At 43.8% G+C, this 120,617-nt stretch overlaps 6 protein-coding genes across 29 annotated transcripts; 2 read left to right on the plus strand and 4 right to left on the minus strand.

Annotated features, from left to right (window-relative positions):
• Nucleotides 1-3,734: 3,734 nt before the first annotated feature.
• Nucleotides 3,735-28,509, minus strand: ZNF415 (zinc finger protein 415). Of its 13 annotated transcripts, none has more exons than XM_055370416.1 (6): nt 28,398-28,440; nt 19,062-19,216; nt 18,225-18,306; nt 11,864-11,984; nt 11,255-11,362; nt 3,735-5,764 (listed from the first exon to the last, which is right to left on the minus strand). In XM_055370416.1, the coding sequence occupies exons 1-6, from the start codon at nt 28,407-28,409 to the stop codon at nt 4,233-4,235; spliced, it is 2,010 nt and encodes a 669-aa protein (XP_055226391.1). In that variant the 5' UTR covers nt 28,410-28,440; the 3' UTR covers nt 3,735-4,232. The 13 variants fall into 13 exon arrangements, with proteins under 13 accessions (XP_055226391.1, XP_055226396.1, XP_055226398.1 ...); XM_055370421.1 differs by having other exon boundaries at nt 28,291-28,437; XM_055370423.2 differs by lacking the exon at nt 19,062-19,216 and having other exon boundaries at nt 28,398-28,509.
• A 1,967-nt stretch (nt 28,510-30,476) lies between these two features.
• ZNF347 (zinc finger protein 347) lies at nt 30,477-54,594 on the minus strand. 6 transcript variants are annotated; one of them, XM_055370411.2, is made up of 5 exons: nt 54,531-54,594; nt 49,273-49,333; nt 44,786-44,912; nt 44,226-44,354; nt 30,477-38,041 (listed from the first exon to the last, which is right to left on the minus strand). In XM_055370411.2, the coding sequence occupies exons 2-5, from the start codon at nt 49,285-49,287 to the stop codon at nt 35,793-35,795; spliced, it is 2,520 nt and encodes an 839-aa protein (XP_055226386.1). In that variant the 5' UTR covers nt 49,288-49,333; nt 54,531-54,594; the 3' UTR covers nt 30,477-35,792. The 6 variants fall into 6 exon arrangements, with proteins under 6 accessions (XP_055226386.1, XP_055226383.1, XP_055226385.1 ...); XM_055370408.2 differs by having other exon boundaries at nt 44,226-44,357; nt 54,531-54,587; XM_055370410.2 differs by having other exon boundaries at nt 54,200-54,575.
• A 1,189-nt stretch (nt 54,595-55,783) lies between these two features.
• Nucleotides 55,784-86,402, minus strand: ZNF665 (zinc finger protein 665). Of its 6 annotated transcripts, none has more exons than XM_063701881.1 (5): nt 86,305-86,394; nt 83,149-84,799; nt 78,633-78,692; nt 71,106-71,232; nt 55,784-61,893 (listed from the first exon to the last, which is right to left on the minus strand). In XM_063701881.1, exons 3-5 carry the CDS (start codon nt 78,645-78,647, stop codon nt 59,999-60,001), a joined length of 2,037 nt encoding a protein of 678 aa, XP_063557951.1. In that variant the 5' UTR covers nt 78,648-78,692; nt 83,149-84,799; nt 86,305-86,394; the 3' UTR covers nt 55,784-59,998. The 6 variants fall into 6 exon arrangements, with proteins under 6 accessions (XP_063557951.1, XP_063557952.1, XP_030860497.1 ...); XM_063701882.1 differs by having other exon boundaries at nt 83,149-83,283; nt 86,305-86,392; XM_031004637.3 differs by lacking the exon at nt 83,149-84,799 and having other exon boundaries at nt 86,305-86,402.
• A 4,180-nt stretch (nt 86,403-90,582) lies between these two features.
• Nucleotides 90,583-109,904, plus strand: LOC101131116 (zinc finger protein 665-like). Of its 2 annotated transcripts, none has more exons than XM_055370403.2 (5): nt 90,583-90,779; nt 94,137-94,216; nt 97,548-97,674; nt 98,479-98,610; nt 104,529-109,904. In XM_055370403.2, exons 2-5 carry the CDS (start codon nt 94,202-94,204, stop codon nt 107,402-107,404), a joined length of 3,150 nt encoding a protein of 1,049 aa, XP_055226378.1. In that variant the 5' UTR covers nt 90,583-90,779; nt 94,137-94,201; the 3' UTR covers nt 107,405-109,904. The 2 variants fall into 2 exon arrangements, with proteins under 2 accessions (XP_055226378.1, XP_055226379.1); XM_055370404.2 differs by having other exon boundaries at nt 98,482-98,610.
• Nucleotides 107,781-108,287, plus strand: LOC129528673 (putative zinc finger protein 818). Its single transcript, XM_055370435.1, has one exon. It carries the CDS (start codon nt 107,781-107,783, stop codon nt 108,285-108,287), a length of 507 nt encoding a protein of 168 aa, XP_055226410.1.
• Nucleotides 109,905-116,250: 6,346 nt separating the features above from the next.
• LOC101131474 (NADH dehydrogenase [ubiquinone] flavoprotein 2, mitochondrial-like) lies at nt 116,251-117,165 on the minus strand. Its single transcript, XM_055370434.2, has one exon. The coding sequence runs from the start codon at nt 116,983-116,985 to the stop codon at nt 116,323-116,325; it is 663 nt and encodes a 220-aa protein (XP_055226409.1). The 5' UTR covers nt 116,986-117,165; the 3' UTR covers nt 116,251-116,322.
• Nucleotides 117,166-120,617: the final 3,452 nt, after the last annotated feature.

Consider the following 120,617-nt stretch of genomic DNA (forward strand, 5'->3'; position numbering starts at 1 on the left):
CCGTGCGATATGACAACCTCAAACGCCTATACTTTTTTTTTTTTTTTTTTTTTTTTGAGCCGGAGTCACGCTCTGTCGTCCAGGCCGGGGTGCAGTGGCATGATCTCTGCTCACTGCAACCTCGGCCTCCCGGGTTCAAGCAATGCTCCTGCCTCAGCCTCCCGAGTAGCTAGGATTACAGGCGCTCTCCACCACGTTCTTTAGCGGAGATGAAGTTTCACCATGTTGCCTAGGCTGGTCTCGAATTCCTGACCTCAAGTGATCCACCCGCCTCAGCCTCCCAAAGTGCTGGGATTACAGGCGTGAGCCACCATACCTGGCCCCAGGAACTACTTTCACCTACTGAATATATATTAAGTCCTTTGCCACAAAAAGATAATATACATAACTTATCTCAGAACAATTAAGATATTTACCACTGTAAATGACAAATTCAGACTTAGAGAAGGAAAGATTTTATTCAAAAGGACTATTGCAATAGAGAGAATGTTCCAATCACAAGATCTGAAAATGTCCAAGAGACACAAACTAAAAAGCTTTTTTTCTTTTTTAATATATGGAGGAGTAAACAAGGCTAGAAAGCACAAGCACAAGTTATGAGGCTGTGGATGAGCACTTGGCATGACTACAGTTATTCAGGGAAAGTTTGTTATGTTATGTTAAAAATGTTACGTATTTCTTGGAGAGAGTCTTGCTCTGTCACCCAGGCTGGAGTGCAGTGGCGTCATCTCTGCTCACCGCAACTTTTCATCTCCCAGGCTCAGGCAATCCTCCCACCTCAATCTCCCCAGTAGCTGGGACTACAAGCACACGTCACCACGCCTAGTTAATTTTTGTACTTTTTGTAGAGACGGGGTTTCGCCATGTTGCTCAGGCTAGACTCGAACTCCTGAGCTCGAGGGATCCCCCACACCTTGGCCTCCCAAAGTGCTGGGATTTCAGGCGTGAGCCACCGTGCCCGGTCTATTTATTTTTTGAGAGAGCATCTTGCTCTGTTGCCCAGGCTAGAGTGCAGTGTCAAGACCATAGCTCACTGCAGCCTTCAACTCTGGAATCAAGTGATCCTCCTACCTCAGTCTCCCAAGTAGCTGGGACTACGGGTTTGCACCGCCACACTCCACTAATTTTTTTACTTTTTGCAAAGGCGGATTCTCACTATGTTGCCCAGGCAAGTCTTGAACTTCTAGCCTCAACTGATCCTCCTGCCTTGATCTCCCAAAGTGTTGGGATTACAAATGTGAGCCTGGCTCATCATGGAATTCAAGACCAGTTTGGGCAACATAGCAAGACTCCCATCTCTACAGAAAATTTTTAAAAATTAGCTGGGCATGGTGGCACACACCTGTAGTCCCAGCTACTCAGGAAGATTGCTTGAGCCCAGGAGTTCGAGGCAGCAGTTAGCTATGATCCTGACACTGCACTCCAGTCTGGGCAACAGAGTGAGAACCTGTCTTTCAAAAAAAAAAAAAGCCTACTCTTGGGAGGGGCTGTTGGCTGTTGTTAAGGAAAAGTTGTTCCAAATAACACTGACGAAGAATGGTTCAGAGGGTTGGGCATGGTGGCTCACGCCTGCAATCCTTGCACTTTGGGAGGCCGAGGCGAGTGGATCACATGAGGTCAGGAGTTCGAGACCAGCCTGGTCAACATGGCGAAAACCCATCTCTACGAAAGACAAAAATTAGCCAGGCGTGGTGGTGCACACCTGTAATCCCAGCTACTCAGGAGGCTGAGGCAGGAGAATTGCTTAAACCAGGGAGGCAGAGGCTGCAGTGAGCCAAGATTGTGCCACTGCACTTCAGCTTGGGTGACAGAGTGAGACTCTATCTCAAATAAATAAATAAATAAGGCTGGGCGCGGTGGCTCACACCTGTAATCCCAGCACTTTGGGAGGTTGAGGCGGGTGGATCACGAGGTCAAGAGATCGAGACCATCCTGACCAACATGGTGAAACCCCGTTTCTACTAAAAATACAAAAATTAGCTGGGTGTGGTGGCCTGTCCCTGTAGTCCCAGCTACTCAGGAGGCTGAGTCAGGAGAATTGCTTGAAACCAGGAGGCAGAGGTTGCAGTGAGATGAGATCGTGCCACTGCACTCCAGCCTGGCGAAACAGTGAGACTCCATCCTATAAATGAATGAATGAATGAATAAATAAAGTGAATTAGTAATCAAAAACCTCAAAAAAGAAAAGTTTGTAGCTGGGCATGGTGGCTCACACCTGCAATCCCAGCATTTTGGGAGACCGAGGCAGGCAGATCCCTTGAGATCATGAGTTTGAGACCAGCCTGGCCAACATGGTGAAACGTTCTCTACTAAAAATACACAAATTAGCCGAACGTGGTGGTGGGCGCCTGTAATCCCAGCTACTCGGGAGGCTGAGGCAGGAGAATCGCTTGAACCCGGGAGGCGGAGGCTGCAGTGAGCTATTGTGCCACTGCACTCCAGCCTGGGCGACAGAGCAAGACTCCGTCTCGAAAAATAAAAATTAAAAAAAAGAGTGATACAGCTTTCATGGTGTAAAATAACTTTCTTGGGATTTTTATTATATTCACGTAAGTATCCTGAGGCAGGGTATGGGGAGAACAACTCAAGTGCACTCTGTAAGTGTATGTTCCCAACGCTCTATTTAATTCCAAGAAAAAAAAAACGGTTCTATCTTTCAGCCTTAAGAGTCTAATGGTGTGTTGTTATTGTCTGTTACAAAGTAACCTACTGAGGTGGGATAAAACTATGTTGGCAGAGAGAACATGATGCATTCATAGTTATGCAAAAATCAGATTAACTAGCACGAGATCTATGATACATTCTGAATAAAACAGTAGCAAAATGTAATACCAGCAGTAAATGTGAATCCTAATCAATAACATGCTATTGTGGTTCATCTCTGAGGTTGTGGTTTCTATTGTGGTTTCAATCTTGGCTATATAACAGCGATGGCCATTCCATGCAAAAGGTGGCCACCGTTTTCCCCTGAATTATTTCCACCATGTAATCAGTCACTAATAACCCATTACACTCCTCCCACAAATCCCAGTGTCTAAGGTCTTGATCTGCTCTGATTTTTTTTGAGGCACAGTCTCTCTCAGTCACCTAGGCTGGAGTACAGTGGTGCAATCTCGGCTCACTGCAATCTCCACCTCCTGAGTTCAAGCGATTCTCCTGCCTCAGTCTCCCAAGTAGCTGGGATTACAGGCGCCCACCACCACGCCCGGCTAATTTTTGTATTTTTAGTAGAGACGGGGTTTCACCATCTTGGCCAGGCTGGTCTCGAACTCCTGACCTCATGATCCACCCACCTCAGCCACCCAAAGTGCTGGGATTACAGGTGTGAGCCACCGCGCCCGGTCGTGGTCTGCTCTGTTTCATGGTCAGTTTGCAGGTCATCTCTTTCCTGTAACCCAAAGTGCCGTCTGTCAGGAGAACACCCTAAACACAATAAGGATGATGATCAACATCATCATTTTGCATTATTCTCTGCCTGCCCCCATGCTTGGTAATTTGCCAAGGCAGAGTCCTTATTCTTCAAAGAATCTGAATAGAAATGATCCTCATCTAATGCAGTGAGCCCTTCCATCTTACTGATTCTTTCCCAGACATCACCATGAAAGGCAGGTAAGGAGGCCTATCAACACATTTCAAGGTTCGGCTGAAAGTCATAAATCCTAAAGTATAAAGTAGTAGCCTTGCAAGACACCTAAAATAAATAAATAAAATATTTTAAAATCTGAGACAACCAGTGACTTCAAACATCCTGCAACCTTTAATATATATCATGTTGTGTGAGTTTTAACACATGTGGGCTTGCATTTGTTCTACAATGTGTAATATGAAAAGTTTATCAGCACGACTAGACTGAATTATTCCTCACATAAATCCTTGGATGTGTTACAGTTTTGATCCTTGGTTAATAGCTTCAACATGCACAAAATATACAAAGATGTTTACACATTTTGATGTCTAGTGAGTTGTGAGACCTAAATGAAGCCTCTGCCACACACTTAGGTGTATATGATTTCTCTTCAGCATGGACTCTGATGTCAATGAATGCTTGAACTTGTGATGAAGGGTTTGCTGTACTCGTAAGGATTCTCTCAAGAATGAAATTCTCTGATGCTGTGTAGGAGTGAATTGTGACTGAAAACCTTGCCACATTTATTATACTTGTATGGTTTCTCTCTGGTATAAATTCTTTGATGACTCACAGGATTTAAACTTTGACTGAAGACCTTGCCATATTAATTTCTTTTATAAGGTTTCTCCTTAGTATGGATAATTTGATGTCTGAAGAGGTTTGGGCGCACACTAAAGGACTTCCCACAATCACTACATTTGTAAGGTTTCTTTCCAGTATGGATTATCTGATGTCTAGTGAGGTTTGGGCGCACACTAAAGGATTTGCCACACTCATTACATTTGTAAGGTTTTTCTCCAGTATGGATGACCTGATGGGTAGTTAGGCTTGAATGCACACTGAAGCCTTTGCCACATTGATTACATTTGTAAGGCTTCTCTCCAGTATGGATGACCTGATGGGTAGTTAAGTTCGAATGCACACTAAAGGCTTTCCCACACTCATTACACTTGTAAGGTTTCTCTCCAGTATGAACTCTCCGATGACTCGCAAGGTGTGAATTGTAACTGAAAACCTTACCACATTCATTGCATTTGTAAGGTTTCTCTCCAGTATGAATTCTCCAATGCCTTGCAAGGCTTGAAGTCTGACTGAAGACTTTACCACATTCATTACACTTGTATGGTTTCTCCCCAGTGTGAATTCTCTGATGAGTTGCAAGGCTTGAAGTCTGACTGAACACCTTGCCACATTCATTGCATTTGTAAGGTTTCTTGCCACTATGAATTACCTGATGGCTGGTAAGTGTTGACCTCACACTAAAGGCTTTGCCACATTCTTTACACGTGTAAGGTTTCTCTCCAATATGAATTTTCTGATGTAGTGCAAGGCATGAATTTCGACTGAAGACCTTGTCACATTCATCACATTTGTAAGGTTTCTCTCCAGTGTGAACTCTCCGATGTAGTGCAAGGCATGAGTTGCGACTGAAACTTCTGTCACATTCATTACATTTGTATGGTTTCTCTCCAGTATGAACTCTCCAATGACGTGCAAGGTTTGATTTTTGACTAAAGACCTTGCCACATAGATCACATTTATATCGTTTCTCTCCAGAATGACTTATCTGATGTACAGTCATGTGTGAGCCATGATTCAAGGCTTTGTCGCACTCAATATATCTGTAAGGTTTTTCCCTAATGCATGATTTCTGTTCTTGTGTGAGTAATGAAGAACAGATGAAATCAGTCCCATATTTATTAGAAATATGGGTTTTGACGGTAGAAGAAATTATTTGGGGTGGTGAAACTGAGGAACCATGGTTGACAGACTTCTCAACATGGTTACATTCATAAATTTTCCCTTCAGCTTGAAACTGCTGCAGTTCAGGGGGATGTGGTAGAAAGCTTAATCCAAGCTGATGTTTAATAGACTTGTTTCCTATACCTCTTCTATCGCGTTGGTCTCTCCTACAAGTAAGATTTTCTTTTGGGGCCGTAGTCACTTTGTTGCAATTTCTTTCATCATCTCTCCACTGACAGTCAAAGTCGTGTATTTTTTTCTTGATTTCCCTGAAGCAAAACTCTTCAATGTCATGTTTTTCATGTTGTTCCAATGTCACTGTGTGGAATACTTCTCCTGGGTTACCTTCCTGTTGTGGTGCTAGTTCCTTGATTACACAGTTACGAGACAGATCTATAAGAAATGAAAACCATAGGTTTCCAATTAATTAGAGACAGTATATAAATATTTCATACTGAATAACAGAATTACACAAAAAGCAACATTTATATACAACAGAGTTATAAAACTTCCCAATCATGATCTTTAATTTTTACAAACACAAAGGAATCACATTCTTTAGTTAAAAAAAAGGGTGATTACATGGCATTCAAATAAATTCTAGGGAAGGACAGATTCAAACATCCTATGACCAAAACACATTGTACAAACCTACGTTAGCCCTGAAAGGAGTATTTTTTCACCTTGACAGCAAAGTACACACCAATTGGCAGAAAATACATGGCTGTCTCATTATTGAAATAAATATTACATTTTACCTAGCCACAGCATATTTACTGTGCCCATATAAATGAAAAAAGTATTACACAATATATCATAATGATAACTAAGCCGCAACAAACTTACGGAATGAGTAAGGTACATAAATGATAATTCTGAATTGCAAAACGGTAATAGCACTGAGAAAATGAGACAAAAAATGATAAAACACTGTTAAAAATAGCTAATTTTTCTGAATGCCTGTTATGAAAATATCTGTACCCACCTAGACCAGGCATTTTTGACATTAATGAGTGATGCATGTCAGTTATATTGCATGAAACTTACTAAAAACCCATCATCTGTAAACCATAACAATTAATTAATAAGACACTGTAGTAACCCACGATAAAAACGCAAACCAAAAACTAGTAACTACACTTGTACAAAGTTATAGCCTGTAAATGATTCTCTCCTAAGAAAAAAGCAAGAACTATTTCAGAACCAGCACACAACCCGTGAACTGGAATATATGTTAAGATCTCTGACATTTGATGCATGAGGTCAGGTAAACACACAGCATTATAAAGAAGAATTGAAGAACAAAGTCAGAAATCACAATTATGACTTCACACCTGCACTTATGTAACAAACAGCCAGTCAATAACGCAATTCCCTACATATGCATTGCCCTTTCATGACCTAGTTCATCAGCCACACAATATACATAAGAGTTTGTACTTGGAAAATTTATTAACTGAAATCAGAGAACACAATGTTTAAAACGAATTGAAAATAAAAACAAACAAAATATAATGCAGTCTCTACGGTCTGAATATGTTAGCCAAAATTCATATGCTAAGGTCCTATCCCCCAGTGTGATGTTGTTGCAGATGGCGCGTTTGGGATATAATTAGGTCATGAGGTTGGACTAGTCAAAAATAGGATTAATGCCCTTACAGGACAAGACATAAGAGCTTGTTTTCTCTTGCCCTTTCCATCATGTGGGACAGTCAGTGGGCCGGTACCAGGAACTGATTCACCTGGCTCCTTAATTTTGACTTCCCAGCTTCCAGGTCTGGGAGATATAAATTTCTGTGGTTTAGTTCTCCTAGCCTATGATATTTCTTTTTTTTTTTTTTTTTTTTTTTTTTTTTTGAGACACAGTTTCTCTCGTCACCCAGGCTGGAGTACAATGGCGCAATCTCGGCTAACTGCAACGTCTGCTTCCTGGGTTCAAGCGATTCTCCTGCCTCAGTCTCCCAAGTAGCTGGGATTACAGGTGCCTACCACCATGCCTGACTAATTTTTATATTTTTAGTAGAGATGGGGTTTCAGTATGTTGGCCAGGCTGGTCTCGAACTTCTGACCTCAGGTGATCCACCCACCTCAGCCTCCCAAAGTGCTGGGATTACAGGCGTGAGCCACTGCACCCGGCCCGCCTATGATATTTCTTATGGCACGATGAGTTATATAAGACAGAAAAAGGACAATCTCATCACAATCATCACAGAAGGCTGATCAATCTTATTAAACAAACTTTGGGACTTTACTGTAAGACATGCAATATTCCAAGTAATCACACACCACCACCTTGTTTTAAAAACTTTCAAGTAAATTGTTATTATTTTTCAAATAAACACATTAGGCCCATGGTATTCATGTATCTCACCTAAATTTTCACAGAAAATAAGAGAGAAAAACAAGACTAAATCCTGGGCCAGCAGGCTCAGACTTTTTTTTATTTTTTTATTTTTTGAGACACAGTCTCGCTCTTTTGCCCAGGCTGGGGTGCAGTGGTGTGATCTCGGCTCACTGCAACCTCCGCCTCCCAGGTTCAAGCAATTCTCTTGGCTCAGCCTCCTGAGTACCTGAGATTACAGGCACCTGCCACCATGCCCGGCTACTTTTTTTGTATTTTTAGTAGAGAAGGGGTTTAACCATGTTGGCCAGGCTGGCTTCGAACTCCTGACCTCAAGTGATCCGCCCACCTCAGCCTCCAAAAGTACTCGGATTACAGGCTTGAGCAACCACGCCAAGCCATCAGACGTGTTTCTAAGCACATGTCCACCCACAGGCAGCGTGGAAAACCTGGGTGGACATGTGCAGTGTGGAAAACTATCAGTCACAGCAAGAATGCACCCAGGCAAGGAGCATATGAAGAAAAGGAGCTATAAGTGCTGGACTGTGTTGATAATAGTATTATTCAGTCAGCTCTCATGGAAGGCAGCTATGCTCACCACTACACCACCAATGCATCTAGTCAGTCAGCTCTCATGGATAATGGTATCTGAGTCATCACTTCCTACACGTACTGATTTAGGCAGATCCTGACTTATAAAGCGGTGGAGTAGTATCTTGTCTTGCATAGTGAGAGTAGTGTGGAGGGTGAGGAAGTCCTGTGGCAACTGGGGTTTTCAGGAATACAAAACCAATATGCTAAAAAGCAACAGTATATTCCATGCAGATCAAGGTATCATGTGAGGATAGGAGAAAGGAAGGGCAAGAGCACAGGAGAGGGAGTAATGGGCATGTCGGAGGAAAATCTGCATGAACATGTGTGGGATATAATTCCACTAGGACAGTTACAATTCTGACCTTGGGGCCAGGCGTGGTGGCTCACGCCTGTAATCCCAGCACTTTGGGAGGCCGAGGCGGGTGGATCACATGAGGTCGAGAATTCAAGACCAGCCTGACCAACATGGAGAAACTCTGTCTCTACTAAAAATACAAAATTAGCCAGGTGTGGTGGTGCATGCCTGTAATCCTAGCTACTCAGGAGGTTGAGGCAGGAGCATCGCTTGAACCTGGGAGGTGGAGGTTGCGGTGAGCTGAGATTGTGCCATTGTATTCCAGCCTGGGCAACAAGAGCGAAACTCCATCTTAAAAAAAAAAAAAGTATCATAAAAAATACAGAATTTACGACTAAATGAAAAAGATGTTCATTTATACCACATGTAAATGTACAAGATGAAACTAGTAGTGGCTTAAACAAATGACACTGGACTTTAAAAACCGAGGCATTACAGCGGTGTAAAGCAAAAAAAGAACAAACGAAAAAAAACCAAGGCATCATTCAGCTTCACAAGCTCCCTCCACAAGAGGGAGGTTTGAACCTACAACAAATTGAACCCAGGCTGAACAAAGGTTTGTTGATGAGAATGAACAATGGTGCACACAGGATGGAAAATGAACAAATGTGGTGTGAACAATAGTTTAGTCAAGAGCCTCATACATATGATGCTGTGAACTTGAACAATGTCATCGCTAGGAGAAACTCCCACACCAACTGCTGGCTTAGGGGACATGATCATTAGTTTATGTGTCCAGCGCTGTCACAGTGCCCTTCAGGTACACTTTTGTGAGGCTCCTCAAAACTAGAAGGACATCTGGAAACACTTGTCAGTCAGGCTCGCCTGATATTTTGTATCTTATATCCTGAGCCATGCTGACAATTCTGCTCAACGCTTTAAGGGGCATCTCTACATGTAGCAGGATGCTATTCAATTATATTAAAGAGTTTTCCCTCATAAATTTTCTGTTATCATATAAACACCCTCCATAAGAGACTCCAGGAGAAGGTATGCATAACCTATAGGTTGGTTATCATAGCAGGAATAGAGAAATGACAGACTCCAGGAGTGTGTATATCAAAAGCTGGGTTTGTTTTTTTTTTGAAACGGAGTCTCACTCTGTTACTCAGGCTGTAGTGCAGTGGTGCCATCTCAGCTCACTGCAACCTCCGCCTCCTGGGGTCATGTGATTCTCCTGCCTCGGCCTCCTGAGTAGCTGGGATTACAGGCGCATGCCACCACACCTGGCTAACTTTTGTATTTTTAGTAGAGACGGGGTTTCACCATGTTGGTCTTGAACTCCTGACCTCAGGTGATCCGCCCACCTCGGCCTCCCAGAGTGCTGGAATTACAGGCGTGAGCCACCGCACCCAGTCAAAAGTTGGTTTTCAGAGGAAAAATCATGCAAACTTAAGAGAAAACAAAATCAGGAAGAGCCAAGGTTTTTCTGCATTCATATAGCAGTGAGACCAATGGAAAAGAGAGAAAAATACAACATATGAGGCTAGATTTTGAAAGATCTTGAAATGGGATTGTCTGCTCTGCCTACAGAGGGATCCTAAGCTAAGAGCCTGAAAGACTAAGACGTACTCCCTGTGTAGGACGGGGGATCCCAGTGAAGACCTGTCAACTGTTCTTACAGTTCTGCAGAGTAACAATCTCAGAAGAACCAACTCCCTCCCCTGGTCCACACACCCACAAACTGTGGCAAAAGCAGAACAGAAGAAATGGCTGAGGGACCACAACAGGTAGAAAGGGCTTGAGACAGCTCCTTGCAGCTCCCCGGGGCCTCAGATGCAAAGAAGGAGCAGCCAGTGTTTCCCATCTCGTGGGCAGGTCTTCCAAGCACCGGAAATGGGGTGGAGCATGGATAGCTCCAGGCATCAGGACTGTGGAGGCCTCCCCTCTGATCTATATGGAGAGCGAACTGAGCATCAGGTGGCATCAAGAATAGGAGAGACCGGCCGTGCGCGGCAGCTCAAGCCTGTAATTCCAGCACTCTGGGAGGCTGAGACGGGCAGATCACCTGAGGTCAGGAGTTTGAGACCAGCCTGACCAACATGGTGAAACTCCGTCTCTATAAAAATACAAAATTAGCCGGGCGTGGTGGTGCATACCTGTAATCCCAGCTACTCGGGAGGCTGAGGCAGGAGAATCATTTGAATCCGGGAGGTGGAGGTTGCGGTGAGCCGAGATTGCACCATTGCACTCCAGCTTGGGCAATAAGAGCGAAACTCCATCTCAAAAAAAAAGAACAACAGCAACAAAAGAACAGGAGAGACCAAGGGAGAAGTAGACCCTTGTGATGTGGCCCCTCCCGGACCCCTCAGAGTGAAGGAGCCAGAGAGTTCACAGAAGTCAGAGGGCAATGCTGTCCATCATGATGAGCACTTCCATTTGTCTCTGTTTGAGCTGCAGCCCCCACTGGACAGCAAAAGGATCAACTATGACATGTCTCAAGAGCAGAGGGAGAAGTAGGGGAAGTTTAAAATTTCCTCTAAGAGCTCACAGGATATAAACATTTGTTTTCCTACAGAACTCTCCCACTTGCTAAGAGTTTCCAAACACAATGTAATGGTGTGGCTTCCTCTCCCCCCATCTGAGGTCTTACCTGTTTTCACACCTTTGATCCATTCCCACCCTTTTGGTTTTCTTGCTATTTGTACTTGGCTTTCTATGGTCCAGGGCTCTTTCCTGTGCTCCCACATAGGATAATACTCTGGTCAGGAAGAGAATTTCCCGCTTATAAAATGAATGGAACATGATGTGCTGTGGCTTTTCAAGAATCTCAGCCCTTTGCTTGGATAAGAAGAGAGGCTATCACAGATGGATCTAGGAAAATATTTCACAAATTATTTCACTGAATGCCAACTCTGAATGCTTAGGGAAGACTGTAATATGCAAATATCTAGCTCCCTTCCAAGAACTACTGAATCAAAGCACAGGGGCAGAAAACAAGAAGTGAGTATTTCAGAAGTCTACCATAAGCTTTCATGGATACTTCAGCTCTGGAACCACCACTGTTGTATCATGAAGGGGTCAGAACATCTGGAAAAAGGGGATGGTTAAACTCCAGAGTTCACATTATGGAGCTTTTCATTTCAGAGTCAACAAGGCCTCAAACTCAGTCAGGCAATGCAGGGGCTCCCAAGAGGCACACAAGGGAAAATGGAAAGATACCAAGGGCAGATTTTGACTTCTGGAAGAAAATTATCCTCACCCAGGGAGACCAGGTTCCTGTAGTTCTCCAACATCACATCCCTGTATAAAGTCCTCTGTGTAGAGTTCAGGCATTTCCACTCATCTTGAGAGAATTCGATGGCCACGTCCCTGAATGTCAACTGTCCATAAAATAATAAACACATTTCACCAAGGGGTTATGAAGGGAGTTACCATCTTCACACAAAATAAGAATAAAAGAGAATTTAAGTATAGATTTAATTGAAGTGTGTGTTCTGATAAATCCACACTAAGGTATTTTTGAGTACATATCTCTCCCTAATTGTGGTTTTTTTTTCTCTCTCTTTTTTTTTTTTTTTTTGGTTTGAGACAAGGTCTCGCTCTGCTGCCCAGGCTGAAGTGCAGTGGCATGATCATGGCTCACTGCAGACTCAATCTCCCAGGTTCAAGTGACCCTCCAACCTTAGCTTTCCAAGTAGCTGGACTATAGGCATGTGTGTACAAAGTACATTTGAAAACTTCAACAATGAACTAGGGATCAAGCAGAAGAAAAAATTTCAGAACTTGAAGACAGGTCTTTTGAAATAAACGAGTCAGACAAAAATAAAGAAAAAAATAAAAAAGAATGAACACAGCCTATGTGACATATGGGGCAGGCACCATAAGGTGACCAAATATTTGAATTTTTGGTGTCCCAGAAGGTGGAGAGAAAATCAAAAGGATAGAAAGCTATTTAACAAAATAATAACCAAAAACTTCCTAAGTATAGTAAAAGGTTTAGATATCTAGATACAGGAAGTTCATAGATTCTCAAAGAGATACAATCCAAAAATGTCTTCTTGGCACATTATAGTCAAACTGTCAGAAGTCAAAGAAAAAGAAAGAGAATTCTGGCTGGGTGTGGTGGCTCATGCCTGTAATCCCAGTACTTTGGGAGGCCAAGGCGGGCAGATCACCTGAGGTTGGGAGGTCGAGACCAGTCTGACCAACATGGAGAAACCCCATCTCTACTAAAAATACAAAACTAGCCGAGCGTGGTGGTGCAGGCCTGTAATCCCAGCTACTCGGGAGGCTGAGGCAGGAGAATTGCTTGAATCTGGGAGGTGGAGGTTGCGGTGAGCCGAGATCACGCCATTGCACTTCAGCCTGGGCAACAAGGGCGAAACTCTGTCTCAAAAAAAAAAAAGAAAAGAAAGAGAATTCTAAAAAAAAACAGCAAGAGAAAAGCATCTAGTCACTTATAAAGGGTGAGCCATAAAACAGGAAATTTCTCAATAGAAACCTTACAGGCCAACAGAGAATGGTATGATACATTAAATGTGCTGAAAGAAAAAAAAAACCCTGCCAGCCAAGGATACTATAATCAGCAAAATTATCCTTCATAAAAAGGAGAAATAGTCTTTCCCAGAGAAGCAAAGACTAAGGGAATTCTTCACCACTAGACTGGCCCTACAAGAAATGCTTAAGGGATCCCTACATCTAGAAGCAAAAGGACAAATATTGGCTGTCATGAAAACACACAATACTATAAAACCCACTGTTAGAGCAAACACGCAAGTAAGGAAAGGAGTCAAATGTAAATGTTAACATTATAGAAAACCACCAAACCACAATGAAAAACAATTAGAGAAAGAAAGGAGCAAACATACAAAACAACCAGAAATCAATTAATAAAGTGACAGTAATAAGCCCTCGCATATCAATAATGAACTTTATGTAAATGGATTAAACTTTCCACATAAAAGATATAGACTGGCTAAATTGATACAAGCGTATAACCCAACTATATGCTACCTTTAAGAAACTCATGTCAATGTAAAGACACAAATAGACTCAAAGTGAAAATATGAAAAAAGGTATTATATGCAAACGAAACCAAAAGCAAGCAGAAGTACCTCTACTTCAATCTAACAAAATGAATTTTAAGTTACAAACAGTAAAAGAGATGAAAAAGGTCATTACATACTAATAAAGAGATCAATTCAATAAGAGGAATATAACAATTCTAAACATATATGCACCCAACACTGGAGCATCCAGACATATAAAGCAAATATTATTAGATTTAAAGGGAGAGATACACTCCAAAAATAATAATAGTTAGGGATTTCAGCATTAGACAGCTGATTTAGACAGAAAATTAACAAAGAAACACTGAATTTAAACTGCACTTTAGACTAAACAGACCTAAGGGATATTTACAGAACATTTCATCCAACAAGTACAGAATACACATTCTTTGCACCAGCGCATAGAACATTCTCCAAGACAGACTACATATTAGAACACAAAACAAGTCTCAACACATTTTTAAAATATCAAAATCTTAATAAGTATCTTCTTAGAACAACAATGGAATAAAATTAGAAATCAATACCATGAGAAACTTTGAAAACTGGCAAATACATGGAAATTAGACAACATGCTCCTAAATGACCACTGGGTCTAGGAAGAAATTAAGGGGGAAATTAAAAAAAAAAATCTTGAAACAAGTAAAAATGGAAACACAATATGTCAAAACCTATGGAATACAACAAAAGCAATGCTAAGAGGGAAGTTTATAGTAATAAACACCTACTTGAAAAAAGTAGAAAAATTTCAAATAAGCCAGGCACGGTGGCTCACTCCTGTAATCCCAGCACTTTGGGAGGCCAAGGTGGATGGATCACCTGAGGTCAGGAGTTCAAGACCACCCTGGCTAAGATGGTAAAACCCCATCTCTACTAAAAATACAAAAATTAGGCCGGGCGCAGTGGCTCATGCCTGTAGTCCTAGCACTTTAGGAGGCCAAGGCGGGTGGATCACGAGGTCAGGAGATCAAGACCATCCTGGCTAACACGGTGAACCCCGCTTCTACTAAAAAAATACAAAAAAATTAGCTGGGTGTGGTGGTGGGTGCCTGTAGTCCCAGCTACTCGGGAGGCTGAGGCAGGAGAATGGCATGAACCCAGGAGGCGGAGCTTGCAGTGAGCCCAGACCGAGCCACTGCACTCCAGCCTGGGCGACAGAGGGAGACTTCATCTCAAAAAAAAAGAAAATACAAAAATTAGCCAGGTATGTGCCTGTAATCCCAGCTACTCTGGAGGCTCAGATGGGAGAAAAGCTTGAACCAGGGAGGTGGAGGTTGCAGTGAGCCAAGATTGCACCACTGCACTCCAGCCTGGGTGACAGAGCAAGACTCCGTCTCAAAAAAAAAAAAAAAAAAAAATTCAAATAGTCTAACAATGCACCTCAAGGAACTAAGAAAGCAAGAACAAATCAAACCCAAAACTAGTAGAAAGAAAAAAATAACAAAGATCAGAGCAGAACTAAACAAAATAAATACTACAAAAACACAAAGGATCCACAAAATGAAATGTTGGTATTTTTAAAAAAGATAACATAATCTATAAACTACTAGCTAGATTAATCAAAAAGAGAGAAGACCCAATAAACAAAATCAGAAATAAAATGGATACATTACAACTGATAACACAGAAATATAAAAGATCAACAGAGACTATTATAAATAACTACACACTAACAAACTAGAAAACCTAGAGGAAATGGATAAAATGCTGGACACGAAGCACCAAGACTGAATCAGGAAGATTCAGGAAACCTTAACAGACCAATAATGAAATTTAATCAGGAATAAAAAGTCTCTGAACAAAGAAAAGCCTGGGACCAAATGGCTTCACTGCCGAATTCTATCAAACTTTCAAAGAAGAACTAAGACTGATTCTCCTCAAACGATTTTACAAAATTGAAACGGAGGGAATTCTCCTTAACTCATTCTATGAAGCCAGCATTCCCGATACCAAAACCAGAAAAGAAAAAAAAAAAAGAAAACTATAGGCCAAAATCCCTCATGAACACAGACGTAAAAATCCTCATCAAAATACTAGCAAATTGAATATTTTGCTATATTCCCAACACATAAAAATGATAAATACTCAAGGTAATAGACACTTCAAATACCATTACTTGATCATTACACATTCTATGACACATGTAACAAAATATCACATCTGCCCCTTAAGTATGAACCAATATTATGTTATCAACTTGAAAAAGGAGCAAGCTATCCTTGTTCCTTAATACGAAAACGTGTAAATATTCACAACTTGCAGGATAAAATACCCTAACAAAACATTTACTGACAATATTCTTCTAAAATCTCACAATGATTAAACACATTTCAATAGGGCTTGAGCTGTCTGTTCTCACAGAACTGACAATAGTGGCTCACCACTGAGGCCTGTGTGAGGGTGTAAGGCTTGACAGGAAAAGGGATGCTCTATATCTAAGCACCTAAATATCTCTATTGAGAGTTTCGCCATAAAACAAATATATACATCATGTGATGTTTAAAATAAAAGCAGCATAATACTTAATAACAATACATATAATAAGAATATGGATATATCCTCTTTAATGAAAAAGGAGTTCTGCTCTGATGTCTGAGCAAAACTGTTACCATTTTTACCTAAAATATCTGATGCCTAAGAGACCCTGCAGGAATAGCACCATCTCTGTGGTATGCAAGTGCTGAGAATGCTTTAAAAACCTGGCCGGGCGCGGTGGCTCATGCCTCTCATCCCAGCACTTTGGGAGGCCGAGGTGGATGGATCACGAGGTCAGGAGTTGGAGACCAGCCTCACCTACATGGTGAAACCCCGTCTCTACTAAAAATACAAAAATTAGCCAGGTGTGGTGGCGCGTGCCTGTAATCCCAGCTAGTCAGGAGGCTGAGGCAGGAGAATTGCTCGAACCTGGGAGGCAGAGGTTGCAGTAAGCTGAGATCACGCCACTGCACTCCAGCCTGGATGACAGAGGAAGACTCAAAAAAAAAAAAAAAAAAAAGTCCTACAGCTGGCCGGGCACAGTGGCTCACGCCCGTAATCCCAGCACTTTGGGAGGCCAAGGCAGGCAGATCATATGGTCAGGAGTTCAAGACCAGCCTGGCCAACATAGTGAAACCCCATCTCTACAAAAATTAGCCAGGCATAGTGGTGGGTGCCTGTAGTCTCAGCTACCTGGGAGGCTGAGGCAGAGGAATCACTTGAACCTGGGAGGTGGAGGTTGCAGTGAGCCAAGATTGAGCCACTGCACTCCAGCATGGGCGAGAGACTGAGACTCCATCTCAAAAAAAAAAAAAAAAAAAGTCCTACAATTATACTTTATTTTTGTCATTGTTGTTGAGACAGTCTTGCCCTGTCACCCAGGCTGGAGTGCAGTGCAGTGGTGCGATCTCCACTTACTGTAACCTTTGCCTCCCGGGTTCAAGTGATTCTCCTACCTCAGCCTCCTGAGTAGTTGGGATTACAGGCGTGCGCCACCACGCCTGGCTAATTTTTGTATTTTTAGTAAAGACGGGGTTTCACCATGTTTGCTGGTCTCAAACTCCTGACCTACAATGATCCGCTCACCTCGGCCTCCAAAGTGCTGGGATTATAGGCCTGAGCCACCGTGCTTGGCCTTACAGTTACACTTTTATGTTGACTTTATGTTTCAAAGTCAATAAAGGAATAAAACGCCCTCTAGTACTGATGTCTGTATCTCAACTTTACATTCCATTCCAAGTCATTAACAGTGTGGAGTCAGAGACATACTGATATACTAGTTTTATCTGGATTACAAAATCAGGCACAAAATATATCCCCTTATTGGCTGCCTTTTCCAGGATTTACCAGGTATTTGTCTATATTAATACCTGACTTTAGGCCAGGCACGGTGTCTCATGCCTGTAATCCCAGCACTTCGGGAAGCCGAGGCGGGTGGATCACCTGAGGTCGGGAGTTTGAGACCAGCCTGACCAACACAGAGAAACCCCATCTCTATTAAAAATACAAAATTAGCCGGTTGTGGTGGTGCATGCCTGTAATCCCAGCTACTCGGGACGCTGAGGCAGGAGAATCACTTGAACCCGGGAGGCGGAGGATTCAGTGAGCCGAGACTGCGCCATTGCACTCCAGCCTGGGCAACAAGAGCGAAACTCCATCTCAAAAACAAACAAACAAACAAAAAACAAAAACAACAAAAAACGTGACTTCCATGGGCAGCTTCTCTATTCCTGGGCTACGGAGAGCTGACAGTGCATCCAAATGTGGCCCCTGAACAATCCCTGCTGCCCAACAGCACTGACACCATGGGACCCTCACCCCGTCTCCATCCATGTCTGGGTGTGAGCCCTTCCCAGGACCATGCCCAGTGGACTCTTCAGAAGTTCATGTCACAGGGTCAGGGTGACACGGAATCTCAGTAGAGATGAGAGGGACTGAGGGAAGGCATGGGTCAATGTGAGCAAACGCGTCAGGCAGGATGCTTCAGACTCAGAGAAGATTGGCAGCTCCAATGCATTGTCTCCCACCTTTCTGAAAGAAGGGAGACAGAATGATCCACACAGAATCTTTCTTTACCTGAGTAAAAGCCATTCCTGACTCCTTTGCTCTCCTCTTCTGGGTTTCTTCCTCACGTGCCAAGAGTCTTTGGAAGTCAATGCTGAATAACAACAACAAGTGCTGTTTATTGCTTAAAAACAACACACCCCCTCTTGTGTGACAAGCACACACATACGCAGGGAGGAGCTCGCCCTGTGCAAAGACACCTCTGCCGCCCACTACACCAGGGTGGCCCCAGGGACAAGAAACTCCTACAGGGAAACCAATACATGAGTCTTCTGACCCCTTTCTTCAGAACTCCCTCCCCTCCTGGAGAAGCTCACACACACGCTGCAGCAGTGGGGAGGAGACCCAGCCCTGATCAAACCCCAAGCAGAGCACAGCCCCCTTTCCCTCTCTGGATCCCAGGCTGGGCTCAGCCCTCAGAAATAGAGGACACAGAGCCTTGGTGTTCAGGGCTGGATATAGATTAGAATCATGTTGGGCACTGTATTATCGAGGGTGTGTCCCAACCTGTGTGAATGGGAATCTCTGGGACAGGGATGGGGGCACAAGAGGTATATCTGCAAAGTACCCCAGCACTTTCATATGAAGCCAGGGGGTAGCTCTACTCAAACACGGTCAGCCCAGCATAGCCCCCACCTTCTGACTCTATTCTCCCCTTGGGACCTTGGTGTCATCAGGATCCAGACAGTGGAAGCAGAAAGAATCGAGAGAAGCATGCAGAGCAGGTAATATGGACCAGAGGTGGGGGTGAGGGTGTAGCTGGAGTGTGAAATGGGAGGTGGGTCACAGAAGTCCCCGCTGAGAAGGTGATATCGGAACCGAGACCTGGGGAAGGAGGGGTGTTTGCACCTGCAGCTGAGGGGCCAGCGAGTTCCAGCAGAGGGACAGCCCACGTGAAGGCCTTGAGGCAGGAGCAACCTCGGCCCAGGAACAGGAAGGACGCCTGCGTGGCTGGAGCAGAGGGAGCGAGGAGGACACAGGCAGGAGATGAGGTCAGAGAGGTCCTGGGAGGGCAGATCAGGCAGGGCAGATGCTGTCAAACATTTTTCTCCCACACCTCAAAAGAATTTTGGAAATGATGTATTTCCTCACCCATTTTAATTAAATATATAATATTTTCTCTATAAATTAACCCTCTTACAATGTAAAATCTTATATATTTGACAGTCCCAGGAAATACATGGTCCCCCTCATCTGAGATGTGCAGGACTGCAGGGGAATGCATCTAGGGAGTCAGGAAGTCACTTTTGGACACCTGAAAGTGGAGATACCTGTTACATGTCCTAGCAGAAAGTTGAGGAGAAGGCTAGGCGCAGTGGCTCACACCTGTAATCCCACCACTTTGGGAGGCCGAGGCAGGTGGATCACCTGAGGTCAGGAGTTCGAGACCCACCTGACCAATGTGGTGAAACCCCATCTCTACTAAAAATACAAAAAAATTAGCCGGGCATGGTGGTAGGCACTGGTAATCCCAGCTACTCGGTAGGCTGAGGCAGGAGAATCGCTTGAACCCGGAGGGCAGAGGTTGCGGTGAGCCGAGATCGCGCCACTGCTACAGCCTGGGCAACAAGAGCAAAACTCCGTCTCAAAAAAAAAAAAAAGAGGTTTATTTGGCTCATGGTTCTGCAGGCTGTACAAAACACGGTGCCAGCATCTGCCTCTGATGAGGGCCTCAGGAAGCTTCCGTTTAGGGTGGAGGGTGAAGGGGCGCCAGCAGGGCAGATGAAATGGTGAGAGAGGAGACGAGAGAGAGAGAGAGAGAGAGAGAGAGACAGAGAGAGAGAGGTCAGGCTTTTTGACAACCAGCTCTCAGGGGAACTAAGAGTCAGAACTCACTCCCTAGAGAATGACATCAAGCCATTCCCAAGAGATCTGCTCCCATGACACTCACCAGACCCTCCCTCCCTCCAACTTTGGAAGTCACATTTCAACACGAGAGTTGGTGGGGCAAAACAAATCATATCTTAACAATTGCACATTCTGAGGCTATGAGTGGGGCTGGCGTGTGGTACACAATTGGAGGGTTAGTCGCAGCCAGGAGCAGGAACAGACCATTCCCAGTCACTACTGAGTAGCGATCCCAAGCCCTGAGACAGGTGGGTGGGTAAGTTGGAAAAGATCTCTTCCTTGCTTCCAGGGACTCAACAGTGAAAAAAACCAAGGCCTTTAAATGAGCAAAAAGAAGAAAGAAAATCTCCAGAGACAAGGTGCAGAATAGAAAAATAGGAGCATGGAAGAGGTGCGGGGCAGGAATTAAATGACACCAGGAATTCTGGCTGTATGTTTTCTCCAGGCTGTGGTCAGCTACACAGGGACAGAAGCAGAGTAACAGAGCTGGATGCGGGGATGTCTGGGGGAAACAAACGATTTAGTGCACTTGACTTGCAAATCATCTAGTAACTGAAAGAGTCTGTTTATGTCCAATTTTTTTTTTTGAGACGGAGTCTCACTCTGTCACCAGGCTGGAGTGCAGCGGTGCGATCTCGGCTCACTGCAACCTCCGCCTCCCGGGTTCAAGTGATTCTCTTCCCTCAGCCTCCCGAGTAGCTGGGATTACAGGCACATGCCACCATGCCCAGCTAATTTCTGTATTTTTAGTAGAGACGGGGTTTCACCATGTTGGCCAGGATGGTCTTGATCTCCTGACCTCATGATCTGCCCGCCTCAGCCTCCCAAAGTGATAGGATTACAGGCGTGAGCCACCGCGCCTGGCCTTTTTTTTTTTTTTAAACAGGATCTTGCTGTCGGCCAGGCTAGAGTGCAGTGATGCGATGCTGGCTCAGTGCATCCTCCCACCTCAGCCTCTCAAGTAGCTGGGACTACAAGAGGCACGAGCCACCACATCTGGCTGATTTTTAAATTTTTTATAGAGACAAGGTGTCACTATGTTACCTAGGCTGGTCTCAAACTGGGCTCAAGTGAGTGTCCTGTCTCAGCCTCTGAAAGCGCTGGGATTACAGGCGTGAGCAACCATGCCTGCCATATCACTATCATTTTAAAAATAAACTGGAGCCAGGCGCGGTGGCTCACGCCTGTAATCCCAGCACTTTAGGAGGCCAAGGTGGGCAGATCACGAGGTCAGGAGTTTGAGGCCAGCCTGATCAACATGGTGAAACCCCATCTCTACTAAAAATACAAAAATTAGCCGGACATGGTGGCACACGCCTGTAGTCCCAGCTATTTGGGAGGCTGGGACAGGAAAATCGCTTGAACCTGGGAGGCAGAGGTTGCAGTGAGCTAAGAGCACGCCACTGCACTACAGCCTGGGCAAGAGTGAGACTCCACCTCAAAAAATAAAATAAAATAAAATAAACTGGATATGGTAGAGGCACATATTCTTTTGTTTTACCATTATTATTCCTGGTGTAGACAAAAAAAAAAAAAAGAGCCTGGCACATGATGGAGTATTTGTTGAATAAATGAGCAGAATGATACAGGGTGACACTAGTGCACCCTCTGGTACAGTGTTCACTTTGAGGGACTGATGTGTGCAGGGGTCCTGTTTGACCTGAGGATTGTCTTCACCGAGAGTGAAAAGGGACCTGAGCAGGACTAACTGAGGGGCAGAGCCAAGGGCCCTTCATGGAGACCACCCTGCTTACCAACCTGTGGAAGGGCAAGCCCAAGTCCACCTAGAAACACATCTGGCTGACTATGGGGCCACTGCCTGAGGCTCAGCAGACCCACGTGGCCAATAAAAGACCCTAAACTCTGCAAAAAGAAGAGTTTGTCTCTGTGCCCAGGCCCCTCCATGGGAAAAAGGTCCTGGGGTCTAAGATTTCTCACTTGGCAATGATGTTGGCTTGAATATTATTCACAGACCCAGATCCTTGGGTCCTGCGTGGGGCAAACTGACCGCAGAACTGCAGGAGGTGAGAGTCTGAACAGAGCAGCAGAAAGGCAGGCAGGAGACCTGAGGTGGGGAGAAAGGAGAGAGACAAACAGACCAACCCCTCCTCTCCCTCAATCACCCGCCTGGGGAAGCATTCGTTTCCCATCACAGAGAAGACAACGGGGAAAGGGAGAAGTGTGTGCATAGGATGAGATGTGTGTTGGGCGGACAGAAAGACTCCTTCCCCTAAATGTGACCCCATTAGCTCACCCCATTCTATTGCACAAATTCCTGAGCAGAGGGGCACCCTGTGGGGATGAACACAGCTCTTCCTGCCTCCAGTTCATGCGTCTCCCTGCCACGACCAGGGCTGTAACCCTCCAACTCCCTTCCCAGGGCCCCGTGGCCCCTCTGCACTGGAGACAGGTCCGTGTTCCACAGTGGGTTTCAAGGACCTTGCCCCTCAGCTCCCCAGCTGCCTTGTGACTCTGACTCTGTTATCTTGGAATAAACAGGGAGAGGCCACTGGCCTGGCAGCAAGAATGTGGCAGCTTTATCTTCCCAAGGACAGTCCCAGTGGAAGCCTTTGGGCCGCAGGTCAGTGTGCTGTGTTTCACTCTGATTCTTGGAGAAATCTTTGCCTTACTCTGGGACCCTGATAACCACTCCCTCTTGATTTGCACCCACAAACGCCCCCACAACAAACCCTCCCTAATGAAAGCCATCTGCGCCTGTTTCTTAGGACCCCTGTTGCCCTTCTGGACTCAGACACACTTACTAACTCCCATGGCATCTTGCACTCCCCAGATAGTCCACAAAGGTCAGGCACTGCCTGAGGACACAGGGTTTATAGAAGCCCGGCTACGAAATTTCGCAAGTCCCAGTAACAATGAAATAATACACATAAATATCTTAGGGTCTCACTGACCCACGACAATGTATTTATTTCCACTCATAGTGACTCCACCCCACACAAAAGTACCATCAAAGCCTACCAATAAAACAGAGATGTCTCTAATGATGCACGTGCCCCAATGAGATCCTAATATCTTCCAAGAAAACACTCCAAACTGTTATTTCTATCTTTCCAAACGCATCTGAAAACTTCCTGATCGGCCGGGCGTGGTGGCTCCCACCTGTAATCCCAGCACTTTAGGAGGCTGAGGCAGGCAGATCACGAAGTCAGGAGATCGAGACCATCCTGGCCAACATGGTGAAACCCCATCTTTACTAAAAATACAAAAATTAGCTGGGTGTGGTGGCGCGTGCCTGTAGCCCCAGCTACTCGGGAGGCTGAGGCACGAGAATCGCTTGAACCTAGGAGGTGGAGGTTGCAGTGGGCCAGGATTGCACCACTGCACTCCAGCCTGCCAACAGAGCGAGACTCCGTCTCAAAAAAAAAAAAAAAGAAAAGAAAAAGAAAAAGATACTAGGGCTTTCCAAACTAATCCATGCAGTCCCATAACCACCCATAAACCCACGTCCATGTGCTACAGCCAGACCTGAGACATTCCTTTACAATTCCACTCACTCCTTGATCCCACAAGCATGCGTGGGACAGGTGTACACATCATTCACCCGGCTCATCTAAGAGGTCCACCTTGCTTCCATGCCCCTATGTGACACCTCCAAGAATGCTTCTTCACTTTCCCTCATTTTTCTACTTCTCTTCCATGCATGAAGAGCACACTAGGCTGAAAGGCAAAAGGGCCTCTGGACAAAAGCAGGAATGGACACAAACTGCTATCTGCAGGACAGTGGGCCTCAAGTCTAGATTCTAGAAGTTGGCCATGCTGGAAGGAATTGCCCGCAATTTGGGGACACCATGGAGTCCAGTTTAAAGGCAGTTGAAGATTGGCCGGATTGAGCTGACGGAGGATGTCCAAGAAAAAGAGAGAGGCCCCAGATCTTATGAGGGAGGCTGCCATTGTCCCCTTGTCTCTCCACTCACAGTCCCCTGCAAAATTCCCCCACTGTTTAGGGAGTGCCTCCTTCATGGCCCGTTTAGCTTCTGAACTTCTCGCCACCCTTCCTGAAGGGAATCCAGGACCCCTGACTGTGAGCGCATCACCTGCTGGAAGGCAAAGCCCCTGCCCAGGATGGCCACTGGGCCCCGGTGATGTGTAGAGCGTGGAAGACCCGGGAGCTGAGTAAGGCGGTGGGGACGCCTCGGCACTGGCTGAGGACACAGGGTCTGCGGGACTTTTCAGGCCTCAGTGAGGCCTTCTGCTCTTACATAGACTGGAATAAATAGCCACAGGAAGTTTAAACCAATTACGGATGAAATTTCCAGAATATGAGACCATCCTCACTACCCGCCCTATCCTTTTGGTCTTCCCTGAGGACTCCTCAGCCCGACCCCAGCCCCAGCATCTGAACCACAACCCCGGAGCAGGTGCTGCAGTCATCCCATGGCCAAGATGGAGACTGTGTCCTCCGACGGAGGGAGACACAAAACACTCAAAATAATCCACGCAGAAGAGTGTCCGATGTGGTGATGGATGCGGAGACAGTGAAACCTGAATAATGTGATAGAGAGTGACGGGCAGAGAGAATTTCAGATGGGGGTGGGAGGGCACGGGAGACATCTCTGAGTCTAGACCCGAAGGAGGAAAAAGGGACAGGGTCATGATCATTTAGGGACATAGGGTAAAAGCAGGGACAACGACCCGTGACAGGAAGGGTTTTGACATTTGGGAAAAGAGAAAAGCAAATGTGACTGGTGCAGAGGGAGTCATGAGATGAGGGCAAGCTCCCAGGAGGAGGCTGAACACTGGCAGGGGCCCTGGACACAGGGCTGTGGAGCCCCAGTGAGGAGTGGGGCTTTTGTCCTGGGGAACACGGGAAGCTGGTGGAGGGTTCCCTGCCAGGGACTGACGTGACCTGCTTTAGATTTCTCTATGATGTCCTCATACAGAGAAAGGCCCCGAAGATGGTCTCTGTGTCTGAGTCCCTGCTTCACATTCTTGTTTTCATTTTTAGAGGAAGAAATCCAAATAAAAATTTTAATTGCAACTGGCTAGTCCCCCCACATACAACTGCCAAACACAAATGCACACCCAATTTTGCCCCACATTTCAGGAGTCAGTGTTGCTCACATTGAAGTTTTCTGGTCTACTCCCTTATCTCTATGTTACAGGTGGGCTCACTGAGGCTGAGAGAGGGAGTCATTTCACCAAGTTATCCTGAGAGGTCTGAGTTGAGTGAGAAGGAGGAGATGTGGCTGAATTATGATGTCACGACCTGGAAGGGCCAATGGGCTATGTTTGTCTTTATCACATCTCCCTTAGAAAATTCCAGGACTGGCCAGGCATGTTGGCTCATGCCTGTAATCCCAGCACTTTGAGGCCGAAGGAGGGGAGATTACTTGAGGCCAGGAGTTTGAGACCAGCCTGGCCAACATGATGAAAGCTCATCTCTATCAAAAAACACAAAAATTAGCCGGGTGTGGTGGCCTGTTCCTGTAATCCCAGCTACTCAGGAGGCTGAGGCAGGAGAATCGCTTGAACCCGGGAGGCGGAGGTTGCAGTGAGCCGAGATTGCGCCACTGTACTCCAGCCTGGGTGAGAGAGCAAGACTCCAGCTCACAAAAAAAAAAAAAAAGAAAAGAAAAAAAGAAAATTCCCAGACCTTCTTTCACATATCTGAGCAAAAGAAACTTCTTCAAGGTTTTATCACATTGGTTCCAAATGCAGCTCACAGCTTACTATTTTAACAAATTACACAAAAGAAGAAAATTGAATAATAGACTAGTTAAACTAGGTTTCCATGTTAAGGTAAAAACATCATTGACATCTTTATCAAGTACACATTGAAACAATCTAAAATCACCTACTAGTCAACAAATAATGCTTCTATTATATAATAAAGAGCAGAAAGCATGCAGACCTCTATCAAAACTGGACACAATTAATTTCAAAGGGAAAGATTTTGAAATTGTTAAGAAATATCTGATGAATTTTGGAGCTAAAAAAATTGAAAACACATTATATTTAGAAAATGACATGAGCTGATTATAGGATGCCACCAAAGTTACTTTGGAAATAATTATATACAGAAAAATAGAAACTGAATTAATGAAGATCTATCTCAAGTTGCAAAATGAACTATACATGAGATGAAAGGGAATTAGTAAGAAAAAAAGCAAATCAATTACAAAAAGCAACAACACTTTTTTTGTTTGTTCTTTGTTTTTTTTGAGACGCAGTCTTGCTCTGTCACCAGATCTCGGCTCTTGGCTCACTGCAACCTCCGCCTCCCGGGTTTACACAATGCTTTGCCTCAGCCTCCTAAGTAGCTGGGATTACAGACGCGTGTCACCACATCTGGCTAATTTTTGTATTTTTAGTAGAGATGGGGTTTCACCATCTTTGCCAGGCTGGTCTTGAACTACTGACCTCATGATTCACCCACCTTGGCCTCCCAAAGTGCTGGGATTACAGGCATGAGCCACCATGCCCAGACTCAACACTTTTAATGTTCCTTTTGAGCAACGTTGTCCAATCCACAGCCCAGGAAGGCTTTGAATGCAGCCCAACACAAATTCCTAAACTTTCTTAAAACATTTTGAGATTTTTTTGCAACTTTTTTTTTTTTAGCTCATCAGCTACTGTTAGTGTTAGTGTACTTTATGTGTGGCCCAAGACAATTCTTCTTCCAATGTGGCCCAGGGAAGCCAAAAGATTGGACACCCCTGCTTTAGAGAGACACTATGTAGTGACAGAGTCTTTTACTTTCTGCCCAGCTTTACTCTCCCACTCCCCCTTCCCCTCCCCCTGACCCAATGCCAGGGAAGGGGAAGAGGATGACCTGTGGGATTAATGAGTCAAGTCACTTCCCTCTGCCTTAACAGGGATTGCAAGTGGAAGCTAACTTCTGATGCCATAATTATAAAATGCACCAACCAGCCTTCATAGACAGGGGTTTTGCAGTTCTCATCATCTGTGTATTTTAAACTTATAAAGACAGAAATCAACAGGTCAAAACGTAGTCATCACATCCAGCCAATTCACAACTCACCTGGACCCGGGGTCCCCCTCTTGCCTCATTACGGTGTGTTTCCCTCCCTCATTCCATACATCGCTCTCATTCACACCTTCTTTCTCTAGCTCTTTCCTTCCCCTTTATTTTCTCCTTAGGATTCTGCTCATTTTGAGTCCCTCTCCTCTCCTGCTGTTTCTCCCCTTCTTCCCTCTATTCTTTGTCTTCCACCTGTTCTTTCCATTCTTGCAATTTATTTAATTCCTCTTTCTTCCTAATCTTTTCATTGTCCCAATCTCCACATATTTCTGGCTCTTTCTTCCCCATTTCAGCACTCCCTGTTAAATTCCCTCTTCCCTGTTACACACCGTTGTCCCCACTCTTTGGCACCCCCAGATCCCAGGCCTCCCCGTGCTGTGGTTCTCCCTCTGCTTCTCCTTGTCATCGGCTGCCCCCTCTTGCTGTCCCAGTACCACACTGCTCTGTCTGCCCTGGCTCCAAATCCTTTCTGCTCTCCCCCACTCTCTGTCTGAGGAGCCTCCTCCTTTGCTGCCCCTCTCCCTACCTGGCTGTCCTTCATCTCTCTGGATACTGTGCTTTTTCTCGAAATGTGTCTAGTTACTTTTCTCTCTCTGCTACTTTCTCGGCTTCTTCTTTCACTCTTACTGTCTCTTTGAAAATCTCTAACCATCCTCTACTTTGCCATCTGTTTATTGGTTTCCCTCATTCTTTCCTCTGTCTCAGGTTTTCTACTGCTCTCTCCGTCCCTCTCTGTCTCCCGATACCTTTGGCCCACACATTCACAGGAGGGTTTAGGGTAAGACGCCTGCATCCTGGAGGAGCGCATTTTCCAGGGGGTGGAGGGGGACAGGCAAGAACACCAGGTGTCACAGGACAGGCCCTGACCACCTCCTCAACGCGGGCTCAGGGGAGGCCTGGGGAGCAACGGGGCCCGGCACGAGGAGGAGGGGGGTGGTGGGGTCTGCAGGATCCCAGGACCAGGCAGAGGACGCAGGCTCCCCGGGACTGCGGCTGCAGCTGCGGCGCTGCGCTCCAGGGGCCGACGAGGGAGAGGCTGGGATGCACCCAGGACGGGAATACACCTCTTGGGTGAAGACTTTAAAAAGCCCGGGGCTGGAGGAGGGGGTCAGGAAAAGGTTTTAAGCGGGAGGAAGAAGCAAAAGGCCGGGGACGGGGAGCAGCCTCAAAGCGACTTCAACCCAAAGGGAAGTGACTCCGGACCCACACTGCGAGGCCTGTATTCACCTGGGGTGGAGTGTGTGGGGATTTTAAGGGCCGTATCGACCCTGGACATCGGCTGTGGAAATGGGAAACAGGGAGCGCAGGTTTAATCTACACAGAGGGTCACTCACGCTGGACGCCATCACCTTCACCCAACGCGATCCGTTTCCGGGACTGTGGGAAACTGCGCATGCGCGGAGAGAAGAGCCCGGGCAACCTGGAGGAACGGCTGGAGTGGGCGGGGTCTGCGCCGCTTTAAGGTAAAAAAAATCAGAGTTGTGTGGGCCACTTATGGTGGAAACCAAAATGTTTTCCACTTACCAAGTTGAAAACGGTTTATGTTAAAACTATTTTGCCTGCAGGTTGGACCCGATCCTGCTAGGGAGTCTCCTGCAGCTTAGCAGTCCGGGAACTGGGATTTCGGTGGGGGATCCACAACTAGCAGTGATTGGATCCATAAAAGTTACCAAAAAACAAAAATAAAGTGTCTGGAATCACTCCACTGGATTTCAAGACTACCAATATAGGAAAGGTAATAAAAATTGTGTGGTTTTGGGGCAATAAAAGACATATGGATTGATGCAATACAGTAAGAGAGTACAAAAATAGCCTCTACAGGTACTTCCAACTGATTTTTGACAAAGTTACCAAGGGAATTGAATGAAGAATTTTTAAAAACTGGTGAGGGGCTAACTTAATATCCACAGCAGGAAAGAAGTCATCTCTACTCAAACTTCACAACCGTACAGACATTAGCTCAACATTGACCATAGCCTAAATGTAAAATATCAAACCATAAAATGGTATCCTGTAGGAGACTGAAAGAAAAAATTACTCACAATAAAATCGTAAGAATCAAGAGCTTGTTCAAAAATTTTTAGCCATAGCAGCAAAATCATGATTCATTAAAGAAAAAAAAATCAACTGGTATTAACCAAATTAAAAACTTTTGGTCTGTGAAAGACCTTAAGACAATGAAAGAAAAGGTATTTGATATGGTTTGGCTCAGTGTCCCGATCAAATCTCATCTTCAAGTATTAACCTCAGGTGTTGAGGGAGGGACCTGGTGGGAGGTGACTGGATCATGGGGGTGGTTTTCCCCATGCCGTTCTCATGATAGTGAGCTCTCAGGAGATCTCATGGTTTAAAAATCTGTGATAGTTCCTCCTTTGATCGCTCTCTCTCCTGCTGCAAGCAAGACGTGCCTTGCTTCGCCTTTGCCTTCCTCTATGATTGTAAGTTTCCTGAGGCCTCCCTAGCCATGCGGAACTGTGAGTCAATTAAACCTCTTTTGTTTATAAATTACCCAGTCTCAGGTTGTCACAGGAAGGTTTAGGCAGTGTGAAAATGGACTAATACAGTACTGAATAATAGAAAATATTTGCCTACCATATATCTGACATAAAACTGGTATGTGGAATGTATAAAGAATCCTAGAACGACTTAAAAAAAAGCAAAATAATCAAATTATAAAATGGATAGAACTATGAAGAGACATTTCACTGAAGCAGATATACTGAGATAAATGGGCACATAAAAAGATTTCCAACATCACCATCCATCAAATCTCAGACCTCAGCATATTCTGCTTTCTCCATGTGAACCCCTGGACGCTGTCAGAGATCGTGAGAAACACAGGAGCTTCTACTGAACAGTCCAGTTGATGTGTATTAGCAACCTGTAATTGTTTTTGGAAACTAACAATGGAAACACAGATACAAAAATATTCTCAGCTCAAGAAATATGCACTTTGTCATTATTAGTGATTTTTTTTTTTTTTTTGAGACAGAGTCTTGTTCTGTCACCCAGGCTGAAGTGCGGTGGTGTGATCTCGGCTTACTGTAACCTCTACCTCCCAGGCTCAAGCGATTCTCCTGCCTCAGCCTCTTGAGTAGCTTCAACCACAGGCGCGCACCACCACACCCAGCTATTTTTTGTATTTTTAGTAGAGATGGGTTTTCACCATGTTGGCCAGGCTGGTCTCCAATTCCTGACCTCAGGAGATCCACCCCCCTTGGCCTCCCAAAGTGCTGGGATTACAGGGGTGAGCTACAGCGCCTGGCCGCCACTAGAACTAACACCTCAGGTACTGGATGCCTCCTTCGAAAGATTTGATAATCGTTCTTACAGGATTATGTGGTAATGAGTGTCTCTGTCATTCATTTAGGTAAGATGCATAGGCAATAGTGATCTATAAAATATAGACTTAATTGATCTACAAAAATATAGATTTAATACAAAGTTACCACAATCACAATGATATATGAAGATAAACCATTTAAAAATTACAAGAGATACTAACAAAATAGGTATAGATGGTGAGTAAAGGACAAAAATAACTAGCATTGTTACTGTAGCATCATCATTAAAAGCTTTGTCTTTGCAACCAGGCAACATGGATTCAAATCTCGATTCTGCCTCTTACTGAAATGTGACCAGATGAGTCTTTTAAAGCAGAATATGCTGAGATCTGAGATTTGATGGATGGTGATGTTGGAAATCTTTTTATGTGCCTATTTATCTCAGTATAACTGCTTCAGTGAAATGTCTCTTCATAGTTCTACCCATTTTCTAAATATATATATATAGAGAGAGAGAGAGAGAAAGAGAGAGAGAGAGAGATGGAGTCCCGCTCTGTCACCGAGACTGGAGTGCAATGGTGGGAACTCGGCTAACTGCAACATCCGCCTCCCAGGCTCAAGTGATTCTCCTGCCTGAGCCTCCCGAATAGCTGGGATTACAGGTGCCTGCCACCACACCCAGCTAATTTTTGTATTTTTAGTAGAGACAGGGTTTCACCATGTTGATCACGCTGGTCTTGAACTCCTGACCTCAGGTGATCCCCCCGCCTCGGCCTCCCAAAGTGCTGGGATTACAGGCATGAGCCACTGTGCCCAGCCTAATTTGATTATTTTGCCTATCTGTCCTAAGTTTCCTCACCTCTGAAATGAGAATATCATTAATTCTTATTTCAGGAGCTGACGATGCAGTTGTTACACATAAAGCATTAATAACTGTGATTCTTACTCTAAATGTGATTGATATAAAATATATATGCAAAGATAAATCATTATTAAAGAATATATATCAGTTATTTAAAATGAAAACAAATCTAAGGGGAGTATATTAAATGGCAGCTGTCATGGCAAAAGTTGCACAAATATCATGTTTTGCTGTAAGATCCTCTGGCTCAGAACAGAAATACCAGCCACAGTGGGAAGTTGAATTGCCTCCAGGGATTCACTGAGAGAAATTATCTCCTCTGCATAAATGATAATTAATATCTTGGGGACTCTCTTATTAACTGTATTTTCATTTCTCCAGATGCTGGTTAACCTCCACATGCTTGATTTTCAAGCATCTGATCTTTGATAACTTCCATATTAAGGACTTCATTTCACCATCTAGTATCCCTGTACTTTAATTGAACTAAAGATTTACAAGGACACTCCATTTTCCTATTTACAGAGAACCTAGTCTGTACCTGCCATTGTTTTACATACATTTTCATGTCACAAAATTTTGTTTCCAAGCAACACCCTCATTTATGTATTTTCTAAGTGTTCACTGGAGTAACACAGAGAAGAAATGCAGTAAACATACAATTTGGATTAAAATGTATGGAAGGAAAAAATCCTTAAAGTAAAAATCATATATAAAAACAAAAAGTCATTTTACTACTATTGGCTCATGGCTGTAATCCTAGCACTTTGGGAGGCTGAGGCAAGAGGAATGCTTGAGGCCAAGAGTTCAAGACCAACCTGGCCAACATAGCGAGACCCCACATCTAAAAAGAAAAAGAAAAAGAAAAGCAGCTATGGAATATGTTACACAATACCATAAACTGAACATGACATGAACATAACACAGCCTTTGGAAAAATGCCCTTTGGCTAAAACTGCTTGATCATATGATGTAATAAACTTTTCCACAAATTCATTTGCATTGAACTACTGTAAAAATATTTTAGGCAATTTAAACAGCATTTCACAAATATTTTCAAGAATGACGTTGTGTAATGAGCCCTATGGGTTCAGCAGAAAGGAAGAGTATTATCTACTATTATGAAGAAAGCGGAGGTCTTTCCTAACAAAGAAGTTAGAAATTTCTTTTCTTTTTTTGAGAGTCTCACTCTATTGCCCAGGCTGGAGTGCAGTGGTGAGATCTCAGCTCACTGCAACCTCTGTCTCCCGGGTTCAGGTGATTCTCCTGCCTCAGCCTCCCTGGTAGCTAGGACTACAGGAGTGCGCCACCACACCTGGCTAATTTTTGTATTTTTAGTAGAGATGGGGTTTCACCATGTTGGCCAGGCCCGTCTTGAGCTCCTGACCTAAGGTGATCCACCTGCCTCGGGCTCCCAAAGTGCTGAGATTACAGGCATGAGCCACCATGCCTGGCCAGAAATCAGAAGTTTCAAGAGTAAATATTCAGTGTTGTACTACAGTCAGTTTCCATTTTGTGATTTTTGTCTTATAACACCATTTATACCTCTGCACTCCCTCTTCTTATTCTGCCCATCTGGCCAAGCTGATAATGTCCGTGTTCCCTCCTTTGGCACTAGATGGAAGTTCAAATCACGTGTGGGATCCTCACCCCAACCCACCCTTTTATTAAAGGTTATTACCATAACACCCCAAGCAAGTTATTTATCCCTGCTCTCTCAAGCCATTTTGGACCGGTTTGGGAAGTCAATCCTGCTTCTCACAGAAAGCCTCATTATGCAATACACATTTCCCTAAAACTTCATTGTTCGGCATCATCATTTTCCATATCTAAACCAAACTGTAGATGGAGTTCAATACACTTCCTGTGGAGAGGTGACAAATTAACATTACCAAAAACATGATAAGGCTAAATTTATGAAACTATTAGTTTACCTACGAAAACAAAATGAAATTCCCATTATATAAGTTCATTTTTAAGAGGAAACTCATGAATATTAGTCTTGTCAAATTATGTGAGCATAGCATTCTGTTATTTTTGTTATTCTGCACTATTTATAATTTCATAATTTTTTTTTTTTGAGACAGAGTCTCGCTTTCTCGCCCAGGCTGGAGTGCAGTGGCGTGATCTCGGCTCACTGCAACCTCCACCTCCTGGGTTCAAGTGATTCTCCTGCCTCAGCCTCTCGAGTAGCTGGGATTACAGGTGCGTGCCACCATGTCCAACCAATCTTTTTTGTTGTTGTTATTTTTTAGTAGAGATGGGGTTTCACTGTGTTGGCCAGGGTGGTCTCGATCTTCTGACCTCATGATCCACCCGCCTCGGCCTCCCTAAGTGCTGGGATTACAGGTGTAAGCCACCACACCCAGCCAATATTTTTCATACAATTGTTTTTTTTGAGACAGGGTCTCACTCTGTCACCCAGGCTGGAGTGCAATGGTGCGATCTTGGCTCACTGCAACCTCTGCCTCCAGGCTCAAGTGATCCACCTGCCTCAGTCTCCCTGAGGAGCTGGGACTACAGGCATGAGCCACCCTGCCTGGGTAATGTTTCTATTTTTTTTGTAGAGACAGGGTTTTGCCATGTTGTCCTGGCTGGTTCGAACTCCTGGACTCAAGTGACCCTCCTGCCTTGGGCTCTCAAAGTGCTAGGATTACAGGCATGAACCACCACACCCAGCCCATACACTTTCTATATTTGTATTTTCACTTCATGTAAATAAAGATGCATGCCATAGTTATTTAGCACACAAGCATGTAAAAATATAATACGGTATATATTCACCAACACTGTGGCAGCTTTCAGGGTGTAAGAGTATGAAAACTGCACTTTCTATGGGATTTTCATTATATCCATATAAATATTCTAAGGCAGAGTGTAGAGAGAATAATTCAAGTGCAGAGTATGATTACAGTTTCCCAAAATTGTATGTTGTTTGATTCCACAAAGAAAAAAAATTTGTTCTAGATCCTCCAACCTAAAAGACTGAGTGTATTGTTATTATCTGCTATGAAGTATCCTACTGAGGTAGGATAAAACGATGTTGGTACAAAGAATGTGATTTGTTTATAGTTATAAGAAAACATTGAATTTTTTTTGGCAAAACATTATGTCTGTGACACATTCTTAATAAAACTGTAGCAAAATGTAATTCAAGCAATTAGTGTGAATTCTACTAAAAAAAAAAAAAAAACAAAAAAAACAAAAAAAACCATGGTATTCTGGTTTTTCTGACCAAGCTCTCCACTCTAATAACTGTTACCTCTTCAATTTCAAAAATAAGCCTATTTTTCATCAATCTCTGCTATAAAACAGCTATTGCCATTCAGTAGAGAAAGTGGCAACCGTTTCCCCTGCACTATTCCCATCACATAATCAGTCACTAATAACTTATTACTCTCCTCTCGTAAAAATTCCAGTGTCCTGAGGTCTTGGCCTGCTCAATGCAGGTAGAGCCTTACTTCCCTAAAACCCATGGTGTCTTTCTCTCAGAAAAGCACCCTGAACACAATCAGTATGATGATTGATATCATAGTTTTACATTATTTTCTGCCCCGAAACCATGGTCTCTCAATTGAGAGAATATTTAATTTTACAAGGCAGAGTCCTCCTTCTTCAATAAACATGGATAAAAATGATCCTCATGTAATGAAGTAAGCCTTTCCATACTGTGGTTCTTTCCCAGATAGGCACCACGAAAGGTGCTTAAGGATGCAAAATAGCCACACATCCATAGTTCAGGTTGAAAGTCACAAACAGTAGCCTTTTTGAGAAACCTCAAACAATGGAATAAAAGATTTTATAACCTGAAGGTAAGTAGCCATTTCCAAATGTCCTTTGACCTTTGAAATATATAATGTCTTAAGTTTTACCATATTGGAACGTGTAATTATTGTGCAGTTTATCATATTAAAAGTGAATCAAAGAACTAGAGACTGAGTCACTCTTTGTATGAATCCTCACCTACAGTTACAGTCTTAGGGTAAGAGCTTCAGGATGCTCTTACACATTACCTTTGTGTGGTTCCATCAAATACGTAGATTTTAATGCCTGCAAAGCAGTAAGGCCTGAATAAAGCCTCTGCCACACACAGTACATTTATGTGATTTCTCATTATTATGGACTCTTGGATGTCTATTAATACTTGAACTCATGAGGAGTTTGCCACAGTCATTGCATTTTTTTTTTCCTTTAAGATGGAGTTTTGCTCTTTTTGCCCAGGATGGAGTGCATTGGCACGATCTTGGCTCACTGCAACCTCCGCCTCCTGGGTTCAAGTGATTCTCCTGCCTCAGCGTCCTATATAGCTGGGATTACAGGCACACGCCACCAGGCCTAGCTAATTGTGTACTTTTAGTAGAAATGGGGTTTCGCCATGTTGGTCAGGCTGGTCTTGAACTCCTGACCTCAGGTGATCCACCTGCCTCGGACTCCCAAAGTGTTGGGATTACAGGCATGAGCCACTGCACCCAGCCAGTCATTGCATTTTCAAGGAATCTCTCAGGCATAAATTCTCTGATGTTGTCAAAGGAATGAATTCTAACTGCAAAAGTTACCACCTTCATTTGTAAGGTTTCTCTCCACTATGAATTCTGTGATGGCTTGCAAGGTTTGAACTCTGACTTTAGAACTTTCCACACGTTACATTTGTAAGGTTTCCCACCAGTATGGATTGTCTGATGGGTAGTTAGGCTTGAACAGATACTAAAGGGTTTCCCACACTCATATGGTTTCTCGCCGGTATGAATTCTCTGATGCCTTGCAAGTTTTGAAGTTTGGCTAAAGGCTTTGCCACACTCATTACACTTGTAAGGTTTCTCTCCAGTATGAATTCCCCGATGTCTTGCAAGGTGTGAATTCTGAGTGAAGACCTTCCCACACTCATTGCATTTGTAAGGTTTTTTTCCAGTATGGATTGCCTGATGGGTAGTTAGGCTTGAACGGACACTAAAGGCTTTCCCACACTGATTACACTCATATGGTTTCTCTCCGGTATGAGCTCTCTGATGCCTTGCAAGCTTTGATGTTTGACTAAAGGCTTTGCCACATTCATTACACTGGTAAGGTTTACCTCCAGTATGAACTCTCCGATGTCTTGCAAGGTGTGAATTCTGAGTGAAGACCTTGCCACACTCATTACATTTGTAAGGTTTTTCACCAGAATGGATGACCTGATGGGTAGTTAGGTTTGAATGTTCACTAAAGGCTTTGCCATACTCATTATACTTGTAAGGTTTCTCTCCAGTATGAATTCGCTGATGCCTTGAAAGGTATGAATTATGCCTAAAGACCTTGCCACATTCATTACATTTATAAGGTTTCTCTCCAGTATGAATTCCCCGATGTCTTGCAAGGTGTGAATTCTGAGTGAAGACCTTGCCACACTCATTACATTTGTAAGGTTTTTCTCCAGTATGGATGACCTGATGGGTAGTTAGGCTTGAATACACACTGAAGGCTTTGCCACACTCATTACACATATAAGGTTTCACTCCAGTATGAATTCTTTGATGATTTGCAAGGTGTGAATTTTGAGTGAAGACCTTGCCACATTCATTACATTTGTAAGGCTTTTCTCCAGTATGGATGACCTGATGGGTAGTTAGGTTTGAATGTGCTCTAAAGGCTTTGCCACACTCATTACACTTGTAAGGTTTCTCTCCAGTATGAATTAGCTGATGCCTTGCAAGGTGTGAATTACGCCTAAAGACCTTGCCGCATTCATGACATTTGTAAGGCTTTTCTCCGGTGTGAATTACCAGATGAATAGCTAGGCTTGAACGAACACCAAAGGCTTTGCCGCACTCATTGCACTTGTAAGGTTTCTCTCCAGTGTGAATTCTCCAGTGATTTGTAAGGTGTGAATTTTGAGTGAAGACCTTGCCACATTCATTACATTTGTAAGGTTTTTCTCCACTGTGGGTTGCCTGATGGATAGCTAAGCTTGAACGAGCTCTAAAGGCTTTTCCACACTCATTACACTTGTAAGGTTTCTCTCCAGTATGAATTCCTCGATGTCTTACAAGGTGTGAATTCTGAGTGAAGACCTTGCCACATTCATTACATTTATAAGGTTTCTCTCCAGTGTGAATTTTCTGATGTTGTGAGAGTTGTGAATTTCGACTAAAGACCTTACCACACTCATTACATTTGTAACGTTTTTCGCCAGTATGGATCACCTGATGGGTAGTTAGGTTTGAACGTGTTCTAAAGGCTTTGCCACACTCATAACATTTGTAAGGTTTCTCTTTAGTATGACTTCTCTGATGACTTGCAAGGTGTGAATTTTGAGGAAAGACCATGCCACATCCGTTAGATTTGTAAGGGCTTCCCCAATTATTTGCTTTTTGCCCCTGTGTGAGTAATAAAGAAGAGATAAAATCTTTGAGATATTTCTTAGAAATGTGGGTTTTGACATTATAAGGCATTTGTTGAGGTGGTGAAACTGAGAAATTATTGTTGAAAGACTTCTCAACCTGATTACGTTCATAAATTTTCCCTTCATATTGAAAAAGCTGCAGTTCAGGCAGATGTGACTGAAGGCTTAATCCAAGCTGATTTTTAATAAGCTTGTTTCTTGCATCTCTTTTATCATGTTCATCTCTTCCATGAGTGAGATTGCCTTCTTGGGTCAAAAGCACTCCTTTGTAATTTCCTTCAGCATCTCTGCATTGATACTCAAGGTCATGTGTATTTTTCTGGACTTCCCTGAAGGAACATCCTTCAATGTCTTGGCTTTCCTGTCTTTCCAACATCACTGTTTGGAATACTTCTCCTGTATTACTCTTCCCTTTGTGTGGTAAATCTTTCATTACAAATTCGGAAGAGAGAGCTACAAGATATAAAGATCCATAGGTTTCCAATTAATTGTAGTATGTAAACAAGTATTTTACACCGAAAAACAATATTACACCGAAAAACAATATTAAACCAAAAGCAATTCTTATATTAAACAGATTTATAAACTTCAGAACAATAATATTCAATTTTTAGGAACACAAAGGAAAGAGGATTGTTTAATAAAGAAAAGTTGATTCCATGTAATTCAAATTAATAGTATGGAAGCCTAGTTCCCAACCTACAATACTGTAGCCAGCAAAGCAATCATTCAGTCATAAAGGAGAGAAAGTCTTCCCCAGACAAACAAAGCTAAGGGAATTTAGCATGATCAGACCTGTTTTACAAGAAATGATAAAGGGAGTTCTTCAAATCCAAAGAAAATGATGCAATGTAACTGTTACACTAATATTAATATCATAATCATGGTGTGCAAACCATTTATATATTTACTAAGAGGGCTAAAAGATAAAACTATTAAAAATAAGCACAACAGTTTGTTAAGTGATAGGCAGTACACAACATAAATTGCAACATAAAAAATTCAAAATGCAGGGTGAGAAGGGAACGAACATGCACAGAGGTTTTAGTTTCTTTTTTTGCAATCAAAGATAAGTTGATATTGATTTGAGATAAATTGTTAAAAGCTATAGGATGTTTTTATAAGCCTTATTTATTTTTTATTATACTTTAAGTTTTAGGGTACATGTGCACAATGTGCAGGTTAGTTACATATGTATATATGTGCCATGTTGGTGTGCTGCACCCATTAACTCGTCATTTAACATTAGGTATATCTCCTAATGCTATCCCTCCCCCCTACCCCCACCCCACAACAGTCCCCAGAGTGTGATGTTCCCCTTCCTGTGTCCATGTGTTCTCATTGTTCAATTCCCACCTATGAGTGAGAACATGCGGTGTTTGGTTTTTTGTCCTTGCGATAGTTTGCTGAGAATGATGGTTTCCAGCTTCATCCATGTCCCTAAAAAGGACATGAACTCATCATTTTTTATGGCTGCATAGTATTCCATGGTGTATATGTGCCACATTTTCTTAATCCAGTCTATCATTGTTGGACATTTGGGTTGGTTCCAAGTCTTTGCTATTGTGAATAGTGCCGCAATAAACATACGTGTGCGTGTGTCTTTATAGCAGCATGATTTATAATCCTTTGGGTATATACCCAGTAATGGGATTGCTGGGTCAAGTGGTATTTCTAGTTCTAGATCCCTGAGGAATCGCCACACCGACTTCCACAATGGTTGAACTAGTTTACAGTCCCACCAACAGTGTAAAAGTGTTCCTATTTCTCCACATCCTCTCCAGCACCTGTTGTTTCCTGACTTTTTAATGATCGCCATTCTAACCGGTGTGAGATGTAAGCCTTATTTTATGGTGACCACAAAGTAAAAGCCTGTAATAGACATATTAATAATAAAAAGCAATGAATTAAAACATACTGCCATTTTGTTACTTCTTTTCTAATTGTTTTCTAACTTCTCTCTTGCTTTCTTTCTTACTGTCTTCCTTTGTGTTTAAGTGATTTTCTCTGGTAGTATAAGTCCTTACCTATCAATAATAACATTAAATAGAAATGGACTAAATTCTCCAATTACAAGAGAGAGGCCTGCTGAATGGATTACAAAACATACAGCTAACTATATGTTTCCTACAACAAACTCACTTCACCTATAAGGATACATGTAGACAAAAAGTGAGGGGATGGAAAAAGATATTTCATGGAACTAGAAATCAAAAAAGAGCAGTAGTAGGTATACTTAGATAAAATAGACTTTAAGTCAATAAGTGTAAAAAGAGACAAAGTCAGTATATAATGAGAAAAGGATCAACTTAGCAAAAGGATATAATAAATATGTACACACCCAAATATGTAAAGCTAATGTTAATAAATCTAAAGGGAGAGACAGGTAGCAATGCAATAATATTAGGGGACTTCAAAACACAATTTTTGGTAATGAATAGGTCATCCAGGCAGAAAACCAATAAAAAAAAAATTAGAGTTAAAATATACTGCAGACTAAATGGACCTAAAAAAAGACTTTTTAAATTTTTTTTCTATTTTAAACAGATGGGATCTCCCTGTGTTGTCCAGGCTGTGGTCCATTGCCTAGTCACAGGTGAGTTCACAGTGCACTGCAGCCTTGAACTTCTGGCCTTAAGCATTCCTCTCTCCTCAGCCTCCCAAGTAGCTAAAATTACAGGTATGTTCCATGCCCTAACAGACGTTTACAGACCATTTTATCCAGCTGTTGCAAAATACATATTCTTCTCATCAGCACATGGATTATGCTTCAGGATAGATTATATGTTAAGACACCAAACAAGTCTCAATAAATTCAAAAAAGTCAAAATTGTATCTAGTATCTTTTCTGACCACAATAAAATAACACTAGAAACCAACAAGAAGAGCCTCAGAAGATACACAAACATGGCTGGGCATGATGGCTCACACCTGTAATCCCAGCACTTAGGGAGGCCAAAGTTGGGCAGATCACCTGGCGTCAGGAGTTCAAGACCAGCCTGGCCAACATGGTGAAACCCTGTTTCTACTAAAAACACAAAAATTAGCCAGGCGTGGTGGCACATGCCTATAATCCTAGCTACTCGGGAGGCTGAGGCAGGAGAACTGCTTGATCCCAGGAGGTGGAGGATGCAGTGAGCCAAGATTGTGCCATGCACTCCAGCCTGGGTGACAGAGCAAGAGTCTGTCTAGAAAAAAAAAAAAAAAGAAGATACACAAACACATGGAAATTAGACAATATATTCCTGAACAGCCATTGAGTTAATGAAGAAATTAAGAAGGAAATAAAACACTTCTTTTTTTTTTTTTTTTTTTTTTTTTGAGATAAGGTCTTGCTCTGTCACCTACACTGGAGTGCAGTGGTGTGATCTCAGCCCACTGCAACCTCCACTTCCTGGGCTCAAGTGATCCACCCACCTCAGCCCCCCAAGTAGCAGAGACCACAGGCACACACCACCATGCCCAGCTAATTTTTGTATATTTTACCAAGACAGAGTTTGGACATGTTGCTCAGGCAGGTCTCAAACTCCTGAGCTCAAGCAATCCGCCCACCTCAGCCTCCTAAGGTGCTGGGATTCCAGGCATGAGCCACCATGCCTGGCTAAAAATTTCCTGAAACAAATTAAAATGCAAAACAGCACAATCTATAGGATACAGAAAAAGCAGCAAAAAGAGGAAAGTTTGTAGCAATAAACACCTATATCAAAAAAACAGTAAGTCAACAAATAAAGCACCTAATGATACAACTCAAGGAACTAGAAAAGCAAGAACAAACCAAACCCAAAAGTAGTAGAGGGAAAGGAATAATAAAGATCACAGTAGAACTAACCAAAATAAAGACTAAAAAAAAATCTAAGATCAATAAAATGAAAAGTAGGATTAAAAAAAAATTTTTTTTTTTTTTCAGATGGAGTTTTGCTCTTGTTGCCTGGGCTGGAATGCAGTGGCATGATACCAGCTCGCCATAACCTCTGCCTCCCGAGTTCAAGAGATTCCCCTGCCTCAGCCTCCCGAGTAGCTGGGATTACAGGCATGTGCCACCACGCTCAGCTAATTTTGTATTTTTAGTAGAGATGGGGTTTCTCCATGTTGGTCAGGCCGGTCTTGAATTCCCAACCTCAGGTGGTCCACCCACCTTAGCCTCCCAAAGTGCTGGGATTACAGGTGTGAGCCACCGCACCTGGCCTAAAAAAATATTTTTTTAGAGATGGGGTCTACCTCTCTCACACAGGCTGGAGTGCAGTGGCCCAGTCATAACTCACTGCAGCCTTGAACTCCTGGGTTTAACTGATCCTCCTCCCTCAGCCTCCCAAGTGGCTGGGACTACAGAAATGCACTACCATGCTTGGCTAATTTTCATTTTATTTTTAGAGATGGGGTCTCTTTCTATGTTGCCCAGGCTGGTTTGAACTCCCCGCCTCAAGCAATTCTCCTTTCTCAGTCTCCCAAGTTCCTGGGATTACAGGCGTGAGGCACCATGCCTAGCTTGAAAAGTAGGTTTTTTTAAAAGATAAGCAACATCGACAAACTTTTAGCTAAACTGAAATAAAAGGTGGGGGGAGGTACACCCAAATTAATAAAATCAGAGACAAAACAGAAAACATTAGAACTGATACCATAGATACACAAAGGACCATTAGGGACAATTATGAACAACTACATACAAATTTAAAAACCTAGAAGAAAGGGATACATTTCTGGGCACATACAACCTATCAAGACCGAAACATGAAGAAATAGAAAACCTGAAGACACTAATAACAAAATTGAAGCTGCAAAAAAAAAAAAAAAAAATTTCATGTAGAAGAAAAGCCCAGGATTGAATGGATTCACTGCTGAATTCTACCAAACACTTGAAGAAGAACTAATACTGGCTAGGCATGTTAGCTCACGCCTGTAATCCCAACAGTTTGGGAGGCTAAGATGGGAGGATTGCTTGATGCCAGAAGTTTGAGAGCAGCCTGGGAAACACAGCAAGACCTCAGCTCTACTAAAAAATAAAAAAGGATTTGGCCAGGCACGGTGGCTCATGCCTGTAATCCCAGCACTTTGGGTGGTTGAGGCAGGTGGATTACCTGAGGTAAGGAGTTCAAGACCAGCCTGGCCAACATGGTGAAACCCCAACTCTACTAAAAATACAAAAATCAGCCAAGTGTGGTGGCACACGCCTGTAATCCCAGCTACTTGGGAGGCAGAGGCAGGAGAATCGTTTGAATCTGGGAGGCAGAGGTTGCAGTAAGCCAAGATTATGCCACTGCATTCCAGCCTGGACAAGAGAACGAGACTCCATCTCAAAAATAAACAAACAAACAAAAAAACACAATTAGTTGGGCATGGTAGTGTGTGCCTGTAACCCCAGCTACTGGGGAGGATGTGGAGGGAGGGTCAGTTGAGCCCAAGAGTCTGAGTTTGCAGTAAGCTATGATTGTGCCACTGAACTCCAGTCTGGGTGAGATAGAGAGAGAGAGACTATCTCAAATAATAATAATAATAATAATAATAATAATAATAATAATAATAATGATAATAATAATAATGAAAGAAAGAAAAGAAAAAATAAAGAATACTAATTCTACTCAAACTATTTCAAAAATTGAAGGGAGCACATATTTCCAAACTCATTTTATCAGGCCAGCATTACCCTGATACCAAAAAGCAGACAAGGACACCATAACAAAAAGAAAACTATAGGCCACTACCCCTGATGAATATACATGCAAAAATCCTTGACAAAATAGAATTCAACAACACATTAAAAAGACATTCACCATGATCAAGTGGGATCTATTCCAGGAATGCAAGGATAGTTTAATACACGCAAATCAATTAATGTGATTCATCACATCAACAGAATCAAGGACAAGAAGCATATTATCATTTCAATAGATGCTGGGAAATGACTCAATAAAATCATTATCTCTTCACAATAAAAAGTCTCAACAACTTGGGTACAGAAAAAACATACCTAAGCATGATAAAAGCCATATATGACAAATCCAGAGGGAATGTACTAAATAAGAAAAAATTGAAAGCCTTTCTGCTAAGATCTGAAAGACAAGGATGTCCACTTTCACTACTTCTGTTCAACACAGCATTGATGTTCTAGCCAAAGCAATTAGGCGAGAGAAAGAAATAAAAAGCATACAAATGGAAAAGGAAGAAGTCAAAATATACTTCTTTGCAGATGACATGATTTTATATTTAGAAAAACCTAACAACTCCACTAAAACACTCTTAAAATTTAGCTAACTATATAGAATTTGGATCTGTAAGACTGAGAACTGGGCATCAGATAGAATCAACTACAGAAGGAAACACCAAAGGAGATGAAACAACCCTTTTGTAACAGCCCTCCCTGTGCCACACGGAGTCAAGGAACCAGAGTTCTCAGAAGCTAGATAACAGTGTTGTCCATCATGATAAAGACTTTGCCTTTGTCTGAGCTGCAGCACCACTGGAAGGTGAAAGGATAAACTAGTACAAGTCTAAAGGATAGACAAAAGGGGGCAAATAAAGATTTCTGTTCTGAGGTCACAGAATTCAAACTTCTGTTTTCCCACAGAACTCTCAGATTTGCATAGAGTTTCCCAAACACTATTTAATAAACGGCATTTTCTCTACCTATCTGAACTCTTACCTGTGATCACAGCTTTGATCCATTCCCATCCATCTGGGTTTCTTGCTGTTTGTACTTGGCTCTCCACAGTGAAAGGCTCCTTCCCTTGCTCCAACATAGAGATAATACTGAGGTCAAAACAAGAGATTCCTGCTTATGAAAAGAAAGGAAAACAATGGGCTGTAGATTTTCCAGAGTCCCAGTCCTATGTTTACATGAGGAGGGAGGACTTTACAGCTGTATCTAAAAAAACACTTCAAAAATTCATCCACTAAATGCTTCTTTATAAATTGTTAGGAAACACTATAATATGCAAATATATAGCTCTCATCCCAAAACCACTGAATCGAAGCATGGGGATAGAAAACAGGGAATTGGATATTTTAAAAGTCCTGAAACCCTCCAGTGACATCAGGAAGAGGACAATTAAAATCCAGTTTCCACATTATGGAGATTTTCATTTTTCAGTCAACACAGCTTCAGTCTCAGCCAAGCAATGCAGGGGCTCCCAGGAGACCCACATGGAAAATGAAAAGATACACAGGGGCAGATCCTGACTTCTGGAAGAAAGTCATCCTCACCCAGGGAGGCCAGGTTCCTATAATTCTCCAACATCACGTCCCTGTACAAAGTCCTCTGAGCGGGGTCCAGGCATGTCCACTCCTCCTGAGAGAATTCTATAGCCACATCCCTGAATGTCACCTGTCCCTAAAATGAAAAACACATCCACCAAGGGGATATAAGGAAAAGTTCCAATCTTCACATAAAATTAGAAGACAGAATAGATTAAACTGAAGTAAGTGGGCCGATATCCAAGTTGTGATATGATAAAATATACATATGGTCTTCATCCCCCTTTCCTGACATACATCTCACTTGGAATCTCTGGAGTGATAAGTGCCTTTGTAAGCTAATGAGATGACTGGTGGCTGGAGGCCCCAAGATAGTTTCAGAATGGCGGGGTGGTCACCGGAAAGACCAAGGCTGGATTACAGAGTTGGGACTTCGAGCCCCATCCCCCAACTTACCCTGAGGGGATGGGGGCTGAAGGCTCAGCTGACCACCAGTAGCCAAAGATGTAAGCAATCATGCCCACTTAATGAAGCCCCCATAATAACCCGAAAGGACAGGGCCTGAACAAGCTTCAGGATAGGGAAACACATGGAGGCTCTGAGGACGCCTCCCCGACCCCCACCAAAGACAGCACTCAGCCTCCCAAGTAGTTGGGATTACAGGCATGCACCACCACGCCATGCTCCTTCTCCCATACCTTACCCAATAGACTGCTTACATCTGGCTGTTCATCTGTATACTCGGTAATATCCTATATAATAAATGGGTCAATATAAATAAAGTGTTTCCCTGATTTCTCTGAGCCATTCCAGCAAATTAATCAAATCTGAGGAGGGGGTCACGGGAATTCATGATGTATAAGCCAGTCAGTGAGAAGCAGAGGCCATCTGTGTTTGCAACTGGCATTGAAGTGGGCACACTCTTGTTGGATTGAGCCTTCAACCTGTGGGATCTGATGCTATGTCCAGGTAGACAGTGTCAGAATTGAACTGAATAGGAGGTCACTCAGCTGGTGTCCAGTGCAGAATTGCTTGCTTGGTGTGTGTGGGAAAACCCAGGACATCTGGGATCACAGATGTGTTCTCCATTGTGAGAGTACAGTAGGAGAAACTGGGTCTGTTTTCACCACATTCTCACACACACAGGTATTTTTGGGCAGAATGTTTCCTTAATTCTGTCTTCTTATACTCTTCTATAAGAGGTTATGACAGTCTTTAAATCAGTGTTGATTTCTCAGTTTTGTAGACAATACAAAAAATACACAAATATACAAATAAAAAACCAACACCGGGTTATCTTTATTGAAGTGCTATATATTATATCTAACACACCAAGTGATATTCAGTATCTAGATGATCTAGAGCATGAATGATGTCTTACGAGATGAAAATGTGTACAGTGACTTTAAAGAAAGGTCAGAATCTAAAAACTGTGATCATCGCAATAACAATGACAGATGTTTCTGAGCACTTCCCAAGTGCAAGGCATTATTCTATTTATTTATTTATTTACTTACTTATTTTTTTGAGACAGAGTCTCTCTATCACCCAGGCTGGAGTGCAGTGGCATGATCTCAGTTCACTGCAACCTCTGCCTCCTGGGTTGAAGCGATTCTCCTGCCTCAGCCTCCCAAGTAGCTGGAATTACAGGCACCCACTACCACACCCGGCTAATTTTTGTATTTTTAGTAGAGACGGGGTTTCACCATGTTGACCAGGCTAGTCTCAAACTCCTGACCTCAGATGATCCACCCGCTTTGGCCTCCTAAAGTGCTGGGATTACAGGCGCAAGCCACCGTGCTCAGTCTGGCATTATTCTAAATAAATGTCTTGCATGTACTAACTTGTATATGAATATGATAGCCCATGAGAGAAAGATCTGTTCCCATCTTACTAGCAGATAAATGTATATGACAGACACTAAGAAACTTGCGTCAAGAGAAAGAGCTAAAATGTCAGAGCAAGCATCTGAATCCAGGTGTCTGGGAATAAGAATTAAACCTAAAGAATCAAATAGTTGGCCAGGCGTGGTGGCTCATGCCTATAATCCCAGCACTTTGGGAGGTCGAGGCAGGCAGATCACGAGGTCAGGAGATCAAGACCATCCTGGCTAACATGGTGAAACTCCGTCTCTACTAAAAAAATACAAAAAATTAGCCAGGCATGGTGGCGAGCACCTGTAGTCCCAGCTACTCAGGAGGCTGAGGCAGGAGAATGGCATGAACCCAGGAGGCGGAGCTTGCAGTGAACCGAGACTGCGCCACTGCACTCCAGCCTGGATGACAGAGCGAGACTGTCTAAAAAAAAAAAAAAAAAAAAAAAAATCAAATAGTTAACTAAAAGAACATGAAAAGGATCTAAATGAGCAAAGTTGAAACAAGTTTATGAATAACAACATGGAACTTCATAAAAGGTAATTACATATATACACACATACATTTATGCCCATAATATGTAACTATTCTTACTATTAAATCATTAATGTGATAGCTGAGAACAAATTTAAGGGCACAGAAAATATTTAAGATACAATTTGAATTGCTAAAAAACACAAAACTTATTTAAAATCATGATGTGTGGGCTGCGTGCAGTGGCTCACACCTGTAATCCCAGCACTTTGGGAGGCCAAGGAGGGCGGATCACGAGGTCAGGAGTTCGAGACCAGCCTGACCAACATGGTGAAACACCATCTCTACTAAAAATGCAGAAATTAGCCGGGTGTGGTGGTGGACGTCTGTAATTCCAGCTACTCGGGAGGGTGAGGCAGGAGAATTGCTTGAACCCGGGAGGCAGAGATTGCAGTGAGCCGAGATTGCACCACTGCACTCCAGCCTGGGTGACAGAGTGAGACTCTGTCTCAAAAAAAAAAAAAAAACATGATGTGTGCTTAATAAAAAAACACGCACTCACATCACATATACACAGTTTAGTAATAACAACAGTGAAAAGGTAAAACATCCACTCTGTCCTCATTCAGAGAAGGCTCCAGTAAAGATGTAGAACGAGCTATACATCTTTCCTAACATGAAAACATGTAAATTTTCAAAATTTGCAAGCTAAAATGTCACAACAAAACATTCACTGAAGGGCCGGGCATGGTGGCTCACGCCTATAATCCCAGCGTTTTGGGAGGCCAAGGTGGGCTGATCACTTCAGGTCAAAAGTTTGGGACCAGCCTGGCCAACATGGTGAAACCTTGTCTCTACTAAAAATATAAAAACTAGCTGGGCATGGTGGCGTGCAACTGTAGTCCCAGCTACTTTGGAGGCTAAGGCGAAAGAATTGCTTGAATCCTGGAGGTAGAGGTTGCAGTGAGCCGAGATTGCACCACTCCAGCCTGGGCAACGGACTGAGACTCTGTCACAAAATAAATAAATACAATAAATAGAATATTTAATAATTGGTAAAACAGGCCGGGCGCAGTGGCTCACGCCTGTAATCCCAGCACTTTGGGAGGCCGAGGCAGGTGGATCACGAGGTCAGGAGTTCGAGACCATCCTGGCTAACACAGTGAAACCCCGTCTCTATTAAAAATACAAAAAATTAGCCGGGCATGGTGGCGGGCGCCTGTAGTCCCAGCTACTTGGGAGGCTGAGGCAGGAGAATGGCGTGAAACCAGGAGGCGGAGCTTGCATTGGGCCGAGATCATGCCACTGCACTCCAGCCTGGGCGACAGAGCAAGACTCCGTCTCAAAAAAAATAAAATAAAAATAATAATTGGTAAAACAAGAATGTGGTTCTACCCTCTCTAATGGGAAAGAAGTTCTGCTCCTATAACCGAACAAAATAATAACCACTCTCACCTAGCACCAGTTGCACAAGGGTCCCTGCAGAAACACCAGTCTCCACTGTATGGGTTTTCTGAGAATAGTTCAATGATTCTCCTGCATTTTCCATTTAGGTTGATTTCATGTATTAAAATAGATGATGGGATGAAAGAACCCTCTGTCACTGATGTCTGTCAGTCTAAAATTCCCATTCCATTCCCAGTCATTAATAAGAGTTTGGGGTTAGAAACACAGTGACTCACTTGGTGAGCTTCAAACGTCATGTAAATGAGCCAGAAACATTTCCCCTTATTAGCCTTATTTTACATAATTTAGCAAGTATTTGTGCACATTAACACGTGACTTCCACGTGCAGCTGCTCTCATCCTGCTCCACAGAGAGCTGACAGTGCATCCAGACGTGGCCCCTGAACAATCCCTGCTGCCCAACAGCACTGACACCACAGGACCCTCACCCCATCTCCATCCATGTCTGGGTGTGAGCCCTTCCCAGGACCATGCCCAGTGCAGCCTCTTCCCAACTTCATGTCACTGGGTCACGAGAGACGGAATCTAAGCGAGATGAGAGGGACTGAGGGAAGGCACGCGTTAAGTGCGAGCAAACCTGTCAGGCAGGACGCTTCAGACTCAGAGAAGATGCCCAACTTCAAAGAATGACATTTCAAGAAGAAATAAGAGACAGAACAATCCACTGATAATATTACCTTACCTGGGTGAGAGCCATGCCTGACTTGTCTTTCTTTTCTCTTCCTCTTCTTCAAGGTTTCTTCCTTAGATAACAGGAAAGTGCCTTTAGAAGTCAATATTGAATATCCAAAACGTGCTGTTTATTGCTCAGAATCAACAGATCCCCTTCCTATGCCACAATCACACACACACGCAGGGAAGACCTCACCCTGTGGAAAGATGGTCTCAGCTGCCCACTGCACCAGGGCAATGCAGGGACAAGAAGCTCCTATGGGAAGATCAATAAGTGAGTTTCTGACCCCTTTCTTCAGAACCCGCTCTCCTCCTGGAGAAGCCCACACACACGCTGCAGCAATTGGGAGCTGGGCTGGACTGAGCTCCCCCATTCAGGGCACAGATCAAGCCCTGACCAAACCCCATGCAGAGAACAGCCTCCCTCACCTCTCTGTGGATTGCAGGCCAATCTCAGGCCTCAGAAACAAAAGATAGAGGCTGAACGTGGTGGCTCACACTATAATCCTAGCACTTTGGGAAGCTGAGGCAGAAAGATCAGTTGAGGCCAGGAGTTCAAGACCAGCCTAAACAACATAGTGAGACCCCATTTCTCTTAAAAAAAAAAGTAATAAATTTAGCCAGGCACGGTCACTCACGTCTTGTAACCTCAGCACTTTGGGAGGCCTAGACGCAGGATCTAGAGTTCATAGGAGAGGCCTGCAGGTGACATGAAGCTGTGCAGGTGGGGTTCAAAGCCATGAGCTGAGTTGATAAGGAAAGGCAATGAGTGTGGACAGAGAAAAAAGTGGCTGGAGGACTAAGCCCACGTTCAGAGAACAGAAAGTTCTGGAGACACAAGAAGAGGAAAGCATAATATGATTAGGGAGGCAACAAGAAAATTACAACAAATAGATGTGTAAAGCTTAACGGGATGTCCTGAAAGCCAAGAAAATAGAAGAGAAATTGAGCAACTGTGCCACATGCTACTGATAGGAATGGAAAGATGACAGGAAATTAAACACTGAATTTCAAATGGATCCGTCACTGGTAAATGAAAAAGAAAGGATCAGTGGAATGTTGGGTATGAGAGCTTGATTCAAGCAAGAGTTCAAGCAAGGACTGAAGGCAAGAATTGAACATAAAGTAAAAAAAAAAAAAAAATTGTAGTGTATTGTGCTCTTAAACGGAGCATAGAAGAGGAGTACTTACTACAGACTGAAAGGTAGTTTAGAGTTTTGTTTTGTTTTGTTTTTGAGATGAAGTCTCACTCTTGTCACCCAGGCTGGAGTGCAATCGTGCGATCTCGGCTCACCGTAACCTCCGCCTCCCAGGTTCAAGCGATTCTCCTGCCTCAGCCTCCAGAGTAGCTGGGATCACAGGCACGTGCCACTATGCCTGGCTAATTTTTGTATTTTTAGTAGAGACGGTGTTTCACCATGTTGGCCAGGCTGGTCTCGAACTCCTGACCTCAAGGGATCCACCTGCCTTGGCCTCTCAAAGTGCTGGGATTACAGGCGTGAGCCACCGTGCCTGGCCAATTTAGAGTATTTTTTGTTTTAAAGATGGAGTGTAGAAGAAAAAAAGACTTTATTCTGTGTGTGTGTGTGTGTGTGTGTGTGTGTGTGTTTGTTTTTGAGACAGGGTCTCACTCTGTTGCCCAGGCTAGAGTGTGACGGCATGAACATGGCTTACTGCAGCCTCAAGCTCTCGTGCTCAAGCGATTCTCTCACCTCAGCCTTGCAAGTAGCTGGGAGCGCAGGTGCAAGCCACCACATCCAGCTTATTTTTTTCTATTTTTCGTAGAGACAGAGTCTTGCTATGTTGCCCAGGCTGGTCTCGAACTCCTGGACTCAAGCAATCCTCCCACCTTGGCCTCTGAAAGTGTTGTGATTACAGGTGTGAGCCACTGTGCCCAGCCCTGTGTACGTGTCTTAATGGAGAACACCACTCCCTGGGTACAGGGATGAATTCCCTTGAAGTTAAAATTTTGAAAGCTTTACAGATTGTGAAGAAAAAAAAAAGTTAAAATTGATGGCATGCATATTGTCCTGAGACTGTGAGTGAGGCTGGCACATGGTACACAATTGCAGGGCCAGCAGCAGCCAGAAGCAGGAACAGGCCATTCCCAGTCACTACTGAGTAGGGATCACAGGTCCTGACAGGTGGGTGGGCCACTTGGAGGTCTTTTCCTTTAGTCTTTGAGATAGGAAAAAACCCAACTCTACATTCTGCTCTCACACTAAACACAGAATACTTCACCTCTAGTCACCAAAATGTGTGTGTGGCTTTTCCCACAATGACCAGGGGACTCCCAGGGGACCCCCAGCTCGGGGGGGTGAGGCGGGGGTCCTACAATTTCATTCAACTCTGACATTATCTACAAGACAGCATGGGCCGGGCACAGTGGCTCATGCCTGTAGTCCCAGCACTTTGGGAGGCCAAGGCAGGAGGATCACTTGAGGCCAGGAGTTAGAGACCAGCATGGCCAACATGGCAAAACCTCATCTCTACTAAAAATACAAAAATTAGCTGGGTGTGGTGGTGCACACCTGTAATCCCAGCTACTTGGGAGGCTGAGGCAGGCAGGAGAATCGCTTGAACTCGGGAGGCAGAGGCTGCCTTGAGCCAAGATTGTGCCACTGCACTCCAGCCTGGACAACAGAGTGAGACTGTTTCAAAAAGAAAAAAAAAAAAAGACTGCATGACGAGGTGCTACAGGTTCAGAGCTCAGTCTAAAACTGCTCCTCACTTCAGACACAGTATGCCAGTGGTAACTGTCACTTATACTTTTGAGTGACCTGATAAATACTGTGGTTCTCTTAACCCCTCCTCGGCTTTGATTAACTTTCTAGGACAGCTCTTCCTTCTGACTGTTCATCTGTATCTTCTGTAATATCCTTTATAACAAATGTGTAAACTAAGTGAAGTGTTCTCCCTGAGTTCTTTGAGCCGCCCTCACAAATTAGTAGAACCTGAGGTGGTGGGGAGGGGGATGTCAAGGGAATCCCCAATGTATAGCTGGTCGCTCAGAAGTTCAGGTACCAACGGGAGACTTACAACTGGCACCTGATGCGGGGGCAATTTCGTGGAACTGAGCCTCAATCAGTGGGATCTGATGCTAACTCCAGGTAGAGAGTTTCAGAATTGAGTTAAACTATAGGACACTCAGTTAGTGTCTGATAGAGAATGGGTTGTTGGTGGGAGAAATCCGCACACATTTTCGTGAGTGGAGGCGAGACACTGTGTAGAATGTGCCCTGTTGTATTGAGTGTGACAGGAAAGAAAATCAAAGGAAAAATATTTTTTCCTCTTAGTTCATACACTCGCCCACACCCTACCCTATTCCAGGAAAAGGGAAGTGGGTGGACTCAAAACTAAATGAGCGAAGTCACTGCCCTCTGGTTTGAATAGTGATTGCAAATGAAGCTATACCCTAATACTAATAATTGTCAAATGCACATCTTACGCATTTTACATAAAGGAGTTTCTTCCATTCTCATTTGCAACTGCATAATTTAAGTAAACGTATTTTAAATGTGTTGCATTATTATAAACCCAGAAACCAATGTCACAATGTCATCATCACATCTAATCAACGCACCACCCACCTGGACTCAGGGTCCCTCTCTTGCTTCCATACTGTGTGTTTCCCTCCCTCATCCTCTACATAGCTCTCATTCTCACATTAGCTTATTTTTTATTTTCTGTGTTTTTCCCCTGGTTCTTTGCGCGTCGTTTTGAGCCCCTCTCATCTCCTGCTATTTCTCCCCTTCTTCCTCCGCTTGCACCTGTTCTGTCCCATTCTGGGGCCTTGTTTCAACTCTGGTTCCTCTTTCTCCCCAATCTTTTCATTGTCCCCAGTCTCCATATATTTCTGCCTCTTTCTTCTCCCAACTCTGCTCCCTCTGTTGAATCTCCTCTTCCCTTCTACACCTCTTGCCCCACTCTCTGGCACCCCCAGATCCCAGGCCTCCCCCTGCTGTGGTTCTCCTTCTGCTCTCCTCGTCACCAGCTGTCCCCTCTTGCTGTCCCAGCGCCACGCTGCTTGTCTGCCCTGGCTCCAAATCCCTCCTCCTCTCCCGGACTCTGTCTGAGGAGCCTCCCACTTTCTGGCCCTCTCCCTGCCTTGCTGTCCTTCATCTCTCTGGACACCGAGCTTTTCTCTACATTTCCCCAGTTGCTTTTCTCCTTCTGCCTTCTCAGCTCCTTCTCTTACTATCTGCAAATCCCTCGCCCATCCTCTACTTTGCCATCTGTTTACGGGTTTCCCTCACTCTTTCCTCTCAGTTTTTCTACTTCTCTCTCTGTCTCTGCCCCTTTCTCCACCTGCTAATCCCCTTGGTCCACACATTCACAGGAGGGTTTGGACTAAGACGCCTGCATCTTGGAGGAGCGCATTTTCCAGGGGCTGGAGCTGGGCAGGCAACAACACCGGGTGTTACAGGACAGGCCCCGGGCACCTCCCCAGCGCGGGCTCAGGAGAAGCGGTGACTGCGAAGGGGAGGCCTGGGGAGCAGCAGGGCCCGACACGAGGAGGAGGGAGGTGGCGGGGCGACGGCGCCTTAGAAGAGGGGTGGGGTCTGCAAGATGCCAGGACCAGGCAGAGGACGCGGCCTCCCCGGTACCGGGGCTGAGGAGCTGCGCTCCAGGGGCCGACGAGGGCGAGGCTGGGAGGCGCCCAGGGCGGGAATCCACCTCGCGGGTGAGGACTTTAAAAAGCCCGGGGCGGGAGGAGGGGTCAGGAAAGGGTTTTAAGCGGGAGGAAGACGCGAAAGGCCGGGGACAGGGAGAAGCCTCAGAGCGACTTCAACCCAAAGAGAAGCGACTCCGAACCCACACCGCGAGTCAGCTGGGGTGGAGGGCGCGGTGCGGGGATCTTAAGGTATGTAGCTGCCGGGCGCAGTGGCTCACGCCTGTAATCCCAGCACTTTGGGAGGCCGAGGTGGGCGGATTACCTGAGGTCAGGAGTTCGAGATCAGCCTGGGCAACACGGTGAAACCCCGTCTCTACTAAAAATACAAAATTAGCCGGGCGTGGTGACACATGCCTGTAATCCCAGCTACTCGGGAGGCTGAGGCAGGAGAATCGCTTGAACCTGGGAGGCGGAGGATGCGGTGAGCCGAAATCGCGCCATTGCACTCCAGCCTGGACAACAAGAGTAAATCTCCGTCTCACCAAAAAAAAAAAAAAGAAAAAAAAAAAAAAGGTCTGTAGCGAGCCCGGGAACTGGCTGCGGAAACGCGGCACGGCGGTTCGCAAGTTTAATCCATACTGAGGAACACTCACTCTCGGCGGCGTCACCTGCCCCCAACACGATCCGCTTCCGGAACTGCAGAAAACTGCGCGTGCGCGGAAAAGAGCCCGGGCACTCTGGGGGCGGGGCCTGGGGAGAGGCGGGGTCTGGGGAGAGGCGGGGTCTGCGGACGAAACGCCGGGGCGGAGCTGGGGCGGGCGAGCCGTGGCGGGGTCTGCGCTTCCCTCAGCCTCCCTATCTCGCAGTCTCATTTTTCCCGGTTTGGAAACCCTGGAGTGTTCACCATGTCCCCGGGAGCACCGTTCCAATTTGAAGCAGTTTTAAGGTGAAAGAATAGACTTACGTGGACCACTTATGATAGAAACCAAAATGATTTCCTCTTACCAAGTTGAAAACGGTTTATGTTAAAATTGTTTGCCGGTGGGTTGGACCCAGTTCTGCTAGGGAGTCTGCTGCAGCTCAGGAACGGGGATCTGGGAATCGGGGATCTCGGTCTGGGAACTGGGATCTTAGTGGAGGATCCACGAGGCACGGCGATTGGATCCAGCAATTCCTGCAATTAAAATGTATTTAATTTAACTAAAATGTCTGGAAATTATCTCTGAGGATGATTCAAAGTAGAATGGGAAATGCAGCATCCTATCTGGACGGATATGCAATTTAATGCAGTAGCCCAACAGAACCTCCTTTGCATTTCAAATCCCCATTCTCCCCAGTGGAAGAGTCAAGCCTGTGCTCAATTCATGGGAAGGTTAAGGCCCCCGATAAGTTAGATCACCAACGGCTGCTTTATTGTTCTTTAAAACATATATTTTTGTAAAGATGGGAGTCTCGGCCCAGGCTGGTCTCCAACTCTTGACCTCAAGCAATTCTCCTGCCTGGGCCTCCAAAATTGCTGGGATTACAGGAGTGAACTACTGTGCCCAGTCAACTACTGATTTAAACCATGTGAATTTTTAAAAAATAGAGATAAACTGCATTATTTTTGCTTATATTCGTTATTCCGTTCCACACTTGAAATGACTTAACCACAAACAACTTTGACATAATCTTTCTTTGCATCAAAATATGCTTCAGTCAATAATTTCTAAATATCATGTAATTTCAAATTCACTTTATGGGCATTCTGAAGGGAACTTGACACAGTACTTTTTATTTTAAAATTGTAATCTATATTGGGTCTATTTTTTTGTTTTCTGTTTCTTAATGTTCTATCAGATGTGGATAACAGAGTGTGGAAAATAGTCACCACATGACAATTGGATTCATTTTCGCCTAAAGAATAGTTTTCCAGTATTTCTAACGTATCATCCCAGTACATTCACTGAACTAAAGACTCACAGGGATACCCTTTTTTCATGTTTATAGAGAACCTAGTTTATACCCGCTATTGTCTTATGTACATTTTCATGTCACACAATTTTATCTCCAAACAACACCCTTATTTATATACACCCTATAGTTTTCACTTTAACAAAAGATTAAACGTTTCATCTGGGTTACAATATATGAAAGAAAAAAATAAAAGGGAAAATCATATTAAAAAATAAAAAGTAATTTTACTACAATTGAACATAAACCATGAAATATATTGCTCAATACCATAAACTGAAAATAACATTTCCAAAGCCTTTGGAGAAATGCCCTTCCAGTAAAACTGCCTAATCATATTTATTATGTAAGAAACTTTTCCACAGATTTTCACTGAGTTAGTATAAAAACATCTTAGGCATTATAACTAAACAGGATTTCAAAAACATTTTCAACAGTTGTGTTATTTTTAATGGGTCCTATGGGTACAGCCGAAAAATAAATGTAGAATATTACTATCAAGAAAACTAGGGCAGGGCGTGGTGGCTCACACCTGTAATCCCAGCACTTTGGGAGGCAGAGGCGGGTGGATCACTTGAGGTCACGAGTTCGAGACCAGCCTGGCCAACATGGTGAAACTGTCTCTACTAAAAATACAAAAATTAGCCAGGCGTGGTGGCACATGCCTGTAGTCCCAGCTACTTGGGAGGCTGAGGCAGGAGAATCACTTGAACCTGGGAGGTGGAGGTTGCAGTGAGCTGAGATCACGCCACTGCATTCCAGCCCAGGTGACAGAGCAAGCCTCCGTCTCAAAAAACAAAACAAAACAAACAAACAAAAAAGAAAACTGGGGTCTTCCCAAACCAAGAATTCAGAAGTTTTCAGAGTAAATAATTCAGTGTACTAGCGTCAGTCTCCATTTTGTGATGTTGTACTACTAACGCTTTTACAGCTCTGCACTTCCTGTTCTGCCCATTTGGTCAAACTGATCATGCTTGAGTGCTTCCTCCTTTGTCACTAGATGGATGTTCAAACTACACAAAGCTTCCTCTAACCCATCCCCACACCTTATCAACCATAACACACCAAGCAAGTTGCTTATCTGGGCTCTCAAGCCATTTTTGGACCAGCTTTGGAAGTCTACCCAGCTTTCCCCAGAAACCCACATTATGTAATAAACAGTCTCATAACACTTCTCAACCAAACTTTAGGTGAAGTTCAATACAGTTCCAGTAGAGAGGTCACAAGTTCAAATGATCAAAATGTTATGAGGGTGAACATAAAAACTTTGTCGTTTATCTGCCAGGAAAAAAAAAATCTGAATGTGTTATGTTCTTTCTTAAAAGAAAATTTATATATATTAATTTTTCCAATTGCCACTGAGCATTCCAAGGGTAAAAAAGAGATGTTGTTGTTTTTATCCATATTCCCCACAGTTTTTTTGTTTCCTAATATGTCATATTTTTACTATACTTGTATTTTCACTTCAGGTACATCAAGATAAATGCCATAGGTGTTATTTGGCATGCAAGAAAGAGACATGCAAAAATATAATAATACTGTGCATATGCATGAAGAGCAATGCAGACTTCAGGGTGTGAGAGTCTGAAATATCCTTTCTGTGGGATTTTCATTATACCACATAAGTATCCCAAGGCAGAGTGTGGAGAGAATAATTCAAGTACAAAATACAATTAGTTTCTGGGCTGGGCATGGTGGCTCACGCCTGTAATCCCAGAGCTTTGGGGGGCCAAGGCAGGTGGATCACTTGAGGTCAGGAGTTCAAGACCAGCCTGGCCAACATAGTGAAACCCTGTCTCTACTAAAAATACAAAAACTAGCCGGGCGTGGTAGCGGGCACCTATAATCCCAGGTACTTGGGAGGCTGAGGCAGGAGAATTGCTTGAACCTGGGAGACAGAGGTTGCAGTGAGCCGAGATCACGCCACTGCACTCCAGACTGCGTGACAGAATGAAACTCCATCTCAAACAAACAAAAAAACCAAAATACACTTAGCTTCTGAAAATTATATGTTGTTTGATCCAACAATGGAAATCATTGTTCTAGATCCTTCGATAGCTTAATGGTGCACTGTTGTTATCTGTTATGAAGTATGCTACTGAGATAGGATAAAACTATGTTGGCAAGAAATGATTCATTCATACTTATAAAATACATCAAATTTTATTAGTTAAAACATTAAATCTATGATGCATTCTTAAATAGTAATAAAATGTGATTCCAGCAGTTAATGTAAATCCTAGTAAGAAACATGGGATTCTGGTTACTTTGATTAAACTTCCTATGCTCGGCTGGCTGGGCACGGTGGCTCCAGCCCGTAATCCCAGCACTTTGGCAGGCCAAGGTGGGTGGATTATGAGGTCAGGAGTTCGAGACCAGCCTGGCAAACATAGTGAAACCCCGTCTCTACTAAAAATACAAAAATTAGCCAGGTATGGTGGTGCATGTCTGTAATCCCAGCTACTTGGGAGGCTGAGGCAGGAGAATCGCTAAAATCCAGGAGGCGGAGGTTGCAGTGAGCTGAGATTGCGTCACTGCACTCCAGTCTGGGCAAAAGAACAAGACTCCATCTCAAAAAAAAAAAAAAAATCAATCTTTGCTATGCAACAGCTATTGGCATTTGATGGAGAAGGTAGCCTCCACTTTTCTGCATTATTTGTACCACACATCAGTCCGTAATAAGCTATTACTCTCCTCTAATAAAAATCCGAGTGTCTTCCTGGCTCTATTTCATGGTCTATTGGTAGAGAATTTCTTTCTTTCTTTTTTTGAGTCAGAGTTTTGCTCTTATTGCCCAGACTGGAGTGCAGTGGCATGATCTCGGCTCACCACAACCTCCGCCTCCCGGGTTCAAGCAAGTCTCCTGCCTCAGCCTCCTGAGTAGCTGGGATTACAGGCACCCGCCACCATGCCTGGCTACTTTTGTATTTTTAGTAGAGATGGGGTTTCTCCATGTTGGTCAGGCTGGTCTCGAACTCCTGACCTCAGGTGATCCGCCCGCCTTGGCCTCCCAAAGTGCTGGGATTACAGGCATGAGCCACTGTGCCCGGCCAGTAGAGAATTTCTTTCCATACCCACAGTGCTCTTCTGTCAGAAGAAGGGCACCTGCAGTGCAATAAGGATGATGAGTGACATCATAGTTCATCATCCTCTGCCCTTTCCAAGTGCCAATTCAGACTATATTTAATTTTAAAAGGCAGAGTCTTTCTTCTTCAGGAGCTTGGAGAGAAATAATCCTCACCTAATGAAGTGAGTGAGCCCTTCCATCTTTGATTCTTTCCCGAACAACACCATGTTAGGCGTATAATCATGCATAAAATCAGCACATTGCAAAGTTCTGGTTGGAAGTTATAAATAGTAGCCTTTTCAATCAATCTTAAATACTTCAACAAAACATTTTATAAGCTGAAAGTAATTGGCCATTTCCAAACATCCTACAACCTTTGATATGTATCATGTAATAAGTTTTAACACATTTGGACTTCTGATTATGCTGAAGTATATAATAGCAGAGGGTTATGAGGAAACTAGAGAATGAGTTCTACTCTTCCTATGAATCCCCACCTACAGCTGTAGTCCAGGAGTAATAGTCTCAGCATGCATGTTACATTTGTGTGATTTCATCAAAGATGTATCTTTTGATGCCTATTGAGCTCTGAGACCTGGATAAAGCTTCTGTCATACATAGTATATTCACAGGATTTGAACTCTGATGTCTGTTAATGCTTAAACTCATCAGAAGTTTGCCACAGACACTGTATTTGTAAGAATTGTCTCAAGAATGAATTCTCTGATGTTGTGAAAGAATTTGTGGCTGAAGAACTGGCCGCACTCCTTTGTAAGGTTACTTTTTTTTTTTTTTTTTTTTTTGGAGACGGAGTTTCACTCTTGTTGCCCAGGCTGGAGTGCAATGGCATGATCTCGCTCACTGCAACCTCCGCCTCCCAGGTTCAAGTGATTCTCCTGCCTCAGCCTCCCGAGTAGCTGGGATTACAGGCGTGCACCACCACACCCAGCTAATTTTTGTATTTTTAGTAAAGACAGCGTTTCACTGTGTTGGCCAGCCTGGTCTCGAACTCGAGACCTCAGGTGATCCCCCCGCCTCGGCCTCCCAAAGTGCTGGGATTACAGGCGTGAGCCACCACGCCCGGCGTCCTTTGTAAGGTTTCTATCCACTATGAATTCTTCGATGTTTTGCAAGGTTTGAATTTTGAGTAAAGACCTTGCCACATTCGTTACATTTGTAAGGTTTGTCTCCAGTATGGATTGCCATATGGGTAGTTAGGGTTGAGCGAACACTAAAGGCTTTCCCACACTCATTACACCTATAAGGTTTTTCTCCAGTGTGAATTCTTCTATGATTTGCAAGATGTGAATTTTGAGTGAAGACCTTGCCACATTCGTTACATTTGTAAGGTTTTTCTCCAGTATGGATGACCTGATGGGTAGCTAGGTTTGAATGTACACTAAATGCTTTGCCGCACTCATTACACTTATAAGGTTTCTCACCAGTGTGAATTCTCTGATGAATTGCAAGGTACGAATTGTGTCTGAAGACCTTGCCGCAATCATTACATTTGTATGGTTTTTGTCCAGTATGTATTGTCTGATGTATAGTTAGGCTTGAATGAACACTAAAGGCTTTGCCACACTCATTACACTTGTAAGGTTTTTCTCCAGTATGAACTCTCCAATGCCTTGCAAGTTGTGATGTTTGACTGAAGGCTTTACCACATTCATCACACTTGTAAGGTTTCTCTCCAGAATGAATTCCCTGATGACTTGCAAGGTGTGAATTTTGTGTGAAGACCTTACCGCAGTCATTACATTTGTAAGGCTTTTCTCCAGTATGAATTACCTGATGGGTAGTTAGGCTTGATCGCACACTAAAGGCTTTGCCACACTCATCACACCTGTAAGGTTTCTCTCCAGTATGAATTCTTCGATGATTTGCTAAGTGTGAATACTGAGTGAAAACCTTGACGCATTCATTACATTTGAAAGGTTTTTCTCCGGTATGGATGATCTGATGCTTAGTTAAGTTTGAATGCATACTGAAGGCTTTCCCACACTCATTACACTTGTAAGGTTTCTCACCAGTATGAATTCGCCGATGCTTTGCAAGGTATGAATTGTGCCTGAAGACCTTGCCACATTCATTACATTTGTAAGGTTTTTCTCCAGTGTGGATTGTCTGATGGGTAGTCAGGCTTGAACGAACACTAAAGGCTTTGCCACACTCATTACACTTGTAAGGCTTCTCCCCAGTATGAATTCTTCGATGACTTGCAAGGTGTGAATTTTGAGTGAAGCACTTGCCACATTCCTTACATTTGTAAGGTTTTTCTCCAGTATGGATGACCTGATGTGTAGTTAGTTTTGAATGTGCTCTAAAGGCTTTGCCACACTCATTACACTTGTAAGGTTTCTCTCCAGTATGAATTCTCTGATGACCTGCAAGGTTTGAAGGTTGACTGAAGACCTTTCCACATTCATTACATTTGTAAGGTTTTTCTCCAGTATGGATGACCCGATGGATTGTTAGGTTTGAACGAACAGTAAAGGCTTTGCCACACTCATTACACTGGTAAGGCTTCTCTCCAGTATGAATTCTCTTATGACTTGTTAGCCGTGAGTTTTGATTGAAGACCTTACCACATTCACCACATTTATAATGTTTTCCTCGATTATTAAGAGACTTCTCAACTTGATTGTATTCATAAATTTTCCCTTCACCTTGAAACTGCTGCAGTTCAGGGAGATGTGATTGAAAGCTTACTGCAAGCTGATTTTCAATATGCCTGTTTCCTGCAGCCCTTCTATCACGTTGATCTCTTCTACCAGGGAGATTTTCTTTTTGCAACATAAGTACTCTTTTATAATTTCCTTCGTCATCTTTCCACTGACACTCAAAGTCATATGTATTTTTCTGAACTTCCTGGAAGGACAAGCCTGCAGTGTCACAGCTTTCAAGTCTCTCCAACTTCACCGTGTAGAACGCTTCTCCCATATCATTCTTCCCCTTTGGTGGCAAATCCGTGTTTACACATTTACAAGAGATATCTGTAAGATATAAACAACCATAGGTGTCCAGTTAATTCTAGTAGGTAAATAATTATTTCCCATTGAAAAACCTAATGTTACACCAAAAGTAATAGTTATGTTGAACAGACTTACGATTCTTCAGAACCATAATTTTCCAGAACACAAAAGGAACAGGATTCCTTATCAAAGAAAAGGTGGTAACATGTAATTCAAATAGTAGGGGATCCTAGTTTTAAACATTCTGTGAACAAAACACGCATATTGTGCAAACCCATATTAGCCCTGAAAGGAGTATTTTTCAACCATGACCCAAGGCTACCAATTGGCAGTATATTTTATATGGCTGTCGCAGAATTCAAGAGAAAGAATTCTTAGATCGTGCCTATTTAAAGCATATTTGTTACGCATAAGTAAACGCTGAAGCATAACATGATATGCTCTAATGGTAAATAACTCACAGCAAACATATGTAATGAATAATTAAAGAACTAGTAACTTTGAATTGGAAAACAATAATAGCACTGAAAAAACGAGGAGGAATTCAATTTTAAAATGTCAGAAAAAACTATTTTTCTGAATACCTGTTATAAAACTACATACCCCTATATACCCACACAGAGCAAACATTTTGCAACATTAACAAGTGGTATATAACAGTTATATTTCTTTCTTTCTTTCTTTCTTTCTTTTTTTGAGAAGGACTTTTGCTCTTGTTGCCCAGGCTGGAGTGAGTGGTGCAATCTCGGCTCACCGCAACCTCCGCCTTCTGGGTTCAAGCGATTCTCATGCCTCAGCCTCCTGAGTAGCTGGGATTACAGGCATGCACCACCACGCCAGACTAATTTTGTATTTTTAGTAGAGACAGGGTTTCTCCATGTTGGTCAGGCTGGTCTCGAACTCCCGACCTCTGGTGATCCACCAGCCTCAGCCTCCCAAAGTGCTGGGATTACAGGCGTGAGCCACTGCGCCTGGCCCCAACAGTTGTATTTCTTACACATGGTGAAAAACCATCCTCTATCAATAATAATCGAAATTAAGAAAATATTTTAGCAACTCAGGATATAAGCAGTAGGCAAGAATTAGTAACCGTGTTTACAGGAAGTTATAGTTTGTGGATTTGTCAACAATTTCTCTCTCTCTTTTTTTTTTTTTTGGAGACAGAGTCTCGCTCTGTCACCCAGGCAGTGGCGCAATCTCGGCTCACTGCAAGCTCCGCCTCCTGGGTTCACGCCATTCTCCTGCCTCGGCCTCCCGAGTAGCTGGGACTACAGGCGCCCGCCACCACGCCCGGCTAATTTTTTGTATTTTGTTTAGTAGAGACGGGGTTTCACCGTGTTAGCCAGGATGGTCTCAATCTCCTGACCTCGTGATCCACCCACCTCAGCCTCCTAAAGTGCTGGGATTACAGGCGTAAGCCAGGGTGCTCGGCCAACAATTTCTCTTGAGAAAAGAGGAGTCTGCCGGGCGCCGGCGGCTCCCGCCTGTAATCCCAGCACTTTGGGAGGCCGAGGCGGGTGGATCACGAGGTCAGGAGATAGAGACCATCCTGGCTAACATGATGAAACCCCGTCTCTACTAAAAATACAAAAAATTCGCCGTGAGTTGTGGCGGGCGCCTGCAGTCCCAGCTACTTGGTAGGCTGAGGCAGGAGAATGGCGTGAATCCAGGAGGTGGAGCTTGCAGTGAGCCGAGATCGCGCCACTGCACTCCAGCCTGGGCGACACAGCCTGACTCCCTCTCAAAAAAAAAAAGAAAGAAAGAAAGAAAAGAGGAGTTCTACTTCAGAACCAGCACAGGATATAAGAACTGGAATATAATTTTTTTTTTATGAAATAAAACTGTCTTTATTTGCAGATAACATAATCATCCTTGAGAAAATTCAATATACTCTACAAAAATGCTGCTAGAACTAGTGAGTTTAGCAAGGTTGAAGAATACATTATCAATACCCCAAAGAATCAATTTTATTTCTATATACTAGCAATGAATAATCAGAAAGTTTTCTAAAATGCAGTTTGCAATAGCTTTAAAAACATTAAATACTTAGAGAAAAGTCCGACAGCAGATATGAAGAACCTATACACTAAAAACTATAAAATATTGCAGAGAGGAATTAAAGAAGACCTAAATAAATGAAAAGCTAAATATATCTTGTTCAGCATTTAGAAGACTCAATATTGTTAAGACAGCAACACTCCCCATTTAGCCTATTGATTCAACACAATCCCAACCAAAATTCCAGCATGTATTTTTTGAGAAATTAACAGGCTTTCTAAAATTCATAGGAAAATGGAAAGGATCTAGCATAATTAAAACAATTTTGATAAAGAAGAAAGTTGTAACACTATCACTACCTGCTTTCATTATAAAAGTGTAGTCATCAAGACAGTGTGATTATTGTTGATTAGACAAATATCAAATAGATCAATGGAATGAAATAGAGAATACTGAAATAGACTCATGTTATATAGACAACTGATTTTTGACAAAGAATAAATGGCAATTCCATGGAGAAAAGACAGTCTTTTTAAAAAATGGTGCTGAAACAATTAGATATTCATATGCAAAAAAACCTTTTGTTTATACCTCATTCCATATAGAAAAATATACTCAAATAGATCAGAGGAAAACCTAATGTAAAATCTAAACCATAAAACTTTTAGAAAACCAACATGAGGAAAAATCTGTGTAGCCCTCGGATCAAGCAAAGATTTCCTAGATATGATACCACAATCATGATCCATAAAAGAAAAAAAGAATTAATTTATAAAGACACACTGTTAAAAGAATGAAGACTCGGACTGAGGGAAAATATTCACAAAGCACAAATCTGATAAAGACTTTGTATCTGGAATATACAAAGAACTCTCAAAATTCAATATTAACAAAACAAAAAGCCCAATTTTAAACATTGGAAAATGATTTGAACATACACTGCACAAAAGAAAATATTAATATATATAGATAATAAGCACATTAAAAGATATTCAACATCATAGTCATTAGGAAAATACAAATTAAACTACTAAATGTTGATTAGAAAGGCTGGAATTTAAAACTAGCAATACCAAGTGTTAACAAGGATGTGAAAAAACTAAAATTCTCACACACTGGTAGTGGGAATGTAAAAGGCTACAACCACTTTGGAAAATAGGTTGGATGGCTTTAAAAAAATTTTTTTTTAATGGAAATATTTCTTTTTTTTTTTATTATTACTATACTTTAAGTTTTAGGGTACATGTGCATAATGTGCAGGTTAGTTACATATGTATACCTGTGCCATGCTGGTGTGCTGCACCCATTAACTCGTCATTTAGCATTAGGTATACCTCCTAAAGCTATTCCTCCTCCTTCCCCCCACCCCACAACAGTCCCCAGAGTGTGATGTTCCCCTTCCTGTGTCCATGTGTTCTTATTGTTCAATTCCCACCTGTGAGTGAGAATATGTGGTGTTTGTTTTTTTGTTCTTGCAATAGTTTACTGAGAATGATGATTTCCAATTTCATCCATGTCCCTACAAAGGACATGAACTCAACATTTTTTACAGCTGCATAGTATTCCATGGTGTATATGTGCCACATTTTCTTAATCCAGTCTATCATTGTTGGACATTTGGGTTGGTTCCAAGTCTTTGCTATTGTGAATAGTGCCGCAATAAACATACGTGTGCGTGTGTCTTTATAGCAGCATGATTTATAATCCTTTGGGTATATATCCAGTAATGGGATGGCTGGGTCAAATGGTATTTCCAGTTCTAGATCCCTGAGGAATCGCCACACCGACTTCCACAATGGTTGAACTAGTTTACAGTCCCACCAACAGTGTAAAAGTGTTCCTATTTCTCCACATCCTCTCCAGCACCTGTTGTTTCCTGACTTTTTAATGATTGCCATTCTAACTGGTGTGAGGAATGGAATATAATTTTTTTAAAAAAACTTTTATTGTATAATGGCAAACTACAGGTGTATATATTTATGGGGAACAAAACGATGTCATGATGCATATATACAATGTGGAATGATGGAATCACGCTTATTACCGCATCCATCATGTGAAAAATGTGTCATTTACTCTTGTTTAATTGAACCTTTGTGTTGAAACGACAAACATCTTCCTAATCTCCCCAACCCCACCCTCTTGTAACCAACGTTCTTCTTTCTATGAGTTCAAGAGGTTTAGATTCCACACATAGGTAAGAAGGTGCAGTACTTGTACTTCTGTGCCTAGATTATTTCATTTAGCAAAATATCCTCGGGGTCCATCCATGTTCTGGCAGACAGAACTTCCTTCTTTTAAAGGCTACACAGTGTTCCATCATTTTCTTTATCCATTCATCTGTTAATGAACACAGTTTGATTTCATAACTCGACTATTGTGAACAATGCTGCATTAAACATGGAATGCAGATATGTCATAGATATGCTGATTTAAATCCTTTGGATCTATACTTGACCCTTGAACAATGTAGGGGTTAAGAATGCCAACCCTCCACTCAGTTGAAAATCTGTGTATAATTTTTGACTCCCCAAAAACTTAACCACTAATAGCCTACGATTGACTGGAAGCCTTACTAATAAACATATAATGTCGATTAGAATGTATCTTGTATTTTTTATGTTATATGTATTATATACTATATTCCTTTTTTGTTTGTTTTTGAGACGGAGTCTTGCTCTGTCACCAGGCTGGAGTGCAGTGGCACAATCTCAGCTCACTGCAACCTCCACCTCCCGGGTTGAAGCAATTTTCCTGCCTCAGCCTCCCAAGTAGCTGGGATTACAGGCGCCCACCACCATGCCCAGCTAATTTTTTATATTTTTAGTAGAGACGGGGTTTCACCATGTTGGCCAGGCTGGTCTCGAACTCCTGGCCTCAGATAATCTGCCCACCTTGGCCTCCCAAAATGCTGGGATTACAGGCGTGAGCCACTACACTCGGCAAGAGATCACTTTTTATTATGATATGCAATTTACTGGAGAGATGAACTACTTAAAGATGATTAGCGTTACAGAGTGTATTAAGCAAATATTTGCAACACTTGAGCTGCATGTAATAGCAATAGGAGGTGGCTATGAAATTGTATGGCAGTACACTAGGTACTAAAATTAGTTCTATACAATTATGATTATTATATCTTTACATTTGTGTGTGTGTATATATATATATATATTTTTTTTTTTTTTTTTTTTTTTTTTTAGACGGAGTCTTGCTGTGTCACCCAGGCTGGAGTGCAGTGGCGTGATTTCGGCTCACTGCAACCTCTGCCTCCCAGGTTCAAACAATTCTCTGCCTCAGCCTCCCGAGTAGCTGGGATTACAGGTGCCTGCCACCACGCCCAGCTGATTTTTGTATTTTTAGTAGGGACAGGGTTTCACCATCTTGGCCAGGCTGGTCTTGAGCTCCTGACCTCGTGATCCACCTGCCTCGGCCACCCAAAGTGCTGAGATTACAGGCATGAGCCACTGTGCCCAGCGTGTTTATATTATTCTTGACTGCAAATGGTGTCACATGCAGTAAGTGTGTGTATAAGTTTTAATTTTTTATCATAGATTTGTGTTTTTATTTTGAAAGAGAGTCTCATTCTGATGCCCAAGCTAGAGGGCAGTAGTGCGATCTTGGCTCACTGCAACTTCTGTTTCCCTGGTTCAAGTGATTCTCCAGCCTCTGCCTCCCACCTAGCTGGGATTACAGGCATGTGCCACCACACCCAGCTACTTTTTGTATGTTTAGTAGAAACACGGTTTCACCATGTTGGCCAGCTGGTCTCGAAATCCTGACCTCAGGTGATCCACCCACCTTGGCCTCCCAAAGTGCTGGGATTACAGACGTGAGCCACCGCACCCGGCCAGATTTGTGTATTTGTTATGGTGGTAAATAATAGAGTAATAATTTATGCATTCATAACATACCTAATTTTTTCTTAATTTTTATAATATTTTTAGGTTATGCAATTTGTCTGCTTTTTCAAATTGTTGCAAATGTCTTTAAAAATTTCCAGTATATTTACTGGAATAAAACCCATTTATAAGACGACCCATGGAATTCAAACCTGTGCTGTTCAAGGGCCAACTGTATACCCAGAAGTGGGATTGCTGGATAATATAGTACTTTTATTTTTATTTTTCTGAGAAATGTTCATATAATTTTTCATAATGCCTGGACTAATTTACATTCAACCAATAGTGTATGAGAACCCCCAGTCTCCATATCTTTGCTAACACATATCTTTTGTCCTTCTGACAGGAGCCATTCTGACAGCTATGTGATATTTTATGCTGCTTTAAATTTGCATCTCTGCAAGTAGTGATGTTGGCTGTTTGTCTGCCTTCCTTCAAGAACTGTATATTGAGGCTCACACCTGTAATCTCAGCACTTTGGGAGGCCAAGGTGGGTGGATCACGTGAGATCAGGGGTTTGAGACCAGCCTGGCCAACGTGGTGAAACCCTGTCTCTACCAAAAATGCAAAAATTAGCAAGGTGTGGTGGTGCACGCCTATAGTTCCAGCTACTTGGGAGGCTGAGGCAGGAGAATCACTTGAACCTGGAAGGCGGAGATTGCAGTGAGCCGAGATCGCGCCACTGCACTCCAGCCTGGGTGACAGAGTGAGACTCTGTCTCAAAAAAAAAAAAAGGAAATAAAATGTATATTGAGGTCCTTTGGCCATTTTTTAAATTGATTTGTTTTCATGCTATTGAGTAGTTTCGATTTCTCATACATTTTGGACATTAAATTGGTGTCAAATATACAAATTGCAAATACTTTCTTACAATCCGTAGGTTGTCTCTTCACTATGTTAATTGTTCCCTTTGCAGTGCAGAAGCATTTTCAGTAGATGCTACCCCATTTATCTGTTTGCTTTTGTTGCACAAGCTTCTGGGGTCAAGGCCAAAAAATCATTGATAACGTCATGTAGGTTTTCCCCTATGATTGCTTCTAGTAGTTTTACATGATCAGGTCTTACATTTAAGTATTTAATACATTTTGAATCAATTTTGGCATCTGGTGTAAGATTAACATCCATTTCATTCTCCTGTGTGTGGATATTGCGTTTTTCTAGCAATACTTATTGAAAAAACTGTCCTTTTTTCATTGTGTGTTCTTGGTACCTCTGTCAAAAGGCAACTGGCCATATATCCATCATTTGTTTTTTTTTTTCACTTTTTTTTTTTTTTTTTTTTGAGATGGAGTCTTGGTCTGTCGCCAGGCTGGAGTGCAGTGGCACAATCTCAGCTCACTGCAACCTCTGCCTCCCGGGTTCAAGTGATTCTTCTGCCTCAGCCTCCCAAGTAGCTGAGACTACAGGTGTGCGCCACCATGCCTGGCTAATTTTTGTATTTTTAGTAGAGAGAGCATTTCACCATATCGGCCAGGCTGGTCTCGAACTCCTGACCTCATGATCCACCCACCTCAGCCTCCCAAAGTGCTGGGATTACAGGGGTGAGCCACCGCATCCGGCATTTTTTACTCTTTTTATTCTGTTCCACTGGTTGATGTGTCTATTTTTAAGGAAGTACTATCCTGTTTTAATTACTATATCTTCATAATACAGTTTGAAATAAGGTAGTGTGATGCCTCCAGGTTTGTTTTGTTCAATGAATCCCATGCTCAAATGTGAAAAAAATAGGATACATGCCCCATGTAGGACTGGGATCAAAGGGAGGACATTTCTGTCCACTGTACTTAACAATTTGGCTGACCATCTCAGAAGATCCAACCCACTCCCCTTGTCACCCACACCCACAAACTGTTACAAAGTGGAAGAGAAGAAGTAGCTGGGACCTCAACAGGCAAGGAAAGCTTAAGAGAGCTCCATGAAGTTTCCGGGGCCCCAGGTGCAAAGGAGAAGCAGCCAGTGTTTTCTATCTCTTGGAAGTAGGTCTTCCGAGCTCATGAAATGGGATAAAATATGGATAGGGGCACTTGTCAAAAGTATGGAGGCCTCACGTCTGTCTCTGTGGACAGAAAAATGAGGATTTTTGATTGAATCAAGCACAGAAGGAGAGACTAAGGAGGAGAGCAACCCTTTTGAAAGGAACTAAGAGTTCATAGAAAGCCAGTAACAGACGGTTGTAGATCATGACCAAGACTTTGCATGTGTTGCTGTTTGGGCTGTAGCGCCACTGCAGGTTGGAAGGATAAAGTTTTACACATCTAAAGAACAGGGAATTAAGTGGTAGGGAAAAAAATTCTTATCAGTGATCACAGGATATAAACTTTTATTTTCCCAAAAAACTCTCCCATTTTCAGGGTGTTTCTCAAACACTGTCTAATGAGATGCTTTCTCCCTGCCCATCTGAACTCTGACCTGTGATCACACCTCTGATCCACTCCCAGTTTCTATTGTCTCTTGGTTCTCCACATTCCAGGGCTCCTTCCCTTGTTCCAACAAGGAGATAATACTCAGATCAAAAGGAGAGATTCCTGCTTATGAGAAGAAAGAAGGCCAGGCATGGTGGCTCACGCCTGTAATCCCAGCACTCTGGGAGGCTGAGTTGGGCAGATCACCTGAGGTCAGGAGTTCAGGACTAGCCTGGCCAACATGGTGAAACCTTGTCTCTATTAAAAATACAAAAATTAGCTCGGCATGGTGGCTAAAGCCTGTAATCCCAGCTACTCGGGAGGCTGAGGCAGGAGAATCGCTTGAACTCAGGAGGCGGTAGTTGCGGTTGCAGTGATCTGAGATCGTGCCATTGCACTCCAGCCTGGGTGACGAGGGTGAAACTCCGTCTCAAAAAAAAAAAAAAAGAAAGAAAAGAAAGAAAGAAAAAAAAAAAAGAAATATAATGTGCTGTGGCTTTTCCAGAATCACACCCTTAGGTTTACATGAGAAGAGAGGAAACTGCAGACGGATTTGGAAAAACATTTCAACAATTGATCCACAGAATGCCTCCTGAGTGGTTAGGAAACACCACACTACGCAGATATCTAGCTTTCTTCCATGAACCACTCAATCAAAAGCCCAGAAGTAGAAAACAGAAAATCAAACATTTTAAAAGTCTAGTACAAGGTATTATGCATACAAAGCTCTAAAACTCTCCACAAAGTGGGCAGACCATCTCGAGAAACAGCAAGATTAAAGTCCAGATTCTGCATGATTAGGCTTTTCATTTCTGAGTCAATGGGACATCAATCCTCATCGAGCAATGCAGGGGCTCTCAAGAGACTCACAAGGGAAAATGAGAACATACACGAGAACAGACCCTGACTTCTAAAAGAAAGTCATCCTCACCCAGGGAGACCAGGTTCCTATAATTCTCCAACATGACGTCCCTGTACAAAGTCTTCTGAGCAGGGTCCAGGCATGTCCACTCCTCCTGAGAGAATTCTATGGCCACATCCTTGAATGTCAACTGTCCCTAAAATGAAAAACACATTTCACCAAGTCACTATGAGGAAAGTTTGAATCTTCACATAAAACAAGAAGAGGAGAGAGCTGTAAGAATAGGTTCAATTCAAGGAAGCAGACTGACACATCCAGGCTGTGATCACGGTACATACAGATTTGATCTTCATCCCCTTTTCCTGAAAAGAGCTCACTTGAAATCTGTGAGGTGATAAGTATCTTTTTGTAGGTCAATGAGACTAACTGGTGGCTGAAGGCCGCTAGATAGCTTCAGGGTGTGGGCTGGACACTGGAAAGACCAAGGCAAGATTACAGGGTTAGACCGGGAGCCATGGCTTATGCCTGTAATCCCAGCACTTTGGGAGGCCAAGGCCAGTGGATCACTTGAGGTCAGGAGTTTGAGACCAGCCTGGCCAACACAGTGAAACCCTGTCTCTACTAAAAATACAAAAATTAGCCGGGCATGGTGGTGCGTACCTGTAATCCCAGCTACTCAGGAGGCTGAGGCAGGAGAATCACTTGAACCTGGGAGGCAGAGGTTGCAGTGAGCCGAGATCACAGCACCACACTCCAGCCTGGGTGACAGAGTGAGACTCTGTCTCAAAATAAATAAATAAAAATAAAAATAAATAAAAGATTACAGGGTTGGGACTTCCAGGCTCAATCTCCAACACTGCAAAAGGGAAGAAGGGCTGAAGGTTCAGTTGAACATCCATGGCCAATAATGTAAACAGTTATGCCTATGTAATGAAGCTTCCATAAAAATGCAAAAAATTAAGGTTCTGAGGAGCATCTGGGACAGATGATAACGTGGAGGCTCCTTGAGTGGTGCACCCACAGAGGGCATGGAAGCCCAGAGCCCCTTCTCCCTATCTCACCCAATAGATCGCTTCCACCTGCATTCTTTGTTATATCCTCAGCAATAAATGAATCAATGTGAATCAAGTGTTCCCCTGAATTCTGCGAGCCACTCTAACAAATTAATTGATCCCAACGAAAAGGTGATGAGAATTTACAACTTAAGCCAGTTAGTGAGAAACCCAAGCCACAATCTGTGTTTGTGAATGGCAATGAGGTGGCTGCACCCTTGTGGGACTGAGCCCTACACCTGTGGAATGTGATGCTATATCCAGACAGCGTTAAGAATTGAACTGAATGGGAGGACACCCAGGTCATATATCCACTGCAGAATTGCTTGATTGATGTGATAGAAAATCCAACACATCTGGGAGAACGGAAGCATTCTGTGTTGCAAGAGTACAGTAGAAGAAACTGAATCCCGCTGGGCATGGTGGCTCACGCCTGTAATCCCAGCACTTTGGGAGGCCAAGGCAGGTGGATCACCTGAGGTCAGGAGTTCGAGACGAGCCTGGCCAACATGGCAAAACCCCATCTCTACTAAAAATACAAAAATAGCCAGGTGTGGTGGCAGGCACCTGTGATCCCAGTTACTTGGGAAGCTGAAGCAGGAGAATCATTTGAACCCGGGAGGTGGAGGTTGTGGTGAGCTGAGATCACACCATTGCACTCCAGCCTAGGCAACAGAGCAAGATTCTATCTCAAACAAAAACAAACAAACAAACAAAAAAAAGAAAGAAAAAAACTGAACCAGTTTTTCCCATATTCTCGATCTCCTGACCTCGTGATCCGCCTGCCTCGGCCTCCCAAAGTGCTGGGATTACAGGCGTGAGCCACCGCGCCCGGCCTTTCCCATATTCTCACACACTAAGGTTTATTTGAGCAAGTTATGTCTGTTTAATCATTTCATTATTCTTTTCCCTAAGAGGTTATGATACCCTCTAAATTAGTGTCGATTTGTTTTGTGGACAATAAATAAATATACAGATACAAAATCAGCTGGGCGCAGTGGCTCATGCCTGTAATCCTAGCACTTTGGGAGGCCAAGGTGGGGTAATCACTTGAGGTCAAGAGTTCGAGACCAACCTGGCCAACATAGTGAAACGCTGTCTCTACTAAAAATACAAAAATTAGCCGGAAATTGCTTGAACCCGGGAGGCAGAGGTTGCAATGAGCCAAGATTGTGTCACTGCACTCCAGCCTGGGTAACAGGGAGACAAACAAAACAAAACAAAACAAAACAAAACAGTCCAGCACAAGTTTATCTCTAGCAGTGTTAGATAGATATTATGTCGGACACATCAAGTAATATTCAGCATCTAGATGACCTAGAGAATGAGTGATGTCTTCAACGATGACAACATCCACAGTGGCTTTGAAGAAATAACAAGTCAGAGCCTTAAAACTATGATGAGAGCAATAGCAATGACAGGGATTTAAGAACAATGCCCATATGCAAGGCAGTATTTTAAATCCTTTACGTGTACTAACACATACAACACTGTAGCCCACGAGAGAAAGATCTGCTCCCATTTTACTGTGGGGACAACTGTTTCACAGACACGCTGAGAAACCTGTCTCAGGTCAAAGGGCTAAAAATGACAGAGCAAGTACCTGTACCCAGCTGTCTAGGAATTAAAATTAAACCTAAGCAATCAGTTAAGCAACAGGCAAGCTACCTGAAAGAGCAGCTCACAATGCCCTGAATAATCTTCCAAAGAGGGTAAGTAGGCGGTTTGGAATGCTAAAGCATTAAGGAAGGCTACATAGTCAAGAAGAGCCTTCAGAGTTTTCATTTTAGAATCTCAGTGTCTGAGATCAGCACAAAGGAGTCAATGTATCTGTCCAAGGTTCTGAAAGGGTGGTCATTTTGGAAGAATTCATTTATGTAACAACGTGTACCAATGTCTAATAGATTTCCAGCATCCTTTTGTGCAACATCTATCAGCAGCTGCTCACATTCTACTTACTGTGAATGACTGACATGTAGATTGGTCTGAATAGTTTCTTGGTCATTAAACTGGTTAGAAAAGAACTTTCCCAGTCTTTTAGATGCTACACTGTGGCTGAAATCCTCTGAACTACTGTGAAAATGAGGTTTACAAAATAAAGAAATTGGCCAGGCATGGTGGCTCATGCCTGTAGTCCCAGCACTTTGGGAGGCCAAGGCAGGCAGATTGTTTGAGCCCAGGAGTTTGAGACCAGCCTGGCAACACAGCAAGACCTTGTTTCTACAAAAAAGTAAAAATAATAATAAAAGTAAAAATAAATAAATACAAATAAATAAAGAAGTATAAGAAATGAGAGAATTTTGGAGAATGAAAGGTAAAATGATGTCGAGCAAAACTGGCCACAGAATGTGTTAATATATTCAAGTTCAAATAGTGTTTTATGAAGTAAGAGACTTTAAAATCTCAGGGGTAAGCAAATTTAAACTGAAAACAGAATAAAAAGTCCTAGAAAGATACAGTAAAAAGTAGTGCCTGTCTCTTTGCATAAAGTAGTATAATATAGTTTGCATAAAGTAGTATAATATAGTTTGCACGCATTTGGAAGACAAGCAGCTGGCAAGGGAATTATCTCAAAGAACTACACGGGAGCCAAATGAGATTATCAAGGACAACAAACCACTTCCTTTATTACAAGGTCACACTTATAGAAAAAAGCACATGTAAAAACCTAATTTCAGCACTGAATTCAGGACTTTCTCACTGGAAATTTGGGTAGAATCAAAAGAGAAAACAAAGATAAAAGTGGCTATGAGTTTTGGCTGAGCACAGTGGCTCACACCTGTAATCCCAGCACTTTGGGAGGCCGAGGCGGGCAGATCACGAGGTCAGGAGATCGAGACCATCCTGGCTAACACGGTGAAACCCCGTCTCTACCAAAAATACAAAAATAAATTAGCCAGGCGCGGTGGCGGACGCCTGTAGTCCCAGCTACTCGGGAGGCTGAGGCAGGAGAATGGCATGAACCTGGGAGGTGGAGCTTGCAGTAAGCCGAGATCGCACCACTGCACTCCAGCCTGGGCGACACAGAGCGAGATTCCGTCTCAAAAAAAAAAAAAAAAAAAAAAGTGGCTATGAGTTTTGTATAAATATGTAAATTTCTTTCTTTTTTTTGTTTTTTTTTGAGATGGAGTTTTGCTTTGTCACCCAGGCTGGAGTGCAGTGGGTTCAGGGAGCTTCCAGAGGGCTGACACGTGGAGGTTCCTGGAGGACGGCATACCCAGGGAGGGCAGGGAAGCTCTGCGCCCCTTTCCCCATACCTCACCTTATGCATCTCTTCACTGATATCTTCTGTAATAGTATTTATAATCAACCAGTAAAACTGAGTGTTTCTCTGACCTCTAAGAGTTGCTCCAGCAAATTAATCCAACCCAAAGAAGGGTTCATGGGAACCTCAACTTGAAGTTGGTCGGTCAGAAGTTTCAGAGGCCTGGACATGCATTTGGGAACTGAGCCATCAATCTGTGAGATCTGACACTATCTTCATGCAGACAGTGTTGGAACTGAACTGGAGGACAGCCAGTTGGTTGCTTGCTGTTTGTTGGTGGGGAGAAATCCCTCGCATTTGGCCACAGAAGTCTTCTGTGTGGATTGTGGTGTTGGTGTGAGAGCAGAGGAAAACATGGTTTTTGAGTTGTTTTTCCTAAACAGCACCAAAAGTAAATTGACATGAGGTCACCTAACTGAGAAAAACTGAAACAAGTTCAAGGCTAACAATATGGAACTTCACCAAAGGTCATTATATACACAAACGCATTTATGTCCATATATTACTATCCTATTAGTTCATTAATAGATAGTAGAGAACAGGCTGGGCGTGGTGGCTCACACCTGTAATCTCAGCACTTTGGGAGGCCGAGTTAGATGGATCACCTGAGGTCAGGAGTTCGAGACCAGCCTGGCCAACATGGTAAAACCCCGTCTCTACTAAAAATACAAAAATTAGCCAGGTGTGGTGGCAGACACCTGTAATCCCAGCTACTCGGGAGGCTGAGGCAGGAGAATTGCTTGAACCTAGGAAGCGGAGGTTGCAGTGAGCCGAGATTGCGCCCCTTCACTCCAGCCTGGGCAAAAGAGTGAAACTCCATCTCAAAAAAAAAAAAAAGACAGTGGAGAACAAATTTAAGGCCACAGAAAATATTTAAAATATGATTTCAAATGATAAAACACATACAATTTATTTAAATGATGGTATGTCTTTTATAAAACCATGGGCGTATGCATCTACATATTCATGTGTGCACATCACATATACCAGTTAAATTAAGTGAAATAAGGAGATGTGTCTCGATGTATTTTTTTTGATGACATCTCTAGTTGTCTTTTTTGCTCATGTGCTTTTCAGAAAGTCTGGGAAAATTGAAATGCATGAATTGTACTTAATTTAGTTTACAAACATTTTTGTAAATTAAGCTGTAAAAACGCTAAAACAAAAATATGTAAGAACTTGTACTCCAATTGGTATTAAATACAAATATTAAAAGTACAGATACTATTTTTTTCCAGTTAAATTTAGATATTTAGGCATTAACAAAAGCCCAATGGAGGTTTTAGTTTATTTTACTCATGAAATCATAAGATTAGGACATTTTTTAATATCATACATTAATTTAATAGATTTAAGAAGTACATATTGCAACAACACTTACTCAAAGAAATTATTGGATAATTAAAAATCAGTCCACAAAGGAAATTTGAAAAACACCCAAAAGCTAATATTAAACAAGAAAATTTCACCAAACATCATAATCAAGCAGTAAATGCTGGATGCATTTGGTCTAAATTAAAATGGAGAAAATGGGCTGGGCATGATGGCTCATGCCTGTAATCCTAACACCTTGGGGAGGCAAGGCGGGTGGATTGCTTGAGCTCAGGAATTCAAGACGATCCTCGGCAAAATAGTGAGACCCCCATCTTTACAAAAAATATAAAAATTAGCTGGGTGTGGTGGCATGCACGTGTAGTCCCAGCTACTTGAGAGGCTGAGGTGGGAGGTTGGCTTGAGCCCAGGAGGTGGAGGTTGCAGTGAGCCGAGATTGCACCACTGCACTCCAGACTGGGCGACAGGGCCGGACCTTGTATCAGAAAAAAAAAAAAAAAGAGAAAACGGGGCTCACCAAGGCTCCAGCTAAAGCCCACTTCAGAGCATGCCTGAGCTGAGACCAAGAAAAAGGTAAAGTAGGAGCTGGATCTGTTAAAACTAACAGATGACATACTCACAACCCAGGAGAAGAATGCATTGAAGTATAAGAACTAATAACAATACTGTGAAAACAATCTTCATTCTTTCTTTAGCAGCTCTCATGAGACACAAACACACAACGCATCTGACGAGTACATTAGGAATTATACAATGTTACCTATTAAAGTATGTTTCCAGACCTATTTAAAGAAATTATAAAACCGTACTAAAGTGATGATGTCAATAAGATGGAGGACTAGAACTCCCCAACACTACCTCCACCATGGCGACACAAATGTAGTAGCAATATATGAACCAACTGCTTTGTGAGAAACCCAGCGGTCATTTAAGAGGCTGGAACTCTTAACAGAAGTCTAGTAGGAAAACACAGGACATCTGCTCACAGAGGCCTTACCCTGGCATGATGCAGTGTCACTGCAAGAAAAACACCAATTTCCCATTTCTCCTGGGACAGGAAAAGTATGAAAACATTCATCCAATATTCTGTCTTTTCAGGGCGCTGCCTGAGGGATAAGTTTCTCTCTTGGTTGCATATAAGTAATGAAGGCCGGGCGCGGTAGTTCACGCCTGTAATCCCAGCACTTTGGGAGGCCGAGGCGGGTGGATCGCTTGAGCTCACGAATTGGAGACCGGCCTGGGCAACACGGTGAAACCCCATCTCTATTAAAAATACAAAAAAATAGCCGGGCATGGTGATGCATGCCTGTAGTCCCAGCTACTCGGGGGGCCATGGCGAGAGAATCACTTGAGCCCAGGAGGCGGAGGTTGCAGTGAGCTGAGATCGCGTCACTGCACTCCAGCCTAGGCGACAGAGCGAGACTCTGTCTAAACAAACAAAAAAAAAAACAAAAAGGAGTTTGGAGTCAGAAACACAGTGACTCACTTGTTTGGCATCAAATGCAATATAAATGAGGTGACAAAGCTTTCCCCACAGTCGTCTCATTTTACAGCATTTCGTGGGTGCTTGTACACACTAACATCTGACTTCATAACCAGCTTCTCTTATCGCAGTTTACACAGAGCTGGCAATATATTCAAATATGTCCTGAACAATCCATGTTGCCCAACAGCACTGACACCACGGGACCCTCACCCCGTCTCCATCCATGTCTGGGTGTGAGCCCTTCCCAGACCCATGCCCTGTGCAGCCTCTTCCCAAGTTCATGTCACTGGGTCACCAGAGATGGAATCTAAGTGAGATGAGAGGGACTGAGGGAAGGCACGAGTGAGTGCGAGCAAACCTGTCAGGCAGGATGCTTCAGACTCAGAGAAGACTCGCAACTCCAAGGCCCAGCGTTTCTGAAAGGAAGGAGACAGAACAATCCACCGAGAATATCATCTCACCTGAGGAAGAGCCATCCCTGACTCCTTTGCTTTCCTCTTCCTCTTCTTCCAGGGTTCTACCTTGGGTAACATGAAAGAGACTTTAGAATTCAATCCTGAATGTCAAAAATATGCTGTTTATTGGTTAGAATCAACACACCCCCTCCCTGGGCCATAACCTTATATACAGGGAAGACCTTATACACAGGAAAGATGCTCCTCTGCTGCCCACTGCACCAGAAAAGATGCAGGGATAAGAAACTCCTACAGGAAAAACAAGGGAGTTTCTGACATCTTTCTTTAGAACCCACTCCCCTCCTGGAGAAGCCTCCACACAGGCTGCAGCAGTGGGGAGCTGGGCTGGAATGAGCTTCTGTTCAGGGCACAGACCCAGCCCTGACCAAACCCCATGCTGAGCACAGCCCCTCTCCCCTCTGTGAGTCACAGGCTGATCTCAGCCTTCAGAAACGATCAGCAGTGCCCTGGTGCTCAATGGTAGATACAGAATAACAGAACAGAACCAATCTTAAATGTCATTGAAGCTGGGCTGCAACTTATCTGAATGAAAATCTCTGCTAAGGGGGCATAAGAGATGTATTTGCAAAATGCCTCAGCATTCTTGAGCTCCACTGAGAGGGGCCACGCCCAGCACAGCCCCCCCACCTTCTGGCTGTACTTTCCCTGAGGGCCTTGTCATCAGGATCCAGACAGTGGAAGGTGAAGCAGCACAGAGAAACACGCAGAACAGCCAATACAGACAAGAGGTGAGGGTGGGGGTGGGGATGGAATGCTGAAGCGGGGGTCAGGGAGAGGGTCACAGAAGTCCCCACTGAGGAAGTGATATCAGAACAAAGACCTGGGTTAGGAAGGGTGTTTGCACCTGCACCTGAGGGGCCAGAGTCCTAGGCAGAGGGACCACCCACGTGAAGGCCCTGAGGCAGGAGCAGCTTGGGGAACGGAAAGGGGCCTGAGTGGCTGGAGCAGAGGGAGCGAGGAGGAACAGGCAGCAGATGAGGTCAGAGAGGTCCTGAGGGAGCAGATCAGGGAGGGCTGAGGTCTTCAAACAGTTTTTCTCCCACACCTCCAAAGAATGTTTAGGCTGGGCGCAGTGGCTCTTGCCTGTAATCTCAGCACTTTGGGAGGCAGAGGTGGGTGGACTGCTTGAGCTCAGGAGTTTGAGACCAGCCTGGGCAACATGGCAAAACCCCATCTCTAAAAAAGGTACAAAATTTAGTCAGGTGTGTTGGTACGGGCCTGTAGTCCCAGCTACTTGGGAGGCTGAGGTAGGAGGATCGCTTGAGGACAGGAGGTGGAGGTTGTAGTGAGCCAAGATCACACCACTGCACTCCAACCTGGGTGACAGAGTGAGACCCTGTCTCAAAAAAAAAAAAGACTAGAAGAAATAATAAATAATTTTTAAAACAATGTATTTCTTTCATCCACTTATCGTATTTTTAACTCACAAATAATGTCATATCTTCTCTATTTTAAATACATGCTGACATGTTCAGCTAAGCCCCAGGAAGTACAGGGTGGCCCCCATCCACCCTGGGTCTGCTGGGGAACACCTTTGGGGGAATTCAGGATGACCCTTTTGGACATACGAAGGTGGAGATGCCTGTTCCACCTCCCAGCAGACTGTTGAGGAGACAACTGGACAAAGGATTCCAGTGTTCAAGGGAGAAGTCTGCAGGGAACAGGGAGCCGTGTAGGTGGGTTTAAAGCTGTGAGATGAGATGATAAGGAAGGGCAGTGGGTTGTAGGGTCCAGCCCCACAGGGTTGGTGGGTTTTCTCCTCATGTGTGGAGATGAGAGAGCTTAGAAATAAAGACACAAGACAAAGAGATAAAAGAAAAGACAGCTAGGCCCAGGGGATCACTACCACCAAGACGTGGAGACCGGTAGTGGCCCCGAATACCAGGACGCGCTGATATTTATTGGATACAAGACAAAGGGGCAGGATAAGGAGTGTGAGCCATCTCCAATGATAGGTAAGGCCATGTGGGTCATGTGTCCACTGGACAGAGGGCCCTTTCCTGCCTGGCAGCCGAGGCAGAGAGAGAGAGAGGAGAAGGAGAGAAACAGCTTACACTATTATTTCTGCTTATCAGAGACTTTTTGTACTTTCCCTAATTTGCTACTGCTATCTAGAAGGCAGAGCCAGGTGTACAGGTTGGAACATGAAGGCGGACTAGGAGTGTGACCACCGAAGCACAGCATCACAGGGAGACGGTTAGGCCTCCGGATAACTGTGGGCGAGCCTGACTGATGTCAGGCCTACCACAAGAGGTGGAGGAGCAGGGTCTTCTCTAAACTCCCCTGGGGAAAGGGAGACTCCCTTCCCCGGTCTGCTAAGTAGCAGGTGTTGTTCCTTGCCACTTACACTACCGCTAGACCACGGTCCGCTTGGCAACGGACGTCTTCCCAGATGCTGGCGTCACCGCTAGACCAAGGAGCCCTCTGGTGGCCGTGTCTGGGCATAACAGAAGGCTCGCACTCTTGTCTTCTGGTCACACCTCACTATGTCCCCTCAGCTCCTATCTCTGTATGGCCTAGCTTTTCCTAGGTTATGATTACAGAGGGAGGATTATTATAATATTGGGATAAAGGGTAATTGCTACAAACTAATGATTAATGATATTCATATATAATCATATCTAAGATCTATATCTGGTATAACTATTCTTGTTTTATATTTTATTATACTGGAACAGCTCGTGTCCTCGGTCTCTTGCCTCAGCGCCTGGGTGGCTTGCCACCCACATTGGGTGTGGACAGGAAACAAGAAGCTCAGGGAGTAAGCCGTGCATAGTCCACATTTAGGGAACAGAAAAATCAAGAGACACCAGAAGAGGAAAGCGTGACGTGATCAGTGAGGTATCAAAAACTTGAAAACAAACAGTTTAAAAAGGTTAATGGTATGTCCTTAAAGCCAGGAAAACAGAAGAGAAAGTGAGAAAAGAAAAAAAAAGACCACAAAGAAGTTTTTGTGTACTATTCTCTTAAATAGAGCATAGAAGAGGGGAACTTACTACAGAAGGAAAAGTAGTTAAGGGTTTTTGTTTTTTTTGAGATGGAGTCTCGCTGTGTCACCCAGGCTGGAGTGCAGTGGTGTGATCTCAGCTCACTGCAAGCTCCGCCTCCTGGGTTCAAGCGATTCTCCTGCCTCAGCCTCCCAAGTAACTGGGATTAAAAGTGCACATCACCACGGCCAGCTAATTTTTGTATTTTTAGTAGAGAAGAGGTTTCATCATGTTGGCCAGGCTGGTCTCGAACTCCTGACCTCAGGTGATCTGCCTGCCTCAGCCTCCCAAAGTGCTGGGATTGCAGGCGTGAGCCACCATGCCCAGCCTTATTTTTTGTTTTAAAGTTGAAAGAGTAGATGAGAAAGAAAGGCTTTATTTTCTGTGTGTGTGTGTCTCTGTGTGTGTGTGTGTGTGTGAATAGACAGGACCACTAATCTGGATATGCTCATCAAAATAATTCCCTTGAAGTAAAAGTTGACGCAGTGGAGGAGGGAGCCACACCGTGCTGAGACTGTGGTGCAAAACTGAAGAGCCAGCTGTAGGGACCAGCCCCACAGGGTCAGTGAGTCTCTCCCTGTGTGTGGCGACGAGAGAGTGTAGAAATAAAGACATAAGACAAAGAGATAAAAGAAAAGGCAGCTGGGCCCGGGGGACCACTACCACCAATGCACGGAGACCGGTAGCGGCCCCGAATGTCTGGCTGCGCTGTTATTTATTGTACACAAGGCAGAAGGGGCAGGGTAAAGAGTGTGAGTCATCTCCAATGATAGGTAAGGTCACGTGGGTCACGTGTCCACTGGACAGGGGGCCCTTCCCTGCCTGGCAGCTGAGGCAGAGAGGGAGAGGAGACAGAGAGAAAGACAGCTTATGCCATTATTTCTGCATATCAGGGACTATTAGTACTTTCACTAATTTACTACTGCTATCTAGAAGGCAGAGCCAGGTGTACAGGATGGAACATGAAGGCGGACTAGGAGCGTGACCACTGAAGCACAGCATCACAGGGAGACGGTTAGGCCTCCGGATAACTGCGGGCAGGTCTGACTGATGTCAGGCCCTCCACAAGAGGTGGAGGAGCAGAGTCTTCTCTAAACTCCCCCGGGGAAAGGGAGACTCCCTTTCCCGGTCTGCTAAGTAGCGGGTGTTTTCCCTTGACACTTACGCTACCGCTAGACCACGGTCCACCTGGCAACGGGTGTCTTCCCAGACGCTGGCATCACCGCTAGACCAAGGAGCCCTCTGGTGGCCCTGTCCAGGCATAACAGAAGGCTCGCACTCGTCTTCTGGTCACACCTCACTATGTCCCCTCAGCTCCTATCTCTGTATGGCTGGTTTTTCCTAGGCTATGATTATAGAGTGAGGATTATTATAATATTGGAATAAAAAGTAATTGCTACAAACTAATTATTAATGATATTCATATATAATCATATCTAAGATCTATATCTGGTATAACTATTCTTGTTTTATATTTTATTATACTGGAACAGCTCGTGTTCTCTGTCTCTTGCCTTGGCGCCTGGGTGGCTTGCCGCCCACAGCCAGCAACAGCCCGGAGCAGGGACAGACCATTCCCAGTACCTCCTGAGTTGAGATCGCAGGCCTTAAGACAGGTGGGTGGGCCTGTTGGAGAGCTCTTCCCTTTACTGTTTGAGACAGGAAAAAATTAAACTGTTCATACTATTGTCACACTCAACCCAGAATACTTCAGCTGTAGTCACCAAAATGTGTGTAGTTTTTCCCACAATGACCAGTTCTGCAGTGCACTCCCAGTGGTGGGTCCTACAATTTCACTCCACTCTGACACGGTCAGTTCTCCCAGGTGAAGATCTCAGTGTAATACATGCTACTAGTAGCTGTTGGCTACATTCTCACCAGATAAATACTGTGATTCTCTTAACCCCTTCCTTGGATTCAATTAACTTGCTAAAACCATTCATCTGTATGCTTCATAGTATCCTTTATAACAATTAGGTAGGCCGGGTGCGGTAGCTCAGGCCTGTAATCCCAGCACTTTGGGAGGCCAAGGTGGGTGGGTTACCTGAGATCAGGAGTTCAAGACCAGCCTGGCCAACATGGTGAACCCCCTTCTCTACTAAAAATACAAAAATTATCTGGGTATGGTGGTGGACGCCTGTAATCCCAGCTATTTGGGAGGCTGAGGCAGGAGAATTGCTTGATCCCGGGAAGCGGAGGTTGCAGTGAGCCAAGATCGTGCCATTGCACTCCAGCCTGGGTGACAGAGCAAGACTCCATCTCAAAAACAGACCAACAAACAAAAAACAATTGGGTAAACCAAGGAAAATGTTTCCCTGAGTTCTATGAGCTGCTCTGGCAAATTAATAGCACCTCAGGAAGGGATGAGGAGAATCCCAAATTTATACTCAATGGATCCGAAAGCTCAGAATCTGGGACTTGGGGCTGGTATCTGAAGTGGGAACCCTCAACTAGTGGGATCTAATGCTAACTCCGGGTAGACAGTGTCCGAATTGAATTAAATTATTGGACAGTCAGGTAGTGTTTGTTGAGGAGTTGGTGTTGGTGAGGAGAAATCCCCACCCCACACATTTTGGTGATGAGAGGCGATGCATTCTTTGTTGAGCGTTCATTACTTGATTATGAGAGTGGGAAAAACACTTTGGTTTTTCCTCCTCACTCATACACTTGCCTACACATTGCCCCATCCTAGGAAAAGGAAAGAGGGTGACCATAACTGAATGAGTCAAGTCACTGCCCTCTGGTAGAACAGAGATTGCAAATAGAAGCTAAACTCTGATGCCAGGAATTATAAAATGCACATGTCTTATAGACAAAACTTTTGTGATTCTCACCAGCATCTCCATAACAGAAACAAAATATATACATATAAAATTTGTTAGATTATTAGGGGCTGGGCACAGTGGCTCATGCCTGTAATCCCAGCACTTTGGGAAGCTGAGGTCGGTGGATCACCTGAGGTCAGGAGTTCGAGACTAGCCTGGTCAACATAGTGAAACCCCGTCTCTACTAAAAACACAAAAGTTAGCCAGGTGTGGTGGTGCATGCCTGTAATCCCAGCTACTCGGGAGGCTGAGGCAGGAGAATCGCTTGAACACAGGAGGCGGAGTTACAGTGAGTCGAGATCGTGCCATTGCACGCCAGTCTGGGAAATAGAGTGAGATTCTGTCTTAAGAAAAAAAAAATTGTTAGATTATGGATACAGAAATCAATATATCACAATGTAATTATCCATATCCAATGAAACCACCATGCATCTGGGCCATAGTCCCCCTCTTTCTTCCTTCCTGTGTGTTTCCCTCCCTCATTCTGTACATCTCTCTCATTCTCTTCTCTCCTTTTTTCTTTTCTGTGTTTCAGCCTGGGTCTCTGCTCCTCATTTTGAGCCCCTCTCCTCTCCTGCTGTCCTCCTTCCCTCTATTCCTTCTCTTCCACTTGTTCTGCTCCATTCTTGCAACTTGTTTCACCTCTTATTCCTCTTTCACCCCAGTCTTTTGGTTGTCCCCAATCTCCATATATTTCTGCCTCTTTCTTCCCTTATGTCTGCTCTCCCTGTTAAATCCCTTCTTCCCTTATCTCCGCTCTCCCTGTTAAATCCCCTCTTCCCTGTTTCACTTCCTTGTCCCCACTCTTTGGCACCCCCAGATCCCAGGTCTCCCCCTGCTGTGGTTCTCCCTCTGCTCTCCTTGTCACCGGCTGCCCCTTCTTGCTGTCCCAGCACCACGCTGCTCTGTCTGTCCTCGCTCCAAATACCCCCTCCTCTCCCGCACTCTCTGTCTGAGGAGCTGCCCTCTCCCTACCTTGCTGTCCTTCATCTCTCTAGACATCGAGCTTTTCTCTACATTTCTCCAGTTGTTTCTCCATCCTGTTACTTTCTCAGCGACCTCTTTCGCCCTTACTGTCTCTTTGCAAATCCTGACCCATCCTCTACTTTGCCATGTTTATTGGTTTCCCTCATTCTTTCCTCTGTCTCCGTTTTTCTACTTTTCTCTCAGCCCCTCTCTCTGTCTCCTGATCCCCTTGGCCCACACATTCACAGGGAGGGTTTGGAGTAAGACACCTGGATCCTGGAGGAGCACATTTTCCAGCGGGTGGAGCTGGGCAGGCAAGAACACCGGGTATCACAGGACAAGCCCCGGGCACCTCCCCAACGCGGGCTCAGGGGAAACGGTGACTGCGAAGGGGAGGCCTAGGGAGCAGCAGGGCCCCGCTCGAGGAGGAGAGAGGTGAGGGGCGACGGCGCCTTAGGAGAGGAGTGGGGTTTGCAGGATCCCAGGACCAGGCAGAGGCGCGGCCTCCCCGGGACTGGGGCTGCGGCGCTACGCTCCAGTAACCGACTAGGGCGAGGTTAGGGGACGGTAAAATCCTGCACCCACTTCGCAGATGAGGACTTCACAGGGCGCAGGTCAGTAAAGGGTTTTAAGCAGGAAACGGCGCAGGAAAGGAGGTGTCTGCATGGTCTGAAGGCCGAAAGACCGCGGGCAGGACCAGCCTGTGTGATTTTAACCCAAAGCGATGCGACCCCCAGAGTCTCGCGGCAACGTCTGAATTTACATGGAATGGAGGGAGCCGTGCGGGGACTGTAAGGGCTATAGGAACCCCCGGACATCGGGTACGGAGGAGCAGGGGACTCCGAAACGCAGGTTTAATCTAGATAGAGGGAAACTCACGCGGCGACGAACAGCCTTCACTCCAAGAGATCTGCTTCCGGGTTTGCAAGAAACTGCCCGCGCAGCAGGCAAAGGGGCGGGTTGCGGTGGGGAAAGGCCAGGCGTTGGGAGGGACTGAGAGCATGGGGTGGGCGGGGCCGGGGCGGGGCCTGAACCCGGGAGGCGGAGGTTGCAATGAGCCGATATCGCGCCATTGCACTGCAGCCTGGGTGACAGTGAGACTACGTCTCTCCTAAAAAAAAAAAAAAAAAAAAAACTTAGGCTATCTAAAAGTTTAACCAATGACCAGTAATATAAGCAATCATGCATATGTAATGAAGGCTCCATAACAACCCAAAAGGAGAGGATTCAGCGGAGCTTCTGGATAGGTGAACACTGGAAGGCTCCTGCAGCGTGGTGCATCCAGGGAGGGCACCAAGGCTCAACGCCGCTTCTCCCATGCCTCACCTCACTGATCCCTTCCATCTGGCTGTTCATCTGTCAACTTTGTAATATCCTTTATAATACGTAAATCTATGTAAAGTGTTTCCCTGTATTTTGTGAGCCACTCTAGCAAATTCGTTGAACCTGAGCTGAGGAGGGGGTCAAGGGACTCCTGGATTTATTTTTTTTATTTTTTTATTTTTTAAAAGTCTTTTTTTTTTTTGAGACGGAGTCTCGCTCTGTCGGCGCGATCTCGGCTCACTGCAAGCTCCGCCTCCCGGGTTCACGCCATTCTCCTGCCTCAGCCTCCCGAGTAGCTGGGACTACAGGCGCCCGCCACCACGCCTGGCTAATTTTTTGTATTTTTAGTAGAAGCGGGGTTTCACTGTGTTAGCCAGGATGGTCTCGATCTCCTGACCTCATGATCCACCCGCCTCTGCCTCCCAAAGTGCTGGGATTACAGGCGTGAGCCACTGCGCCCGGCCAAAGGGACTCCTGGATTTATATCTGATCTGTAAGCACAAGTCACAACGTGTGCTTGAGACTGGCATTGAAATGTGTGCACCATTGTGGGACTGAGCCCTCAACGTGTGGGATCTGATGCCATGTCCCGGCAAAATGGAACGGAATGAGAGAACACGCACCTGGTGTCTGTGGCAGGATTGCTTGCTTGGTGTGTGTGGGAAAACCCAGTACCTCTGGGCTAACGGTAGCATTCTGTGTTGTGAGAGAATAGTAGAAGAAACTGAATCAGTTTTTCCTATATTCTTAAATATGTGAGGTTTTTTTTCTTTTCTTTTCTTTTCTTTTGAGACAGAGTCTTTCTCTTGTCGCCCAGGCTGGAATGCAATGGCATGATCTCGGCTCACTGCAACCTCCGCCTCCCGGGTTCAAGCGATTCTCCTGCCTCGGACTCCCGAGTAGCTGGGATTACAGGTGCCTGCCACCACACCCGGCCAATTTTTGTATTTTTAGTAGAGATGGGGTTTTGCCATGTTGGCCAGGCTGGTCTCGAACTCTTGACCTCGTGAACTGCCCGTCTTGGCCTCCCAAAGTGCTGGGATCTCAGGCGTGAGCCACCGCGCCCAGCGTGAAGGCATTTTTGAGCAAGTTATGTCTCCCTAATTCTGTTTTATTGTACTTTTCCCTAAGTAGTTATAATAGCCTCTAAATCTGTGTGGAGTTTTCAGTTTTGTGGACAATACAATAAATATACAAATAAAAACCCAAACACAAGCTGATCTCTATAGAAGTGTTAGATATTATTTTCAACACACTAAGTGATACTCAGTATCTAGATAAGCTAAAGCACGAATGATGTCTTCTGAGGTGACAAGGTCCACAGTGGCTTTACAGAAACACTGGCCAGAAGTAAAAACTGTGATGATAATGGCAATAGCAATGACTGACTTTTCTGAACACTATGTGCAAGACATTATTCGGAATACTTTCCCTGTATTAACTCAAATAACAACATAATAGCTCATGAGAAAAAGGTCTTTTCCTATCTTACTAGGAAACAACTGTGTCGGCGGGGCGCGGTGGCTCACGCCTGTAATCCCAGCACTTTGGGAGGCCGAGCTGGGCGGATCACGAGGTCAGGCCCGGATCACGAGCCGGGCGGATCACGATGGTCACCAGGAGACCATCCTGGCTAACACGGTGAAACCCCGTCTCTAATGATAATACAAAAAAATTAGCCGGGCGTGGTGGCGGGCGCCTGTAGTCCCAGCTACGCTACTCGGGAGGCTGAGGCAGGAGAATGGCGTGAACCCGGGAGGCGGAGCTTGCAGTGAGCCGAGATCGCGCCCCTGCACTCCAGGCTGGGCGAGAGCAAGACTCCGTCTCAAAAAAAAAAAAAAAAGAAAAAAGAAAAAAGAAACTGTGTCACAGATACGCTAAGAAACTGGCCTAAGGTCCAAGAGCTAGAAATGACAGAGCAAGCCCCGAACCCAGGCATCTAAGAATTACAGTTAGGCTGAGAGCAGTGGCTCACACCTGTAATCCCAGCACTTTGAGAGCCTGAGGCAGGAGGGGTGCTTGAGCCCAGGAGTTCAAGACCAGCTTGGGCCATATAGTGAAACCCCATCTCAACAAAATAAAGACAAAACAAAAACAAAAAACCCCTCAACAATTACAATTAAACCTAAAGAATCAGTTAAGTAACAGAAGTACCATCAAAAGTGACAGGATGCCAGGTCAGGGAAACCATTGAGAACAAAGGCAAGTAACATAAACGAGAGTCTGCAGTAACGCAGGCAGACACTAGGTGGAGAACCAGACCACAGCTTACCATGAAAACACAGGGACTGCAGAATTCCAGACTGTCAACAGGAGCTCTCCTGAAGAAAAACTGGCAAACCTTCTCAGGTAACTACAAGCAAAGGCCCAGAGACGACACATTCCCAGAAAAGGCTTCAGAGGTTTCCAGAATCTCTAGTCAGGCTGAATAGAGAGGGTCCTCCCTGAAGGAAGCCAGAAATAAAAAAGTAGGACTGGCTGATTAGTGAAATGCTGAGGTGCCAAGATAACAAGACATTCAAGGAGAAAAGGAAACATGATCCACACAAAGGAACAAATGAAACCACCACAAACTGACACTAAAGAAATGAAGATGTGTGAATTATCAGACAAAGAATTGAAAATAAGAGTCACAAGATGGTCAATGAATTAAGAGCAGAGCACACATAGACAACCACAGGAAACCAGGAAAACAAGATATGAGCAAAATGAGACTATCAATAGAGAGACAGAAGCTATAAAGGAGAAACAGAGAAATTTTAGAGCTGAAAAATGTAATCAGAAACGCAGAACACAGAGCCTTGGTGCTCAATGCTGCACACAGATTACAACGCCCTGGGCCACCGTAGTTATTATTGAGGGTAGATCCCAACCTGACCATGGGAATAGGAATCTTGGGCAAAAGAAAGTTGAAATGGTTAAACTTATACGTTAATACGTTAAAATACGTTAAAAGGTATTTTTGCCAGCGAATGGGACAGAGGTTGAAATGGTTCACGTTGAAATGGTTATTTCTGCCACCAGGTAGGACAGAAGAGCTGCTAGTGAGACTGAAGCAACTCTGGGTGGGGATCTGGCATCTCTGGGGGTGTCGGTTTGGGGTAGATTGAATCCAGGAAAGTTTCTGCAATTTGAATTAATTTAAGCAACTTAACTAAAAAGCCCTGAAAATGTCTGCGAAGGGTATGCAAACTAGAATGTGAAATGCAAAACTCTGCCTGGGCAGAATGTGTAAGTAATTTCAAGTCACCTCGCAACAGAACTTAATGCAATCCCCTCCCCATTCTACACCCATTCACCATGGAGGGAGAGAGTCAGCCCTGTGCACAGTTGCAGAGATTTTCATATGGTAAATACCTGGGGTGTGGAGCGCGGAGGGCTAATACCGGTGACATTAACTCTTGCTTTGGAAAAAGCAGTAACTTTTTAAAAATAGTTGAGCAACTTAAGTTTGCAACTTAAGAAAACATCTTAGTTTCCAACAGAGATGGCTCACATAACTCTAAGGGTTTACCTTAAAATTGAAACATTAACTTAAAATCAGCAGAAAATAAAAATGCTCCGCAGGACACGAAATAGACTTGTGTTCCCAAACCCAGAAAATAGGGACGCTCTGGGAACCAGGTCGCTGGAAACGCAGGATCCCACCCGCCTTCCTTAGGTCCCTCCCGGCCCCGCCCCCTGCCTGTCCAGGCCCAGCCCCACCCTTCGCGTTTTCTCCCCGGCCCACTCCCTGTGCGGGTCGCGCCCCGCCTAGGCCCCGCCCCCAGGCCGCCTCAGTCCCCTCCCCCTGCCGGTCTCTCCCGGGCCAGGCCCCGCCCCTTCCCCGCCCCCAGGCCGCCCAGTCTCCGCTGCGAGCGGTTTTCTGTAGACCCGGAAGCGGATCGCGGGGAGTGAAGGCTGCGCCGCCGACCCTGAGTTTCGCTCTCTCTAGATTAAATCTGCGCTTCGCAGTCCCCCTTCTTCCATCCCCCGGGTCTGAAGGGGTCCCTACAGATCTTAAAATGACCACACCGCGCCCTCCACCCCAGGTAACTTCTGACGTTCCTGTGAGAATGCGGAGATCGCTTTCCCTTTGGGTTAAAGTCGCTCTAAGGCTACTTCCTGAATCTGGTCTTTCTGCCTTGCGCTAGGTAAACATGGCCTTTCGTGTCTTTTGCTGCCTAAAATCCTTTACCGATTTTTCTTCCCGCCACGCGGGAGGGCATTTTTTTTTTTTTTAAGACGGAGTCTCGCTGTGTCGCCCAGGCTGGAGCGCAGTGGCGCAATCTCGGCTCACTGCAAGCTCTGCTTCCTGGGTTCACGCCATTTTCCTGCCTCAGCCTCCCAAGTAGCTGGGACTACAGGCGCCCGCCACCAAGCCCAGCTAATTTTGTTGTATTTTTTTTAGTAGAGACGGGGTTTCACCCGTGTTAGCCCGGATGGTCTCGATCTCCGGACCTCGTGATCCGCCCGCCGCGGACTCCCAAAGTACTGAGATTACAGGAGTGAGCCACCGCGCCCGGCCGGGAGAGCACTTTTTGAGCCCTCACCTGCAAGGTGGATTCAGGTCTATCCGGTTCTCCAAGACCTGCCCCTTGTCGGCCCCTGGTGCGCAGCGCTGCAGCCTCAGTCCGGAGGGACCGGGTCCTTACTTGGTTCTGGGATTCTGCAGACCCCACCCCTGTCCTAAGGTGCCACCTCTGTCTTTCTCACCTGAAATCTTTCTCAGGAAGGGCCTTCAGCTCCCAAGCACCTCTAGGCAGTCACCTCCCGTGGTGGGAAGGTGAGCTGGGCTTGTCCTGTTGACACTCATGGTGGAGGAGGTGACCTGGGCCTGTTCGGTGACACCCAGTATGCTTTTTTTTTTTTTTCTTTTTTTGAGAATGAGTCATGAGTCTCCCCCTCTGTTACCCAGGCTGGAGTGCAGTGGCGCAACCTCAGCTCACTGCAACCTCCACCTCCCAGGTTCTAGCGATTTTCCTGCCTCAGCCTCCCGAGTAGCTCGGATTACAGGCATGTGCCACCACGCCCGGCTAATTTTTGTATTTTCAGTAGAGTCGGGGCCACCATGTTGGCCAGGCTGGTCTCCAACCCCTGACCTCAGTTTATCCGCCCGCCTGGGCCTCCCAAACGGCTGAGATTACAGGCATGAGCCACCGCGCCCAGCCAACATATAACACTTCTGACAGCAAATGTGTGGGAGTTTTTTTCCCACACACTAGGCAATTCTCCAGTATACACCAGTCGTGTGTCCTATAATTCAATTCAATTCTGACACCGTGCGCCTGGAGTTAGAGTCAGATCCAACAGGTTAAGGTCTTAGTCCCACAAGGCGACCCCCCTGCCCCCCCGCCGCCACTTCAGACGTCAGTCAAAAGTAATAGGTTGTCACCGGTCCTTAAAACTGACCTATATATTGGGGCTCCCATGACTCCCTCTTTGGGTTTGATTAATTTGTGAGGACAGCTCACAGGACTGCTGGAAGCACTTACTTATGTTTACTGATTTTTTTGTGCAGTCATTTCTCACTTCATGTTTTCTATAGGTTCTTGGAAACCGGGTCATGAATGAAATGATATACAGCAGGTCCTCGAATAACGTTGTTTTGTTCAATGTCATCATTATCATTATTATTATTATTATTATTATTATTTTGAGATGGAGTCTAGCTCTGTCACCAGGCTGGAGTGCAGTGGTGCTGTCTCTGCTCGTTGCAACCTCCACCTCCCGGGTTCAAGTGATTCTCCTGCCTCAGCCTCCTTAGTAGCTGGCATTACAGGCATGTGCTGCCATGCCCAGCTAATTTTTGTATTTGTAGTACAGACAGGGTTTCACCATGTTGGCCAGGATGGTCTCGATCTCCTGACCTCTTGATCTGCCCACCTTGGCCTCCCAAAGTGCTGAGATTACAGCATGAGCCATCGCACTTGGCCATTCGATGTCATTTTTTATGTTGATGAGGAAAAAGGTTGCCATTTCACTTAAAGTTCCGGTTTCCAAGAATCTATTGATAACATCAAGTGAGGATTTGGTGTATTAATAAAGGATATCATAAAAGATACCCATGAGCAGCCAGATGAAGAGATATGTATGGTGAGGTCTGAGACACAGGAGCTTCTGTCCTTGTGGATTTGGGTGCACCCACCCTCCTGGCATTCAGATGTGTTTATCAACCAGAAAGCTCTCCGAAGTCTATAGATCAGGAACTTTTATCGAGGCTTCATCCTGTAGGCGTGAGAGATTATTAACTCAGTCTTCAGCATACTCCACTCTTTGGGAAATAAGTGATGGAGCTGAAATCTCCAAGCTTCTAATCATGGCTTAGTCTTTCTGGCAACTGGCTCTATCCAGGAGCCCACCAAGACTTGCCTCATTAGAACAAAAACACTCCTATCACGTAGGAAATTCCAAGGGATTTAGGAGCTTTGTGCAAGGACCTGGGGTCAGAGACCAAATATGAGAACCAAAGAGTCTCCTAACACCCCTTTCTGTGAGGGGTTTAGGATCTATGTCCCAGGAACCAGGGGCAGAGACCAAAAATATATTTCTTGTTATTTCACACTCCCTCTGAGTGGAGCTCAATCCTGGTTTGACTTGAGAGTACTGAGTCGTTTTGCAAATAAAACTCTTGTGCCTCTTTACCTGAGTTTTCCATTCATGTAATGGGGTTGGAGTCCAGCCTTGATAGTAGTTATGTTACCCCAGCTGATTCTAATCTGTCCGGCATTGATACTGAGGCTCTGTGTCCTCCATTTCTTTTTTTAAAATTTTTTAGATGGAGTCTCACTCTGTCGCCCAGCCTGGAGTGCAATGGGGCAATCTCGGCTCACTGCAACCTCCGCCTCCTGGGTTCAAGCGATTCTCCTGCCTCAGCCTCCCTAGTAGCTGGGACTACAGGCACGCACCACCATACCCGGCTAATTTTTGTATTTTTAGTAGAAACGGGGTTTCACCATGTTGGCCAGGCTGGTATCGAACTCCTGACTTCAGGTGATCCACCTATCTCGGCCTCCCAAAGTGCTGGGATTACAGACTGTTTCCTCCATTTCTGAGGCCTAAGCTCAGCCTGGGATCCATAGGGATGTGAGGGCAGCTGTGCTCTGCATGAGGTTTGCTCAAGGCCAGGTGTGCACCCTGAAGGGGAGCTCAGTCCAGCCCAGCTACCCACCGCTGCAGCGTGCGTGTGGGCCTCTCTAGGAGGAGAGTGGGTTCTGAAGAAAGGGGTTACAGACTCACCTGTTGGTCTTCCTACAAGTTTCTTTTTCCTACAAGTTTCTTTTTCCTCCTGGTGCAGTCGGTGGCAGAGGACTGTCTTTGCACGGGTGTCTTCCCTGTGTGTGTGGTCGTGGCACAGGAAGGGGGTGTGTTAATTCTAGGCATTAAATAACTTCTTTTTCACATTCCAGATTAACCTTTAAAGACTCATGTGGCCTGAGGAAGAAGTCCAGAAGAGAAGAAAGAGGAGACAGGGATGGCTCTTTCTCAAGTAAAGTGATATTCTTGGTGGATTGTTCTGTTTCCCCCCCCTCCTTTTTTTTTTTTTTTTTTTTTTTTGGAGACAGAGTCTTGCACTATCGCCTGGGCTGAAGTGCAGTGGTGTGATCTTGGCTCACTGCAACCTCCACCTCCTGGGTTCAAGCGAGTCTCCTACCTCAGCTTCCCAAGTAGCCGCAATTACAGGTGCCCGCCACCATGCCGAGCTAATTTTTTGTATTTTTAGTAGAGACAGGGTTTCACTATGTTGGCCAAGCTGGTCTCCAACTCCTGACCTCATGATTCACCGGCCTTGGCCTCCCAAACTGCTGGGATTACAGGCGGGAGCCACCGTGCCCAGCTTGTTCTGTTTCTCTTTCCTTTCTGAAATTTCATTCTTTGGAGTTGCAAATCTTCTTTGAGTCTGAAGCATCCTGCCTGACACGTTTGCTCGCACTCACCCATGCCTTCCCTCAGTCCCTCTCATTTCACTTAGATTCCATTGCCTGTGACCCACTGATATGAACTTGGGAAGAGGCCCCACTGGGCATGGTCCTGGGAAGGGTTCACACCCATACATGGATGGACACGGCATGTGAGCCCCGTAGTGTCAGGACTGTTAGGCAACAGGGATTGTTTAGCGGCCACATCTGGATGCACTGTGAGGTCTCTGTGGACCAGGAGTAGAGAAGCTGCACATGGAAGTCATGTACTAATGCGCACAAGTACCTGGTAATTCCAGAAAAGGAGGCTGATGAAGGGAATTCTGGCACATTGTTTGTCTGATTTAAGAATACATTCGAAGATAAATACATGAATCTGTATGTTTTTGGCTCCAGAATTGTTATGATTTGGAATGGAATGGAAAGTTCAGAAACACCTTAGTGAGGGGAGGGTGTTTTATTCTAGCACTGATTTGTTTTTTTTTTTGAGATGGAGTTTCGCTCTTGTTGCCTGGGTTAGAGTGCGATGGTGCGATCTTTGCTCACTGTAACCTCCGCCTCCCAGGTTCAAGCGATTCTTCTGCCTCAGCCTCCCGAGTAGCTGGGATTACAGGCATGTGTCATCATGCCCAGCTAATTTTGTATTTTTAGGAGAGACGGGGTTTCTCCATGTTGGTCAGGCTGGTCTCAAACTCCCAAACTCAGGTGATCCATCCGCCTCGTCCTTCCAAAGTGCTGGGATTACCGGCATGAGCCACCACGCCTGGCTCCACCAATTTTAAAATATGAAATCAATCTAAATCTCTTTTTTTTTTTTGAGACAAAGTCTCACTCTTGTCCCCTAGGCTGGAGTGCGATGGTGCGATGTTGGCTCACTGCAACTTCCGTCTCCTGGGTTCAAGTGATTCTCCTGACTGGGCCCCCTGAGTAGCTGGGATTACAGGTGCTTGCCACCACACCGGGCTAATTTTTGTATTTTTAGTAGAGATGGGGTTTTACCATGTTGGCCAGGCTGGTCTTGAACTCCTGACCTGAGGTGATCCACCTGCCTTGGCCTCCCAAAGTGCTGGGATTACAGGTGTGAGCCACCGCGCCTGGCCAGAAAACAAAAACAATCTAAATCTCTAACAGAATGAGATTCTTTACGTCATTTTCAGCACATCCTTCTCTTGGAGGTTGCTTTTCAGTCTCTTGATTCTTTCTTTTGATGCAGAGATGTTTGTAAGTTTGATGTAGTCCCATTTGTATATTTTTGCTTTTCTTGCCTGTGTCTTTGGTGTCATATCTTAGAAATGACTGCGTAATTCAGTTTCACAAACCTTTTCTCCTACACTTTCTTCTAGGAGTTTTATCATGTTAGGTCTTATGTTGAGGCTTTTAATTCATTTTTCTTTTTTGTTTGTTTGTTTTTGTTTTTTGTTTTTTTTGGTTACCCAGGCTGGAGTACAGTGGTGCGATCTTGGCTCACTGCAGCCTCTGCCTCCTGGGTTCAAGTGATTTTCCTGCCTCAGCCTCCCGAGTAGCTGGGACTATAGGTGCCCGCCATTTCACCATGTTGCCCAGGCTGGTCTGGAACTCTTGACCTCAGGTGATCCTCCCGCCTCAGCCTCCCAAAGTGCTGGGATTACAGGCGTGAGCCACTGTGCCCAGCCTAAATATTTAAATTTAAATGGATAGAATTTTATTTGTAGTTTGACTATAACTATTTCATAGGGATTGAAGTTAAAGTTTTAAATATTTTTTTCATGTTTTTACCATTCTTTTATTGGCATTATATAACATAATGTTGACAAACTAAGTTAAATACAACTTATACACTTTACTGTCCCCAAGATGCTGAAATGCACATGAGGAAAAATGATAATGAAAAAGTCATAAAAAATATGTCATTGAGAGGCATGTTTTCTCTTTGTTAATTTACATTTGTGTATATATGTGTGCATGAATGTATGAATGAACTATCCTATGGCTTTTATAGACAAAACATCACCATTTCATAAATCAGTTCTGTATTTTTATTTTTTTATTTTATTTTATTTATTTATTTTTTTGAGACGGAGTCTTACTTTGTTTCCCAGGCTGGAGTGCAGTGGTGCGATCTCGGCTCACTGCAACCTGTACCTCCTGGTTCAAGTGATTCTCCTGCCTCAGCCTCCCGAGTACCTGAGATTACAGGTGTGCACCACCACGCCCAGCTAATTTTTGTATTTTTAGTAGAGACGGGGTTTCACCATGTTGGCCAGTATGATATCAATCTCTTGACCTCATGATCACCAGCCTTGGCCTCCCAACGTGCTGGGATTACAGACGTGAGCCACCACGCCCGGCCACACTTTTTAGATTCTGACCTTTCTTTCTTTAAAGACACCATGGACATTGTCATCTCTGAAGACAACACACTTCTTCCAGCTCCTCCAGATACTGAATATCACTTTGTGTGTCAAACATAATATCTAGCACTTCTATAGAGATAGCTGTGTGTTAACTGTTTATTTCTATGTTTCTTCCATTGTCTACAGAAAGAGAAATCCACACTTATTTAGAAGATATCATAAGCTCTTACAGAAGAGTATAATAAAATGCAATTAGGGAGACATACCTAATGTTCTTCCTAACATCCCTAAATGCCCCAAAATACCTTAGCATGGATCTGCCAGAACTCTCCCTTCAGTAAATCAATACAATTCTCTCTTTTTCTCATTTTATGTAAAGATGATAACTCTCCCCCATGTGCTTGGTAAAATGTGTTTTTCAGACACAGTTTGCCTGAAAATACCTTTCCATGGATTTCCCAGAACGTTCATTTAAACTAAATTGACTTATACCTCTCTTTTTGTCATTTTGTGTGAAGATAATAGCTCTCCCCATGACTTCTTGGTGAAATGTGTTTTTTCATATCAGGGAAGGTTGACATTCAGGGATGTGGCCATCGAATTCTCTCAGGAGGAGTGGAAATGCCTGGACTCTGCTCAGAGGGCTTTGTACAGGGACGTGATGTTGGAGAACTACAGGAACCTGGTCTCCCTGGGTGAGGATAATGCCCCTCCAGAAGCTGGGATCTGCTCTGCTGTATCTCTGCATGTTCCCTGTGTGCCTCTTGGGAGCCCCTGCATTGCTCAGTTAAGACTGAAGCTATGTTAATTCTCAGATGAAAAGCTTAATAGTGCAGCATCTGGACTTAATTATCCCATTTTCAAATGATCTACCTCCTTCAAGATATATCATTGGTGGTTCCAGAGCTTAAGTAGAAATAAACCCTATGGTAGACTTTAAAAATATCTACTTTGGGCCAGCGTGGTGACTCACGCCTGTAATCCCAGCACTTTGGGAGGCCAAGGCGGGTGGATCACCTGAGGTCAGGAGTTTGAGACTAGCCTGGCCAACATGGTGAAACCCCATCTCTAATAAAAATACAAAAAATTAGCCAGGCGTGGTGCCGAGCGCTTGTAATCCCAGCTACTTGGGAGGCCGAGGCAGGAGAATCACTTGAACCCGGGAGGCAGAGGTTGCAGTAAACCGAGATCGCGCCACTGCACTCCAGCCTGGGCAGCAAGAGCGAAACTCCATCTCAAAAAAAAAAAAAAAGAAAAGAAAAAGTAAAAAAATCCACTTTGCTATTTTCTACCCCTTTGCTTGTGATTCAGTACTTCCTAGAGGACAGTTCGATGTTCGTATCTTACCATGTTCCCTAAACATTTAGAAGGAGGCATTCAGTGGGTGAATTTGTGAAATATTTTTCTAGATCCATTTGTAATGTCCTCTTTCCTCCTCTAAACAAAGGGCTGGGATTCTGTAAAAGCCACAGCACATTACATTCCTTTCTTTTTCTAAGCAGGAATCTCTCTTTCTGAAATGAGTATTACCTCCATGTTGGGGCAAGGGAAAGAGCCCTGGACTGTGGAGAGTGAAGTGAAAATAACAAAAACATCAAATAGCTGGGAATGCATCAAAGGTGTGAACACAGGTAAGAGCTCAAATGGACAGAGAGGAAGCTGCACCATTAGTATTCAGGTAACTCCTTCCGAGTTGAAGAGTTCTGTGGAACAAAAAGGGTTTAAATCCTGTGAGCTCTCAATGGAAACCTTTCTTTGCCCTCATTTATCCCTCTGCTCTTCAGACGTGTAGTAGTTTCTCCTTTCACACTCCCATGGTGCTGCACCTGCAACAGTGACAAAGGCAAAGTCTTTATCATGATGGACAACACCCTGTCATGTGGCTTCTGTGACCTCTTTGGTTTCTTCACTCTGAGGGGCACAGGGAGGGTTGTGTCCAAGAGGTCTCCTGTGATCTCTCCTGTACCTGACTGCGTCTGATGCTCAGTTCTCTGTCTATACAGATCAGAGCTGAGGCCTCCATGGACCTGCCCCCTTGACCTATTCAGGTTTTGCCCCATTTCCTGTACTTGGGAGACCTAATCAGGTGACGGGAAAACATTGGCAGCTCCTCCTTTGCATCTGGGGCTCCGGAAACCTCATGGTGCTGTCTCCAGCCCTCTCTGTCTGTCGAAGTCTTTCAGCCTCAGTCATTTCTTCTGTTCTGCTTTTGCCACAGATTGCAATGTGCGCTACAGGGGAGTACACTGGGTTTTCTGAGATTGTTTACTCAGGTCTGGAATGGCACTAGACAGAGAGGTCCTCCTTTTTTTTTTTTTTTTTTTTTCGAGACAGAGTCTGGCTCTCTCGCCCAGGCTGTGATGCAGTGGTGAGATCTCAACTCACTGGAACCTCTGCCTCCCAGGTTCAAGTAATTCTCTTCCCTCAGCCTCCTGAGTAGCTGGAACTACAGGCACATGCCACCACACCTGGCTAATTTTTGTATTTTTTTTTTAATTATTATACTTTAAGTTTTGGTGTACATGTGCAGAACGTGCAGGTTTGTTACATAGGTATACATGTGCCATGGAGGTTTGCTGCACCTATCAACCCGTCATCTATATTAGGTATTTCTCCTAATGCTATCTCTCCCCTACCTCCCCATCCCCTAGACAGGCCCTGGTATGTGATGTTCCCCCTCCCTGTGTCCATGTGTTCTCATTGTTCAACTCCCACTTATGAGTGAGAACATGCAGTGTTTGGTTTTCTGTTGTGTTAGTTTGCTGAGAATGATGGTTTCCAGCTTCATCCATGTCCCTGCAAAGGACATGGACTTATCCTTTTTTATGGCTGCATAGTATTCCATGGTGTATATGTGCCATATTTTCATTATCCAGTCTATCATTGACGGGCATTTGGGTTGGTTCCAAGTCTTTGCTGTTGTGAATAGTGCCACATAAACATACGTGTGCATGTGTCTTTGTAGTAGAATGATTTATAATCCTTTGGGTATATACCCAGTAATGGGATTGCTGGGTCAAATGGTATTTCTAGTTCTACATCCTTGAGGAATCGCCACACTGTCTTCCACAATGGTTAAACTAATTTACACTCCCACCAACAGTGTAAAAGCATTCCTATTTCTCCACATCCTCTCCAGCATCTGTTGTTTCCTGACATTTTAATGATCAGCATTCTAACTGGCATGAGATGCTTTCTCATTGTGGTTTTGATTTGTGTTTCTCTAATGACCAGTGATGATGAGCTTTTTTTCATATGTTTCTTGGCCACATAAATGTCTTCTTTTGAGAAGTGTCTGTTCATATCCTTCGCATAGATGTTCATGAGGGATATTGGCCTGAAATTTTCTTTTTTTGTTGTGTGTCTGCCAGGTTTTGGTATCAGGATGATGCTGGCCTCATTAAAATGAATTAGGGAGGATTCCCTGTTTTTCTGTTTGGAATAGTTTCAGAAGGAATGGTACCAGCTCCTCTTTGTACCTCTGGTAGAATTCGGCTGTGAATCTGTCTGGTCCTGGACTTTTTTTGGTTGGTAGGCTATTAATTACCGCCTCAATTTCAGAACTTGTTATTGGTCTACTCAGGGATTCGACTTCTTCCTGGTTTAGTCTTGGGAGGGTGTATGTACCCAGGAATTTATCCATTTCATCTGGGATTTCTAGTTTATTTGTGTAGAGGTGTTTATAGTATTCTCTGATGGTAGTTTGTATTTCTGTGGGGTTGGTGGTGATATCCCCTATATAATTTTTATTGCATCTATTTGATTCTTCTCTCTTTTCTTCTGTATTAGTCTGGCTAGTGGTCTATATATTTTGTTGATCTTTTCAGAAAACAAGCTTCTGGATTCGTCTATTTTTTGATGGATTTTTCGTGTCTCTATCTCCTTCACTTCTGTGCTGATCTTAGTTACTTCTTGTCTTCTGCTAGCTTTTGAATTTATTTGCTCTTGCTTCTCTAGTTCTTTTAATTGTGATGTTAGGGTGTTGATTTTAGATCTTTCACGCTTTCTCTTGTGGGCAGTTAGTGCTATAAATTTCCCTCCACACACTGCTTTAAATGTGTCCCAGAGATTCTGGTATGTTGTGTCTTTGTTCTCATTGGTTTCAAAGACTGCCTTCATTTCATTATTTACCCAGTAGTCATTCAGGAGAAGGTTGTTCAGTTTCCATATAGTTGTGCAGTTTTGAATGAGTTTCTTAATCCTGAGTTCTAATTTGATTGCACTGTGGTCTGAGAGATGGTTTGTTATGATTTCTGTTCTTTTGCATTTGCTGAGAAATGTTTTACTTCCAATTATGTGGTCAATTTTAGAATAAGTGCGATGTGGTGCTGAGAAGAATGTATATTCTGTTGATTTGGGGTGGAGAGTTCTGTAGATGTCTATTAGGCCTGCTTGGTCCAGAGTTGAGTTCAAGTCCTGGATATCCTTGTTAGTTTTCTGTCTCATTGATCTGTTTAATATTGACAGTGGGGTGTTAAAGTCTCCCACTATTATTGTGTGGGAGTCTAAGTCTCTCACTATTATTGTGTGGGAGTCTAAGTCTCTTTGTAGGTCTCCAAGAACTTGCTTTATGAATGTGGGTGCTCCTCTATTGGGTGCATATATATTTAGTATAGTTAGCTCTTCTGGCTGCATTGATCCTTTAGTAATGCCCCTCTTTGTCTCTTTTGATCTTTGTTGGTTTAAAGTCTGTTTTATCAGAGACTAGGATTGCAACCCCTGCTTTTTTTGCTTTCCATTTGCTTGGGAGATATTCCTCCATCCCTTTATTTTGAGTATATGTGTGTCTTTGCACGTGAGATGGGTCTCCTGAATACAGCACACCGATGGGCCTTGACTCTTTATCCAATTGCCAGTCTGTGTCTTTTAATTGGGGCATTTAGCCCATTTACATTTAAGGTTAATATTGTTATGTGTGAATTTGATCCTGTCATTATGATGCTAGCTGGTTATTTTGCTCATTAGTTGATGCAGTTTCTTCATAGTGTCGATGGTCTTTACATTATGGTATGTTTTTGCAGTGGCTGGTACCAGTTGTTCCTTTCCATGTTTAGTGCTTCCTTCCTTATAAGGCAGGCCTGGTGGTGACAAAATATCTCAGCATTAGCTTGTCTGTAAAGGATTTGATTTCTCCTTCACTTACGAAGCTTAGTTTGGCTGGATATGAAACTCCAAGCTGAAAATTCTTTTCTTTAAGAATGTTGAATATTGGCCCCCACCCTCTTCTGGCTTGTAGAGTTTCTGCCAAGAGATCTGCTGTTAGTCTTAGGGCTTCCCTTTGTGGGTAACCTGACCTTTCTCTCTGGCTGCCGTTAACATTTTTTCCTTCATTTCAACCTTGGTCAATCTGACGATTATGTATCTTGGGGTTGCTCTCCTTGAGGAGTATCTTTGTGGTATTGTCTATATTTCCTGAATTTGAATGTTGGCCTGTCTTGCTAGGTTGGGTAAGTTCTCCTATAATAACATCCTGAAGGGTATTTTCCAACTTGGTTCCATTCTCCCCGTCAGTTTCAGGTACACCAATCAAATGTAGATTTGGTCTTTTCACACAGTCCCATATATCTTGGAGGCTTTGTTCATTTCTTTTCACTCTTTTTTCTCTAATCTTGTCTTCTCACTTTATTTCATTAAGTTGATCTTCAATCTCTGATATCCTTTCTTCTGCTTGATCAATTCAGTTATTGATACTTACGTATGCCTCACGGAGTTCTCGTGCTGCGTTTTTCAGCTCCATCAGGTCATTTATGTTCTTCTCTAAAGTGGTTATTCTAGTTAGCAATTCATTTAACCTTTTTTCAAGGTTCTTTTCTTCCTTGCATTGGGTTAGAACATGCTCCTTTAGCTCAGAGGAGTTTGTTATTACCCACCTTCTGAAGCCTACTTCTGTCAATTCGTCAAACTCATTCTCCTAGTTTTGTTCCCTTGCTGGCGAGGAGTTGTGATTCTTTGGAACAGAAGAGGCGTTCTGGTTCTTTTTGTGCTGGTTTCTCCCCATCTTTGTGGATTTATCTACCTTTGGTCTTTGATATTGGTGACCTTCAGATGGGGTTTCTGAGTGGATGTCCTTTTAGTTGATGTTGATACTATTCCTGTTTGTTAGTTTTCCTTCTAACAGTCAGGCCCCTCTGCTCCACATCTGCTGGAGTTTGCTGGGGGTCTACTCAAGACCCTATTTCCCTGGGTATCACCAGCAGAGGCTGCACAACAGCAAAGATTGCTGCCTGTTCCTTCCTCTGGAAGCTTCATCCCAGAGGGGCACCCGCCAGGTGCCAGCCAGAGCTCTCCTGTACGAGGTCTGTCGGCCCCCTACTGGGAGGTATCTCTCAGTGAGGATACATGGGGGGCCAAAGACCCACTTGAGGAGGCAGTCTGTCCTTTATCAGAGCTCAAACGCCGTGCTGGGAGATCCGCTGCTGTCTTCAGAGCTATCAGGCAGGGACGGTTAAGTCTGCTGAAGCTGCTCCCACAGCCGCCCCTTCCCCCAGGTGCTCTGTCCCAGGGAGATGGGGGTTTTATCTATAAGTCCCTGATTGGGGCTGCTGCCTTTTTTTCAGAGATGCCCAGCCTAGAGAGGAGGAATCTAGAGAGGCAGTCTGGCCGCAGTGGCCTTGCTGAGCTGTGGTGGGCTCTGCCCAGTTCAAACTTTCCGGCAGCTTTGTTTACATTGTGAGGGTAAAACCGCCTACTCAAGCCTCAGCAATGGCGGATGCCCCTCCCCCCACCAAGCTCAAGTGTCCCAGGTCGACCTCAGACTGCTGTGCTGGCAGTGAGAATTTCAAGTCCATGGATCTTAGCTTGGTGGGCTCCGTGGGGGTGGGACCCCCCAAGCCAGACCACTTGGCTCCCTGGCTTCAGCCCCCTTTCCAGGGGAGTGAACAGTTCCGTCTTACGGGTGTTCCAGGTGCCACTGGGGTATGAAAAAAAAACTCCTGCAGCTAGCTCGGTGTCTGCCTAAACGTCCACCCAGTTTTGTGCTTGAAACCCAGGGCCCTGGTGGCATAGGCACTGGAGGGAATCTCCTGATCTGCCAGTTGTGAAGACTGTGGGAAAAGCACAGTATCTGGGCCAGAGTGCACCGTTCCTCATGGCACAGTCCCTCACACCTTCCCTTGGCTAGGGAGGGAAATCCCCCAACCCCTTGCACTTCCCTGGTGAGGTGACGCCCCACCCTGCTTTGGCTTGCCCTCTGTAGGCTGCACCCACTATCCAACCAATTCCAGTGAGATGAAGTGGGTACCTCAGTTGGAAATGCAGAAATCACCTGCCTTCTGTGTCAATCTCGCTGGGAGCTGCAGGCCAGAGCTGTTCCTATTTGGCCATCTTGCCAGCAAATCCCTAATTTTTGTATTTTTAATGGAGATGGGGTTTCACCATGTTGGCCACCTGGTCTGGAACTCCTAACCTCAGGTGATCTGCCTGCCTTGGCCTCCCAAAGTGCTGGGATTACAGGCGTGAGCCACTGCACTCGGCCGATATATTTTTCAATATGAACTACTGATTTGCCAACTGTAGTTAATAGAAAACCTGTTTTTTAAATATCTTGTAGATGTCTCTCCTACACATATGATCAAGGAATTACCACCAAAAGAGAACAATAGCACAGGAAAAGTATTCCAAGCAGTGATGTTGGAAAGACATGAAATCCATGACATCAAAGATTTTTACTTCAGAGAAATGCAGCAAAATATTCATGACTTTGAGTGTCAGTGTCACAATGATGAAAGAAATTACAGAGAAATACCTGCAATTAAAATTAAAAACATCACTGGAAGAAGAGATCAAGGTGATGGAAGGAATGCAGGAAATAAGCCAGTTGAAAATCAGCTTGAACTAAGCTTTTGGTTGCATCTGGCTGAACTGCAGGGATTTCAAATTGAAAGGAAAATTTATGAATGTAATCAAATTGAGAAGTCTGTCACCCATGGGTCCTCAGTTTCATTAGTTCAAACAAATATTCCTCGTGTCAACACCAGCATTTCTAATATATATAGGAATGATTTTATGCATCCTTCATTACTCACACAAGACCAGAACGCATACATTAGGGAAAAACCTTACAAATGTAGTGATTGTGGCAAGGCCTTTAATCAGAGGTCCAACCTTACTACACATCAGAGAATCCATACTGGACAGAAACCACATAAATGTGACATATGTGGCAAAGGATTCAGGCGAATTGCAAACCTAGCAAGTCATCATAGAATTCATACTGGAGAGAAACCTTACAGATGTAATGAGTGTGGCAAGACCTTCAATCAGACGTTCAACCTTACTACACATCAGAGAATCCATACTGGACAGAAAACATATAAATGTGATATCTGTGGCAAAGGTTTCAGGCAAATTGGAAACCTAGCAAGTCATCATATAATTCATACTGGAGAGAAACCTTACAGATGTAACGAGTGTGGCAAGACCTTCAATAGGATGTTCCACCTTACTAGACATCAGAGAATCCATACTGGACAGAAACCATATAAATGTGATATATGTGGCAAAGGTTTCAGGCAAATTGCAAACCTAACAAGTCATCATAGAATTCATACGGGAGAGAAACCTTACAAATGTAGTGATTGTGGCAAGGCCTTTAATTACAGGTCCCACCTTACAAGACATCAGAGAATCCATACTGGGCAGAAACCGTATAAATGTGATATATGTGGCAAAGATTTCAGTCAAAATTCATACCGTGAAAATCATCAGAGAATTCACAGTAGAGAGAAATCTTACAGATGTAATGAGTGTGGCAAGACCTTTAATAAGGTGACCAACCTTACTACACATCAGAGAATCCATACTGGACAGAAACCGTATAAATGTGATATATGTGGCAAAGGTTTCAGGCAAATTGGAAACCTAGCAAGTCATCATATAATTCATACTGGAGAGAAACCTTACAGATGTAACGAGTGTGGCAAGACCTTTAATAGGATGTTCCACCTTACTAGACATCAGAGAATCCATACTGGACAGAAACCATATAAATGTGATATATGTGGCAAAGGTTTCAGACAAATTGCAAACCTAACAAGTCATCATAGAATTCATACGGGAGAGAAACCTTACAAATGTAGTGATTGTGGCAAGACCTTTAATTACAGGTCCCACCTTACAAGACATCAGAGAATCCATACTGGACAGAAACCGTATAAATGTGATATATGTGGCAAAGATTTCAGTCAAAATTCATACCGTGAAAATCATCAGAGAATTCACACTAGAGAGAAATCTTACAGATGTAATGAGTGTGGCAAGACCTTTAATAAGGTGACCAACCTTACTACACATCAGAGAATCCATACTGGACAGAAAACATATAAATGTGATATATGTGGCAAAGGTTTCAGGCAAATTGGAAACCTAGCAAGTCATCATATAATTCATACTGGAGAGAAACCTTACAGATGTAACGAGTGTGGCAAGACCTTCAATCAGACGTTCAACCTTACTACACATCAGAGAATCCATACTGGACAGAAAACATATAAATGTGATATATGTGGCAAAGGTTTCAGGCAAATTGGAAACCTAGCAAGTCATCATATAATTCATACTGGAGAGAAACCTTACAGATGTAACGAGTGTGGCAAGACCTTCAATAGGATGTTCCACCTTACTAGACATCAGAGAATCCATACTGGACAGAAACCATATAAATGTGATATATGTGGCAAAGGTTTCAGGCAAATTGCAAACCTAACAAGTCATCATAGAATTCATACGGGAGAGAAACCTTACAAATGTAGTGATTGTGGCAAGGCCTTTAATTACAGGTCCCACCTTACAAGACATCAGAGAATCCATACTGGACAGAAACTGTATAAATGTGATATATGTGGCAAAGATTTCAGTCAAAATTCATACCTTGAAAATCATCAGAGAATTCACACTAGAGAGAAATCTTACAGATGTAATGAGTGTGGCAAGACCTTTAATAAGATGACCAACCTTACTACACATCAGAGAATCCATACTGGACAGAAAACATATAAATGTGATATATGTGGCAAAGGTTTCAGGCAAATTGGAAACCTAGCAAGTCATCATATAATTCATACTGGAGAGAAACCTTACAGATGTAACGAGTGTGGCAAGACCTTCAATAGGATGTTCCACCTTACTAGACATCAGAGAATCCATACTGGACAGAAACCATATAAATGTGATATATGTGGCAAAGGTTTCAGGCAAATTGCAAACCTAACAAGTCATCATAGAATTCATACGGGAGAGAAACCTTACAAATGTAGTGATTGTGGCAAGACCTTTAATTACAGGTCCCACCTTACAAGACATCAGAGAATCCATACTGGACAGAAACCGTATAAATGTGATATATGTGGCAAAGGTTTCAGTCAAAATTCATACCTTGAAAATCATCAGAGAATTCACACTGGAGAGAAAACTTACAAGTGTAATTAGTGTGGCAAAGCCTTTAGCGTGTGCTCAAACCTAACTAAACATCAGGTCATCCATAATGGAGAGAGACCTTATAAATGTAATGAGTAGGACAAGGCTTTTTTTTCAGAGTTCAAAATTGTAAAACATCACAGGATTCATTCTGGAGAGAAACAAAACAAATGTAATGAATGTGGTAAGGCATTTATTCAAAATTCAAGTCTGGTGGACCATCAGAGAACTCACACTGGAGAGAAACCTTACAAGTGTAATGAGTGTGGTAAAACCTTTATTGGGCATTCAAGCCTAACTAACCATCAGGTAATTCATACTGGAGAGAAACCTTACAAATGTAATGAGTGTGGAAAGGCTTATATGAAGTGGTCCCACCTTAGACATCATGAGAGTATTCATACTGGAGAGAAACCATACAAATGTACCAAATGTGGCAAGGCCTTTAGACAATGGGCGGACATCAGGATTCACCAAAAAATCTATGCTGGAGAGAAACCTTACAAGTATGATGAGTGTGGAAAAACCTTTACCCAGGCCTCTCACCTCACTATACATCAGATCATCCATACTGGAGAGAAACCATATGAATATGATATATATGGCAAAGTCTTCAATCAAAATTCACATTTCAAAAGTTATCGTAGGATTTGTACTGGAGAGAAGCCTTACAAATGTGTGTGGCAAGGTCCTCAGTCAAAATTCACACCTTGTAAATCATCAGAGAATTCATACTGGAGAGAAATCCTACAGATGTCATGAATGTGGCAAAGCCTTTACTCGAGGCTCACGCTTCATTAATCATCAGATAGTTCATACTGGAGAGAACTTTCCAAATGTACTAAATGTAGCAAGGCTTTTAAGAATGGCCCTAAACTCAGGACTCACCAAATAGATCATACTTGTAAATGCAATGAATGTAGCAGTGTCTTAAAGTAGTGCTCGCTACTCATTAGATAAGAGTACCTAATATATCTTGGGGCAAAGGCACACAAATGCAGTGTCTGTGACAAGGACTTTATCTGAGGATCAAAAGTTGGGGAACAGAATAATTCGTACTGGGGAGAAATCTTAGAAATGCAATGAGCATGGGAAAAACTTTACCATGAGTTCAAGTACTACATGACATCAGAGAGTTCATATTGAAGAGAAACCATGTAAATATAAGGTATGTGGCAGAGGCTCTTTTCAGGTTTCACAGTGCACTGGACATCAGAGTATACATCTTTTGCCAGGCGTGGTGGCTCACACCTGTAATCCCAGCACTTTCGGGAGGCTGAGGTGGGTGGATCACCTGAGGTCAGGAGTTTGAAACCACCCTGGCCAACATGGCGAAACCCTGTCTCTATTAAAAATACAAAAATTAGCTGGGCGTGGTGGTAGGTGCCTGTAATCCCAGCTACTCAGGAGGCTGAGGCACGAGAATTGCTTGAACCTGGGAGATGGAGGTAGCAGTGAGCTGAGATCGTGCCACTGCACGCCAGCCTGGGCGACAGAGCAAGACTCCGTCTCAAAAAACAAAACAAAACAAAATGAAAAAACAGAGTATACATCTTTTAGAGAAATCAAAGTAACATGCATGCTAAAGCTTTTTTTTTTTTTTTTTTTTTTTTTTTGAGATGGAGTCTTGCACTGTCGCCCAGGTTGGAGTGCATTGGCCCAATCTTGGCTCACCACAACCTCCGCCTCCTGGATTCCAGCAATTCTGCCTCAGCCTCCCAAGTAGCTGGGACTACAGGTGTGTGCCACCACCCCCAGCTAACTTTTGTATTTTTAGTAGAGACAGGGTTTCACCATGTTAGCCAGGATGTTCTCAATCTCTTGACCTCATGATCCGCCCGCCTCCGCCTTCCAAAGTGCTGGGATTACAGGCGTGAGCCACTGTGCCCGGCCGACACTGGGCTTTTTGTGAGAGTGACAGATTACTAGGATCTCGTTATGTGGTAGAAGTAATGTAGGGGAAATGGCGATTATCTTTTTTTAAAAGCAATAGCTGTTGTATATCAATGATAAATGAAAAATTAGTTATTCTTGTAAATTGAAGAAAGAATGGTTATCATAGGGGGTAGTTCAAGTGAAAGAACCAGGGCTGGGTGTGGTGGCTCACATTCTGTAATCCCTGTACTTTGGGAGGCCAAGGCAGATGGATCTCTTGAGGCCAGGAGTTCGAGACCAGCCTGACCAACATGGCAAAACCGTGTCTCTACAAAAAATACAAAAATTAGCCGGACATCGTGGTGGATGCCTGTAATCTCAGATATTCGGGAGACCGAGGGGAGAATCACTCGAACCCAGGAGACGGAGGTTGCAGTGAGCTGAGATCGCACCACTGCTCACCAGCCTGGGCAACAGAGTGAGACTCTGCCTCAAACAAAAAGAAAACCAAACAAAAGAACCAGAATAGCATGTGCACGTGTACACAGACGTTTCACAACTGGCATTATGTTTTGCTACTGTTTTATTTACAATGTATCACAAGTTTTATGCTTTAATAAAATTTAATCATAACTTCTAATGAATCATGTTTCTTCTGCCACCACAGTTTTATCTCACCTCAGTTGGGTATTTCATTACAGATAGTAATAGTGCACCATTAGGCTCTCTAGGTTGAAGGAGTCTTGCAGGGGAACTTGAGGTTTGTGCTTTAACTGTGGCAACTGACATCCAGTATCCTCCCCTTAAATTTGTTCTCATCCAAAACTAATCCATCTATTTTTCTTTAATAAGTGATTTTTCAAGTTTGCACTTACTTTTTCCTTTACATTACACTTTAAGTAAGAGTCACTGTTATTAGTGCTTTATGTGTAATAACAACCTGTGAGATAAGTACTGATGTTATTCACATATCACAAACGAGGAAACGGAGGGCCAAGATGCTTTAAGGACTCATCCACATCCCTGTAAGTGGGTCAATCAGGATTCACGTTTGGCTGCAAAGATGAGTGATATAGTTTGGATCTGTGTCCCTGCCCAGATTTCCTGTCAAATTGTAATCCCCAGTGTTGGAGGTAGGGCGTGATGGGAGGTGATTGGATCATGAGGGCAGATTCCCCTGTGGTGCCGTTCTTGTGATGGTGAGTTCTCATGAGATCTGGTTGTGTAAAAGTGTGTGGCACCTCCCCTTCTCTCTCTTCCTCCTGCTCTGGTCATGTGAAGTGCCTGCTCCCACTTTGCCTTCTGCAATCATTATAAGTTTCCTGAGGCCTACTCAGAAGCTGAGCAGATGCCAGCATCATACTTCCTGTACAGCATGCAGAACTGTGAGCCAATTAAACCTCTTTTCTTCATAAATTACCCAATATCAGGTATTTACCCAATATCAGGTATTTCTTCATAGCAGTGCAAGAATGGACCAATACAATGAATGTGTTAACCATGGCGATCCACTAACATGGCTAGTTATTTTTCTTTTCTTTCTTTTTTTTTTTTTGAGATGGAGTTTCGCTCTTGTTGCCCAGGCTGGAGTGCAATGGTGCGACCTTGGCTCACTGCAACTTCTGCCTCCTGGGTTCAAGCAATTCTCCTGCCTCAGCCTCCCGAGCAGCTGGGATTACAGGTGTGCACCACCAACCCCGGCTAATTTTGTATTTTTAATAGAGACGAGGTTTCACCATGTTGGTCAGGCTGGTCTTGAACTTCTGACCTCAGATGATCCACCCGCCTCGGCCTCCCAAAGTGCTGGGATTACAGGCATGAGCCACCATGCCCAGCATGGCTAGTTATTTCTATCTTTCATGTACTTGACATCTTGACTTAATTTTGTTAGTATCTTTTGTCATAGTGGTTTATCTTCACACATAATTGTGACTGTAGTAAGTATTACATCTATATTTTTATTTCATGGGCCAAATTACTATAAATACATACTTAAATAAGATATAAATACACTGATTACCACATAATCCCAGAAGAAAGACTGTCCAAGATGAAATTGCATTTATTGACCCAAGAATGGTTCACTATTTATGATGGAGAGAGATTTTCCTCAAGCAAGGAACAAGATTCAAATGATACCAGCTGTTGAAATAATTGCACAATATTGTGAGCTAAGCTATAGAATCTGAAATGTAAGACATAAAACATTGGCCAGGCGTGGTGGCTCAAGCCTGTAATCCCAGCACTTTGGGAGGCCAAGGTGGGTGGATCACAAGGTCAGGAGATCGAGACCATCCTGGCTAACACGGTGAAACCCCCTCTCTACTAAAAATACAAAAAATTATCTGGGCATGGTGGCACATGCCTGTAGTCCCAGCTATTCACAAGGCCGAGGTGGGAGAATCACTTGAATCTGGGAGGCGGAGTTTGCAATAAGCCAAGATTGTGCCACTGCACTCCAGCCTGGGCAACAGCGTGAGACTCCATCTCAAAAAATAAATAAAAAAAAAAAAATTTTAGCGTACAGACTACATTATTGATTTTAGATAATATAATTATTTGTTCATTAATGGATGGCTACTAATAGCAACTTTATTATAATTAATGTAATAATTGAAATATACTCAAAAGATGTAAAATTGTACCTGGAAGATACAGAAATGTGTTCATTAAGTAAATTGATATAGTTAGATTTGTAGTGAGTACAGAGTTAACACTGGAATTTAAAAAACAGGTTTGTTGAGATCTAATTTATATCCATAAAATTGTTTCATTTTAAGTATATAATTCAATGACTTTTAATACACCTGCTATAAGTTGTGAAACCATCCCCACATTCAAATCTTAGAACATTTCTATCAGCTGCCCCTGAAAAGATTTTTTTTAACAAAAAAAAGAAAAATATCACATGATATAGTTGAATGTGTAAACTGCCGAAGTTATATTGGTATGAAAGCCACATTGGTGACATTAACGTTTTCTAAAATGTTTCTTTTGTGAACTCCGGAGGGAAGTTACTCTCACTGTAGTCACCAGACAATAGAGATGTCCTGTTTAAATGCAATTATTGTCTCCGTTTAGCACATGGTAAGGCCAGCATTGGAGAAAAGACGCATATTCTAGCCACGTTCACCCAGACACATAGTTTCTGTAATAATGAGATCACTGTATTCCATTTTTAACGTCATTGTATGCATAGAGGTTTTACAATAATTACTCTATTATCCTGAAAATAATATCAGGGACTCTTGTATGGCAGCTAAATCAGAGTTTAAAACCACAGAAAAGTTTAATCTCACATTGAACGCTACATAGATAAAATATCAATAGTCACCATCAGGGATGGGTGTGGGGGATAGGACCTCTAGTCTGTCTCCACAGACTCAGTCTGTATCTCAGAAATTATTTCTCCTACTTTTGTATCTTTGCCACAGGAATAGTTTCTACTCCAGAGGAATCTCCTTTTTCAGATGTGAGCACTCACAGAGACCCAGCATACTCCTGTTTCCCTTACATAAAGACTCTGCCTCACATTCTAAAATAGAAAATACTCATCTGATTTCTTCTTACTGCCAGGACTTTGGGCTTAGTATGATGTCCTAGTGTGTGTGGGGGGAGGAAGCCAGCCAGTCTCTGAGGTATGAGTTTGTCATTCTGAGATACCATCTTTTCATAGAACTACAATGGTCAATTCACCATGAGTGCATGCTTGGTGAGGTGACAATACTTCTGAAAAACTTTTCATTACCAATTATCAGAAACAACTTCAAGTTCCTCATGAACATCACCAGAGAGATATTTGGAGTGCTTTGTAGAGGCCGTTCTATTTCCAAGATCCGTGAAGACAGACTGTGGCTCTTATGGAGGAAGCAGAAAATGCTGAGGTCTGAACACCTGATGGACAGTAATGCTGAAAATCTTTGTATTTGCCTATTGGGTTTGTGGATCTGCTTCAGTGAAATGTTCTTAAATGTCTTTGCCTTTTTCTAATTCATTTTTAATAGACTTTTTAAACAGCGTTTTCGGTTTACAACAAAATTAAGTGGAAGGTAGAGATTTCCCATATACACTGTACCCCCACACAAGGACAGCCTCCCCCATTATTAACAACCCACCAGAGTGGTACATTTGTTACAATCAATGAACCTACATTGACGTATCATTATCACTCAAAGTTCATGTTTACATTAAGGTTCACTTTTGTGTTATATAGTCTGAGTCTGGACAAATGTATGATGACATGTATTCACCATCATGGTATCATATAAGGTACTTTTACTGTCCTCAAAATCCTCTGTGCTCCACCTAGATTGTCTTCCTTCTTTCAGTTCTATCACTTGTTTCACACGTTTTGCAGCTCTCTGTCCTATATTGTCAATTATTCCCAATTAATTATCACCCTCCTATGAAATTATACATCTCTGCCCTTTGATATCAGGCATGGCCCTTGACTTGAGACAACGCTTCAAGTCAAGGATTGAAATTCCTTGCCCAATTTATGATAGGCTTGGCTTTGTGAATTCCTTGGCCAATTTGGTGTGAGTAGAGATGACATGTTTAAATTTTTTTAAATTTTTTATTTTTTTTTCAATGAGGAACTGTCAATAAATTGGAGAAACTGTCAACTTATTTGTTGATTGTCCCTGTCAATTTTCTCTAATTAATTTATAATCATTTAGACTATTTTCAGCTCCTTAAAAAATTGTTTATCATGGGTATGTCCTTTGGTTGATATAAGCCACCTTCCTCAAGTAGCTCAATGTCATTCTTGTAGCTTTTTTCTTTATTCTTAGGCTTATTGCAGGAATGATATAAAATTCTTCTTTGCTCAGAGAAAATAACTAAAACTCCCTCAAAGGCAGTTGACTCACCAGAGATCTCGAATGACTTGGAAATCAGTAAAATGCAGATTCCCAGGCCGCATCAAGCCCAGCTGAATTCATTTGGACAGTGTTTTTGTTTTCAACAGTTTTACTGAGATGCAGTTGATACATAGTTATGCACCGCATAACAATATTTTGGTCAATAAAGGACTGCATATATAATGGTGGTCCCATTAGAATACTGTATTTTTACCATACCATTTCCATGTTTGGACATGTTTAGATACACAAATACCATGGTGTTACAATTGCCTGTGATAACATGCTGTCCCCATTTGTAGCCTAGGATCAACAGTCTATATGGTGAAACCCTGTCTCTACTAAAAATACAAAGATTAGTCGGGCATGGTGGTGTGTGCCTGTAGTCCCAGCTGCTCAGGAGGCTGAGGCAGGAGAATCGAACCACGGAAGTGGAGGTTGCAGTGAGCCCAGTCTATTGTAAATTATTGTAAAAAGTCTATATGGTTTAGCCTAGCTGTGTAGTAGGCGATCCCATGTAGCTTTGTGTAAGTACACCCTATGATGTTAGCACAATGATGAAATCAACAAATTTCTCAGCACACATCCTCATCATTAGGTGACCCATGACTGTGCTACAAAAGGCTGCACATATTGAGGGCGAGGTCAGCTTGGGGCCCCACTTGCTCAGGGGGCAGGCTCCACCCAGACAGCTGGCACCCCTCAGCTATGTGCATCCATCCATAGGCAGGGAAAACTCAAGAGTCATCTCTACTCCCTGCTGTGCGCAACCCTTTGAGTACCTGGTTCTGCCAAGAAAGCTACAAAATTGTGCGGCTCCAGGGCAGCAACTCGTGGATCATGCTCCCGAGGCCTGGTGAGAGAAACTTGCCTGTTTGAATTTAAATGGAAGCTAAAAGAGGCTTCATTTGCTTCTTCTAACCCTCTCTTTTCTCTGCTACTAATATGGTATGTCCTGATAGAGACTGAATTTTACCCTGAATCCCAGCGTCGCATTGTGGAACTAAGTGGTGAATAATAATAGTTCTGAGGAAGAAATAAACGTTTGTTCTTGCAAGCCTCTGAGAATTCAAAGATATTTGCTACCACTTTACAACTTCCAGAAAGCTGAAAGTACACTTTCAATGACCTGTTTTTTTATTTACTCACCTTAACCTTCCAAATCCACAGTTACAGATAGTAGCTCATTATCTCCACTAATTGTACGAACTTTGAAATCTGCATTTGAGAATTCTCTTCATATGATTACTTTCTTCCTTTCCATTTTGTATGTTTTACTTCCATTAGAATAACCATTTATTTTAGGCTGGGCGCAGTGGCTCACACCTGTGATCCCAGCGCTTTGGATTTGTGCTTTGGCGGGCAGATTACAAGGTCAGGAGTTCGAGACCAGCCTGGCTAACATGGTGAAACCCTGTGTCTATTAAAGATACAAAAAATTAGCTGGGCGTGGTGGCACGCGCCTATAATCCCAGCTACTCCGGAGGCTGGGGCAGAAGAATCGCTTGAAACCGGGAGGCAGAGGTTGCAGTGAGCCAAGATTGCACCATTGCACTCCAGCCTGGGTGACAGTGCGAGACTCCGTCTCAAAAAAAGAAAAAGAAACCATTTATTTTTAATTCATCTAGAAATATATTACCTTTTATTATGTGACCACCCTCAATGAACTATTTGTTCTCTCACTTATAACTTTACCCAATTGGTTTATTATCATCAGATATTTGTAAATATCTTCAAGAAACTTGCCGTCTTTCACCCTGCCTCCTTCACCTTACTAATCATCAGAATCAGATATGCTCAGTTACTGACTATGGTCCCCTTACAACCAGGAAGTTCACATTGATGACAAAACAAAAACAAAAAGAAAACCCCAAGCAAACAAATTAAAAAAAAACCTCTAGGCTTAGGGGCTTTGTGTTAAATGTGAGTTAAAATAAAATTGCCGACGTTCATCCAAGGGTGCTGTTTCCCAATGTGTCATACGGCAACAGAAAATGTCTTCCAACTGGGGTGTTTAGACCACTTCCTTTTAAAGTGACTATTATATGGTTAAACTATCTTGGTATTGGTTTTATGTTTTTGCCTTTGTTCTTTCTTCTCTTTTCTTTCGTTGCCTTTGGGTTTTGTTTTGTTTATGTAGACTGGAAGTCCATATTTTATTTCTCTAGTGACATATTTACAGTTCAATATAAATTAAAGGCCTGCTTGTATGCCAAATCCAGGTCCCTTGGGTGGTTCAGTCAAAGAGGTAAGACCTCCAGCTGGCTCACAAGAGAAGCGTCCACTCCTTGGCCCAGGTTCTGGGATTTTGCCAGCCTTGAGCTCATCAATAATTTCTTCAATATCCTTAGCTGTCAAATCCTCATAGTAATTGTCATTTATTTGAACCATTGGTGCGTTCACACAGGCCCCTAAACATTCCACTTCTATAAGAGTGAAAAGTTTGTCAGGTGTAGTCTCCCCAAGCTTTATTCCAAGCTTTTTTTGAATGGCCTCCAGTATGCTGTCAGAGTTTCGAAGCTTGCAGGGTGTAGTGGTGCAGACCTGAATGTGATACTTTCCAACTGGCTTTCGATTATACATTGTATAAAAAGTTGCTACTTCATATACTCTCATTGGAGGTACTTGTAAAACTTCTGCAACCTTGTTCATAGCAGAGATGGGCAACCACCCATTCTGCCTTTGGGCTAAATCCAGGACTGGAAGAACAGCTGCTGCTTTATGGCCTTCTGGATAGTTTTTTACAATTGCCTCTATCCTCTTATAGTTTTCTGGTGTGAAATCAAATGGAGTATCAGGGTTATTCTCAGGAGTATCTCTGTGCACAAATAAAGCTCCTCCAGCTCCATTTTGCATAGCCGTCTTATGCAAATTCCTTACATGTCTTCCGGTGGGGCTGCAGCGGCCTCCCTAAGAGGGCTAAGGCCGCAGTGTCCTTGCCGCCGCCTGCAGGCCCGTGCAGAGCCCAGGGCTCTCCTGCGCCCAAAACTAAGGGAGACACGGAGAGCAAGAGAAGGGCGGCGGCAGCGCCGGGCTCAGCTTGAGCCTCCTTACCCAGTGGGCGGTGAGGCCAGCCGCCCGGGCCCGGAGCGCCGCGGAGAAGGCCTTTGGGTTTTTAAGTGGCTCTTTCAATTCCTTTTTTGGCTTTAGTGTTAATGATAACCAAATTTTTAGCATTTGCTTTAGGGGGGTTATACTATACAGCTTATCACAGCCTACCTTCCAGTGATTCCATACAACTTCATGTAGAGCATCAGATCCTTACCCATGTATACTTTCATTTCACAACTGTTGGTATGTGTGCTGTCATTATCATACATCTAACTTTTAGATAACCTACAAGCTGCTCCAGGGCAGCAACTCATGGATCATGCTCCCGAGGCAGATTGTTATTTTCTAAACAGTTACATTTTAAAGAGATTTAAAAGGAAGAAATACATTTAAAAATCACCCATGTGGGGCCGGGTGCGTTGGCTCACGCCTGTAATCCCAGCACTTTGGGAGGCCGAGGCGGGCGGATCACGTGAGGTCAGGAGTTTGAGACCAGCCTGACCAACAAGGAGAAACCCTGTCTCTACTAAAAATACAAAATTAGCCGGGCATGCTGGCGCAGGCCTGTAATCCCAGCTACTCGGGAGGCTGAGGCAGGAGAATCGCTGGAACCCGGGAGGCGGAGGTTGCGGTGAGCCGAGATCGCACCGTTCCATTCCAGCCTGGGCAGCAAAAGCGAAACTCCGTCTCAAAAACAAAAAACGAAAAACAAAAACAAAAAACAAAAAACAAAAAAAATTACCCATGTGGTTACTATTTCTGGCACTCCTCATTCTTTTGTGTAGATCATGTGTTACGAAACACAAGTCAAATATGAATTACTGAGAGAGGAGGCAGGGCTTGGACTCCAGACCAGATTGAAAACTAGCTGAAACAGGGAAGAGGCAAAAGCACCTCTCCATAAGACACGCCCCCCATTGCTATGTCAGTTTACCACTGCCATCGCAACACCTGGAAGTGACCACCCCTTTCCACCGCAATGACCTGGAAGTGACCACACCCTTTCTAGAAATTTCTGAATAACCTGCCCCTTAGTTTGCATGTAATTAAAAGTGGGCATAAATATGACTGCAGACCTGCCTCTGAGCTGCTACTCTGGGCACACTCCTTTTGGGGTAGCCGTGCCCTGCAAGGAGCCGTTCATCTGCTGCTGCTGTTGCCGCCGCTCCAATAAAAGTTGCTACCCCACTTTGGGAGGCTGGGGCGGGTGGATCACCTGAGGTCAGGAGTTTGAGACCAGCCTGACCAACATGGTGAAGGCCCGCCCCCATCTCTACTAAATATGCAAAAATTAGCTGGGCCTGGTGGCACAAGCCTGTAATCCCAGCTACTCAAGAGGCCGAGGCAGGAGAATCGCCTGAACCTGGAAGGCGGAGGTTGCAGTGAGCTGAGGTAGCGCCATTGCACTCCAGGCTGGGCAACAAGAACAAAACTCCGTCTCGGGGAAAAAAAAAAAAAAAAAGTGCTACCCACTACCAGTTCACCCTTGAATTATTTCCTGAGCGAATCCCCAGTTTGGGGGCTCACCTGCCCTGCATCATCACCATCTGTTTTTAAATAATGTTTACTTGGAACATGGCCAAACCCACGTGTAGGTACTATTGATCCATTAAACGCAGAGTAGGGTATTTGCAACCGTATGGCCTGCAAAGAATAAAATACCACTTGGCCCTTTAAAGTTTGTCGATTTCTCATGTAGAGTCATATTCTCTTTTTTCTTTTGAGACCGAGTCTTGCTTTTGTCGCCCAGACTGGAGTGCAGTGGTGTGATCTCGGCTCACTGCAACCTCCATCTCCTGGGTTCAAGTGATTCTCCTGACTCAGCCTCCCGAGTAGCTGGGATTATGGGTGCTCACCAGAACGCCCGGCTAATTTTTGTATTTTTAGTAGACACGGGGTTTCACTATGTTGGCCAGGCTAGTCTCGAACTCCTGACCTCAGGTGATCCACCCGCCTCGGCCTCCCAAAGTGCTGGGATTGCAGGCGTGAGCCACCGCGCCTGGCTGAGAGTCATATTTTCATCACATATCTGAATTACAATAAAGTTGGGGCAATAAAGCATACAGTCAGTTTTGTAGTCCAGTGCAAGGGGGATACAAGGTTTCTCCTAACTGGAAAAGAATAACTGGTAGGTCTTTTCCCTTATACCAGGGAAAACATAGGAAATACGTGATTGTGTTGCTATTTGATTTGAAACTACAGTAATGGCTGGGCACAGTGACTCAGGCCTGTAATCCTGGCACTTTGGGAGGCTGAGGCGGGTGGATCACCTAAGGTCAGGAGTTCGAGACCAGCCCAACCAACATGGGGAAACCTCATTTCTACTAAAAATACAAAAAATTAGCCGGGCGTGGTGGTGCATGCCTGTAACCCCAGCTACTCAGAGAATTGCTTGAACCTGGGAGGCGGAGGTTGCGGTGAGCCGAGATCGCACCACTGCACTCCAGCATGGGCAACAAGAGCGAATGTTGGCTACCACAGGACATGCCATTCCTTACAAGACTTCTAAAAGCAAAGCCTAGACGGCTTTAGCAATACCCTCTATCTTGACAAACTGTTAGAGATCTAGGCCTGAAGGGCAAGGAAAGGACAATAAAGTCTGTCTTTCTATATCACTTGCTTCTCAATGATGCTCATCAAATTGCTATAAATCACTGTGTCATGTTTCCACTGCCAACTTTTTTAGATATTCACAATACATCCCCCAAACCCCAACCTATCCTGTGTCTTAGTCCATTTTTTGTGGCTGTAACAGAAAACCTGACCTGGGTAATTTATAGGTATGTATATAATTTATGTATGTGTATATATATAATTTATTTCTTCAAGCTCTGGAGGCTGGGAAGTCCAAGGCTGAGCGGCCACATGTGGTGAGGGCCTTCTTGCTGCATCATAACAGAAGTCATCACATGGTGAGAAGGAGGAAGCATGCCAGCTCAGCTCTCTTTTCCTCTTCTTATAAGGCTACTAATCCCAACATAGGGAGCCACCCCCATAACTTCATCTATCCCTAATTACCTCCCAAAGGCTCCCACCTCTAAATACCATCAACATATGGATTTGAGGATTCAATTTCCAACATGAACTTCTGGGGAATACATTCGAACATGGCACCCAGTCACCATTTCCTAAAAGAATAATACTGCAGGTACCCAAAATAACTGAACAAAGACATTAGGCACCATTTGCATTCCCTCTCAAAGTTTCTAAAACCATCTCCAGTTTTGAGGTCAATATGTCTCAGCTACTTTTCTATACTGCAATGTCCTTTGTCCACTTAACACTACCACCACTGCAATCTGGTGCTCAGAACTGTTTTCCAGAAGGCGTTTCCTGTATGGTTCTTGCTAAACTTTCCCAATGAGAAAAACCTGAATGGGCCAGGCGCAGTGGCTCACAACTGTAATCCCAGCACTATGGGAGGCTGAGGTGGGTGG

This window comes from Gorilla gorilla, chromosome 20, assembly GCF_029281585.2.
Source record: "Gorilla gorilla gorilla isolate KB3781 chromosome 20, NHGRI_mGorGor1-v2.1_pri, whole genome shotgun sequence".
NCBI lineage: Eukaryota > Metazoa > Chordata > Mammalia > Primates > Hominidae > Gorilla > Gorilla gorilla.

Bases quoted from the DNA above. Each gene is read 5' to 3' on its own strand.
- ZNF347 (XM_055370408.2), bottom strand. The intron at 44,358-44,785 runs GTGAGGATGACT...TCTTTTCATAAG, and splicing joins TAGGAACCTGGCCTCCCTGG to CAGGAATCTCTTGTTTTGAC. The intron at 38,042-44,225 runs GTAAGAGTTCAG...TATATCTTGTAG, and splicing joins GATCAAAGCTGTGATCACAG to CTCTCTCTTCCGAATTTGTA.
- ZNF665 (XM_031004637.3), bottom strand. The intron at 61,894-71,105 runs GTGAGGATGACT...TATATCTTACAG, and splicing joins TAGGAACCTGGTCTCCCTGG to ATATCTCTTGTAAATGTGTA.
- ZNF415 (XM_055370416.1), bottom strand. The intron at 11,363-11,863 runs GTGAGGATAATT...CTTCCTGACCAG, and splicing joins CAGGAACCTGGTCTCCCTGG to AGTATTATCCTATGTGGGAG. The intron at 5,765-11,254 runs GTAAGACCTCAG...CATTTCTTATAG, and splicing joins GATCAAAGGTGTGAAAACAG to ATCTGTCTCGTAACTGTGTA.
- LOC101131474 (XM_055370434.2), bottom strand. From the start codon at position 116,985: ATGCAAAATGGAGCTGGAGGAGCTTTATTTGTGCACAGAGATACTCCT.
- LOC101131116 (XM_055370403.2), top strand. The intron at 97,675-98,478 runs GTGAGGATAATG...TCTTTTTCTAAG, and splicing joins CAGGAACCTGGTCTCCCTGG to CAGGAATCTCTCTTTCTGAA. The intron at 98,611-104,528 runs GTAAGAGCTCAA...AATATCTTGTAG, and splicing joins CATCAAAGGTGTGAACACAG to ATGTCTCTCCTACACATATG.
- LOC129528673 (XM_055370435.1), top strand. From the start codon at position 107,781: ATGAGAGTATTCATACTGGAGAGAAACCATACAAATGTACCAAATGTG.